We start from the raw sequence: 116802 nt of genomic DNA, 5'->3' as shown, positions 1-116802 counted from the left end.
CTGCCTTTTCAACTCCTTATAGGCCAAACATAGTAGATGCTCTATACTCCACTGTTCTTCCTTCCTCCAGCTGACAGCTCAGAGCCCCCAGGGCCCGTCCTTCCTTCTGACCATAACACTCCACCTTCCCTTCTCTGAGCATCTCCTGACACAGAAGGAGCAGTTCTGAAGGTGGCAACAGTTATCAGGTGCCTGGTCCCTGGGAGGCACTCTACATGACAGAGTTCTGCTTTCATATGGATGGGAATGTTCTGGATCCAGAACATTCCTGTGGCATCTCTTTGAGTTTGCTCTGACTGTATGAGGTCACATCCCAGTCCCAGTGTTTTCTGCCCATCTCACACCTCCACCCAGCGTGCTGTTCTGAATGGAAGAGCTAGTGGGGTGCTGTGGGAAGGGTAGGAGAGGTGAGAGCATCTGGCCTGGGTGGGGCTGGGAGGAGGGCCCACGCAGAGACTGGCTGAGACTCTGTCTCACCGGTTTGGGGAGCCAGCTGGCTGGGCAATGGGAGAGGCTCGCATTAGGGAGAAATGGGAGGTGCTGGCAGCTCCCTGAGAAAGAGGAGCTGAGTGAGGCATACTGGACTAGCTAAGCGCCTGGAAGGGATTCCCAAGGGTAGCTGGCTAATATGCACACACACACACGTACACACACACGTACACACGCACTCAAACATAGTCACACGTAAACTGAAACCCTTCAGCATTCTGGGTCCCTCTCGCCTCTGTTTTCCTAATGTATCTAGCATAACTCAATTTTTGATTTTAGACAGGTTCTTCCGAGGTAGCCCTGGCTGGTCTGGAACCTCTGCCTCCTGAGTCCTGGGATACCAACAATTTATCGAAGATCTATTGTTTACCGCCTGCCTCCAGTGGAGCAGAAGTTCCGAAAGGGTGAGGTGATTGGCCTGTTTTTCTCACGATCATGTGTCTCGTACATAAAAGGTGCTGAACGTGTAGATGAATGACATGCTGTGTGTGAAACATACTTAGCCACGCACGCATATATAGACAGAAACAAATACATTGAAAGACATCTGGGTGCCAACAGGCTCCCAGCTGCCACACATACCCTCAGACATACATGCAGGTGCGCGCGCGCGCACACACATACACACACACACACGCACACACACACCTTTGCCCTCTGGTACACAAGCACTTTCCATACCCACACCCAGCAGTCCAAATTCCAGAGCTGGTACTCACAGAAGCACACATCTGTGCAGACATGCTCAAGCACATCCTCCTCCCTGCACCATGTTGTGCCAGACCTGGAGGGCAGCCCCTCCCTGGAGCAAAGGGGTGGGTCACCAGACGCTGACAGCGCAACAGCCTGGGAGGGTGAGGGTGGACAGAGCCATCCTGGTACCTGGGAGCTGTCAGGAAATCACTCTCCTGTGACAGAGATGGAGGTTGGAGAGAGGCTACCAGTTCCCTATCCTGAAACCCAGTTCTACCTTTTAAAGGCCAACAGACTTGGATCAGAGCCTAGGGAAGAGTTAGATGGGATATCAGTCCTCTAGGTGACAGACGTGTGTGGGTCCCAGGACAAGTCATCTGGCATCTGGGAGCAGGGGTGTGGCAATGAGAAGCGCATGTCCTTCCCTGGTCAACTCCACCCTCCATCCCAGGGGCCTCTGCACCCTGGGAGTTTGTTGAGGTGCAGAGTAACCTTGACCCTCTGTTCCTCTTGAAAGTGCCCCTTTTGCCCCTAACTCCCTGCAATGGAATGGAGGTAGGAACGGTAGTTAAAGGACCATATCTTTACTCCTGCCCCTCCAGACTCCTGTCCCACAGAGCCAATACAAGGTTGGACAAGTGAACTCTGATGATCTCATTGCATTTCAAGAAGTTCAAAGTCTAAATTTAAAAAAAAAAAAAAAAAAAAAAGAAGTTCAAAGTCTTCAAACCACTTCCCAGGTGTGCCTCTGGTCACTGGGCTGGGGTTCCAGCAATGGCCCGACTGGGCACTCTGGGGAGATTCCAGGAAGGAAAAACATGTAGTAAATGTCTTCAGGTCCCCTCTTCATATCCATAAGCCCCTGAGACTAGAAAATACAGACATCCCTGGTTAGAGATATAAAACCAGTCTTCTGAGGGCTGCAGGGAATACTGCGTCTTCATGCCCCCTGGTGGCAGGTCTGAGTTGCGCACAGCTAAGAGAGTGCTCTCAGTCAGATGTAGAGGGTGCTAAGGCCACAGGGTACACCAGCTGGTATTGTACAGATAAGGGAAGATGGGCGGAGGGAAGATGAACTGTACCTACACAGCTCAGTCTTGGAGACCGGCCTCAGGTGCAGTGATTCACCCAACAATAAACATTTATTGAGCACCAGAACTCCAAGCCCGTGTTCCTCACAACCCCCTCTGCAGCTCTGACAGACTGTCACCTGGCTGGCCTCAGTCCTGTAGACTCAAGCCAGAAGCTGAAAACTTCCTCAGGAGGATGTTCACCTTGGAGGCACAGAAAGGGGAAGAGGGATCTCCAACAGCCCACGTGGCAGCCAGCAACATGGTCACCATTCTGAGGGGCACAATAGAGTCTGGGTGGGAGCTAGGTCAACAATGTTCCTTTTAAGGTTTTTCTTTTTATTTTGAGACGGGGTCTCACTGTGTAGCCTTATCTAGCCTGGAATTGACCATGTGGGCCTTGAACTCACAAAGATACACCTGCCTCTGTCTCTCAACTGCTGGGGATTAAAGGCGTGCAACACTGCACTCAGCTATTTTTGTTTTGAAACAAGATCTCATCATGTAGCCTGAGCTGGCCCGCATCTCACTATGCAGTCGAGGCTGGCCTGGGACTGAGATCTGCCTGTTTCTGCCCCTTTGGGTGCTGGTGTCAAAGGCATACACCATCACACCGGGCTACTTTATGTTTTAATAAATAGTTCTTGCTCCTGGCCCGGCATCCTGAGTTTGAGGGGAGCACCATGCCACCGCTCTTTTTTCTTTTCTTTTTGGTTTTTCGAGACAGGGTTTGTCCATGTAGGCTTGGCTGTCCTGGAACTCGCTTTGTAGACCAGCCTGGCCTCGAACCCACAGAGGTCGGCCTGCCTCTGCCTCCCGAGTGCCGGGATTAAAGCTGTGCACCACCACTCTTAAGCCAATTCAGGCTCTGGCTCTGAAAAGGAAGGAAAGAGCAAGGAGTTAGTCGTGCCCACTCCAACAGGTGTCTGAGGACTGACCTAGCAGGAGGGTGGATCACTAACAGGTGCAACACCCTAGAGCAGGGTGGCAGCACCCACCCACACTCCATTGGCACCATAGCCCAGGGAGAACCCCTGCCTCTAGCACCCATCCCAAACTGTGTCCTTCCTCCCAATCCATTACTGACCAGCCTCGGCCTCGTCGCCCTTGGCATCCGGCTCCTGCCACCAGTCTGCATAGAGGCCCTCCTCATAGTCGCCCTCCCCTTCAAACTCGGCATCGGATGGGAGTTCTTCTGTCTCTTCCAGTTTTTCCAGGGGTGACTCTGTCTCCTCCAGTTCCATCTAGAGCATCCCAGGGTGGTGGGGGAGAAACTGAGTCACAGCAGGCCCACATCCATATAGGCTCCCCTTCAGATCAGAACCCTCCCAACCCCATCTTTCAGAACCCGCGCCCCCACACTTTGGTGGGTTTCCTGGTGTCATCCTGAGAGGAGGTGAACAGACAGGCCTGAAACTTCCCCAGTGCCAGCATCTAACATGAGGGCAATGTCAGAATTTGTCCTGCTGGGTCCCATTCTGACACTGCTTCCCTGAGTGACACTTGGGGCTCCACCAGCAGAGGCGGGGTGCTAGCATCATCGTGGCTTGCACCACAGCCCCACCTTCGGGCCCACACCCAGTGAGAACACTGCTAGTCTGTGCATTTTGTCTCCTGGCTCTACGCCCCTGCCAGGAATGCCTTTGCAACCTTGATGGATGGGCCTGTGGATTCTGCCAAAGCCACATGTCCACTCCAGGCTGAGGCCTTCATGTATCACCCTGGCCGGTACCCACGCTGGCCTCTGCAGCTGCACAGTCTATGCCTCCCTCAAGAGAACCTCTGGGAAACAGGCCGCTCCTCTCAGCCACTCACTGCAACCCAAGCCTGACGTCTGGCAAACAGCAGACCAAAAACGACAGCCATCGAAACTGCTACGCGTCCTGAGCATCTGCTGAGTGCCAGGTGCATATGTGGCGCTTTAAATAATCTCATTTAATTGTTACCACAATAAAAGTCAAAGGGCATGCATGCTCCTCAGCTGATGGGTGAAGATGCAGGAGTTTGCTAAGTTACTTAAGATTGATGCTAAGGCCGGGCGGTGGTGGCGCATGCCTTTAATCCCAGCACTTGGGAAGCAGAGGCAGGTGGATCTCTGTGAGTTTGAGGCCAGCCTGGTCTACAAGAGCTAGTTCCAGGACAGGCTCCAAAACCACAGAGAAACCCTGTCTCGAAAAACCAAAAAAAAGATTGATGCTAAGGCCACCCGGCTGGTAAAGGACAGAGATGGGATGAATAGCACCTAAGCCAGGCACGTGTCACAATGCAGACCCCGTTCCTGAGTTCACTGAATGTGGGGTACAGTGGATGTACCGAGGGGATGAATAAATAAGCTGCACAGCAACTCCCCCGAGAAACCCAGGCTGCCAAACCCTCACTCTGAACTGGGGCATACTATGGCTCTTCCCAGCATCATTCACTGGCTCAGACTCGGTTCCTGAGAATGGGCATAATGCCAGGTGCTGTAGCAGAGCTGGGGATAATCCAGTCCGCTATCCTGGGATGCAGCTGTCAAGGAGGCCACATGGCCTTGGTGAGATGGATAAGCAGTATGAGTAACTCCAGGTTTCAGGCCAGGTAGCCATGTAGGTGACCGGAGGGTAGGGGGGACAGTATAAGCCCAGAAGAAAGCCAGGACATCCAGCAAGGATCCCTAGAGGAGCTACCATCTGACCTGGGCCCAGGAGGGATAGGCCTGGGACAGGCAGAGAAAGAGCCGCTGGAACACTAAGATGGTGGGAAAAGGGAGGTACAGATGGGGGACAGGAAACTCCTGCTTCACAACCGTTGGGTTTGCCACACGCAGTGACCTCAGGAGAGAGCCTAGCGTGTCCCCATCATGGTCCAGCCTCTCCTGGCGAGCCACTCACCTCATCATCCGACTGAAGGTACATGTGTGCGAAGTCCAGCAACTCCCGGAGCTCGGAGGTCTGGTTGTGGTAGAGCAAGGCCTCCTGGGAGGTGGGAAAGGAGGACAGAGTGAGGTGGACCCTGCTGCCACGGGACAGAAAGACAGGGCTCAGGGCTGGGGAAACGGATCATCTCATGGCATACTCCTAGTCCCTTGGAACACTGGATAAAGAAGGATCCTGAGGATCCCAGGAGGGAGAGCGCTTCAATCCAGCAGTAATGTCTGCCACAGGCATGGAAAGTGGGGACTGGGGACAGCACCATGGGGCTCATATCTGCCAGCCTTGCCCTAAACTCCCAAGGGCTTTTCTCATTGGTTCAGGCTAACAGGCTCCTGGGAGGAAAGGCTCAAAGGACAACACTGAGGTGCAAGCGGGCATGCGCGGACACCCATTTTTATTTCCCACATCCCAGACACTATGCTGAAGTCTAGACTACCCACAACCCACCTTCACTATTTCCCCTTCCTCTCCAGCCTTCCAAGGAAGCCAAGAGGTTTTTCTGTATTTTCGGTTTATTTTTTTCTAAACTAAACCACAAAACTGCACATCAGACCAGTTCCCCCCTAGAAGCAGTTCCCACCTCCCGGGGCTGGAAGTCCTCCTCTTCAAGGCCCCAGCGAGCCCGGTGGAAGCGGTAATACACCAGGTTCTGCTGCATGACACTGTCCTTGGGGTCAAAGAGCATGTAGCTAGCAGCACTGCGGGCGGCCTGGCGCACGTCATTCACTGCAGGCAGGAAAAAGTAAAGGGGTGACCCTGACGTTGCCCTGTAAAGGCGATCCACTCGCCCCATCTCACTCCCACCTTTCCACCTAGCCTGTTGTCTTTACCCCCAGACACCTCCCAGAATATCGGCTGGCTCCTCACCCCGCCCAATCCAACAGGCCCCGGGTGTGGCCCTCCTACCAGGCAAGGGTGAGTCACTGACACCTCAATCATTGTCACTGCGGTTTACAGACAAGGGATTGGAGGCGCAGAGAGACGAGATAAACTGCTTATACCTCCATCTTTGTCACTGCGGTTTAGAGACAAAGGCTTGGAGGCGCAGAGACGAGATAAACTTCTGGTGCTGATACTGCTGATGAGTGACAGCAGCTGGAGACTCAGAAGAGGTCCTTAGAGCTCTCTGTCACAGCCCTCAAGAGGAGCCGACTGCTCCCTGATCTCAGCCCCTCCGCTCACAGCTCTAGGCCCTGAAGCGTGCATCCCTGAGTTATAGGAACCCTGGACTGGCCCACTCCAGCCCCAGCTGATGGCACAACCTCTCTGGGACTCCCTAGTCACAGGGCTAATGGTCTCTTGCCCTTCAGAAACCTCAGTTTAACCGGAAGAATGGATCCAGGAACGCCACTGGTGTGGTGTTGCTGAGAGGAGAGAGAAAGGCTACATAAACCCTGAAGTGCCGAGCAGGGTCGCTAACCTTGTCTACCAGAGGGCCTCACCTTCCTCATATGCCCTGCCTGGGTTCTGCCCATGACTCCACCACCCCTAGCCTTTCATCCCCTCCCCAGAGTCTTCAGTCTGAGAGACACCTCCCCACATCTCTGGCAGACCCCATGTACTGCCCTTTCCCACACCCCCTTGTCCCCCTTCACCCAGCCCAGTCAGGAAGCTCACATTTGTAGTAGGCAAACTGTAGGTAGTGATACATGGTGGCCACAAACTTGTCCACAAAGTAGCCACCTACGTTGGGGATGAGGTTGGTTTCACAGTCCACTTTGCACTGTAGGGACTCTGCAAAGAGATCTGGGAAGGGATGCAGCAGTCAGGAACATGGTGTGCTAATCCTGACCCCCTGTGGAGACCAAGATCTGCCTACTGGTGCCCGCTTTCCTGTGCAAGAGGTACATCCTTGTCAAGATCTCATGGATTAACATGTATGAAATCCTTGACATACAGTACATGATGCAGGCTGAGAAGCACTTGCTATGCCCCCAGCCCTGTGACTTAACCCCTATCTGACACCAGAGGGAAGCCTGGGAGAGGAGCAGGTGAGCTTCAGATGAGACTGAGACCATATAGGATAATATATGTCTGTGTGAGGGGGTTGGATCCTAAAGTTAAGACTGTTGTGAGCTGCCATGTGGTTGTTCGGAATTGAACCCAGGTCCTCAGGAAGAGTAGCCAGTGCTCTTAATTGATGAGCCATCTCGCCAGTCCCCACCTTTACCCCCTTTGAGGGGCCTTGTAGGTTAGGGGATCCAAAGACTCATTGTGATATTGCCCACAGCTGTTTCTGCACACACCTGTCTGGTGCCAATTCTGAATCTTTATTTATTTGTTTGTTTGTTTGTTTTCAAAGTTTTTGTTCAGAAACAGGGTCTCACTATGTAGCTCTTGCTATTCTGGAAGTCACTATGTAGACCAGTGTTATAGAATATTACTTTAACTATGTAAAGATGTGTTATATTGTTTATGTCATAGAATATTACTTTATATAAAGGTTGTTACATTTCTTTGCTCCTTCCTTCCTTCCTTCCTTCCTTCCTTCCTTCCTTCCTTCCTTCCTTCCTTCCTTCCTTCCTTCTAGGTTTTTCAAGACAGGGTTTCTCTGTAACTTTGGAACCTGTCCTGGAACTAGCTCTTGTAGACCAGGGTGGCCTCAAACTCACAGAGATCCGCCTGCCTCTGCCTCCCAAGTGCTGGGATTAAAGGTGTGCGCCACCACTGCCTGGCACATTTGTTTATTTAAGATGTGTTGCTATTTTACCTTGCTTGCCTAAAGCACCTGATTGGTCTAATCAAAAGCTGAACAGCCAATAGCTAGGTAGTAAAGGTACAGGCAGGGCTATCAGGCAGAGAGAGTAAGTAGGAGGAGAAAACAAGAGAGGAGAGAATTAAGCAGAAAGTGAGGCCAACACTCAGGGCCAGACAACCAGGCAGCCCCCAGGCAGCCAGACACAGAGTAGAAACACAGAATGAAAGAAAGGTTAAAAGTCCCAAGGCAAAACGTAGATGAAAAGAGACAGGTTAATTTAAGTTATAAGAGCTAGTAGGACAAGCATAAGATAAGGCTGAGCATTCATAACTAATAAGTCTCCATGTCATGATCTGGGAGTTGGTTGGTGGTCCAAAGACCAGACTGGCCTTGAACTCATAGAGATCCACCTACCTGGTTTCTCCCAAGTGCTGGCATTAAAGTCATGGGACACCAGCCCCCCACCCCCACCCCTTTTTTTAAAGATTTATTTATTAAGCAACCAATGTACCGCTGGCAAGAAAGGCACCAGATCTCATTACAGATGGTTGTGAGCCACCATGTGGTTGCTGGGAATTGAACTCGGGACCTCTGGAAGAGCAGCCAGTGTTCTTACCCTCGGAGCCATCTCTCCAGCCCCCACCCCCACCCCTTTTGAGACAAGATTTTTCTATATAGCCCTAACTACCCCACAATCTGCTATGGATACCAGCATTTCTCTCATCAGACTGGAGACAGAAAAGACCTAACTCATATGTAACTTCCGAGCACTTTGCTATATCTGTGAATGCTGTTGCAGGTCGTAGCCCTGTGTTAGGAGGCCTTAGGAGGCCTGAGAAGCAGTCAGGGGCCCTGTCGGGGAAGACTACCCACGGTGGTGGTCTGAATGGGAGATACCTGCTATGGCTGGGTAGAAGTCCTTGAAGTCTACCTGCTCATGGGCCCCCTCACAGCCAGCTAGACACCGAGCAAAGACGGTCATGTACTCAGCCAGGGCCCGCTCCATGTCTTCTGTGCTGCTGCGGAAGTCTCCGCTGTTGTAGAGCTTCACAGCCCGGAGGAACACAGCCTGTAAGGAGGAGTCAAGGGAACCCCGACAGCTAGTAAGGTGTGTGTGTGTGTGTGTGTGTGTGTGTGTGTGTGTGTGTGTGTGTATGGGGGCGGGGGGGGGAGTAGGAAGGGGCGCCAAGGCCAGCCAACCCTCCCACTCTCTCCACACCTCGTAGGGCTGTGCCTCTAGGTCCGTAAGGGACTCATCTCCGATATCCAGCATCCCCCTGTAGTAGTTGAGATACTTGGCGGTCAGCTCGTGCTTGGGGTTCCTCTGGAGGAAGGTGTAGGCCGCAGCCACCGCCTTCTCCAGTCGGTTCGCCTGGTGGGGGGCGTGGGGAGTGGATCAGTGGGGCGTCGGACGCACCGCGGGCCTCACGTTCTAGGGAAACTCGACGGCAGTCCTGGCCGCTCCCACCTTGAAGTGCGCGTAGTGCAGGTACTGGTAGGGCAGGCGGCTCTGGAAGTCGCGCAGCAGTTGCCTCGGGGGATAGGGGACCTGGAAGGCGGGCAGCGTCCGCTTGCAGCGCCGCAGGCAGGCGGCGCGCTCCAGGACGTGACCGAAGAGCCGCAGCTCGCGCGCCCAGTCCTCGCCATCGCCATCGCCGTCACCGTCCGGGCCGGGCGCCGGCCGGGGCTGCGAGGCGGTGGGGCCGCTGCAGTTGGCGTGGCAGAAGGCCTCGCTGTCGCGCAGCAGCCGGTGCAGCCGCAGCGCCGCCTCCAGGTAGCGCGCGCTCTCGCGCCAGCTCTCACCCTCATACTGCTCCAGAGCGTGGCCGTAGGCCGTGGCCAGAGGCATCAGGTCCTCCGGAGGGAAGCCTCGGAAGCTGTACTTCTCGTACTGCGCGCCCGCGCTGCCCAGCAGCAGCCACAGCAACCCCCACGCCGGGCGAGCCATGCCCGAGCCGCGCCGCGCCGCGCCCCGAGGCTCCCGGAGCAGCCGGAGGACCGACGGGCTTCAGCACCCCCACCCCCACCCCTCGGAGTTCCTCCTGGGTCTTAGCGCCGGCCCCGGGCTAGAGCAAGGAGGTTGGGACACCGGTCTCTTTCGGATGGTCAGTTGTCGCTCTAGTCCGCCACGTGGGCTGGACTTGCAACGCTTGCCCCGCCCCGCCCTCTCCGCGGACCCGGGTGGCCCCTCCCCACCGACAGTGTCCCCCACCTTAAGTGCCACCTCTCTTTGCTTTGCCTACGCTCTGGGTAAAGCCCCAGAATCCTGTCTTTTCTCCAGAGCCCCCTTTGTACCCTCTAGGTGGCCCCACAAACACCCGCTCCGGCGTCGAGGGGCAACAACTCGTGTTAGCCCCGCACACCTGGCACTGACACTACCAGCCTCCCTACTGAGCTCGATCCCTGCGTCTTTCTAGCGGTCTGGCTTTTGCAGGACAAAGCTGCCTTTCACCTAGAAAGCACTCCCTCCCTCCACTCCCGGGAAGAGAGCTGGAGGGGGAAGGACTGAAATATCCTTCAGATTAAGGTCTCACCTGCCACCAAAAGGGGCCTAGATTTGGGGAACCGGGAAAGGCTAGAGATTCCTCCAACCAGCTTTAGGACCCAGAGGCTCAGGACAAAACTTTTTTTTTCTTTTGGAAGTCCATTCTGACTTCTCATCTTTCCCGAGCCTCCCTCTGGGCCAGGCCCGAAGTTTTTTTTTTTGGGGGGGGGGGAGGGAAACTCAGAGATCTTTGTGGCAAATTCCTGGGACTCCAGAGACTCTCAACCTGGACCCCTCCTCCTAGTCCACCACAATCATCACCCCACCCGGCCAGCTCAGTCTCCCCAGCCCCCATTCCACGTGGACCAGCCAGGGCGGGGTGGGGAGAGAGGACAGGAAGGGGGGGAGTCAGCTCTGAGGAGGGGGAAGGAGGCTGGCGGCTGGCGACTGGCGTCCGACCTCATTGCTGGCGTCCTCGATCTGGGCACCATGTTCCTTGCGGGGTCCCCCAGCCACACCCTCCGCCGGCTCCCCGTGCTGCGCTTGCTGCTGCTTCTACAGACCTTGGAGAGGGGGCTGGGCCGTGCCAGCCCCGCCGGAGCCCCCTTGGAAGATGTGGTCATCGAGAGATACCATATCCCCAGGGCCTGTCCCCGAGAGGTGCAGATGGGGGATTTCGTGCGTTACCACTACAATGGCACTTTCGAAGATGGGAAGAAGTTTGACTCTAGGTAAGATGTTGGGCACCCCCAGGCTCACCACCACTTTTCTGGGCTTCCAGGGAATGTAGCCCCTTGTCAGCTTTGCTTTCCTGTATTCCTCCCATAACCCCTAGTCTCAAACAGCAAGCACCCCGGGAAGTGCGTCCCTAAGAATGTTCACTGTCTTCGGTATCAAATCTTCAACTCCTGAAAGACACAAACACAGGCACACATTCCCAATCCACCAGAATACTTGGTGCTCCGTTTCCGCATTCATTTACCAGTACCTTATTTAAAGACATGAGCCGTACCCTGGTACTTAGTCTTGGGGAGAAAAGAGGCACTTCATACTACATGTGAAGCCTGGGATGGTGGTCAACCTGGGGCCACCTGCCTTTCCGCACACCCTGGCACCCTGTCTACCTCTACCTCCAGTTTTCTGTGCCTTTATGTTTGGAGACTACAGAAGCAGCCTTCTCTTGAGGGACCCCAGAGCAGCCAGGGAAGGCCTTAAGCACAGTGGGAGTTATAATTTGGGGACAGGCTGTAGCTGGTGCTGTGAGCAACTGTCCACGTGTTACAAGGTCTGACATGCCACCCTGAGGACCTCCTTGCCACCTTCTCCGAGTCTTGGAACTCGGAGAAGTTCCTCCATCTTAGCTTTAGCAGCCAACACTGGACTGAGTTGCCAGCCTTGGCTTGATGGACAGGCTTTTCTATTCTGACCCAGGCCCTTGGCCAGCCAGGCAGATCCCCTTTGGTTGTGGGGGACGGAGTGTGGCAGACTCTTTCTAGCTGTAGGTAGGATAAACGTCAGGCCCTCTCACATTTGAAACTCTACACCATAAAGAAGAGTCACCCTTCAGTCTCTTCTGTGAAATACACAACTCAGCCCACAAGCAATTAGCGGTCATGACCTTGTGGGGAGAGTGTATACTGGATGAGAATACTATCTTCATAGTGTAAGACCCTGGTTCACATTCAGGCTGTGACAGAGGAGGAGGAGGAATTTTGTCTTCTTCGCGTTCCTTGTCTGAAACATGGGATGGGACCAGCACCTACTTCCTAAGGGTGCAAATGAGGAAGATGAATGGCAGTGGCTTCCACGGTGCCTGCAGACCCCCAGTGGGCTCAGGACATACTGGCCTGGACTCTGGGGAGAACCATAAGCCTGATGATGTTTAACTCATAGAAATGTTGTGCACAGCATTGGCCTTTATACAGCGTTTGTAAAGGAAATAGACCAGACATTAACATTAAATCTACACTGTGAGCCAGGTGGTGGTGGCGCACGCCTTTAATCCCAGCACTCGGGAGGCAAAGGTAGGCAGATCTCTGTGAGTTCGAGACCAGCCTGGTCTACAAGAGCTAGTTCCAGGACAGGCTCCAAAGCTACAGAGAAACCCTGTCTTGAAAACAAACAAAACAAAACAAAAAAATTACACTGTGGGCAAAGTGGGGAATAGAGAGAGCTTGGGAGTATCTTCCCTGGTAGGAACTTCTTTTTGTTTTGTGTTTTGAGACAGGGTTTCTTTGGGTAGCCTTGGATGTCTAGCCACTTAGATTAGGCTGGCCTCCAAATAGAGATCCTCCTGCCTCTGCCTCCAGAATGATGGGATCAAAGGCATGTGCCCACCACAACCTGGCTTGGTGGAACTTTTTTTTAAAGATTTATTTATTATGTTCTGCCTTCGTGCCAGAAGAGGGCAGCAGATCTCCTTTTAGATGGTTGTGAGCCACCATGTGGTTGCTGAGACTTGAACTCAAGACCTCTGAAAGAGCAGTCAGTGCTCTTAACCACTGAGCCATCTCTCCAGCTCATGGTGGGGACTTGTTTTGTTTTGTTTTGTTTTGTTTTTTTCCAAGACAGGGTTTCTCTGTATAGCCCTGGCAGTCCTGGAACTCTCTGTATAGATCCAGTTGACCTACAACTCAGAGATTTGCCTGCCTCTGCCTCCCAAGTACTGGGATTAAAGGCATGCACCACCACTGCCTGGCTAGGCCCAGTTTTTAAATGTTGAAATTAGAAAACTTTTCAACTCTTGGCTACCTTAAACCAAAATAGAATCTCCTGGGGCTGGAGAGATGGCTCAGTAGCTAAGAGCACTTGTTCTTGCAGAGGACCTGGGTTTGGTTCCCTGAACTCTAAGGTGGCTCATAACCATCTGTAACTCCAGTGGGATCTCTGACCTCCATAGATACCAGACAGGACATGTACATGGTGCACAGACACACAGACAACACACTCAAATACATCAAATAAATCTAAACAAATTAATATCCCATTTTGGGGGCCGAGAGTAGTAGAGTGCTTGCCTAGCATGCGCGAAGCCCTGGGATCCCCAGAACCATGTGAACGGGGTATGGTGGCATACACCTGTAATTCCAGCCTTCAGGAGGCAAAGACAGGAAGACCAGAAGCTCAAGGTCATCCTTGACTACAGAGAGAGTTCCAGACCAGCCAGGACTACAAATGACACCTGTCTCAAAGAGCAGGGGTGGGGGTAACTGGAGAGATGGCTCAATAGTTAAGGGCACTAGCTGTACAATCATTGCAAGGATTAGCACCCATATGAGAAACTGAACGTCGTGTGCATACCTAGGGTCACGGAGAGACCCTCGAAAGAGTAGCCGTAGGGTGATAGATGAGGACACCCAGGGCCCTTTGGGGGCCTCTGCATAGGCGCACACACAGACATACATACATCATCAAATTTCTCTTTCTTTAAAGAAAAGAACTCTCTCTTTACTTCTGAAAGCAAATACAAGCCAGAGTAAGTTTAGAACGGGCTTTCTTCCAAGGAAGGCTGCTTTTTATCTCACCTCTGGCCACTTCTGCTTTTTGTTCCTTGGAGACTGGGTGCTTAGTAGCAGAAACTAGGAGCTGTGACAGAGTCAGGTCTGTTTTTCTCTTACAAAACAAAACAAAACCAAAAGCTGGGCGTGTTGGCGCAGGCCTTTAATCCAGGCACTTGGGGAGGCAGAGGCAGGCGCATCTCTGAGTTCAAGACCAGCCTGGCCAGGCGGTGGTGGCGCATGCCTTTAATCCCAGCACTCGGGAGGCAGAGGCAGGTGGATCTCTGTGAGTTCAAGACCAGCCTGGTCTACAAGAGCTAGTTCCAGGACAGGCTCTAAAACCACAGAGAAACCCTGTCTCGAAAAACCAAAAAAAAAAAAAAAAACCCAAAAAAAAACCAAAAAAAAAAAACCAAAAAAACGAAAAGACCAGCCTGATCTACAAAGGGAGTTCCAGGACAGCTAGGGCTACACAGAGAAACACTGTCTCAAAAGACAAACAAAGAATAAGAACAGTTGAGATATATCTCAGCATCCTAGATTCTGTGAGGCCCTAGATTTTGTTCCCAGTATCAGAAAAAGAAAACCTGAAAACAATAATGCCCTCATGGGGAGAAAATTCAGCAAAATAACGAAATAAAGTGTCGAGCACTTAATTTGACACATTGTAAGTGCTCAACAAATACTCCTTTGTCCTCTGAGCTGCTATCAGAAGGAGCAGTAAGTAACAGGCAGGCTTATCTGCTCCACCCCACCCTCCTTTCAGGGGAGTAAAAGCTTCTGGCCTTCTCTGGGACTTCTCTCTTGTAACAGCCTGTTCTTGGTGATGATGATGATGATGGTGATGATGGTGATGATGATGATGATGATGACGACAGTTTTGCTACGTAGCCCTGACTGTCCTGGAACTCCTTATTTGGTCCACGCTGGCCTTGAACTCACCGAGATCGTTCGCTTCTGCTTCCAAAGTGCTGGGGTTAAAAGTGCGCGCCCGCACCTATCCCACCTGTTACCCCAAGAGGGACAGAAGGGCTAGCCTAGGAGAGAGACTTGGAGAGGAGGCGAAGTGAGGCGTGTGTGTGCCTGCACCGTGTCCTGTGTATATGTGACTGTGGGCTGAGGGATCGTGTGGCTCCGTGCATGCTCATCTGTCCCTTTACTCCCCCAGCTATGACCGCAACACCCTGGTGGCCATCGTTGTGGGTGTAGGCCGCCTCATCACTGGCATGGACAGAGGTCTCATGGGCATGTGTGTCAACGAGCGCCGCCGCCTCATTGTGCCTCCCCACCTGGGCTACGGCAGCATTGGTGTGGGTAAGGAGGTCAGGAGATGGGAGATGGGGGCAGGAGGCATCTAGAATGCGAAAGCTCAGAGGGGCTGAGTGAGTTGGCCAAGGCCACACTGCAAGCAGTCTGATTGGGAGGGAATACGGCCATCGTTTCACTTTGGGATGAACGGAGCAGGATGCAGAGCCGTGAGTGGGGTCACAGCTTGCCCAGAAAGGATGGTAGCTGGTACAGCAGATGGTGTAGGTGAACTGAGGAGTGCACCTCTCACGCCTCCACCTGGGCTGGCGACTTCTGTAAACTTGGCCTTCGCTGCTTCCCCGCAGCGGGCCTCATTCCCCCTGACGCCACCCTCTATTTTGACGTGGTCCTGCTGGATGTGTGGAACAAGGCGGACACGGTGCAAGTGACCATCCTCCTGCGGCCCCCTCACTGCCCCCGAATGGTGCAGAACAGCGACTTTGTGCGCTACCACTACAACGGCACCCTGCTCGATGGCACCGCCTTTGACAACAGGTAGAACCTGGGGGGAGTCCTAAAGGCTGGGACCTGTGAGCAAGAGAAGGGAGCCCAGATCCGCTCTGCCTCCCTCGCCTCCAGCCACGGGGTCTCTGTCTATTCTCTGCAGCTACAGTCGGGGAGGCACGTACGACACCTACATCGGCTCGGGTTGGCTGATTAAAGGCATGGACCAAGGACTGCTGGGCATGTGTCCTGGAGAGAAAAGAAAGATCATTATTCCTCCCTTCCTGGCTTACGGGGAGAAAGGCTACGGTAAGGCAAGGACACGGGAGTTAAAACTAGGGCTCTATCTACATAGAGGTGTTCAGATTGTGTACTGTCCAAGGACATCCGGCCAGGGAGGCGAGTGGTGATGAGATCTCCCTCCCTAGACAGAATTGCTTTATTCTGATTCACACAAAGGCTAGTTATGGGTTGGTGGATAGCTCTGGGGACAACGGAAGGAGGAGGACATAGGAGCACTGAGTAGGTCTTTTTTGCATGAGACCCCCTACTGAGCCTGGGTTTGCTCCCTGCTTGTATGGTTCAAGCCCTGTGCCCTCCCCAGGGACTGTGATACCCCCGCAGGCCTCCCTGGTCTTCAATGTCCTGCTGATTGATGTCCACAACCCAAAGGACACAGTCCAGCTGGAGACGCTGGAGCTGCCCCAGGGCTGTGTCCGGCGAGCGGTGGCAGGGGACTTCATGCGTTACCACTACAATGGCTCTTTAATGGATGGTACCCTCTTTGATTCCAGGTCAGAAGGTGTCCTGAGGTGGGAGGGTGGGGGCTTAGGGGTACTCTGAAGGGCTGGGGCCTGGAAGGGATGGGGCCCCTTTGACTCCCTCCCCACCCCTTCCCCTCTATTGCAGCTACTCCCGCAACCACACCTACAATACCTATGTTGGGCAGGGTTACATCATCCCTGGGATGGACCAGGGGCTGCAGGGCGCATGCATAGGGGAGCGAAGGAAGATTACCGTGCCCCCTCACCTTGCCTACGGGGAGAATGGGACAGGTAGGGTTTGGTCCCCTGGCCGCCCCTCGGCTCCTCTGAAGTGTGCCCCTAGGAGTGCTGTTCCTCCCATTGCCCAAGCGTGTACAGCTTCTCCTTAGTCACCCGTCGGATCTCTACCATGCGGACTTGATCCTGCTCCTCCGAGGCAGGCCTTGTTCATCATTCTGTAGTGGAGAAAGGCAGCCAACACCTACATCTGGGGACAGAGCATGGTTAAGAATGAACAGTATCACTGAGCAAAGGGGATATTAGAGATTCTGGGAGCCTCAGGCCCCTCGCTGATGTGCTGGGCACCACTCACAGGAGGGTCACTGGGAGCTTGCTTGAAAGTTGTCAGGGGGAAAAGGGTTTCCCTGCCTCTCTGTCCCATCACTCCAACAGCAAGAAATAGGAAGCACTCATTCTGGAACATGTCATCTGACCTCCCTGAGACTGGGAAGGGGTGGCCAGCCTGGGCCCCATGCAGCCCTCGCCCAGAGCCCTGAGCTAACTGTGCCCCATCTGGCCTTAGGAGACAAGATCCCTGGCTCGGCCGTGCTCATCTTTGACGTGCATGTCATCGACTTCCACAACCCTGCGGATCCTGTGGAAATCAAGACACTCTTCCGGCCACCTGAGGGCTGCAATGAGACATCCAAGACTGGGGACTTCATTCGCTACCATTACAACTGTTCTCTTCTGGATGGCACCAGGCTCTTCTCTTCGTGGGTTCTTGGGCAGGGCCAGGGCTAGGCAGGTGGTGGTCTCAGGTAGAGGTGAACTTCTGATAGCTGGGTCTTACAGTCTCTCAGTTCCTCCCCAAGTCCCCATTTGAGTGGGCCTCAGGGAACCATGGCTATGAAATACAGGGCTAAGGGCAGGGAAGTGAAGGCTGGAGAAAGAGAATTATCACCTCAGCGGGATGGAGAAATTGAACAAGATGAGCGCTCAGACACCCCTGCTGCTAACCTGGGAATCCACTCTTCCCACAGCTACGACTATGAGGCCCCTCAAGAGGCCACCCTTGGCAATAACAAAGTGATTGAAGGTCTGGACAGGGGCCTGCAGGGCATGTGTGTGGGAGAGAGGAGGCAGCTCATTGTGCCCCCACACCTGGCCCACGGGGAGAGTGGAGGTGAGCGACAGTGGCCTGGATCCCGCGTTAGTCCCAGATTCCCTACTCATCTTAGGTCTTGGCGGCTGGAGTGGGGAGACCAGGGAAACTTTTAGGATAGTTCCTAAACATCCCACGTCCCTTCTATGAGCCTGTGTAAGGCTCAGTGCTAGGCCTCACCGGCACCTTGTTCTCTTTTTCCTCCCTCTCCCTAGCCCGGGGTGTCCCAGGCAGTGCTGTCCTTCTATTTGAGGTGGAGTTGTTATCGCGAGAGGACGGCCTGCCCACAGGTTACCTGTTTGTGTGGCACCAGGATCCTCCTGCCAGCCTGTTTGAAGACATGGATCTCAATAAAGATGGAGAGGTGCCCGCAGAAGAGGTGGGCCAGGAACTGAGTCACAGTCCTAACCTGGAAGCCAGCACGCTCACTTGCATGGCCACTGTCACTGTTCCCCTTCTGCTGAGCTTCCAGCCTCCCTTCCCCTCCTGCACACTGCGTGCGCAGCCTGTCCTCACCCTACCTGGCCCCTAACTTACACCGTCCATCTCAGGCCTGGGTTCCCTGGGTACCAGGCCTGGGGAAACACTGTTGGACTCCACCTGGGGTCCCTTCCCAAGGCCCCACCCACAACCGTTGACATTGATCCTCACTGCCCCCTCTTGTCCTCTCTCCCTCTTGTCCCCTCCCTCAGTTCTCCTCCTTCATCAACGCTCAAGTGAATGAAGGCAAAGGGCGCCTCATGCCCGGGCAAGACCCTGACAAGACCATAAGAGACATGTTTCAGAACCAGGACCGAAACCAGGACGGCAAGATCACAGCCGAGGAGCTCAAGCTGAAATCCGACGAGGACCAGGAACGGATCCATGAGGAGCTCTGAGGGCCAGAGTCTCAGTCCTGACCTCAGACGCAAAGGTCCTTCACTGGGGGACAGTGGCCATGGAACTGGCCTGCCAACAGCCCCCCTCCCTCAGTGGGGATAACTCTGTGTGAGTCACTGGATGTCACCAGAGACTGCTGTGACCTTCCCACTGGCTGCAGCTCCCAGTCCACAGCACAGACCTCTGCATTTTTCTCTTCCCACCCTACGCCTCTTCCTTAAGGTTCTTCGCGTGATAAATCCAGTTTGGGCAGGGGGCACTGGCGTGTGGTTAGGACCATTGCTGACTCCACACACCCATACCTCCCGTCCACGTCACTACACTCAGCAAGGCTGAGCTCCTCGGTCCCTCCCTTTCCAAATGTGCCCTTTATTTGTACTGCCCTGCCCCATCTCCCTGTCCATGTCTGTCCCCTCTCCCTGTGTCATGGCAGCTCCTCAGGGGCATGAGTGAGGAGACCCTCCATTCTCCTACATTAGTTCTGCCTGCTCCTCAGGAAGGGGTGGCTCCGGGCACACAGTCCTGCCACTGGGGTCAGGCCTTCTGACCTTCTCTCTTAGAGCTTTCTCTGAAGGGAAAGGTTGTGTGAGAGGAAGCCTTCTTGGGCTTCAGGGCTGTGCAGACCTGCACATGGTGCTACTTTGATGGGAGGTACGCAGAGTTCTGAACTCTCGGAGGCTAAACTGATCCGATCCCTTTGTGTCAATAAAAGGTTAGGCTGAAGGCCTTGAGAAGTGTATGTGTGCACGTTCACACGTGTGTGGAAAGCAGAGATCGACATCTGGTGTGTTTGGCAATCTCTCTTTATCTTTTATTGTTAATTGGGTTTTGTTTTTTTTTTTTGTTGTTGTTTTTTTAAAGATTTATTTGTTTATGTATATAGTACCCTGCCTGCAGGCCAGAAGGGGGCACCAGATCTCATTATAGATGGTTGTGAGCCACCATGTGGTTGCTGGGAATTGAACTCAGGACCTCTGGAAGAACAGTCAGTGCTCTTAACCGCTGAGCCATCTCTCTAACCCCTTTGTTTGTTTTTTGAGAGAGGGTTTCTCTGTAGTTTTGGAGCCTGTCCTGGAACTAGCTCTGTAGACCAGGCTGGCCTCGAACTCACGGAGATCTACTACCTGTGTCTGCCTCCCAAGTGCTGGGATTAAAGACATGCACCACCATCTCACACACATACACACACACACACACACACCTCACATGGTTATAACTTGCTCTTTTTTTTTTATTTATTTTTTCAAGACAGGGTTCTCTGTAGTTTTGGAGCCTGTCCTGGAACTTGCTCTGGAGACCAGCCTTATTATATTTTTAACTAGCATTTTTGTGTGTGTATGTGTGTGTGTGTGTAAGGATATTTTGCCTGCATGTATGTCTTTTGTACTACATATGTGCCTGGCACCCGCAGAGGCCAGAAGAGGGTGTCAGGTTGCCTGGGACCAGAGTCACAGCCAATTATTGTTTACCAGGTGTGTGCTGGGGACGGGTGTATGCTGGGAACTGGTGTGTGCTGGGAACTGGTGTGTGCCTTCTGTTCAGGAGGGTGTATGAACGACTTTCTCTAAGGGTGTGAGAGAAAAAGTCCAGGGGAGCCAGCCCTTCTGTTTGTTCTTTGACAAAAGCCACAGGGAGAACGCCCCTAGGTCTTCACTCCCCGAGTGAATAGAACAAAGAGGGAAGGAAGCTACAGACAGTTGATATTGCATGGAAGTGCATCCATGACTTCCGCTTGGCTCCACCATCTTCCTGAGGGTCTGGTCTCAAAGCCCTTTAAGGGGCCTGGAGAGGTGGATCAGTGGTTATGAACACTGGCTGTTCTTGCAGAGGATCTGGGTTCAGTTCCCAGAGTCCACATGGTGGATAACAGCCGGTTGGTAACTCCAGTTCCAGGGGATCTGGCACACTCTTCTGACCTCTGCAGTCACCAGGCACACATCCGGGGCAATACATCCATGCGGAGAAACACTCATATACATGAATTAAAACAAAAAATAAAATCCCTTTCATGTCATGTTGGTGGTACTGGAGCAAAAAGTGGAGGAAAGATCCAAGGACATATGGAAAATGGACACTCAAATGGATCCTCTGGGGGGAGGGGGGCGTCTCAGACAGGGCCACCTCAACCCAGCTGATGTCAAGGCTGTACCCACTCCAGGTCAGGATCACAGTCCCATAGCGACCCTTCCAGATCTACACACTCCTGGGCTAGTCCGGGATTCAGGCTGCAGGCAGACTCACACGGCACTGGCACGGGGTTTCTCAGCTTTCCCACTGTCCTCAGCCTCTGTTCCGTGGCACTCCAGGGGTCCCTCACCGGCCCTTGTGCCTTGAGGGTGGAGGTTTGGGTTGTACACCCAGCTCCCACACTGTGAGTTGGAGCTACTCTTTTGTTTTTTAAATAAATTCACACATCATATTTGTTTGATGTACAGCTTTACTTTTTCTTCTTTTGCAGTGCTTGGCAAGAGACCCAGGGTCTGCCACATGCTAGACAGGTGCTTAGCCACTGAGCGGTCTGTATTCCCAGCTCTGAAAACTGTCTTAGAACGAGCCCTTGGACTAGATGGTCCGTAGAAGGCTAACATGCTGTGGTCCCCAGTTCACTTGGAAGCACACTTGCTGCCCTCCCCTCCCACAGGCAGGGCCTCCCTCGAGCCTCTTGCTAGCAGGAGGAAGGCAAAGGCATAGGGAAGGAGTCAGAGTGAGGAGGGCCCAGCAGCTATCGGCTGCCCTGGACTTCTCTCGGCGCTCACACAGGAGGCTTTGTGGGCAGGCATTCCCCCTCCTCACTGCCTGCAGGACCTGGCCTGAGTCTTTGTACTTAGGAGCCCTGTAGCTCCATGCAGTCCCCCTGGCGCAGGATATGCTGCAGCAGCCCGTTGACCACGTCCAGCGTCTCGTCCTTCTCCAACACAATGTCATAGGAATCCATGTACCGCTCCCGCCGCTCCTCCACCTGCCCGGGGAAGCAGATCTGAGTCCCCCAAATGTCTTTCTTTGCATCCTTTGCTCTCAGGCCTCTGGGGCCTGGGGGAGAGGCATGCAAGCACCACTCCCCGGCTCTCCTGTGAAAGCCTGGAGAGTTCAAGGTTATAGGGACACAGGAAGGCAAATGAGGAGCACTGGGCCAGTGTCAAACAGACAGTAACAAGAACTATAGACAAATGCCCAGGCGTCACAAGTAGTCTTCATATGACTCTGGCATCCACTGGGCTCCTGCCTCTCCTGGCTGGGTCCACCCTTCTGGCCACCTTCTCTGAGCCCTTCTGGTCTGTGCCCTGTCCACCCCTGCCTGCCTCTGCTGTTTTTGTCTCCTTTTATAAAGTCATGCTTCCATCCCTGGCATTTCCCATCTCAGTCAAGCTAGAGAAACCCTGTCTCAGACGCCAGAACCAACCAAACGAACAAAAAAGCCACCTCCAAGAAACCCAAGGATGAGAGTTAAATAGGATGGCAGCATTTGCGTGACTAGACTGGGAACTGACACATGTTGATTGTATAGCCACGCATGTAAGGCTGATGTGACCTTCTTCTCTCACGTCTTGAGCCAAGTCATAGTGGAAAGAGCTGAGGCTCTGGGATGTAACTCAATGATAGAGCATTTACCTGGCTTCTCTCAGGTTCTATGCTCCTTTTCTTGCATGTGCGTGTGCGCGTGCACCCCCCCCCCCAAAAGAGAGATCATAAATCATGGTTTGATGGTAAATTCATGTAATTCCATCATTTAGGAGCCTGAGGCAAGATGGTCAGAAGTTCAAGGCTAGCCTTAGCTACAGTTTGAGACTAGTTTTGGATACATAAATTCCCATTTCACCCCGCCCCCCACCACATTCAAGGGGGGGGTGGAGAATACAACTATGGCCCTCCTCTGTAGCTCTAATCCTTTCCACAATATTCAGTACATGAAAGGCATGCAAGAGTGTAAAAAGGCCAGGCATTGGAGGCGCACACCTTTAATCCCAGCACTCCGGAGGCAGAGGCAGGCGGATCTCTGAATTCAAGGTCAGCCTGGTCTACAAGAGCTAGTTCCGGGACAGGCCCCAAAGCTACAGAGAAACCCTGTCTTGAAAAACAAAACAAAAAAGGGTGTAAAAAGGAATCGATCCAGAAGCCATAGGGGAAAGCCCAGCCAAGCCCCTGCTTACCTTGTCGTTTAGGAAGCCAATCTTGAGAATGTTCTGCACCCCAGGGACCCCATCAGCCATAGTGAGGTCCCCCATGGAGTCTCCAAGCAGGATGATGTTGGTTTTGCCCTGAAGCTGCTGGAAGTAACCGGAGTTCTCACACACGGAGCTATTCTTGTTATAGGTGTGGATGAGTTGGCCCTTGAAGCCTTGCAGGAAACCCTAAAACACAAGAGACAGAGAGCAAGACTAGGGGGACCCATGGAGCACAGGGATCTGTCATGGGAAGAACTCCAAACCCAGAATAATGGCAAAGTTTTACTTTAGCCTGAAGGAAGGGCTGGAAAACTAGGCTGGATTTGGTCTGCTTCTCTAAATGGTTGCACGGAACACAGCTGGCCTCATTTGTTTGCGTCTTGCTTTTGGGTGCATTCTGGGAGGTGATGGCAAGGTTGAGGGGAGGTGCAAGAGTGCTGCCCACAAAAGCCTTAGCCTGCAAGGTTGGCCTCTTCCCAAGTCACTGGGATTTAGCCCGGGGCCTTACACTTGCAAGCACTGCACCATTGAGCTTCACCTCCAACTCTTCCCTGCTTTTCTTTTGAGACAGGGTCTCTCTGTGTAGCTTTAGCTGGCTGTGAACCCAGAGGTCCGCCTGTCTCTGCATCCTGAATGAGAGGATTAAAGGTGCACACCACCCACTGTGCCAGTTTTCTTTCTTTCTTGTTTTTGTTTTCGAGACAGGGTCTCACTACACATCCATCACCCTGGTTATCCTAGAACTCACTATGTGGACCAGGCTGGTCTCGAACTCATAGATTCCGGGATTAAAGGAGTGCACCACCATGCCTGCCCCAGTGAGACCCATCTTTTGCCATCTAGGCTTCCCAGGCTCTCTTTGGATTTGTTCTGCAGCTCAGGCCAAGCAGGTCTTGGACTTTCAGTGTTCTAAGTCTCCTGAGCAGCTGGGACCACACGCCTGTGCCTCCAGGTCCAAACTGCTTGGCCTTTATAGGAGAACTTTATAATTTCTGTTGTAAACAATGACCATTAAGTGTTCCTGATTTCCATTCTGGTGGAAACCCTGGAATACAAAAGCTGCTCGGTCAGGCTGCAGGAACCATTCAGAGGTAAGAGCAGCTGCTGAAAGGCCAGGGTCAAGACTCTCACCTGAAAAACAACGTTCTCTGGGTCACACGCGTTGTTAGCACTTGGCTATAGGCCATTAAGAGGGACAAAATTTCATTAATGATTTGTTTGAGACAGGGTCCTGTAGCCCAGTGAATCTGAACTCATTATGCAGGCGAGGCTGGCTTTGAAATCCTAAGGATGCTTCCTTCACCTCGCAAGTACTGGGATTAAAGGCACAGGCCATCATGGCTGCCCACTCAGCAGTGAAAGCTTGGGTAAACTGGAACCCTGACCTCTGGCTTTCAATACGCAAGTCAAGGTATATGCCCTCCGGTACCCAGGGTGACACACAGGGCTATGGTGACAGAGAACTGACTGCTGATCCTTTCAAAGTAACACACAAGCTGGGTGTGGGGGTAAATGCTTCAGTCCCAGCATGTAGGAGGGAGAGCCTGGTTTATAGGAGCCTGGTCTATACAGTGAGTTCTAGGACAGCCGGGGCTATAGAGAAAGACCCTGTCTCAACAAAGAAAGCAAGTAATCCATAAAGCCAAGTGCCAGGTCTCATACCTATCGTCCCAGCCATGTGGGAGCCGAGGCCAGAGGACTGAGCTCAGGAACTCCAGGCCAGTCTAGGTAATGTAGCAAGACTCTCGTCTCAAAGAAAGGAAGGGGCAACCAGACTAAAAATGCCCACCAGAGGGCAAAGAGGCCAGATGGTAAAGCAAAAAGGCCCATAGGCTGGCAGCCCACCCCGCCTCTTTGTAGCCCGCCTGAGACGTGGCTCACATCCTCACTGAAATCCATGTAGTTAGACACAATGTGGATGTTGGGGTGGAACACTTTCATCTGCCGGATAATTTCCTCCAGGATATCCCCGATGCCCGCCGAGAAGATGAAAAGCGGGATGTTGTTATGGTAGAGTGTGTCGAAGAAAGTCTTATATCCCTCCCTGTAAAGAGACAAGGGCTGTGAATGGCATGGCCCTCCCTACTGCTATTTTATTTTCTACTCAGGTTGGTATTTTATTTGTGTGTATGTGTGTGCGCGCGCGCGCACACACACGTGCAGGTTACACACAGGTCTACCTGTGACCTGAGCGTGGAGGCCAGAGGTCAACTTCTTGAGTGTCCTTCTTCAGGAGACATTCATCTTTCCTTTTCCCTTCCCTTCCCTTCCCTTCCCTTCCCTTCCCTTCCCTTCCCTTCCCTTCCTTTCCTTCCCTTTTCCTTTCCTTTCCTTCTTTCCTTTTCTTTTTCAAGACAGGGTTTCTCTGTGTAGCCCTGTCTGTCCTGGAACTTACTCTGTAGACCAGGCTGGCCTCGAACTCACAGAGATCGACTTGCCTCTGCCTCCCGAGTGCTGGGATTAAAAGCGTGCATCACTATGCCTGTCATTTATTTTTGTTTTTGAAAATTTACTTATCATTGTATGTTTATGGGCATAGATGTGTCACAGCACACGTGTGGAGGCCAAAGAACAACACCATGGAGTCAGTCCCCCTCTCGACCTTTACATGGGGCTGGGATTACAGTAGCCAGGCTTGTATGACAAGCATCTTACCCACCCCTCACTTTGTTTCGAGGCAGGGTCTCTCACTGGGATCTGGGGCTCACTAGTTAGGCAGGCCAGTCAGTCCCAGGGATTTTCCTGTCTGCACTTCCCCAGTGCTGGGATTACAAACTCATCCTACCAGACCCAGCTTTCGGGGCAGAGTGCAGGCCTGCACGCTTCATGAAGTAAGCACTTTACCAACTGGGCCACCATCTCAGCACCTCGGGCAAGGAATTTTTAAATTATTTTGTTTGTTTATACATAGTATAACATACAGACACATAAAACATAGGAGATCTCTCTCTCTCTCATATATATATTTTTTTTTAATTTTTTTTTTTTAATTTTTTTTGAGAAAAGGTCTTCCAGTGTAATCCTGACTGGCCTGGAACTGGAACTTGCTATATAGACCACGCTGGCCTCGGACTCAAGAGAGCCACTTGCCTCCTGAGTGCTTGGATTAGAAGTATGTGCCACCCCACCAGCTTTTTCCTTTAAAAAAGAAAACCTGGGCCGGGCGATGGTGGCGCACGCCTTTAATCCCAGCACTCGGGAGGCAGAGGCAGGTGGATCTCTGGGAGTTCGAGGCCAGCCTGGTCTACAAGAGCTAGTTCCGGGACAGGCACCAAAGCTACGGAGAAACCCTGTCTCAAAAAAAAAACAAAAACAAAACAAAACAAAAAAAAGAAAACCTGGGGGACTGACTGGAGAGACGACTCAGCAATGTTAGGAGCACTTGCTGCTCTACCAGAGGACCTGGACTCAAAGCCCACATGATGGCTCACAACCATCCATGACCACAGCTCCGGGGGAGCCAATGGCCTCTTCTGGACCACTCGGGTGTCAGGCACACATGGTATACATACATAGGTGCAGGAAAACATATATACACAAAATAAAATAAACTCATGTAAAAAATTAAGGCTCTGTGCGTTTAACTCGGGTGGAGCTCTTGATAGCTTGCTCAGAACACCTATACCACAAACAAAACTCCACATATAAACCTCAGGTGACAATGTATGGTCACACAGCCCCAGCACTCAGGAGGCAGAGGCAGGTGGGTCTCTGAGTTCAAGGCCAGCCCAGTTATAGAGTGAGCTCCAGACAGCTAGGGTTACACAGAGAAACCCTGTCCTAAAAAATCAAAATGAAATAAAATTTTAAAAAAAAATTAAAAAAAGGATGCTAGTCAACCAGAGGGACCAGAGTTCTGGTTTGTGTGTGTGTGTTTTCAAACCATCATTTAAAAGGAGTTGGCCCTTAGGAGATGAAGGTCTGGCCATTTTGCACAACATCTCACTGAAGCAAATGGCTTCTGGGGCCACCTTTCCTTCTCCCAGCCCCTAACCACTCAACCCTCCCCAGCCTTCTCTGCCTGGGCCAAAGTTTTAGACTGGCTTTCATTTTTATTTTTCAATACAAGGATGAAATTTATAAGCCCCCAGCATGCCAGGCAAGTACCTAACCAGGGAGCTACACCCCAGCCCACAAAGCTGCTCAGACTAGTCTGGCAGAAACACTTAGAGCAAGGGGCTTACCTGAGCATTGCCGTGGAGTCTCTAACCACCTGCGCTATCTGGAATTTCTGTATCCTCTGCTGGCACAGGAGATTGTGGGCTTTGGACCACCTAGGAACAGACAACCCACACACCCCAAGTCCCAGTCACCCCAGGAAGTCAAACGCCTCGTCCCTTGTCCCCTCTGGTAGTACTCACTGGGGGAATGAGCACATTCTGCCACACAGAGGCGGCTCCTGAAGGACTTTAAGAGATCCTTAGAAGGAAGTTGGGAAAGGAGAGCTGCGCAGTGAATCAGGGAGAGCAAACCTCTTCTGAACCCCACCCCCGTGGGGACCTAGGACACTATCCATGGACGCCAGGTTTTGTTTAACAGGGTCTTGTATAGTGCAGGCTAGCCTATAACTTCCTGTAAAGCCAAGAACAACCCTGATCCTCCTGCCCCATCTATCTCCCCAGCGCTAGGATGATAGGCGTGTTCCACCATGGCCAAACTTAGCGGTGCTCGCTTCTATATGAATTTTGGGGTTTGATTGTGTCCCCAGGTTACCAACTGGAACTCTGTGGTGGTCTGAATGAGAATAAACCCTGTAGGCTCATAAATTTGAGTGTTCCCCAAAGTTGGTGGAACTGTTTGGGAAGGATCAGGAGGTGTGGCTTTGTTGGGGGTATAACACTGGGGGTGGGTTTGAACTTTCAAAAGCCATGCGTGCTTCCTGCTGCCATGGTCCCTGACATGATGGTCATGGCTCACCCTCTGAACTGTAAGCCCCCCAAAAAACTCCTTCTTCTACCAGTTGCCTTGGTCACGGTATCTTAGCACAGCAACAAAAAGGTAATTACGACAATCCCCGACAAGAGGAGTTGGGTCAGGGGGCTTTGCCCTTAAGAATGAATGAAATTAGGTTACTAAAGGGGAAGTTTGGCCTCTCTTATTCTCTCTCTTTTCTGTTGTTCTTACCCCCCTTTAGCCCTCCTGCTACGGAGTGACCCAGCAACAAAGCCGTTGGCAGATGCCAAACCCTTCATCTGGGACTTCCCAGGCTCCTCAACTGGGAGCCAATGAACTCTGTTCATTATGCGCTATCCAGACAGTGGCATTCTGTTACCCCAGAACAAAACAGACTGACTTAGGCCACTTGCTGCTTATCTCTCAAGCCAAGGCATTTCTAACCGACTCCAAGAAGTCCCTGAGGTTTTCCTCCCTAGCAGCAGAGTCAGGGCGTAAGGCAGTGTCATGGTCCTCAGGAAGGAGGTTCACTGAAGGACAGTTGTGCCGGCTCCCTCCACCTTCTGTCACAGGAGTGCTTTCCTGGTCAATGACGCACTTACCACTGCACCATGTGAGGCAGCTTCTCTTTGATGGTCCGGTGTGGGTCGATCTCAATGGGGTAATAGTGGTGAAAGAGCGCGCTGAGCTACAACAGCCAACGAGGAGAGAGGTCACTAGTGCCACCCCATGGGCCCCCAGGGAAGATCAAAACCACCTCAGGATGGTGCTTCCTCTAAAAGTTTTCTTCAAGTCTTCACAAGGGATACATCATGTATGAAACTCAAGTTTCTCCACATGCTTTCCGACGGCTCACGCTTCCCTATTATATACGGTATGCGGTGGGGCGGTACTCAGAGTTCATTGCTCGTTGGCACCCACCCCGAGAATGAGGCCGAGGAGTCCTTGGCATGAGCTAGACTTGGTGGCCCATGCCTATAATCCCAGCACTTGGAAGGAAGCGACAGGAGGATTACAGATGTGTAGCCTGGGCTATATAGGCAAGCCTAAGCTACATAGTAAAGTTTTGTCTCAAAACTAAAATATATACATATAGACGCTACGGGAGTGGGGGGCAGACAAGGAGTGGGAGCGGGGATGCAGCTTGTTGGCAGAGAGCTTGCCTAGAGCGCAATCCTCAGCATCACAAAATCCATGGAGGCTGAAGACTTAGCTCAGCAGTTAAGAGCACTTGCTGCCTTGGCAGAGGATCAGGGCTCAACCCCCAGCATGACATAGAGGCTCACAACTGTCTACAACTCTAGTCCTAGAGGACCTGACACCCTCTTTCCACCTCAGTGGGCACCAGGCACTCATGTGGTGTATGGATATATACGCACGCAAAACACACATAAAATAACAGTAATAAAAACTAGTCAGTGAGAGCCGGGCCTAGTGGCTCACACATTTAATCCCAGCACTTGGGAGGCAGAGGCAAGCAGATCTCTGTGAGTTCGAGGCCAGCCTGGTCTATAAAGTGAGTTTCAGGACAGTCAGAGCTGTTACACAGAGAAACCCTGTCTTGAAAAACCAAAAACAACACTAGTCAATGAGGCAGACACGTAAGTGATAACTGTCAAATAAGGGCTGGAGATGCAGCTCACCTGGGTGATTATTTGCCTAGCATCAACATGGTGGCTCACAGCCGTGGAACTCCAGTTCCAGAGGATATGGCGCCCTTTTTTGACTTTGTGGGCACCTGACAAACACACACACAGTACACATACATAAATGCAGGTAAAACACACACACACACACACACACACACACACATATAGTAAACCACCAGGCAGTGGTGGTGCACATCTTTAATACCAGCACTTGGGAGGCAGAAGCAGGCGGATCTCTGTGAGTTCGAGGCCATCCTGGTCTACAGAACGAGTTCTGGGATAGCCAAGGCTGCACAGAGAGACCCTGTCTTGGGCGGGGGGTGGGGAGAAGGAGAGAGGGGAAGGGAAAGAGAACTAAGTGACAGAGTTATCTGCAAGAATGAACTCAGCAATGTATAATAGCCTAGCCTGGCTCTGCTCCAGGAAGCGACCACTCAGGGCAAAAGCTTGGAGCCAAGCAAACCAGAGGCCAAAGCTCTAGAACTGGTTTCTCAGAATTTGTACACATCTTAAAGAAATGAATTAACATTCATTCAGAATGTTCTCCATATCTGCTCCCTTACCAGAAAGTAACACCATCAATGACATGGCACAATACAGTGGGAAGAGTTTGGGACAAAGTCTCTGCAAAACCAAGATATGTGACTCAACCAAATGACCAAGGGGCAAGTGGTTCAACCTCTTGAAACACCTGCTTTCTCACAATGGAGAGAGTAATACGATAGTTCTATCCACCTTTGGAGTAGAGGGTTGTTCAATAAGATATAGCATTCAAGTCTCGTGCAAACTCCATAGTTAGCAGTAAGCAGAGTGTTCACACACGAACCACCCATCACCGTGTCTCAGCCAACAGAGAAAAGCTGTCTCATATATGAAGACTAGACTCAGGGGTCTTGGAGAGATGGTTCAGCAGTTAAGTGCACAGACTGCTTTTCCAGAAGACAGGAGTTCAGCGCTCTCTCTCTCTCTCTCTCTCTCTCTCACACACACACACACACACACACACACACACACACACACACACTTTGCTATGACAAGCTTTAAAAAGGAATGTTTAAAAACAACAACAACAAAAACAACCAAACAACCAAAAAAAATCCAAAATATAAACAAAAAACAAACTGAGGAGCAAATCCAGCACATCAGCCATGCTTGGTGAGTTACCTCTGAGCTATATCCCAGACTCTTTTTTAGGTCTCACTATGTAGCCTTGGCCAGTTGCCCAGTTGCCTTGCAGACCAGGCTGGCACCGAACACTTAGAGATCCACCTGCCTCTTTCTCCTGAGATCTCTCTCTCTCTCTCTCTCTCTCTCTCTCTCTCTCTCTGGTGGTGGTGGTGGTGGTGGTGGTGGTGGTGGTGGTGGTGGTGGTGGTGGTGAGAGTTTCTCTGTGTAGCCCTGGCTGGCTTGGTATTTGCTCACTCTGCAGACCAGGCTGTCCCTGAACTCAAAGATCCACCTGCCTCTGCCTCCCAAGTACTGGAAATTAAAGGTGTGCACCACCACCACCTGGGTTCCTGTATGCCCTGCTTCCATTTTCAAACTTTTCGTATGGAGGTAGAGTCTCCTACATTGCCCAAGGTGACCCTGAACTCTTTCCGGAGCCCAGGCCGACCCTGAATTTGTAATACTCCCGCTTAGATCTCCGGGGTAACTGGGATTATAGGCCTCCACACTGGGTTTAAAGAATAAACTTTCTTAAGATTTCTGTCATGGAGTCTGTGGTTCAACCCCAGAAGAGGACCAGAGCTATTTTTGAGCAAAGAAGGGAGTGACCCACCTCTTTGCGGCAGTCCTCACTGATGATTTTGCTGTTATCCAGAATATCTGAAAAAAACAAAACTCCCTTTACTTGCTCCTTAGCAATTGTCCTCTTGAGACCTGCCAGGAAGGCTGCAATGTGACTTACTGTGGGAAGAGGGGCATCGCTGTCCGTTGTACGCGAATCTGCTCAAGGTCATGTCAAAATCGGAAATTACCTAAGAAACCAAAGAGAGATAATGGTGGCTGAACCTGGGGCCTGACCTCAGCCTGGGGTAACCACAAGTCTCACCAGCCACTGCCCAGTCAGCAGCAAAGCCTCTGCAAGGGTAGGAAGAGACAGAGAGGGGAAGGAAAGAAGCGATCCTGTGTCAGTACACGAGTTAACCTTGAGGAAACCAAAATCCCCTAAGTGTGTGGGACTCTCCGTGGCATCTTTCTCAAATGGACCGGTTCTTTCTCAAGGTGCCTTCCGACCTTTACGGATCTCCCCATCTTCAACTTCTTGTGGAGCCAGTTAGCCTGGGGTAGCCGGGCAGCTAGGCTTCAGAAGGCACTTCCCTTCTGAAACCAAGCCGCACGACCACATCGGACTACTTTGAAAGTTGGCTGTTGGGGCAGGTAGGCTCTCTCCCCCCCTAGGCGAGCCAATTTGTCCATGCCTACTCCGGGGTGCAGGCTCACAGCGTGCTCACCCGCTGTGGCGGGAAGACCGCAAGACAGACACCCTTCCGCCACCCGGCCCGGCTGTGCCCCGCGCCCCGGTACCTGCAGGCGGTCTCCTCCGCCCCTGCGAAGGGCACCCACGATTTCCTGCACCCGCCCGGGCTGCCGCATCAGGACCGTGGCCTTCATGAGACTCTTCACCTGTTGCGAGACCCGAGAGACCGGCTGACCCGAGCGCCGCGATAGGAGCTAAGGCAGCTGGGCCATCTCGCACCCGCGATCCCGCCACGCGGGACTCTCTCCCACCCACGGCCTCACCTCCTCCGCCATCGCGCCGACCGCCTGCTTGGTGGACGGCCCGGAAGACGGTGCCCGCCCCGCAACCTCACTGCGCAGGCGTCGTCTCGCTCAAGTAGCGCTGGACTCAGAGCAGCGGGCCGGCCGGCCGTTTGCAGCCGGCTCAGGATGCTGGCAGGAGAAACGCGTTGGGAGGTGGGCGGTTCTACTGTGTGTGGGGGTGGGGTAGGGGAGGACCAAGACTCTGGAGTCCTGTGCTGGGCTGACTGTCATGAGGCTTTGCTGTGCATGGGCTCCGGTCACTCTCTTCAGAATCCTTTGGCAAGAGCCGTCTTTCCCAGGATTTGGGTCATAGCTCAGTGGAAGAGTGCTTGCCTGCATATATATATTTATATGAGGCCCTGAGTTCCATCCCCAGTATTGCATGCAAATAACAAAGCCCACCAGGTAATCCGTATGCCTTTTGGACTAGGGATGCACCCAGGAGACACTTTCCTAACTGGGCCCCTCCTCATCACTAAGCAAATTAAGCCACCTCAGGGTCTAGAAGACCAACCTGACGTTTAATCAGCTTTGCTTCTGGCTCTGCACACGAGGAGCCCAGTGGGAGTTGGGGAAGGATGCTGCAGGGATGTGGAATCGACCTGAAAACGCAACAGGAAGGTACACTCAAGCCTCAATTGTGTTGGTGGCCACAGTTCTGCCCTAGGTCTGAGGGCAAGGAAGGAGGTGTGGGGTGGTCTGTGTGTATGTCCCTGGGGGAGGGGGAGGCAGAAGAAGGGGTAGGAGAGGTTCCAGAACCTGAGAGCACAATCCTGAGTGATCTCACTGCTCAGGATTCTGGAACTTGGGCTGCCGGATGGTACCTATATGAAAGATGTAGTAGGGAAAAAGAGCGACAGCTGGCTAAAGGGGCCCCCCAGAACCCTCCCCAACACCCCAGGAGAGCAGCCTCTCTCCTCTGGTCCATGGAGATGGAGAACACGGCTGCCTCCACCCGGTTCCACCAGCCTCACATGGAGAGGAAGATGAGTGCGATGACCTGTGAGATCTTCAACGAGCTTCGACTCGAGGGCAAGCTCTGCGATGTGGTCATCAAGGTCAATGGCTTGGAGTTCAATGCCCACAAGAACATCCTCTGTAGCTGCAGCTCCTACTTTAGGTACAACAGGGGCCCGAGCTAAGCCCAAGGGGAGTCAGGGCTCCGCTTGAGGCTTTGTCATCTGCTTGTCAGTTTCCCATTTCCCATCTTAAATGTAGGGCTACTGAAGCTCTGGGCTCCTTGGAGCCTGGCTGTGCTGCCTTCTAAGCAATCCCAGCTGGGGCCAGAGCCTCTCTCTGCTTCTTGATGTGTTTTAAACTGGGCTTCAGCCAATATCTGGCAAGTCAGGGGCTTTTCTCTTTGATCCTCACTTCAACCAACTTCGAGTTGGACGCCTGTGGATTCTGCACTTAACCTAGGTGATATGACTCCCAGCCCAGGCCCAGTAGAGATCACTGAAATCAGGAAGGTCAACAGTAAGAATACAGGGGATGGGGAGGGGATGAGGGGAGAGTAAGTACCCAGGAAATATTTTCAAAAGAAAAGGAGTTTGGGTTGAAATTCTTAACTCAGGGGGTGCATATGTTCTTTTGTTTATAAGCTAAAAAAAAAAAAAATTACTCGGTCCCAATGAAAACATGAGAAATATAGTCATTTTTTGCTAAAAGTTCTTATTCAAGCCCAGCACGGTGGTACAGGCCTATAATCACATTTACTCAGAGGCTGGGACAATAGGATCAAAAATTCAAGGCCTTGGGGTCTGGGGATTTGGTTCAATAGTAGAAGGTTTGTTGTCCAGCATGCACGGCGCCCTGGGTTCAAGCCCCAGTTCTCAAACCCACCAATAACAACAATAAAACCATTCAAAGCCTGCCTAGGATACTTAGTGAGGGTCTGTCTCAAAATCACAACGACAACAAAAGGACTGGAGGATGAGAGCTAGGCATTGTGCCTCCCATCTGGAATGTCAGCTCTCAGGAGGTCAAGGCACCAAGATGAATTCAAGTTCAACCAAGCTACATAAGTTCTAGGCCAGCCTGAGCTACAGACAAGACTCTGTCTCAGTTACAACTGTCTCAGTCACCTGGTTAACAAAACCCCAACCATTACCCTAAAAAGAATCTCTATTCAGCTGAGGGGCCACTCCAGGGCTTACAGGTCAAAAACTTAAAACTTTGAGGACTTGGAAAAAAAAAAAAGCCAGGTGGTGGTGGTGGTGCACACTTTTGATCCTAGCATTTGGGAGGCCAAGGCGGGCAGATCTCTGAGTTTGAGGCCAGCCTGATCTATAGAGCAAGCTCTAGGACTGCCAGGGCTACACAAAGAAACCCTTTCTCAAAAAACCAAACCAAACAAACAAAACAACAAACAACAAAAGACTTTATGTATAGATACATATCTTGCATGCCTGTGTGTGTTCTGGAACTGGAGTCAGGCAGGTGACACAGGTGCTGGGGAACTGAACTCAGGTCCTCTCCAAGAGCACTGTGAGGACTTAACCGAGAACCATTGCCCCAGCCCTCGGACTTTGGGTTGGTTTGTTTGAAACTGTTGTCTTCAAGTACAAGGTTTGTAGATGAGGGCTGGAGAGATGGCTCGGAGGTTAAGAGAACTGACTGCTGTTCGGAGTCCTGAGTTCAATTCCCAGCAACCATATGGTGGTTCACAACCATCTATAATGAGATCTGGTGCCCAGAACACTATATACATAGTAATTTTTAAAAAGGTTTGTAGATGACAATGTGGCATTGCAATGTTAAAAGGTTGGCCATGCCTGATTCTCTACTCTAAAACAGAAGCTACGAAAAGACCATAAATCAGGCTCATACCTGTAATCCCAGAACTGGAGAGGCTGAGGCAGGAGGATCAGTAGTTCAAGGCCAGCCTGGGCACGGAGTGAGAATCTGTCTTTAAAAACAAAACAAGCCGGGCGGTGGTGGCGCACGCCTTTAATCCCAGCACTCGGGAGGCAGAGGCAGGTAGATCTCTGTGAGTTCGAGACCAGCCTGGTCTACAAGAGCTAGTTCCAGGACAGGCTCCAAAACCACAGAGAAACCCTGTCTCGAAAAAACCAAAAAAAAAAAATAAATAAATAAAATAAAAACAAAACAAACAAAAAACAAAGCTAAAACAACAAAAAATAAGATAGTAAATGTTTTTTTAAAAATTGCATTTGTTCATTTATTTTGTTTATGGATATTTGCCTGCATGTCTGTCTGTCTGTCTGCGCCACATGCATGAAGTGCCTGAAAAGACCATAAGGGTATTGGATCCCATGGGACTGGAGTTACAGATTGTTGTCAGCTACCATGTTGATGGTTGGGCTTGAACCCTGTGTCTCTGGAAAAGAGCCACCTCTCCAGCCCCAAGACAGTAAAATATCTTAAGCTCCACAGGCCATATACTTTCTTCCAACTGCTCAACCTTGCCTTTATGTCAAGAAGGGCCAAACAGGGCACTTGGGAGGTAGAGACAGGCAGATCTCTGAGAATTCTAGGCCAGCCTGGTCTACATAGAGAGTTCCAGGTCTACATATAGGGAGTTCCAGGGCTACATAGGTAAGGCCCTGCCTTTAAAAAAAAATGAATTGCCAGGTGGTAGTGGCACACACTTTTAATCCCAGCACTCAGGAGGCAGAGACAGGTGGATCTCTGTGAGTTCGAGACTAGCCTGGTCTACAAGAACTAGTTCCAGGACAGCTAAGGTTGTTAAATTGCATTTGACAGAGGCTGTAGGCTGGCAAGCCACAGTCCTGAGGAAGAATTTGAAGCCTAAGCCCACTGTCCTTAAGCCTCTTAGGGGGAAAAATACATGTGTGTGTGTGCATGTGTGTGTATGTGTGTATCATACACATATACGTTCTGTTTGATTCAATACCCAGAAATGTACTTACTCACACAGAGAACCAAACACATGGCTCTGATCATTTGTTGCTTATTTTCTGACTGGCAGTATTCTGAGGATTGGGAAGAAAATAAAGAGATGAATGTTCCTGTCCTCACGAGGCTTACTTTCCCTCTTTTTTTCTTTCTTTCTTCTTTTTTTTTTTGTTGTTTTGTTTTGCTTTTTGTTTTTTGAGACAGCTTTTATGTAGCTCTGGCTTTTCTGGAACTTGTTACGTACTCCAGGATGGCCTTGAATTCAGAAATCTCCCTGTCTCTGCCTACAGAATTCTGGGATTAAAGGTGTGCACCACCAAGTAGGTCAATACACATATAAATTTTTTTAATATGCATATATTTTTGTAAGATTTATATGTGTGTGTATATATGTGTATGTATATGTATATGAGTGTATGTATATGTATGTGTGTGTATATGTATACATATATATGACTGTCAGGGACCAGAAGATGACACACTAGTAAAGGTACTTGCTGCTCAGCATGATGACCTAGGTTCAATCCCTGGAATCTACATGGTAGGAAGAGAGCACCAACCCTCACATGTTCCCTGACCTCCACACAAACACTCCACATACACACATACAAACATATAAATAAACTTAATTTAAAAAAAGATGGTCAGAGAAGACTTTGCTGACAAGGCGATACTTGAATTATCTAGGGGACTTCCAGGGAGAGGGAACTCAAGTAAGGAGGTGGAATTAGCTCCAGGACACAAAGAATAGGTAAGAACCCTGAGGACAGAGGACAGGGAAGATGGGAGATACCCAGAGCTCACCAGTTCTTGCAGTTCTTAGTAAAGACCTAGCATTTCCCTCTTAACAAGTCAGGAGAAGGTTTTGAATGCAAGGGCGACGCGGGCTACGTAAGCTTTGTAAGGATGGCTCCGGGGCTGAGCAGGGTTGTCCAGTCACATGGGAGATTTGGTGGGCAGCGGGTCGAGGCAGATTTAGATTTAATTTTGTGTGTATGAATGTTTTGTCTGCACATAGGCCTGTGTATCACTTGTGGGCCTGGTGCTTGTGGAAGCCAGCAGAAGGCTACAGAGTCCCTAAAAAGGAAGTTAGGATGGTTATGAGCCACCATGTAGGTGCTGGGACTCTGCAAGAGCAACAAGTACTCATATTGCTGGGTTATCTCTATCCTCTGGGACCCGGGTCTTTATTTTTTAATTATTTTTTATTTTATGCGTATAAATGTTTTGTCCAGTGTATGTATGTGCACCATGTACATGCCCGATGCCTGAAGAGATCAGAAGGCACTGAATTCCCTGGAACTGGAGCTATACATGGTTGTGAGCCACCATGTGGGTGTTGGGAATTGAACTTGGGTCCTGTGCAAGAGCAACTCCTGAGGCATTTCTCCAGACCATAACAGAGTCTCGGTCTTATTTTCACTCTAGAGCTCACTTTCTCCATCCAGAAACTGTAAACGAAACAAGGGTGGTAGGCTGGGGGAATGAGTCAGTGGGTAAGTGTTTGCTGCCCAAGCAGGGAGGCCTGAATTCAGATCCCCAGAAACCATATAAAAGCCAAGCTGAGTGGCACATACTTATAATTCTAACATTGGGAGGAAGAGATAGGGTGATCCTGGGGTTTGCTGGCTAGCTGGTCTCGTCAAAACAGTGAGCTCCAGTGTGAGTGAGACCCGTGTCTCAAAAACAAAAAATATACATATATACATACATACATACGTACATACGTAGCAAAGACAGTCAACATTGATCTATAGCATTGATATACCAGCACAGGATAGTATACCTGCATACACACACACACACACACACACACACACACACACCTGGAAAAAAGAGGGTAAAGACAGACTGCAGGAGGTTTCTGGAAAATTCTTTTCACACCCACTGTATAGAGCCATTCTTCACTGCACTCCCTCAGGCCAGTCTAGTTCCAACATACTCACCGGGCAACACTGGGAGTGTGTCCAAGCCCTCTGAAAGCAAAGGGGCCAGGGGTGGGGTAAGAGTGGCCACCAGGAGCGGACTGTTTCTGTGCTGCTAATTTCTCTCGTCTTTGGTTTTTTTTCCCTCCCAGAGCTTTGTTTACAAGTGGCTGGAACAACACGGAGAAGAAGGTTTACAACATTCCCGGTATTTCCCCCGACATGATGAAGCTAATTATTGAGTATGCGTACACTCGGACCGTGCCAATCACCCCTGACAATGTGGAGAGGCTGCTGGCTGCTGCCGACCAGTTTAACATCATGGGCATTGTTAGGGGTTGTTGCGAGTTCCTCAAGTCGGAGCTGTGTCTGGATAACTGCATCGGCATCTGCAAGTTCACGGACTACTACTACTGCCCGGAGCTGAGGCAGAAGGCCTACATGTTCATCCTGCACAACTTCGAGGAGATGGTGAAAGTCTCAGCGGAGTTTCTGGAGCTCTCGGTCACTGAACTCAAGGACATCATCGAGAAAGATGAGCTCAACGTGAAGCAGGAGGATGCTGTATTTGAGGCCATTTTAAAGTGGATTTCTCACGACCCTCAAAATAGGAAGCAACATATTTCAGTTTTGCTTCCTAAGGTCAAGTTTAGATATCCTTTGCAAAGGCTTAGTTGCTCGCGTTCGTTTATCCAGAGGGACCATCCCTAAGAGCCACAGAGCCCAGGGTTGTGCCAACGCTTCATGAGAGGCATCTCCTGCTTCTCTCTGAAGTTTGCAGTTTTCTCTTCCCTTGATGTTGCTTTCGTTAAATTCCTTCTTGATGCGGGGGGGGGGTGGGGGAGGGATTCCACAGAGTTCTAAAAGGTCTCTCACCCTCTTTCCATTTGCTACACTCCCCACACCGAACAGGAACTAAGTCACAAGAGACAGGAACTAAGTCACAAGAGTGGCATATAGTGGTAGCCACTTGATCCTATCTACTGTTTTACATACAGAGCTATATTTAATTTCTGGACAATTATACGGCTTCTTTTGGTTGGAAAGCTCTACCCAGTGGCCAAGGAATGTGTAATTGTTACCCTCGGGTGCCTTCTGACTAGCTCATGTCTCTGTATGTATACCACCTCCTCAAGACAAATACACATTATTAAAAAGCAAACAAAGGGGCCGGGCGGTGGTGGCGCACGCCTTTAATCCCAGCACTCGGGAGGCAGAGGCAGGCGGATCTCTGAGAGTTCGAGACCAGCCTGGTCTACAGAGCTAGTTCCAGGACAGGCCCCAAAGCCACAGAGAAACCCTGTCTCGAAAAACCAAAAAGAATTAAAAAAAAAAAAAAGCAAACAAAGGGACTTGGAATATGGCTCAGAGGTTAAGAGCACTTGCTGCTCTTTCAGAAAGTGGGGCTTAGAGAGATGGGAATTGCAGACAGCCTTGCCTCATGGGAATGAATTTCTGTATTTTATTTATTCTTCTTAGGTTCGCCTGGCCCTAATGCATGCCGAGTACTTCATGAATAATGTTAAGATGAACGACTATGTCAAAGACAGTGAAGAATGTAAGCCAGTCATCATAAATGCCCTAAAGGCCATGTATGACCTGAACATGAACGGACCCTCCAATTCTGACTTCACCAACCCACTCACCAGGCCCCGCCTGCCCTATGCCATTCTATTTGCTATTGGTGGCTGGAGTGGCGGGAGCCCCACCAATGCTATTGAGGCATACGATGCTCGAGCAGACAGATGGGTGAATGTCACTTGTGAGGAAGAAAGTCCTCGAGCCTACCATGGGGCAGCCTACTTGAAAGGCTACGTTTATATCATCGGGGGGTTTGATAGCGTAGACTACTTTAATAGTGTTAAGCGTTTTGACCCTGTGAAGAAAACTTGGCACCAAGTGGCCCCTATGCACTCTAGACGTTGCTACGTCAGCGTGACAGTCCTCAGCAATTTCATCTACGCCATGGGAGGGTTTGATGGCTATGTGCGTCTCAACACTGCAGAACGATACGAGCCAGAGACCAACCAGTGGACGCTCATTGCCCCCATGCACGAGCAGCGGAGCGACGCAAGCGCGACAACACTCTATGGGAAGGTAAAGAACCAGGATAGCAGGGGAGGATGGATACTCCTCTTCCTTTTGGGATGAGGCTGGAAGACACAATGGCAGCACTTACAAGGCAGTACAGCTGTCTTTCGGTATCCACTGAAGCTTGGATGACAGTCCCCCGTACACAGCCGCATCCAGACGCTTGAGTCTCATATAACATGGTATGGTGCCTGTGTATAGCCTGTGAGCAGTTGGGTGTGGGGACACACACCCATAAACCTAGCTCTTGGGAGCCTAAGACAGGAAGATTGCTATCAGTTTAAGGCTGGTCTGGGCTACACAGAGTTCAAGGCAAGTTGAGGGCTAAACAGGAAGACTCTATCTCAGAGAAAAACTGTTGTATAATTTCCTCCCATATACTTGAATCATCTCCAGATTGCTTGTAATACTTGACATTATGTAAATGCTAAGCAAATTGTTTACTGTATTTTTTTAGATATCTATGAGAAAAAAAATCTATCCATTTTCAGTACATATATTTAACTTATTTTAAATTTTCTGGGGGCATAACATGAGCATTTGTGGGGGTCAGAGAACAACTTGTAAGAGTAGATTCCTTCTACCAGGTGGGGCCCAGAGATCAAACAGGTCTTCAGGTTTGGTGACAAGTGCCATTACACATAATGCCATCTCGCTAGCCAGTTTTATTTTTACTAGATATAAAAAAATTATTATGTATATGAATGTTTTGCCTGCATGTATGTATATGCATCATATGCATGTCTGGTGCTCAGGGAGGACAGAAGAGGGAGTCCCCTGGAATTAAAGACTTATGGATAGTTAGTGAGCCACCATGTGGGTGCTGGGAATCAAACTCTGAGTCCTCTGCAAGAGTAGCAAGTGTAGCTTGGTCACGGTGGTGCATGGTGCACGCCTTTAATTCCAGCACTAAACAGAGGCAGGTGTACCTCTGAGCTTGAGGCCAGCCTCATCCACACTGTGAGTCCCAGGACAGCAATAAAAAAGCTCAAACAAAACAAGTGCAATAATCTGCTGAGCGCTCCCTCGCCTCCATTTGTTTAGAGATGGGCCTCCGTACTCCTGAGAGCCTGGCATTCCCAAAGGTCCTCCTGTCTCTGATGCCTGAGTGCTGAGATTAAACGCATACCCCACCTTGATTGACAATTTTTTATTTTTTAAGACAGGGTCTCACTCTGTAGCCAAGGCTAGCCTTGAAGCTTCAGTGACTGCCTTGCTGTAACTTCCCTCCTTAATATATATATATATATATATGTATGTTTTGTTTGATTTGAGACAGGGTTTCTCTGTGTAGCCCTGGCTGACCTGGAACTCACTTTGTAGACCAGGCTGTCCTCAAACTCAGAGATCCACCTGCCTCTGCCTCCAGAGTGCTGTGGTTAAAAGCATGCACCACCCCCTCCCCTGGCAATATTTTCTTAAGGTTTTTCTTTTCATGGGGGATTGGGCCTGAAGAGATGGCTCAGTGGTTAAGAGCACTTGTTGCTCTTGTAAAGGGTCCAAGTTCAGTTCCCAGCACCCATGTGAAACGGGTAGCCTGTAACTTTTAATTTTTTTAAATTCATTTTACGTACCAACCATAGTTCCCCCTCCCTTCTGTCCTCCCACCCTGCCCCCGCATCTTCCCCCTTACAAATTCTTTTAATTCCAGCTCCAGGGGAGCCAACATCTCCCTCTGGCTTCTGAGGGCTCACAGACACACAGATGTGTGCATGCATACAAAAATTTTTTTAAATTTATTTTTATTTCGTGTGCATTGATGTTTTGTTTGCATGTATGTCCATATGAAATCCTCTGGAACTGGAGTTAAAGACAGCTGTGAGCTGCCATGTGGGTGCTGGGAATTGAACCTGGGTCCTCTGGAAGAGCAGCCAGTGCTCTTAAACACTGAGCCATCTCCCCAGCCCCACAAACATACTTTTTAAGTTTTTTTCTTTCTTTTTAGACGCATTTCTCTGTGTAGCCCTGATTGTTCCTGGAACTCACTCTGTAGACCAGGCTGGCCTCGAACTCAAGAGATTCACCTGCCTCTGCTGGGATTAAAGGCGTGCGCCACCTACCTTCTTTTTCAACTAAATTTGTATTTAGTGTGTGTGTAAACTCCTATGGTGTACGTGTGGAGGTCAGAGGACAACTTGCAGAAGTCAGATTTTTCCTCCCACCATGCAGCGCAAGCTCCTTCGCCCACTGAACCATCTTTCCAGCCCTCCCCAACATCTCCTGTAATGATCTAATGCTTTGTGTGCATGGGCACACATGTGACACCATGCAAGTGTGGCGGTCAGAGGACACTTTCCTTTCCAGCACGCGGGACCTGGGATTGCATTTAGGGTGTCACTCAGCAACAAGCGCTATTACCCACAGCCCCTCCCCAGAATCTGCAGTCCTAGTTCTGATCATGGATGTATGGAACCTGAGGTGCACAGAGCTGACTGTGCTCTTCTTCTCAAGTTACTAAGTGGCTATTTATAAATGTATAATTTTTGCTTATTAAAGCACAATGTAGCAGGCATGGTGGCACACACCTTTACTTTTTCTTTTTTTTTTTTTTTTTTTGGTTTTTCGAGACAGGGTTTCTCTGTAGCTTTTTGGTGCCTGTCCTGGAACTAGCTCTTGTAGACCAGGCTGGCCTCGAACTCCCAGAGATCCGCCTGCCTCTGCCTCCTGAGTGCTGGGATTAAAGGCGTGCGCCACCACTGCCTGGCCAGGCACACACCTTTAATCTCAGCACTCAGGAGGCAGAGGCAGACTCCTGTCTGTGAGTTTGAGGCCAGCCTGGTCTACAGAGCTCCAGGCTGGGTTACAAAGTGAGACCCTTCTTCAAAAAACCAAACCAGCTGGCCTGGTCTAAAAAGAGAGTTCTAGACAGCCAGCTCTGTGACACAGAGAAACCCTGTCTTGAAAAACAAAATAAACAACCACAAAAACAAACAACCAAATCCCAAACAATAAAATACAATGTATGGCAGGGCATGGCAGTGCACACCTTAAACCAGCACTCTAGAGGCCAAGGCAGGCAAATTTCTGAGTTCCAGACCAGTCTGGTTTACACAGTGAGTTCCAGGCCAGTTAGGGCTACACAGTGAGGCAATGCCGTCTCAGAACAAAATAAAGCAACACATAAGAAACAATGCACGTAACTGGGGTTTAGCTCAGTTGGTAGAGATAGTTGCCTAGCAAATGGAAGCCCTGGCTTCAATTTCCAGGACCAAGTCACAGCAGGTATGGTGGTGGCACATGGGCCTGGGGTAAATGGGACCCTATGTTCAAAAACAAAACAAAAACATAAAAACCCAAAAAACAAAACAAAACAACAACAACAAAAAAAACATGTAGGTGGGAGGATGGCTTAATTGGTAAAGTGTTTGCCTTGTCAAGTTAGATCCTCAGCACACGTATCCATCTGCTTGTAATCTCAGCGCTGGGGAGGCAGAAACAAGCGGCTCTCTGTTCTATGAAAAACCAACTAGCCTAACCTACTTGGCAAGTTCCAGGGCAGTGAGTAAACCATGTCTCGGAACAACCCACCCACCAAAGAAGCTGGGGACCTGAAAAGAAGGTTCAGCAGCTCAGAGCTTTTCTTGCAGAGGACCACTGGCAACTCACAACCACCTGCATTTCCAGTTCCGGGGGATCTGATGCCCTCTTCTGACCTCTGCAAGGACCTATATACACACGGTGTAAATACAGATAAGCAGGTACGCAGGCACACACGCACACACATACAGAAATAAATAGGTTAAAACTAAGAGAAGGGCAGCGCCATGCGGAGGGCCCAGCAGGTAAAGGAGCTTGCCACCACGCCTGACTTGAGTTCAATCCAGAAGCAACAGTGGGAGAGAATCAGTCTGAGGCAGTTGTCTTCTGACCTCAAAATGTGCATCACAGCAAATGCAGAGACACTCATGCACACATGTGCACATCCATACACATACAATATCCATGCGAAAAAATGGATGGTTCCTGAGGACTTCTGGCCTTCATATGCATACATACATACTGGCATCCACGCACATAGAGAGAGAATAATGGATAGACTGGCATTAAAAATGTCCCCTGGGGGACTAGAGAGATGGCTCAGTGGTTAAGAGCAATGGCTGTTCTTCCAGAAGACTCCAATTAGATTTCAGCACCCACCTGGCAGCTTAACAGTCTGTAACTCCAGTTCCAAGGAAAGTTAACACCTTCTGGCCTCTGAGGACATGACACACATATGTTATATAGACAGGCATATGGGCAAAACATCCATAAGCAAATAAATCTTTCAAAAAGTGCCCCCTGGGCCTTTGAGATGGTCCAGTGGATAAAGGCATTTGCTATTAAATCTGATAACCCGACTTCCACCCTTGTTACCTAGGAGAGATGAGAGGAAGGAACTGACTCCAGCAAGCTGTCCTCTGACCTCCACACGTGTGACATGGCACAGGTGCATGCATGCATACAAATGTGATTGGGGGAAAAGAGGACAGGGAAAGATGGTGTGGTGGCACAGGCTTTTAAACTCAGGAGGCTGAGGCAGGGAGGCCCACCTGGTCTACATGGGGAGTTCCAGGGCAACCAGGGCTATATAGTAAGAGTGAGACTTTATCGCAAAAGAAACAAACAAAAAAGTAAAAAAAAAAAAAAAGCACATGGAGGGGCTGGAGAGTTGGCTCAGAGATTAAGAACATTGGCTGTTCTTCCAGAAGATCTGGGTTCAATTGTAAGTACCCACATGGTAACTCACAACTGTTAACTCTAATCCCAGGGGATCCCCAGCCTTCACTGACATTGCATACACGTGGTGTACAAACTTGCAGGCAAAATGCTCATACACATAAAATAATACACAAGTTGCTCCTGATCACGTCTACCAACTGGCCTGCACAGGCTAAGTTTTGGGCTGGGACAGCTGCTATGTCCTCTCCACACGCTTAGAAGACAGCTTTCCAAAAACTTGAAAGTCCTCGCCTTGTTATCTTCTGTGTACGCCTCAGTATAACTTAACGATCCTGAATTCTCTCCACACAGGTCTACATATGTGGTGGGTTTAATGGAAACGAATGCCTGTTTACAGCAGAAGTGTACAACACTGAGAGCAATCAGTGGACAGTCATTGCACCCATGAGGAGCAGGAGGAGCGGAATAGGTGTAATTGCTTACGGGGAACATGTATACGCAGTGAGTTTCCATTGTATCATCATAAAATGGCACCCTTAGACTTTCTAATAGCAAAGAGGCTCAGCCTGTCTTTAGCGAGCATTTGAAAAGAGGCGGTAGCATCACCTGTTCTCCCCACAAGGGCTTCCTTGGTAAACAGAAGCAATGGATAGCAGTCAACCTTGTCTCTTTTGCTCTTCACAGGTAGGTGGATTTGATGGAGCTAATCGACTGAGGAGTGCAGAAGCCTACAGTCCAGTGGCTAATACGTGGCGCACAATCCCCACTATGTTTAATCCTCGTAGCAATTTTGGTATCGAGGTAGTGGACGACCTCTTGTTTGTGGTGGGTGGCTTTAATGGCTTTACCACCACCTTTAATGTTGAGTGCTATGATGAAAAGACCGATGAGTGGTATGACGCTCACGACATGAGCATATACCGCAGTGCTCTGAGCTGCTGCGTGGTGCCAGGGCTAGCCAATGTTGGGGAGTATGCAGCTAGACGGGACAACTTCACAGGATTAGCACTGCGAGATGAAGTAAAGTATTCCGCTTCGACAAGTACCCTACCTGTATGAGCCTCTTCATTTAGCTAATAAAAAGTCTAAGCAATAAGAATTAATTCTTTTTTTAAATAAATGCAGTGTTTAAACTTGTAAGAGTACTGGAAAATGTTCAACTTAAGGGAAGCAAGGGTTGGATAAATGAGAGAGTTAAGAAAGAAGGTGATTATTTTCAACAGTGCATAATTAAGAAAAGAACCACACAGTATAAAACCAGCTCTACAGAAATATGTTTATTGAAAACTTACATTTAGACAATTAGTAACTTGAACACGAGCAAGATAGCTTCAGGAACATAAACATAATATCTCAGAGTGTTCTAAATACTACATCTCCTCTAATCTGAAGGGAGATAACCAAGATTCTATCTTGCATAGGGGCTTGGGTGCCACTAAGCCAAGAAAACTGTTTTTAAACTAAATACTTATTTTACAAATAACACAACTAGCCCCAGCCCATGGATGGTAAAATCTTCAAACACCTAGCAAGTACTGTGTTTCACAGGTGCAGGAAGCAGGAGGGGTAACTGATTAACAAGTGCTTCAAGGTACCACACTCCTAGCAAGGGTCACAGAGTAAGCCAAAAGCTCTGTAAGGGTTACAGTGAGCAGTGATTTGGCTAAGTAAAGTCCTCGCAGCAAATGACTACTTTGTAAAGTTACTGTCATTGTATTACAACTCTCAACAACTGTTTGGTTTTATGACCAGAACATGTGCTGTAAGTATAACAACAAAATGGACTTTCCTCAAGAAAATAACAAACGGAGTGACGAGTCGTGCCAAAATGTTTAATGGCTGAGAACAGACTGAATTGTTGCTCAAATATTCTAGGGTCGAAGCACCGCATTTCTCTAGTGTAGACGAATGCTTCACAACACCATATATGTTCAAAGACACGAAATGTGACTAACATGCCCTTTGCACGTAAGCTTAGTTCAGAAGGTACCAGAAAGAGGTCCTGTATACTTTATTAGACCAAGTAGCTAAAATATGTAACACAGCTCCAGTCTACTTAGTGTTGACACTTGAATCAGGAAGCAGAAAAGGAAGTATTTCAAACACACCACATGCTACAGTCAGAGAGGAAAGTGTGCACAAGAACCTGCCTACCAGCTATGACAGGGCTGAACACAAAGGCGCTCTCTGGCTTCAGACCGAGCATCTGTATTTTAATAGCTCAGTAGTTTAAAAGAATTTTTGGTCCCAGAAATACTACACACAACCAGGTAACCAAAACAAAACTGATGTCAGTTAATTTTAAGTGTTCTTAACAAAAATGTTACTTTGAACTGGCACAGAAAAGCAAAGCTATCAGGATACACAAGACTAATCATGCAAGTGATGATCGCTTAAACCCTAAGCTCACGACTGACATTCTCAACCTAAAAGGTAGACAGGAAGGGCCCATTATGATGTGGAAGTAGCCTTACTCCAAGTAATGGACAGTCGTACCTTTTTTGGTATAATCGAGTTCTTTTCAACATAGAAAAATAAAAACAAAACAAAGGTTCACTTGAATACATTTAAGTTTTTTAAAAAAGCTATGTTTATAACTTTTCACAAAGAGCTATATTAGACCTGCACGATTATTATTATAAATACTGTTATGTCCAGTTTAAAATTTCAGAATGTCAGCCTTGAACAGATTTAAGCAAATCTGGTTTCTTCCCTTCCTAACAAGTTAGTTAGAGTATTTAGGAGACACAAGTTATGGTGGTGAAGCCACACACGTGAATTCACATATGAACATTAGAAACTTGGTAGTCAGGAAAACCTGCACACCATCATGCAAGGAAGGACTTACCCCTTCATTCAGCCAGGGTCTAGGCTGCCTGCTGAGTCAAAAAAACAGTGGTTTCAATCAAGTTTTTAAAACCAGATTATACCTAAACCTTAGGAGTTATATTGTCTGCCAAAAAATAAAGGGGAGAAAAAAAAGACAAAAAGATGGCCCTATTAACAACTTGGTTATGACAGCCCCAAAATACAATTCTGGGACCAAAAAGTCAAAAATCAAAATATATGACATTCTTCTGGAGAAAGCTGGCATCCTGATGAAATATTAAATGATTTGCTTGTAAAATTAGAGATAAAGGCAAGCTTCCTTCAGTGCACAGACCTCTTATAACTAAGGAATGCTTCTCAGAATCCAAAGGCTTATTTATGTTATGAAGGTAACCACAAAGAGGGCTGGGAAGCAACCCAGTTGGCAGAGTATTTCCCTAGCGTGTGCAAGGCCCTGCGTTCAGTTCCCAGCACTGTAAAACACACCAACCTAAAGAAACCCAAAGGATGGAAACTGAGAAAAAGTTAAGGGAAAGGGGGAGGATAATAGATCCTTTATGCAGAAAGGACTTGTGGTTTCCCAGACTCACTTCAGTTTAAGTTAAATGGCTTTAAAGCACATTTCCAACATAGCTATTAACCCTTGTCCTGGGCAAGAACACTAATTTAGACACTTCAAGAAAACTATCAGTACAGAATCCAAGAACATTAAGCCAATGGCTTAAATTTCTGGTTGTGCTTCTGTTATTTTATCACATAATAAAGTTAACTCTAGTACAATCGGGGAAGTCTAGATCACTCTTCTTGGACTTTTCCAGAATGAGAGAAGGAGGTGAAGACATTCTTAAATTTAAAATCGGATTTACAATACAAACCATCAAGAGTCTATCTTATTTATGTACTCTATTATTAGTTACCCTTTTGTTGTTGGTTAGTTTGAGGCAGGGTCTCACATGTATACTAACTAGACTGGCTCAGAACTCCTGATCTTCTTGCCTTTGCTTCCCAAATGCTCCGATCACAGGTGAGCACTTCCATACCCAATTTTTAATTAGTTAGATGTTTGTGTCTGCTTGTGGATATGTCCATGTGAATGAATGCGGGTGCCCACGGGGGCCACGGGTATTAGATCCCCTGAAGGTGGAGTTATAGAGGCTGTGAGCTGCCTGAAGTGGATGTGGGAACCAAACTCAGTGGAAAAAAGGCAAATGTGCTTACCTGATGATCCACCTCTCCAGCCCACTGAACAGGAATCTATGCTAAGTGAGTGTTGAGAGATTTAGCCTGAATACTAACTTGCATAAAGCCCAGGAGTGGATAGAAACTCAAAAAATGGGTATTCCTTGATGTAACTTCCTTGAGGTCAAAGCCCATTAGAGGATGGGACCTATTAGTGATGCCACCTTGAGAATTATCCGCACTCCTAACTGCTTTATATATTGCTTGTGGGTATGACTATTCAGAAGTGGTGACTGCACAGGTCTGATGAAGGCCCTACAATGTCAAGAGAACAACATTCCTCTATTCTGCTGGAGAACAGTGTTGCTCTAAATATGCATGCTTAATGTAACTGTGTTCTCTAAGCTTGTTAAAACAAACAAAAAACAAAACAAAACAAAAAAACCCTTGAACATGAAGTGAATACTGATGCAAGAAAAAGAAGTGGCTTTACCCTGGCTGTCAGTGAGGATCACAGCTGAATCTTTACTAAAGAATGCTTATATACCAGTTATGAATCAACAGATCAATCAAGATGTCTTTGGACTGACTACAATTGACTTGTCAACGTTAAATCAATAGGGAAATTCTTCCTGAATATGAAAACCATTCATATATTCTCAAAGCCAACCCAGCACAACAGTGTTTAGAAAGAAGCGATGGGAGTGACAGGAATTAGGCTGGAAGGAATGACAAACACAATCACAAGTGCCAGAGGCGCTGAGGCTGCTGACCATGCTTAAGACAGCAAATCTACAAGGATGGGGAACCCATATCCAGCAGCGTATAGACAAAACAGCTCTTTCAGAGAATCTCTGAGTACAGAGTACAGAGGTCTGGGAAGTCCAGATCCATCACTGGTGCTGTGCTGCAAGTCAAGGGGGCTCGCAGTTTAGATGAAACAGACCAGGTGAAAGAAGGCTTCAAAGGAAAACAAAATGTACAGACATTAGGACAGAAAAGAAGGAAATGCCATGAAAGACCCTAATGACTTAACACCATGAACTTACAAAAGAAACTGAAGAAGTGGAAAATAAAATTAATGTGCTACAGAGCCCTCAAGCCCAGCATAGTGGGTGGGACATGACCTTTAACCCCAGGCAGAGGAAGGTAGATCTCCATGAATTCAGGCCAGCCTGGTCTACATAGAGACTTCCAGGTCAGCCAACACTACATAGAAGACTATCAAGAAAACAAAAAACAAACAAAAAAATAAAACAACAACAAAAAAATCAAAGGTAAAATAAAATCAGCAAGATCTGGGGAAATCTCTGCAATTTGAGATTTGCATTAAAACAAAAATCCAAAAGAGAAATAATGTTTCTTTGATGGTAGGATTCACCAAGAGAAGTTGTACAATGTTCCACCAAGAACAGGATTACTCACAAAAGCCTAAGGCTGAGCACTCCAAGACTAAAGTCCTGCACAAGGGAGTTCAGAAATTGAGAATGGGACTCAAGGATATACCTAAAGCAACTGAGAATTATAGATCTTGAATACGAGAACTCTAAAATAACAGCTCAAGAAAATGTTAATAAATGCGAACAGAGGAATGTGAATGTACAGTATCATTGTAGCTTATCATTGGAAGCTTTCCCCTCAGGATCTATGTACGGTCAAAGCCTAGTCTACCCTAGTGAGCTCCAGGCCAGCCACGGCTAAATAGAGAGACCCTGTCTCAAAAAACTAAGACTACTTTAGGGAGAGTAATAAAAATATGTATAGATTAAAAACCTTTTCTGAAAGATAACAGTCATTGAACTGATTATTTAACCTTTTGACATTTTTCTATTAAATGTGTTATATGAAAACCTTAAATTTTTAAAAGCCAAAACTATGTACTCAGGTTTGGTATTCTAGGCTCTAAATTCCAATAAAAGTCTAGGGTAATCCAGTACAATATTATGGCAATTAAGGGCCAGAAATAACATGGCTTCTCTAAGAGGAGTATTTTCTAAACTCTAACTTTCCTTGCCATTTTGAAAGTTTTTCTTGTGGAAAGAACTGATGAAGAGCCTATATAATATTCAATGGAGCAAAAAATGAACTGAAGGCATCACGTGTGATTGTCACGGGCATGCTGCAAACTCCTCAGCTCAGTCACAACCCTTTAAAGTGTTTCAAAATGTTGTTCACTTGCTTTCTCAGCAACACTGAACACTTTTCTTAGAGAAACAAACTTCACCTATGTAACTTCCTCTCTAGTCAAATCAGCTAAATACTAATACCTCCCCAATTCTCATCTCAGAATGATGGCTTCCAGTCTATAAATAGCTGCGGCAGAAACAAAAGCCAGATGATGTGCCAATCACAAACTTCTCATTGGTCACTCTTTCCAAGGAACAAAAACAGCATTTATAAACACATAAAACAAACGTGAGCGCCAACATTCTGAGATCAATCTTGCTGAAACATTGTGCTTTTACCTTCAGATCCAGTCTCACTATTGCACATGCCTCCTGCAGATGAGAACTTAATGCATAAATTTATATCACTGAAAACAAACAATCTACACAAAATGTAAAGGAATATCAAAGTAAATGTGCAAATAATGCTGGTGCTTAAAGCCCCAAATATAGGTCCCTAAAACAAAGGAGTTACAGTTGTTGGCAGAAAAAAGGCCAAATACCTAGACTCGCTTTCCCCCATTCTCTTTAATAAGATCTTATTTGCCAGCATACAAACTAAAGACAGGACTGTAAGTTAACAAAATTACCACACTAAACTGAGTTTCCTGTTTGTTTTTTTAACTATCTTCCGTTATAGGGTAGTAAGTCCAAGTAGAAAATAAGTTATTGACATACTTTTCCAAGTAACAGTCCAGGCATCTCCAGCCCCATGGGATGGGGAGAACAGTTTCCAGCTGCGCACGTCGTCGGCATGTTTAGCATTCAATTTGGGAACTTGGCACTCTCCGCATGTTCAGGGCGTGCCGGTGTATCTCTTGCATCTGTCTGATACGGTCCTTCTGCCACATTAAATTTTGAGGCATAGGGTATCTTTGTGTGCCATGCAGATACCGGTAGGGGATCCTAACGTGACAAGCGGTGGCTCTACAACGGGGCTGAGGCATGGGAGGAAGGAGCATCCACCTCTTTCTCTCAGCACAGTATCGGTAGGCCTCTTTCCGATACTGTTTGTCAATATCATCGCTGTTTTTCCAGCCTCCAATAATGAAGACATCATCTTTATAATAGCAAATGGCTGCTCCTTCAATGCTCAGGACTTCTGGAGGCAAGCTTTCAAGGATTTCATCAGACACCTGACCGGCAATTTTTCTTACTGCCTCTTCGTTTTCTAAAGAATAACTCTTGGGACAGCAAGATGCTGTCTGATAAAAGTTTGAATTGACCACAGACATCTGGAAAAAACAGTAATTGTCAATAAGTGGTAAAGATTCTACATCTTTCCACTGTCGAGTCTCTGTATCATAACAAGTAATTACAGCCTTCAATCCATCCTCGGTGTCCCGGTCCACAGGAGTGCGGGCAGCAATGTACACATACCGGTCTTCAATAGCTAGTGCTTTGACATCGCGAAGAATCTTTGGTGCCGATTCTAAGTTGTGCCATTTATCAAGCTCGGGATTGTAAACAGTCACATCTTTAAAGCCAGGGCTAAAATTGCCATGTCCTCCAATGCTATACAGCTTCCCCTTGACTTCTGTTAGCCCAAAAGAATGCTTTCTCGTCATCAGACTACAAACGTGTTCCCATGTATTCAAGTTTGGGTTGTACCTTTCCACAGTCTTAGCAAAGCCTGGTTCCATCGAGCCAGCAACATACACATAAGATTCTGTTACTGCAACAGCATGTCCATCAAGGTGATTATGAATGTGGGGCAGATTGACCCATCTGTCCTCGTCAACAAAATATCCCACACACTCACTTAAATAGTCTCCTCCTTCTGACACACCTCCAATAACCATGATTACGTCCATGTTTTGTCCGTAGCGAGGTAAGAGTGAGACATGGGATGCGGGATGCTGGAGTGTGCCAGACTGTATGTTCTCTGCTCTGAGTGCATGCCTCTCCACTGCATCAGCCACCAGCTTGACACAAACTTCATTATTGGCCACCAGACGCTCTGGTTTGACATGCCGTGTAAGGTAGGTGGGTTTCATCTGGGACAACCTGAGCAATTTAAAAAGTTCTTCAAAGTATCTCTCTCTGTCTTCAGCATTTCTCTGAACCCACTTCAAAACCGTTTCAAAAAGAACTTCTTCAGAATCCACGGTAATTTCCAAATCCGAAAGCCAGTCTCGAATGAGATGGAAAGGTAAAGTATAAAATTCTTCATCCTGAATGACTTTATAGAAATTTCTCCGGATCATTTCTGCAGCTTTCATAGCAAGCTGACTCAGGGTGTACATGTGGGCTAAACTATGAATGGCCACACAATTTGAGAGATGAAGTTTTTTCTTGAGAAATTCTCCACAAAATTCTTTTAAACGAATCAGTAAGAATCTAGAATCAAGAAAAAGAGAAAAGATTAATGTTGGAATGTAATTATTTCATTTGGTTGCAATGTAGGTGCACTTGGATCATACATATTGAAATGGTAGGATTAATCTCATAAGCACAGTATCTGGAAAGAAAAAAAAAACAAGCAAGTTTTTCAGGAGGAAGGGGTTGAGATAGGTCTTATTATTGCAGATGGCTCAGAGGGTAAAAGCACTTGCCAGAGCAAGCCTAGAGATTCAAGTTCAATCCCTAGAGCCCACATAAAGTCAAAGTTGTCCTCTTCCAGGTGTGTACTCTGGCACCCACACATCATAGACACACAATAATACATTTGTAAAAAGTGAGATTACATGCTCATGCCTGTATTCATGAATCATAAACTCAGGAGACCGAGATAGGAGAATCGCAAGGTCAAGGCCTACCTGGAAAACTTTTTTTAAAATTAATTAATTCATTTATTTATTGTTTCTTTGTTTGCTTTGTTTTGTTTTTTTGAAATTAGGTTTCTATGTGTTGAGCTCTGGCTGTTCTAGAACTCACCTGTAGACCAGGCTGGCCTCAGACTTACAGAGATCCACCTGGCTGACTCCTGAGTGCTGGGATTAAAAGTGTGTGCCACCACTGCCTGGTCTTTATTTATTTATTTATTTTTTAAGACGGTCTCATCGTTTAACTATGTCTGTCTGAAACATGGGGATCTTCCTTCTGCCTCCCGAGTGCTGGGATTAAAAATATGTGCCACTATGCCTGGATTCTATTTTCTATGTATGGGTATTTTGTCTGCATGTATGTCTATGTGTGACATTCATAACTGGTACCCTTGGAAGCCAAAGGATGGCATCTGAAGACTTGAGTTTGGTTCCCAGTACCCATACTAACTAGCTCACAACTGCCTAACCCCAGTTACAAGGGGTCCAATGTCCTTTTCTGGCCTTCTTGGGCACTGCACCCATATGCACATATTGTCACACAGATACACACATACAACAAGGGACAAATGCCAATCCAAATGCATTTTTGACATTTTTAAAAATTTATTTATTTACTTATTATGTATACAATATTCTGTCTGCATGTATGCCTGCAGGACAGAAGAGGGCACCAGACCTCATTACAGGTGGTTGTGAGCCACCATGTGGTTGCTGGGAATTGAACTCAGGACCTTTAGAAGAGGAGGCAATGCTCTTAACCACTGAACCATCTCTCCAGCCCTTGACATCTTTTCTAATCCTTTTACTGTACCTCTGATTTATTTATTTTGGCTCTGCTTTGTTTTTTTGGGACAGCAGCTCAAGTAGCCCAGGCTGGTCTCCAACACACCATATAGCGAAGGACGACCCTTCTGCTTCTACCAACTATGTGCCAGGATCACAGACATGCACTATCACTCCCAGCCTTCGGTTCTTTTTTTATTGAGAAACAATTTTGGTGAAAGGCAGTATGATCATCTAGTCTAAACTAGAGGCAGGCAGGAACTCTAACTTTCTGAAGGCTCAGCTTGGTCAGGTATCTCAAAGAACTCAGCCTTGGCTAAGTTAGGTTTTCATCTCTTTGGGCAATCACAGAAAGTAGACTAAGGGGCTTTCTTTACCCAAGGCTGAAGCCTGGAAATAAAACAAAATCGCAACAAAAAAATCATGTGTAGCTTAAAAAAGAAAAATGATTTATAGCACAGTGCCCACCCACCTAAATTAATATGAGTTAAAACAAAACACAACAGTGTTCGCTCAAATCATAAATCTAATAGCACTTCGCCCAAGAGAGGTGAATCTGAGACCAAGGTTATAGAAGAAAAAGACCCTTTAACTGAAAAGAATCTTAAACAATCTAAGAATGATGTCATCATGACAGGCCCATTTCTATTCAATAATGGTTTATTATGGTTACTGTGCTTAGTAACTACTTAATTACAAAATACAGACGAATTAAGACAAGCTCTCTTAACCTTCTTGAAGAAACATTCCCACCTTAGAGATGAAACAAAGACCAGGTAGAGTGGCGAGTAAAGGCTCTAGACTCTAGAGAGCCCCAGACAATCTGGGTGCCAGAACCACCTGAGTCCCAGGCTGCCTCAAGCTCCTATGTCTAGCAGGTAATTCTGAAGTATACCACCTTAGACAGGTTTTGGGAAGCATTACTCTATTAAACAATAGCACACTTGGCATTGTTATGTAAGGAACACTGTGCTGCACATGTCTGTTTATATTTATTTATTACAGGACTGGGGATTCAACTCAGGGTCTAAAACATACTAGACAGGTGCTCTACTATTAATCCCTCCCTCCAACCTTCATTTTAGAGACAGGATCTATCTAATCAGTGATTCTTCTGCCTCAGCCTCCTGAGGAGCTGGGATTAAAGCGCTGAGCCTAGAGACTCTGCTTATTCTATTATTTCTAATCACAGACAGTCTATGTGGGCACAGAGAAGACGATCCTACCTCAGAGCTCTTTAGGCTCGATCATTACAGGCACGTGTGAAAGATGGAGAACAGTTAGATTTTTTTTTCTTTTTTTGTATTTTTGAGACAAGGTCTCTCTATGCAGCCCTGGCTGGCCTTGAACACAGAGGCAGCTTGTCTCTGCTTCCCTAGTGAAAAGAATGAAGGCATGCACCACCATGTCGGCAAGTTTTAAGTCATAGACAGACCAAGCAAACTTGATAATGGCTCTTCTTCTGGGTTTCATTTAACAACCCTTCTCAGACTGTAAACACCCTACCCCATCCTGACGATCCAGCCTTGTGCTCTGAGACAAGCAATCAGGTAGGCAGGGACTTTATCTTCCCAATCTATCTGCAGTTATAGCTTGTATTTTCTTTCCCACTTTGGCCTATGGTTTCATTTTGAGATAGGGTCTCTCTATGTAGCCCTTGGTGGCCTTGACCACCTGCTGCTGCCTCTTGAGTGCTGGGAATTAAAGACATGAGCCACCACAGCCAGCATCCAATCCTTACTATTTTCTGGAAAGGGTCTCACTAAATAGTCCAGACTGGCCTAAATCTCCTGCCTCAGGCTCCCAAGTGCTGGAATTACAGGAGTGCAACACTCAATCTCTAACTTTAGTATGGAGGATTATGGCCTTCCTTGATTATCAGTTTCTCTTCTTCCACAGAATCATTTTCTTCAGCACAAACATATTCCACCATTTCCTATTTTACAGTCAACTAAGTAGGCACTCTACCTTAAACCCAATCCTTTTTATTTTGTTTTTGGTAATAAACCCAATCCTTTTTAATACTTTCGTTTTTTGAGACAGGGTTTCTCTGTGTAACAGTCCTGGCTGTACAGAAATTGCCTGCCTCTGCTTTCCAAGTGCCTGAATGTACGTATAAGCCTACTGCCAATATCAGAAAAGGGAGTTGGACCCTCAAACTGGAATTACAGACGGCTGTGAACCACCATATGGGTTCTGGGAATTGAACACAGGTCCTCTGGAAAAGCAGTCATAGCTCTTAATGGCTGAGCAATCTCTCCAATCCCTGGAAATATCCCTATCTGTGACATTGTTTCTACTTGTGATTTCCTTCTTAACTTAACTGGAGATCCAATGTTCCTCAATCTAACAGCTTATCCAGACATTGTGAGCAAGTCCACACTGACCTTCTCATATCTGTTCAATTTTCAATATCTTTTGTGTGTTTGAGTATGAATGTAGAGAGAGGCACAAGGCTTTGATATCTTTCCTTGATTGATCTCCATCTTATTCTAGACTTTTTAAAAAAGATTTATGTGCACAAGTGTTTTGCCTACATGTTTATCTGTGCACCATGTGTGCCTGATGTCCTTGATGGCCAGAAGATATCAGATCCACTGAAACAGGAGTTACAGATGGTTATGAGCCAACATGTGGGTATTGGGAACTTATCCAACCTAGGTCTTCTGCAACAGTAACAAGTGCTCTTAGCCACTGGGCTATCTCTCCAGCCCCTTGACCTTTATTCTTTTCAGACAAGGTCTCTCACTGAGCCCCATCCACTGGGCCAGTCTGGCTGGCCAATGAGCCTCAGAAATCAGCCCGTCTCTGCCCTATCCCTCAAGGCTGGGGTTACCATGCCCAACTTTTAAAGAACTGGTCAAGTCCTTATGCTGCAGTACAGGCATTTTATCTATGGCTGGGCCATCCCCACAACCCCTATTCTCCCACATCTTTTTTGAGGAGTGAAGAGGTGGGGTAGATCTCATTATGAAACCCTGGCTGGCTTAAATATACAGACCAAACTAAAACTGGCCTAAAACTCAGAGATCTGCTTGTCTCTGCTTTCCAAGAGTGCTGGGATGAAATTCCCAGCATTTCCTCAGACTGTAATAATAATCAGATCTTTCCAAGTGCTAGGGTCAAAAAAATTTTTTTTTCCTTACTCCCATATCAAGTAAACTGGCAGTTCATCTCTACTTCAAAACACAGATGTCCTGCAGAGATGGCTCAGTAGTTAAAAGCACTGGCTGCTCTTCAGGTTCAATTGCCAGCATGACATGCTTTCTGGTCTCCTTAGGCACCAAGCACTAACACTGTGCACATATAAATGCAGGCAAAACACTCATATACATAAAATAAACCTCAAAGCATACACACACAGGTGTCACCTCTTCTCAATCAAAGCCTCTACCACTATGGTGGTGACTTAAACTATCTGCATCCTCCCACCATTGCATCCTTTTTCCCCAATACAGAATTTATCATTCTCATCAACTTCTAATTTTAAAAAGTTCAGCTCTAGCCAGGCAGTGGTGGGCACACCTTTAATCCCAGCACTTGGGTGGCAGAGGCAGGCAGAGTGCTATGACTTTGAGGCCAGCCTGATCTACAGAGCTAGTTCTAGGACAGCTAAGGCTACACAATGAAACCCTGTGTAGCTGGGCAATGGTGGTGCACGCCTTTAATCCTAGCACTTGGGAGGCAGAGACAGGCGGATCTCTGAATTCAAGGCCAGCCTGGTTTACAGAGTTAGTGCCAGGACAGACTCCAAAGCTACAGAGAAACCCGGTCTCGAAAAACAAAAGTTCAGCTCCTTTCACAGGCGGCCCATAAGGCTGTGGTTCTCTATCTGTGGGTTGAGACTCCCTGGGGTCAAATGACCCTTTTCACAGAGGTCGCCTATCAGAGAATCTGCATATTAGATATTTATGTTACGTTTCATAACACTAGCAAAATGATAATTGTGAAATAGCAACAAAAATAACTTTATGCTCAGCGGGTCACCACAACATGAGAAACTGTATTAAAGGGTCACAGCTAGGAAGGTCGAGAACCACTATCTTAAGGGCTCTGTCCTCACTATGATGCTTTTGTTCCTTTTAACTGCCTCCCTCCCTCCCGTCCAGCTACATGACCCTGCTGTTCTCTATCTCTCTACGTGGGGGTTTTAGACTGGCAATCTCTAGCTGAAGCACACTACCTTGCCACCGACATCCCTTTATTACGTCTTTTGAACTTCTTCTATCCACCCAATTTAAAAATAGCTCCTCTCAGCTGGTCATAGCAGGGCACTCCTTTAATCCCAGCGCGCAGAGGCAGAGGCAGGTGGATTTCTGAGTTCAAAGCCATCCTGGTCTATATAGTGAGTTCCAGGACAGCCAGAGATACATAGTTAGACCCTGTTTCTAAAACAAAAACAAACAAACAAACCGAAGACCGTCCCCTCCATCACCCTCCACATCACATTCCGCTGTCTCACAGCTGTGACAGCCATTCAACAGGCTAGGCATTCACTGTTAAACGACAGGAGTTCCGTAAGGAAAGGGATCTATTTTCATGTGTTTTGTTCACATAAAAACCAGTGTCTGATGCACACCTCGGCTCAAGAGGTGCGTGTTAAAGAGTTTGTAACAAACAATACTACCATCCCTAAAAACGGCGTCCACCTGCCTCCAAACCGACCCTGGGCCATCTTTTTCTGGCTCCCTACCATCCATTTTCCACAATAGCTAAGAAAACCTTTGTAAATATTTCAGTCGGATCATCTCTCTACCCACTTTCTCATCCATCACACCCAGTAAAATGCTCAACTTTCCCCAACGCATTTCATACACCACCCTCCCCGTCGCCCGGCAGGTCCAGACTCACAAGCTGGATCCCGACCGAGGGCCTTTGGGAGCCTGTAAGGAGCATCCATCCGCCTTTGCACTGCTAATTTCTCTTGCCATTCCGAGGTCGGCTTAAATGTCAGCTCCTCCATCCCGCAGCTAGCCTTCCACTGTTTTTTTTATGTCGTCATCACACAGCTTTTTTTTTTTTTTTTACCGTCTTTGTCCCTACACCTGGAGCCTGCGCTCTAAGATGCAAGGCGCACAAGCTAGACTCTCAAAGGCCTCCTCCGTGCCAGGCGCGGTGGCTGTCCCGCCCGTCCCCGCAGACACGACCCCTCCCCAACCCCCGCTCGCCCCCACCCCCATCGTCTACCTGTCGGCCAGCTCCAGCACCTCGTGCACGCTGCCGGTGCTCACTCGGATGCGCCCGGTGTACATGTACTCGATAACGGCTTCCACCGTGTCAGGTTCGGGTCCCGGCTCCGAGCTCCACTTGCGCATCTCCACCCGGCCGGAGCGCGACTCGGAAAACTGGCCGGAGAGCAAGGGCGTGAAGTACTCGGTGGCGGCGGCCAGCACCGAGCGGTGGGCACGGAACTCGCGACCTCCGGCCCCCCCGAAGCACAGGGTGATGTCGCAGAACAGGCCCTGCCGCCGCTGCTCGTTCTGCCGCCAGGACAGCTCGGAGCAGTGAGTGCTGCACTCGAAGTCCTCGGCCTCTGGGCCTGGATCGCCCCCGCTCGCCTCCATGGCAGAGATCCCGGGCCCGAAGTCCAACGTGCTACCTCCTCGGATATCGGCAGCCAGGCTCGCCGAACCGATGGCGGCAGTCTCCATGCTCTCCATCTCCAGTACCTGGAGAGACGCAGCCGCGGCCGCCGCAGCCGCCGCAGCCGCCACCGCCGCCGCCATCTTGAAGCCGCCGCACCGGCCCCCAGAGCTTCCGAACGGTGCGGCAACACTGGTGCGACACAGAGGAATTCTGGGATTAAATAAAGCGCGCGGGGCGGAGCTGCGCCTGCGCACTTCCGCCAAGCTTGCGCCTTCTAGTGAGGCAAACTGGGGGCGGGGGGGGGGGGGGACGTTAGGGTTGCTGTCTGTGCGTGTTTTGTTGAATTTTCTACTTTAAATTGCTTTAGAGGCTATCCTCACCACCACACGCACACACAGAAACTTAGTTTGTTTGATTTTGAACTCGCTCTGTAGATCAGGATGGCCTGGAGCTCACAGAGATCCACCTACCCCTGCTGGGATTAAAGGCATGTAACCACCACGCCCAATTTATATTTTAAAACGTGGTTTAGGCTGGGCAGTGGTGGCGCACGCCTTTAATCCTAGTACTGAGGAGGCCGAAGCTGGCGAATCTCTGAGCTCAAGGCCAGTCTGGTCTACAGAGCGAGTTCCAGGACAGCTAGAGCTTTCACACAGTGAAACCCTGCCTTGAAAAACAAAACAAAAAACTTAAAATATTTTATTTTCTTCGAAAAAGGGTTTCCTCTGTAGTTTTGGAACCTGTCCTGGAATAAGCTCTCTATAACAGGTTGGCCTCGAACTCAGAGAGATCCACCTATCTCTGTCTTCTGAGTGCTGGGATTAAAGGCATGCGCTATCACCGCCTAGCTTTTTTTTTTTAATTTATTATGTATACAGTATTCTGTTTGTATGCCAGAAGAGGGAACCTGATCAAATTACAGATGGTTGTGAGCCACCATACGGTTGCTGGGAATTGAACTCAGGACCTCTGGAAGAGCAGCCAGTGCTCTTAACCTCTGAGCCATCTCTCCAGCCCCTTAATTTTATTCTTATCTAAGTGTCTGTGTATATGCACATGTGTGCCCTGGAGCCTACAGAGAACAGTGGAGCTCGAGTTACAGGGGTGAAGGACACACCTAATGTGCTGGAAGTCAACTTGGTCCTCTGAGGGCCCCCCTTTTTTTGTGGTTTTCTTGAGACAGGGTTTCTCTGTGTAGCCTTGGCTATCTTTGAACCCACTCTGTAGACCAGGCTGGCCTCGAACTCAGAGATCCACCTGCCTCTGCCCCCGAGTGCTGGAATTAAAGGTATGAGCTACTATTTCTCTTTGAGACTGGATCAATCTAGTATAGCCAAGGGTGGCCTTGAACTCACAGAAATCCCTCTACCTCTCCTCCTCCCAGTGCTGGGATTAAATGTGTGTGCCACTGGCCTCTATGGCTAACTGGTGATTTAGCTCTGCATTCTGATCTTCAGGCAAGCTTTATTTGTTAGATCACAAAATGTCTTAGAGGGGTATGGTGGCTCACACCTGTAATCCTAGCACTTGGGACCCTAAAGACGGACCATTTCCAGTAGGTCAGCCTGGGCTAGATTGTCTCAAAAACCAACCAACCAACCAACAACAAAAAAAAAAAAAACCCTGAATTTCAGCTAAATACATGAAGGTGAGGAGTTATGGGCATTGCCTCCTTTAGAACACAGGGTTTTAAACAAGGTAGTGCTGAATCAAATGTTTGCCGCATAGTCACCATTTCATATATAGTAAAATGAGGAACGGGCCAGCCTGGTCTACAGTAGAGTGAGTTCCTGGACAGCCAGGGTGCCATAGAAAAATAAATAAAAGCCACTTTGGGACTTCAAGCAAGGAAGTGAAATATCCTAATTAGATTTTCTTTTTACATTTATTTAGTCTAGGGAGGTAGTGTAGTCGTGCACAGGCCCCAGCACACCTGTGGTTGGAGAACGTTCAGGAGTCAATCCTTTCCTTCCACGTGGTTCCTGACATATTTCACACGGGCAGGCTCTGCAGCTGATGTCTTCACCTGCTGAGCCATCTCACCAGCCCTCAATTTGATTTTTAAATGTCACTGGTGTCTGTAAGGAAGATGGCTTGTACCAGGACTAAAGAGGAAATAAGGGCACCAGTTAGCAGACACAGGTAGCTCAGAGGAGAGTTGAAGGGTAAATCAACAGAACTTGGAGCCCAGGAGAGCAGCAGGACGACTCCAGCTTTTGGCTTAAGTCATTAAGCCTAGAGTTACCACTAATTGAGAAGGGAAAGCGCAGGTTAAAAGTGGATTTTTCAAAAGCTCCTGTTTTAAAAGCTTTTTCTTTCATTCTTGAAGATTTTTCAAAAATTACTTTTAATTAAGTATAGATGTCTCTACAAATGGGTATATGCAAACGAGTGAAGGTGCCCTCAGAGGCTAGAGGTGTAGGATTCCCTGGAGCTGGAGGGTTACAGATGTTTGTGAGCAATCTAATGGTTCTGGGAACTGAACTCGGGATGAGCAGCAAGTGCTCTTAACCACCAAGTCATCTCTCCAGATCAGCTCTTTTTCTTTTTCATTTTTCATTTTTTTTTTTTGAGGCAAGGTTTCTCTGTAGCTTTGGAGCCTGTCCTGGAACTCGCTCTGTATAGACCAGGCTGGCCTCAAAGACACAGAGATCCGCCTGCCTCTGCCTTCCAAGTACTAGGATTAAAGGCACGGGCCACCACCACTGCCTGGCTGCTTTTTCTTTAAGTATTTATTTTTATTTTATGTACACTGGTGTTTTTCCTGAAAGCATGCCTGTATGAGGGCATCAGATCTCCTGGAACAGGAGTTACAGACAGCTGTGAGCTGCCATGTGGGTGCTGGGAATTGAACCTGGGTCCTCTGGAAGAGCAGCCTGCGCTCTTAACTCCTAGGCCATCTCTCTACCTTCAGTTTTTTCTTTTTTTTTTTTAAAGACAGGTTTCACAGCCAGGTAGTGGTGGCACATGCCTTTAATCCCAGCATTTGGGAGGAAAGCCGGGGGGAATCTCTGTGAGATCAGGGCCAGTCTGGTCTACAGAGCGAATATCAGGATAGCCAGGGCTACACAGAGAAACCCCGTTTTGAAGAAAACAAAACAAAAAACAAACAAACACCACCAACAAATCAGGTTTTGCAGCCCTGGCTGTCTGAAAACCTAGTAGGTGCCAAAGAGATCAGGCTGGCCTTGAACTCTGATCCCAAGTGGTGGAATTAAAGGTGTCAGCAAGCCTAAACTTTAAGGTTTTCATAGCCTTTGGGGGTGGGGTCATGACTGGATATATATTGGTATTTTCATTATCTTTTTCTTTTCGAGAGATGGAAGTGGATTTTAAAATGGTAAAACTAAGAGCCGGGGTAGTGGTGCACACCTTTAATCCCAGCTGGGGCCAACCTGGACTACATTCCAGAGCAGGGGTAGTGGTGTATGTCTTTAATCCCAGCTGGGGCCAGCCTGGACTACAGTTCCAGAGCAGGGATAGTGGTATATGTCTTTAATCCCAGCTGGGGCCAGCATGGACTACAGTTCCAGAGCTGGGGTAGTGGTGTATGCCTTTAATCCCAGCTGGGGCCAGCCTGGACTATAGTTCCAGGACAGCTCGGTCTCTAAAGCAGATGACACAGAACAGTACCACGCCACTGTTACTGTATAGTTTATTTAAACCAAACATGATAATACAGAGAGGAGACTGAGGTGGCAGCTGCCCGAATTTTTGTGGGTTACAGGTGTAAAACAGCTGTATGAGGCTTTGGACCCACACTTCAGTAACAGACAAATCAGCTGCATAAACACAGAACAAGAGACATGAGACATTTCACAGCTTTTTGCTTGTGTTTACATTTTAAACACTAGTATGTTACAACTTTACATTTAAGTTACTACGCCACATATGTGTGACAATGGCTAAGGATGCAATGGTCCTACCCCTCCCCGACATAAGAAGACACTGATCCGTAACACAGAACATATCAGTGGGATACTAAATGAACACTTAACACATAACAGAAAAAAAGATCCTTAAAAATCAGATTAATACAGTGTTCTTCATGTTGTGTGAAGATGAACGAGAAGTGGGACACCAGATGTCAGTGGGTCCTACAGACAGACAGTATCTTGAAGTCTTAAAAGTTGCATTCCCTTCCTCCAAAGGAAAAATAAATTTTTAACTAATTAAAAAAAGAAAGCAACATCATAAGGCCCTAGAAGAACACTATTCTAAGAGTACTTAGAGTCTTCCATACAATAGATACAGCAGGTAGCAGAGCAAATGTCACAAGCATTGGCTTGGTTTTCAATTTCTATGCTTATATATATATATATAAAAAATACTAAGCTTTGTGTGGACTACGTGGATACTAGCCTGCAGGTGTTGGTCTTCCATGCCTGTACATCAATGGCTATTTCTGATCCAGGCCCAGCCTATAATGGACTCTGCTTCCAGCTGTCTGTCCGTTCTTACTCAGGAGGGAGCTCTTGTTTTCCTTTTATTACAGCAGGGTTCCTGACGCAGTTACATGCTCATGTGCTCCGGAAGAACATAGGAAATATCATCCCACGGGTGACGATACAGGCCCTGCTTCAGCCTCTTCTGATCAAGATAGTGCCCTAAAATGGAGCCAACGCATCTTTCGTTAGTTTCATAAGCGTGGTGGCGGGTAGACGATGGGGAGGGAAATCTTTCTGACACACAAATGGGGACACTGGGCTGGTGATGTAGCTCTGTGGTAAGGTCCTTGCATAGCAGGTATGAAGCCCTTCCAGGGTTTAACCCTCAGCACAGGGCACAGAAGGCTACAGTGAGGTAGAAAACAAAACCATAAAACAACACACACACTCATACATGCGCACTCACACCCACACCAAAACAGGGCAGGAATTCCAGATTCACTTCATCGGTAGAACAGCTAGACTTGGCAAAAAGGGAACTGCTAGACTGAATTTTACTTTTCTTAACTAGTAAGGGAAACTATTCTCTGTAATAAAAAGAACACAGATAAAGAAGAAAAGTTAGCTAGGCAGTGCTGGCACATGCTTTTAATCCCAGCACTCAGGAAGCAGAGGCAGAAAAACCTCAGAGTTCAAGGCCAGCCTGGTACAGAGTGCATTCCAGGACAGCCAGGGCTACACAATGAAACTCTTGTCTCAAAAACCCAAAAGAGAGAAAAAAAACCAAAAAGCGTGCTTGGTGATGATGTGACAGGTAAGACGTTTGCACACAGGAAGTAGTGTAGCTGACACAAAACCCTCAGGCCAGCAGCCAACTCACCAATGAAGCCCATGCTCCTTCCTAGCACAAAGATGCCGTTGAGGGCGCCAATGTCAACGTACTCATCAGCTTCCTCCCTGAAAGACACAAACAACTTGTACTCACATGACCCCCTTCAGAGACAGCACTCCTGCCCAGAGAGCAATCCTGTAGTTCCAAAGTGGAAAAGTGGGTGCTGTAGGTGGCAGGGCCAGAGGCGACTTTTAATCTCCTGATGCCTCGCCATCCTTTCTAAGTCCCCTCACAGTTGGGAGGATCCAGCAACAAGACTCAGCCAGAGCTGGAGCAGAGACTATGATGCTCACCGGGTGAAGGAGCCACAGTTCCTAAGCATGTCCACAAATGCAACGCCAATGAAACCGTCCACATTCAGGATAAGATTTGGCTTCTGGGAAAGCAAAACATCCAAAGTTTTATCATTTCTCGTTTTCTCTGTTAGTTACGACCACTGTTATTACTACTGTTACTACAACAGTTAATTTTGATAAATAACTTGACTGGACAAAGAACCTCCTAAAAGATCACTAAAGCTCACGCCCTATCTCTAAGAAGTTTCCAGAGAGGATTTGATATGGAGAGACCTGCTGTGACTGTGGGAAGCTCCACCCACAAGCGAGGAGCCCAAGGGAGGGGACCGAGAGAACTAGCTGTGAAGGCACGAGCCACTCTCTCCTGCCAGGCCCCCCCTGACACCCCAGCCTGGACCCATTAGAAGTCACCGCGTCAATCCTCCCTGTAATGTGCTTCTGCCCGGTGCTGGCGCAGCAATGGGAAGTGGCTAACATGATGACTAGGAATTGTAAAGCCACTTTCTCCCTCCCCACCCCGAGATAGGGTCTTTTGCTGTAGCTTTTGGAGCCTGTCCTGGAACTAGCTCTTGTAGACCAGGCTGGCCTTGAACTCACATTGAAGTCATTGTAAAATTACCTATTTGAGCAGTGTGTGGAAAATGGATGGCACCCTCTACTAACAGTGACTTCAAATCCAGCCTGTGCTACAGGAGTCCTTGTCTCGACAGCAAAACAAACAAAACTCCCTGAAAATCAGAAATCCAACCCTTCGTTACCTTTGAGGTGGTGATCTTCTCCACTTCCAGGGCGTAATCGAGCAGTGGGGTGGCGGGGAAGTGCTGCTTGACAAAGTCTTTGAGGATCTGCACACGCATGTCTGGGTTGTTTATCTAAGAAGACCGGTTACAGAAACACCCACTCAGACACTGCCGGCAAGTGGACAGAGCTGTGCCTGTCTGATCCTGGAGCCAGCGTGCAGGATAACCGCTGTGCACAATTCTGTGTAGCATACCCACAATGACAATGCTGGGCAGCAGAGAGGTTTACAAGTCTCCTTATGTCTCATTTGAGTCTCAAAACAACCTCTGTAGTGATCTCTTCATTACAAGAAGGGAACCACCCCCCCTGAAATGTTCGAGAAGAGAGGGGGCTAAACTCAGCCATTCTTACTCTGTTGCAGGCCTGGCCATAAGCCAGGCTGCCCACCAGCTCTGTCATCTGGTCAAGCTATGAAAAAGTTCTGCACATGCTGAAAACGGGGCAACAATGTACCCCAAAATCTTAGAAAAAGATCCAGAACTGTGCACTGACAAACAGCCATCTTTTATAGAGACTGTCTCATCCTGGGTGGGTGGGTGGCTGGTTTGTTTGTCAATAAGTTAGAGTTATCTGTGAAGAGAAACCTCAAGTGAGAAAATGTCTCTATCAGAATGGCCTATAGGTGACTCTGTGGGACTATTTTCTTGACTGATGATTGACGTGGAAGGTTCAGCCACTGTGAGTGGTGCCACCTTGTGGTCCCAGGTTGTATAAGAAAGCCAGCTGATCAAGTCAATAAACAGTGCCCTTCAGTAGCCTCTGCTTCAGTCCCTGCCCCGACTTCCCTCAGCGAAGGACTGTGACCTAAGAGTTGTAAGAAGACATAAACCCTTTCCCTCCCACGGTTGCTTTAGACTGGGGCATTTTCATCACAGCAACTGAAACCCTAACTGGATGTAGTGGGGCATGCTTTTAATTCCAGGACTTGGGAGGCAGAGACAGGAGGATCTCCATGAGCTCAAGGCCAGCCTGAACTACAGAAGGAGTTCCAGGATAGCCAAGGTGTGGAAGAGAGACCCTGCCTCAATAAACAAACAGAAGAGAAGAGGAGGAGGAAGATGAAAAGGAGGAGGAACCCTAAGACAGAGACCCCGCAGCTAACAGAAGGTGAGATGATTCAGACACACCTTAAATACGAACACTAGTGACCTGAAAGGACACGCTATCAGGACATTCAGATGCCTGTCGGTCCTGCGCAGGACCACACTAACTGTTTAAAATACTCTGTCTTTCCCCATAGGTCTATTCCAATTGAACTTGCCTAATATTATTACTTTTCTTTTTTTTTTAAAAAAAATTATTTATTTATTTATTATGTAAACAACATTCTGTCTGTGTGTATGCCTGCAGGCCAGAAGAGGGCACCAGACCTCATTACAGATGGTTGTGAGCCACCATGTGGTAGCAGGGAATTGAACGCAGGGACCTTTGGAAGAGCAGGCAATGTTTTTAACCACTGAGCCATCTCCTCAGTCCATATTATTACTTTTCTGAACCAAGAATGTCAAGTGTATCTGTCTGGCTTGCTTTAGTCAATGAAATGTGGGTAAAAGGCCAGAAATGGATTGTGGGTTAAGGCACCTGCCACCAAGCCTGACAACCTGAGTTCTAGCCACATTGTGGAAGGAAAGACCTGACTGCAATAGGTTGTCCTCCGACTGTCACAACCAAAGTCACATATAGACCCCAGTGAGGATAAGCACAAATGACAGAACAGCCACAGCCAACCCACGGCAGGTACAGTATGTTTGCTATAGGTCACTGAGATTTGTGTAACATGAAGTACTACCTGGTAGAAGGCAATGAACAGTTCTCCTTCTTGATCTTGGCTCCTTCTCCTACAAGTTCATTTGGAAAACTGAATGAACTGAGAACCCTTAGGGCCATCAACCTGTATTATGATCGGGAAAGAGTCACCTTGCTTTTGGTATCTGTCTATATATCCCAAGAAATGCACTGGGGGATCAAGAGCTTGAGTGTTTCTTTCTTTCTTGGTTTTATTTTCATTTTAGGTGCATAAAGTGTTCTGCCTGCACGTATGTGTGTGCACCACCTGCGCGCTGGCATCCAGAATCCAGAAGAGGGTACTGGGAACTGAACCCAGGTCCTCTTTAAGAGAAGCAAGCACTCTTAACTGTGAAGCCATCTCTCCAGGCCCAAGTGTTTCTACTCAACTGACAGTCTCTTGTTACTACCCATTCCAAGACCTTAGCGGGAACAACTCACCGATTTTACTCGGTGGCCAATGCCCATGATCAGTTTTCCTTCCTTCTTCATCTTGTTCACAAATTCCATGGGAATAATGCCGCTGTCAAACGCTTTACTGAACATTTTTGCTGCTGCATCCAAGGCACCCCCAAATCGATCTCCCTGCAGGGGAAACAAACCCACACTGCCCTAAGTGTGATGGTTTTCCTAGCCTTGCAAACCAACCCAGGACACCCGGAACAGCATCTGGTCTGGGGACTTATACTCAGGGGCTCCTAGAAGGAGCCTGCTGTACTGAGGCAGCATGACACCAGAGTTGTTACCTTGCGGGAAGAGCAGACTTACAATGGTGAGCAGCCCTGATGTGAGGCTGGAGACCAGGTCCTTTCCAGCCCGAGCACAGATGATGGTGTTGTGGGCCCCAGAGACAGCTGGCCCGTGATCAGCCGTCACCATCAGACACATCTCAATGAACTGGCAGGAATACTTGGGCAACCTAGAGGAGGGCGCACAGAGGGGCAGGAAGAAGAGTTTGAACAAAGTCCAGGAGCTATGATGACAAGGGCACACTTGTTCCCACAGCCTGATTCTACTGCCAATTCCAAGTAAAACCACTCCTGATTCCCACAGTAATCAAACACTGCAGAACACGACGTTCATCACCGAACTATCTTTCTGTCCATAAAAGGTTTCTGAACGTTCAGCGACCAAAATTCCAATCAAATTGCAATGAATTGGCAGCGCTTGCCCATGTTGCTCCTCGTGAGGTCATTGCAGCCTTAGTTCTGAATCCACACACTGTGCTGTGCAACGCCAACAAATGCTGCCTGAAACCCTTGGCTCTGACGAGGCTGGGGAACATCATCAACTGCTGTTTTCACTGTATAGATAAGAACTTTCTCCCCTTAAGAGGCATATATGCCAGGCGGTGTTGGTTCATGCCTCTAATAACAACACTTGGGAGGCAGAGGCAGAGGCAGGCAGATCTTTCTGAGTTTGACGTCGGGCTGGTCTACAGAGCTAGTTTTAGGACAGACAGGGCTACAGAGAAACACTGTCTCAAAAAAAAAAGAAAATATACTTTTAAATATAGAAAAGAGAGACATTTAATATTATTCTCCCATCATCCCTAGTATATAAATACCAACGAGCATATCTTTGCATTGTGTTATGTCAAAATGTTTGACTTTAAAAATTGTTGCTTGAGTTTCATAAAAAGTTGTTAAATCAATTTTAGTTTGGGATTAAGATGGAATTTCCAACAATTTCTGAGTGTCATTTCATTCATATTTTAATAAATAAAGCTTGCCTGAGAATCAGTAAAGTAAAACAGCCACACTGGCCAGCCTTACAGACCAGGCAGCAATGACACACCCCTATAATCCCAGTAGCCACACTAGCTTGCCATAGAAACCAAGCGGTAGTGGTGTATGCACTTAATCCCAGAACTAGAGAGGAATATAAGACGGGAGGAGAAAGCTCTCAGTCTGTCTCATCTGGAGGTTTCCTGGAGGCAGGATCATCATTTGTGGACTGAGGTAGAGGTAAGAGCCAGTGGCTGGCTGCTTTGCTTTTTTGGTCTTCAGGTTGAACCCCAATATCTGTCTCTGAGTTTGTTTTTTTTTTTTTTTTTTGGTTTTTCGCGACAGGGTTTCTCTGTAGCTTTGGAGCCTGTCCTGGAACTCGCTCTGTAGACCAGGCTGGTCTCGAATGTCTCTGAGTTTTTATTAATAGTGCCACATTTGGCCATCAAACCCATGACCCTGAGATTAAGAGTCTCATGCTCTACCGACTAAGCTAATAGTCCTGAACATACTTTTGCCATTTGGTAGTAAACAGTCATCCAAAGTGGTGTTGTCAACATTGACAAACATAAAATCAAAACTGAAAACATTAAAGATGTCCCATATCCTGTACCATTAGACACGCAGCCAAGATTTAGTTTGTGTGTGCACGTGGGGCATGCACATGCACGAAGATGCCAGAGGTATATGTTGGTTGGGTGATTTTCTTAACGGCTCTGTACCTTATTTGATTGTTTGCCTAGTGAGATTGTCTCACTATGTAGCCTTGGCCATCCTTGCCTCTGCTGGGATTAAAGTGTGTGTGTGTACCACCACACCCTGCCACCACCTTGTTTTTCGAGGCAGGATCTCTCATTGAAGCAGAAGCTCACCATTTCAGTTAAGACTGGCTAGCCAATCTGGGTGGTGGTGGCGCACGCTTTTAATCCCAGCACTCGGGAGGCAGAGGCAGGCGGATCTCTGTGAGTTCGAGACCAGCCTGGTCTACAAGAGCTCGTTCCAGGACAGGCTCCAAAACCACAGAGAAACCCTGTCTCAAGAAAAAAAAAAAAAAAAAAGACTGGCTAGCCAGTGAGCTCCTGGGGTCCCCCACATATCCCCTTCTCCCCCAGCACTGGGGCTACAGGATACTGCGACTACGCCCAGCTAGGGATTCGAATTCAGGTCCTCTGGCTTTCACAGTTCAATTCCCAGCAACCACATGGTGGCTCACAACCATCTGTAATAAGGTTTGGTGCCCTCTTCTGGCCTGTAGGCATACATGTACACAGAATATTGTATATATAATAAATAAATATTAAAAAATAAAAAATAAACAAGCAAATTATCTCATGAGTATATAAACTTGTTCTTGTCTTTAACGAGTGGTCAAACTATACGTATAGCAGAAAATTGGGTTTTTTTAAGGTTACTGTTTTGCTTATAAATTCGCAACAATCATATTTAAAAACACAAATAGAAGAAACTCATGTTAAGAATTATAAAAGATTTATGCTGAACTAGTCTAAATACCAAAGAAGTAGAGGCAGCTGCACGCTCATTTTTAGACCCAATTAATATCACCTGACAAAGACAATTTTGTTTAACATACCTCATTAAAGGCTAAGAACGCTTTTGGAGTTTCGCTAGAGCACTATTTACGAACACTTAGCACATTGTTACTTAACCCTCATGCTGATAAGTTATAAATGGACTTTTCTTTTTTTTGAGACTACAAGCTTGCAAATAGCGACGTGAAGACTTATAATTACTGGCCTTAGTTTAGGGTTTCCCACAACTAGCTCTTATAACTTAACCAGGTTTTTTTTTTTCAATCTACATTCTGCCATGTGGTTACCTCTCCTCTGTACCATATGACCGACAAGAACTGTTTTACAATAAATTCATTATCAGTAAATATTTGATTTGTGTACCTATTTTATAAATCTATACACCTGGAATTACAGAAAAACTTTATGGGCGAGGCTGGGTATAGTGGTGCACTCCTTTAATCCCAGCATATGGGAGGCAGAGATAATGGATCTCTTGAGTTTGAGGCCAGCCTGTTGCACACAGTGAAACCCTATTTCAAAAAGATGAAAAAAAGGTCAAAAAAAAAAAAAAGTGGGCGAAGGGGGAAAGTTTAAGATGCCTTGGTGTTCAGCATGAGCGTCTGTTAACAGGATTTGGTCTGTACCTGCGGCTATGTCTCTCAACACGCCTGCTACCAGAAGGGAGATGCACCCCGCCCCACACATCCTGTAGTATCAATCTACCCACTAATGATCAAGGGCCAAGTCTGAAACTGGGGATGCAAAAGTCCACTGAGAATCCTGCTCAGGCGCTACACCCTGAGTTTGTCCAGAAAAGGCCTAGACCATGACTGCAGCACTTCTGCAGGCAAAGACAGAACAGAACCAAAGGCTTCCACATGAAGATCCAGTGCTGTGCCGTCACGTCTGCTGCCTTGTCAGCCTCAAGGGAAGACTAACCTTAGGAGTCACGGGAAACACATACATCTACAATTCAGGCTGATGAGAGACAAAGAATTTGCCAAGAGGAAGTAAGCAGGTCTGGGGCTGCTCTGCAGCTTCACAAGGTGCACTGGGGAAGCTCACGTCTGTCCAGATTCCTGCTGACCTTGAGCTCACTCTAACTGTCCCATTTCTTTAAAGGGTCTCAAGGCCTCTCCTGAGGCCACTCGCTTTCCCTTTCCTGATTTACAGTGACCTTCCGATCCTTTCAGTTAGTCTGTGGCCACATTATTGGTGACACTCCTCAGTCTGCCCACCCCTACTCCTGCATCCGTCCGAGGAGGACACGGACTCTGAACCCAGTGCCCACCACCCCTGCCCATCATGCCTCACCTTCTCTGGAACCAGAGGAGACCAAGGACACCACCAATGCCCATCTCTTCCTTGAAGACCTCAGTGATGGGCATGCCTGCATAAATGAGCTCCTGTCCTCGCTCATCACAGATGCTGGTCATGAATGAGGCAGGTTTGCGGATCAAACCCAGCTCCTACGTAGACACAGGGACAAAGAGACATAGGATTATAGTGACCATCAGATACTTTTTTTCCAAGATAGCTATCTATGCCCTAAGAAAAAAAAATGTCCAAGGAAAGTATTGGCCACTCTGAAAGTTAAGCAGCAATAAATACCCAGAGAAACTCTTTTCAACAAGCAGTGGCCAGCAAGGTGTAATGGTGCACACCTTTAATCCCAGCACCCAGGAGGCAGAGGCAGGTGATCTCTGAGTTCAAGGCTAACCTGGTCTACAGAGCAAGTTTCAGGATAGCCAGAATACACAGAGAAACCCTATCTTGAAAAGCCAAACCAAACAAACAAACAAAAAAAACTAGAGGCTGGGCATAGTGGTGCACATCTTTAATCCCAACACTGGAGGCAGAGGCTGGCAGATCACTAATCTCAAATCCAGCAGGTCTACACAACTAGTTTCAGTACTGCCAAGACTACTTAGCAAGCTTGTCCATAATGTGCCTTTTACTTAATGGATCTGAGATCTATTAATGTCTGCACATGGACAATCTAGTTAACTCCTTCTAAGTGCTATGGGGCACCTCGTCAAAATACATCACCATCTCCCGCGATCAACAACTAAGTAAAATCCTTAGCTATATTCCTTTGTACTGTCCAAGGAAAGCATTTCTTAGAAGTAGCTGTCCAGACACAAAATTGCTGGGTCACGAGGCACCAACACTTTCCCTTTTTTTGAGACAGGATATTATGTACCCCAGGCTGGCCTCAAAACTCTCTATGTAGCTAGAGAATGACCATGAACTTTGACCCTCCTGCCACCTAGAAGCTGACTCCTTCTGACATCAGGTAAAACACACGTGGGGCCACGCTGCCCATTCTGTCACCTGACCTGGAAATAAAAGTGGGGACAGCTCTAGCATCCAGTGCGTGGGATCCAAGAGATAACCAGAGAGTTTTCTGCTATTTCTCTGATGGAGAAGCTGGGCATGGCCGCTCTATAAATAGTTGGGAAGAGGTCTGGATTTCAGGAGCTCAAACCAAATCACCTTAAAATTCAACAACTTAGAGTTGGGCATGGTGGCACAAGCCTCTAATCCCAGCACCCAGAAGGCAAAGGCAGGCAATATCTGAGTTTTGAGGCTAACCTGATCTACGCAACAAGTTTTAGGACTGTGGAGATCATGTCTTAAAAACAAAAACAAGACAAAATTAAAACAACCACCACCAAACAAACAAACAAAACCCACAAAAACAAAAATTTACCTTAGCCCTCCAAGGGGCACCCATGACACTTACCCTGGCCCAAGAGTAGTCCATGGGCACTGTTGGAGGTGGCACTTCCTGAGCAGGTACAATGGCTCCTTTGGCCACAAGATCTTCATACACGGACCTGAGGGTGGAGGTGCGGGGAGAGGCAGGAGATGTCATTGTTCAGGTAGATATTGTTATTCCAGGCTCTATCCCAGACACTGCAGGCTTCTTCAGTTGTCAGGACCCTATTCTTACCAGCTGGATCCCAAGAACTAAATGAAAACACTTATAGCCCAGTCTGTTCTCGCTCCCACCCGTTAATGCTCCTTTACGGATGAGGTTTCATAGGAAGCTGAATCTGGGGGCAACAGGAAGAGAGACAAGAACAGCCAAGGCAGGTTCAGGAGGTAGAAATAGAATGTGAACGTTCAGTAACTCTCCCAATCCAAAGTGACACTCAGGATGACACCTTTAAAAGGTGCCCAAGTGCCATGTCTCTCATTTACAACCGCCAGCAACAAGCCAAGCAGATGGCCTCAGAAACCAAATGACTGCCCTGATTGGCCTGGACCTGAAGCTTTTATTTTTTTTTTTTTTGTTTTTTTTTTTTTTGTTTTTCGAGACAGGGTTTCTCTGTGGTTTTGGAGCCTGTCCTGGAACTAGCTCTGTAGACCAGGCTGGTCTCGAACTCACAGAGATCCACCTGCCTCTGCCTCCCGAGTGCTGGGATTAAAGGCGTGCGCCACCACCGCCCGGCGACCTGAAGCTTTTAAACTAAAACAGAACAAAGGCCAAGAAAAGGATGGCTTTCTCGACGGTGTATTAGTACCCAAGCGGAACCAAGAGTATCTGGATGCTCCTGTGCCAGGAGGCTGCTGTCCTTAGGAAGGACCACGAGAGGTGGGGAGACCACATCCTGCCCACTACTTACTGAATGATTTCTCCAAGTTCATCGAAGCTTCGGGGCACAAACACTCCTGCCTCCTTCAAGGCCTGGTTCTTGGCCACTGCGGTTTCAGAAGCCTGGTTGGCACAAGCTCCAGCATGGCCAAACTGGACCTGGGAAGCAGAGAACAGCAGCGTTACTGGGCTTGTTACTCCTCTGGGAAAGGACAAAGGCTCCTGGGAAACATTAGCACTGATGTCAGGGTGGCCTGCGCCAAATGCTTCACACACGCTCCTTCATACATGCACAGTGTGTCCTGGGGCCAGGATACAAGAGTGTTAGTCCAACTCCAATATCATCCTCTTCATATGAGCCACGTCTGGTATTCCCGGGGCAGCGGCCGGAGGAATGGGAAGGAGGCTTAGTGCTCAGCAACAAGTGAAGTTACAGCCGTGAGCCAGGAGAGCTCACGTGGAAGCAGAGACGTCAAGCTGTTTAAGAAGTCGGTTTCACATCCCTGTAGAACAGTTAGCAACTGCTGCTTCTGTCTGGCCATGGCTCAGAGGAAGGTGTGTATCCAGTGAAAGAGGAAAGCGAGGGGAGACAAAACCATCAAACAGCTCTCGGGGGGACAGCAAGACGGCTCAGGGGGTACAAGTGCCTGCCACCAAGCCCGGCAACAGAGGAAAGAGCTGACTCCTACAAGTTGTCCTTTTACCCTCATACATAGGTCATCTCTCTCTCTCTCTCTCTTTCTCTCTCTCTCTCTCTCTCTCTCTCTCTCTCTCTCTCTCTCTCTCACACACACACACACACACACACTAAGTGGAATAATTTTTTTTAAAAAGAGCTAGATGGGAATCAAGTAACTGGGGAAATAAATTAATCTACTGAAACAGCTGATGTAAAACTCCGACTTAGGATGGAACACAGTGAGCAACTTACTAGCATACAGTCTGTACGACCAAAGCTCTCCCTGCACCAAGCACTTTCTAAGAGCCCCCTCATTTGATGATCTTTCTGGAGCCTACTAGTGCTTCCTCGAGGACTAAGTAACTGGCCAGTCACACAGGCAATGCGTGGTAGCACTGGAATCCAGGCAGTTTTGGTCCCAGTCTGTGTTCTTACAGATTTAAATGATCAAAAGAGGCTTTAGGGCTGAGGTTTGTTAAAAAGGCTAACAATGCCTTCTCTGTAGGACTTCCTCTGCCTGCCTGGGTGGATGGCTGGGAGGGGCAGATTCTGTACTCAGAAACTCTGGGGCTGGAAACGTAAACAGAATTTTTTTACAGGAGACCCCCATCAGAGCTGCTGGGTGTGGGTTGACCTTGAATTCCAAGGCTCAAGCAATTCTGCCTCAGCACCCTGTGCATACCTTCAGGTCTGACTGCACACATCTTTAAATTACGCATTTCTAAAAAAACTAAAACCCAAGATTCTAAAGGGGAAAAAGAATACACGACAGCATTTCCCTGATTTAAAGCAGTCCTCTCTCCAATGGGCTGGGTGTTGGCTTTGAAAACTGTGTTTTGAGAACCACACTTGTAAAAGTGCCTCTTTAACAAGGCCCCATTTCTAGTTTGTGTTTTTTTAAAAAGATTCTTTGTTTTTTAAGTATACGTATTTTTTAAAAGAGTCTTTATTTTTTATGTATATGAGTATTTATTTAACCCGCATGTACATATGTGTGCCACGTGTATGCCGTGACCAGAAGAGGGCAGCATGACCCCATAACTAGAGTTAGAGAGGGCTATCAGAGGTCATGTAATTGTTGGAAACTGAACCTGGGCAGAATAGTCAGGGTCAGCTCTCCAGACACAGCTCTTCACTATTTCGTCCAGCAGCTGCCTCCAGTGTGCCAATTAGTGGGCATTCCCTTCTCTCAAATTAAGAGACTGACCTGCTCAAGAGTTCAAGATCAACCAACAGCCACTATATGAGTCAGTATTTGTATAACCTTGTAGTGTCATACAGGAATTTAAAAAATTACTTCTAAAACTTAAAGCACTTTGAGGTCGTGCACTCCCCACGAACAATGGGCAGTGCCAGCAAGATCCAAAGAATGAGGCGCTGACCCCTTGGACGCATCCTTGGCATGGTCAGGACAGGGAGAAGCAGGCAGAGAGAAACAAAGAGAAGTGGAATTACTTCGTGAGGGAAGGTCGAGGAGGCAGGAGAATGAGAGGCAGCTTCACAAGCAAGTGGTTGGAGCTCGGCGGTGGTGGTGCAAACCTTTAATGCCAACACTCAGGAGGCAGAGGCAGGCAGATCTGCCTGAGTTCGAGGCTAGCCTGGCATACAGAGTGAATTCCAGGACAGGCTCCAAAGCTACACAAAAAAACCCTGTCTTGAAAAACAAAAACTAAAGCCAAAAAAGGAAGTGGTTGGAAGGAAGAGTCACTATGGTCCTAAGCATGCCAGACCTGTAAATCACTTCTGTTCTGGCTTTGTGGTGCTAATGTGTTTGTTAGTGTATGGACGCATGTGTGCACACATGCATGTCCATGTGGATGTCAGAGACTGGTAATGGATATCTCCCTCAAACACTCTCTGCCTTATTCTTTTGAGACAACAGCTCTCACTGAACCTGGAGAGGACCGATTAACCCAGACTAGCAGGCCAGTGAACCCAAGGATCTGCCTGCCTCCACCTCACCTCCTCTGGGATTACAGGCATGCACTGTTATCTAAGCTTTTATGTGGGTGCTGAGGACCGGAGGGCCCAGACTCACTCACTCATCCTTGCATATCAACTGAGCCATCGCCCCAGCCTTTGTTTTGCTTTTTCACCCTGTGACCCCTATTAGCCTTCACTTGTGGTCCTCTGAAACACTGATGTGCCCGGTGCTCACTGCAATCACTTTCATTTAAATCCTTCCCAACCCAATTCTGCAGCTCTGCAAATGGAGAAACAGATGCACTAACTGCTGTGCCAGGTTATAATGCATGAAGAGCTGATCTTAGAACCTGCGCCAGCTACCTCTGAAGGGTGGGCAGGATTCTGGGCCACCGAATTCCACTTAGTTCAGATTCACAAAATATGATATGTGACATTTAAAGTTTTCATAATATCCTGTCCTAAGACTGACTGCACCTTCTATAGTGGAGATCTACATGACTCTCTCAGGCCTGCCGTTTCCCAGTACACAGATGTGGCATGATGACTCTCCTCCCGATGTGAGCACCAGGCTGTGTCCGTCTATCACCATACAATGTTGCAGGGACCATCGTAGTGCTTCCTTTAAAGCATCTTTGCGTTCAGGTCCCCAGGATATGCAGCAGTGGGGTTCAGAGATGTGCAACTCCAAACAGCCACTTGGAGGTGGGCAGGAGAACCAGAGCTTAGAGGTAAAGAGCTTCGCTGCTGGGCTAGGGAAGTGAGGAGTAAGGCATTTGCCAGCATGTAAGGCCCTGGGTTCGATTACCCCTCCTCCACTGCAAAAGCAGCATTGCTGCAGGAAGCCTGGAAGCCAAGCCTTCTATATGTACACCATTGAGGACCCCATAGGCTGCTCCACAATGCTGATAAATTAGTTGAGAAATTGTTTTGTTTCCTTGAGACAGGATCTCACTATGTAGTTCTGATATTCACTATATAGAACAGGCTGGCAAACCTGTCTGTCTCCGTTTCTCAAGTGCTGGAGGTAAAGGCATACACCACCACACCCAGACTGACAAATAGTTTTATCTTGCATTTTATTTTATTTTTTACTTAATGTATACAAGTGCTCTATCTACAAGTATAAACTATAAACTGAAGAGAGCATCAGATTCCACTACAGATGGTTGTGAGCCACCATGTGGTGCTGGGAACTCAACTGAATTAACTCAAGACCCCTGGATCTTAACCAGTGCCCTTAACCAGCGAGTCCTCTTTCCAGCTTCTCTGTGTAGCCCTGGCTGTTCTGGAACTCACTTTGTAGACCAGGCTGGCCTTGAACTCACAGAGATCTGCCTCCCGAGTGTTGGGATTAAAGGTGTGTGACATCATACCTCACTTTATAAACAGTTTTTATCATGCTTTTTATTTTTATCATCATGATTGACTATCATCACAACAGAGGATCATCTTAAACTGGAGCCCAGGACTCCTCTAACAGGCTCATCATCCCCCGTCTCAGCTCTAACAGGCTCATCATCCCCCGTCTCAGCTCTAACAGGCTCATCATCCCCCGTCTCAGCTCTAACAGGCTCATCATCCCCCTGTCTCAGCTCTCTAACAGGCTCATCATCCCCCATCTCAGCTCTAACAGGCTCATCATCCCCCGTCTCAGCTCTCTAACAGGCTCGTCATCCCCGTCGCAGCTCTCTAGGAGCTGGACTCACAGGCACACCACTACTCAATTGCACAGCATGCCATCTTTACTTCTGGGGTGGGCAGACAAGTGCTGCAGTGTGGATGTGGAGGGCAGCAGGCTGGTTCTCTCCTCCACCACAGCATTCTGGGTGTTAGTATTCAGGCACCTGCTCTGGCTGCCCTTGGGGTTCTGACAGGATGCATCATCAGCTGTGGCCACTGAGAGCGTCTCCTGTGCACATCCATTACGTTCCCTTTTAAAAGGGGCCTGCCCACCACTCACCTCTCTTTCTCTCTGCTTCTCTGTCTCTCCCCTTTTCCTCTCTTCCCCTCCCCTCCCCTCATCTTCTCTTCTGCTGCTCCTGTCCCCAGAGGCTGGTCTCCCGCCCCATTCCCTCTATGTGAACTCTGCTGCATGACATCTTTCTCTCTTGTGTTGCCTTTTTTTTTTTTTTAAATCACAACACTGAGGATTACACTCAGGTGGTCAGGGTTGATGACCAAGTCATATCACAAGCCCAGTACGTCACCTTAACACATCAAGAACAATTCCCTCTCTACCATCTCTCACCGGGTGTCCCTATCGTGGCCTTCCAGTCTAAGACCAGGCTATATCCTCCCTCGTGTCAGAACTCAGTGCGCCTCGTCTAGGCCTGAACCTGCTGATGGACGTGCAGAGCAGGAGTCCAGAGGAGGTGATCTCCTGGAGAGCAGAACTCGGGCTCAGCTCTGTAGTCACACAGCACAGGCTTATTGAAGGAATTATCAGCTTAATGTGATGACGGATGGTTCACCTCAGATAGCCTCTTCTGCAACCCCATTTTCTACTCAATAATGGCCTGTCCCTCTCATACCTCAGAGGAGAACATGGTGGCACAGGTCCCGATGCACCAGCAGACCACTGGCTTGGTGAGGCGGCCCTCCTTGATGCCCCGGCAGATCTTATACTCCTCTGTGCCCCCTATCTGCAAAGGAATGGGGGATGGGAAAAGACCCACAAGTTAGTGCAATCTGCTCCAAGTCTTCCTAGGACCAGCCCAGCCCTACAGCAGGAAGGACTGCTTACATAACACAGAGGGAAAAAATTTAAACAAACAATAATAAAAAGTTAAAAAGCCCACCAAATAACATGAAGCAAAACAATATATACTATGCACAATCCCAAAGAACATAGACGACTAAGAGGATCCTAAGAGAGATACACATGAATCTAATCTACACAGGAAGTAAAAAAGACAAGATCTCCTGAGTAAACTGGGAGCATGGGGAACATGGGAGAGGGTAGAAGAGGACGAGAGAGGAAGGGAAGGGAGCAGAGAAAAATATATAGTTAATAAAAACAATTTAAAAAAGAAAAGAAAAAGAGATGTAGCCAGAAATAAAGTCTGTTTGGTAGTTTCTCTATTTCATTACATAAAAATGGTATCTATCTATCTATCTATCTATCTATCTATCTATCTATCTATCTATCTATCTATCTATCTAAAGCAGGCTATAAAATCAGGGGAACCAAACTTGGGCTACGTTACAGATATTAAGTTTAGTTTCCACCTGAAAAATTCATCCTAGGAGCATAAAGGAATTACAGAAAGATCATACTTGTCTTAAAAGTTCTTGGATGTCCGGGTATGTGATGACACAGGATTAGACCCTTTCAGAAGAACAGTAAGAAATAGACTCACACAACTCTCCTTGAGTTTAAAAAATGCCCTCGCAGAGGCTGGAGAGATGGCTCAGTAGTTAAGAGCACTTACTGACTTGGAAGACTTGGGTTTAGTTCTCAGCACCCAAATGGTGGTTGATAATCACCTGTAATTCCATTTCCAGAGGATCTAGCATCCTCCCTGATCACTGAAGGCACGAGGCACACACATGGTGTACAGACACATGAAGGAAAAACGCTCATGTACATAGCATTAAAAAAAAAATTCAAGCTCGTAGTGGTGGCACACACCTTTAGTCCCAGCATACGGGAGGCAAAAGCAGGCAGATCTCTGAGTTTGAAGTCAGCCTGGTCTACAGAGTAAGTTCTAGGACAGCCAGGGCACTACACAGAGAAACTCTGTCTTTAAAAAAACAAATAAAACAAAGAAAGAAAGAAAGAAAGAAAGAAAGAAAGAAAGAAAGAAAGAAGGAAGGAAGGAAGGAAGGAAGGAAGGAAGGAAGGAAGGAAGGAAGGAAGGAAGGGCCCTCACTCTCCAGTTATCCCCTCCACCAGGTGGAGACCATGGCAGAGGGAACAGAGTACCTCCTTCACGGGTGTTTAGTGACACCGGTGCCAACTCTAAGCCCCAGAGCCTCGAGGGATGAATCGGGTCTATCACTTTAAGATATGTAGTGTCAAAGTGCTTGGATTTTTAAAAGCACACACAACTCACTTCCCCAAGAACTACAATCATCTTGACTCCTGGAGTGTCCTGGTAACGGAGCACATGATCCATGAATGTGGAGCCGGGGTACCTGTAGAGTCGGGAGAACGGAGGATCAGGAGGCAGCCTCAGGAGGGGTGGGCACATGTGGGAACCCTACTACATACAAGGAACGCTGATCTGCATGCCTAGATCAGATACAGAAGCTGCAGGCTAGTGAACGCAGATAGGAGGGGCCAGGAACCAGTGGAGCAGACTAGGGGAGTGGAGGAGACAGCACCAGGGAAGTTCAGAGTAGTTAGTTCATTTGGGAGTAGATGTCCCAGAGAACACCTGTGTGGCAATTTTTTTGGGGGAGTGGGGGTTTCTGCATAGCCCTGGCTGTCCTGGAACTTGCTCTGTAGACCAGGTTAGCCTTGAACTCACAGTGGTCTATTTGAGTGGTTGGAGGGGACCCAGTCCCTGGTGCTATCTGACTCAGAACTTCAGCAAGGCTTTCCTCACCCAGACAGCCAGTTTGACAGGGTCTGGTAGTCTCAGAGACAGGCAAGGGAATCCATCTCCCAGAAGTTTTTGAGCCCCCAGCTAGCCAGCAGCAGTAGTTCCAGTGATAACAAGGAGCAATGGCCAATGTTTATTATGGACTTTCTGTGCCAGTCACTGCTGTGTTCTCTAGTGCAGTGATCCAGTCACTGCTGTGTTCTCTAGTGCAGTGACCCAGTCACTGCTGTGTTCTCTAGTGCAGTGATCCAGTCACTGCTGTGTTACTCTAGTGCAGTGATCCAGTCACTGCTGTGTTCTCTAGCGCAGTGATCCAGTCACTGCTGTGTTCTCTAGTGCAGTGATCCAGTCACTGCTGTGTTCTCTAGTGCAGTGACCCAGTCACTGCTGTGTTCTCTAGTGCAGTGATCCAGTCACTGCTGTGTTCTCTAGCACAGTGATCCAGTCACTGCTGTGTTCTCTAGTGCAGTGATCCAGTCACTGCTGTGTTAACTCTAGTGCAGTGATCCAGTCACTGCTGTGTTACTCTAGTGCAGTGATCCAGTCACTGCTGTGTTCTCTAGTGCAGTGATCCAGTCACTGCTGTGTTACTCTAGTGCAGTGATCCAGTCACTGCTGTGTTACTCTAGCACAGTGATCCAGTCACTGCTGTGTTCTCTAGTGCAGTGATCCAGTCACTGCTGTGTTACTCTAGCACAGTGATCCAGTCACTACTGTGTTACTCTAGTGCAGTGATCCAGTCACTGCTGTGTTCTCTAGTGCAGTGATCCAGTCACTGCTGTGTTACTCTAGTGCAGTGATCCAGTCACTGCTGTGTTCTCTAGTGCAGTGATCCAGTCACTGCTGTGTTCTCTAGTGCAGTGATCCAGTCACTGCTGTGTTCTCTAGTGCAGTGATCCAGTCACTGCTGTGTTCTCTAGTGCAGTGATCCAGTCACTGCTGTGTTCTCTAGTGCAGTGATCCAGTCACTGCTGTGTTCTCTAGTGCAGTGATCCAGTCACTGCTGTGTTCTCTAATGCAGTGATCCAGTCACTGCTGTGTTCTCTAATGCAGTGATCCAGTCACTGCTGTGTTACTCCAGTGCAGTGATCCAGTCACTGCTGTGTTCTCTAGTGCAGTGATCCAGTCACTGCTGTGTTCTCTAGTGCAGTGATCCAGTCACTGCTGTGTTACTCTAGCACAGTGATCCAGTCACTGCTGTGTTCTCTAGTGCAGTGATCCAGTCACTGCTGTGTTACTCTAGCACAGTGATCCAGTCACTACTGTGTTACTCTAGTGCAGTGATCCAGTCACTGCTGTGTTCTCTAGTGCAGTGATCCAGTCACTGCTGTGTTCTCTAGTGCAGTGATCCAGTCACTGCTGTGTTACTCCAGTGCAGTGATCCAGTCACTGCTGTGATCTCTAGTGCAGTGATCCAGTCACTGCTGTGTTCTCTAGTGCAGTGATCCAGTCACTGCTGTGTTCTCTAGTGCAGTGGTCCAGTCACTGCTGTGTTCTCTAGTGCAGTGGTCCAGTCACTGCTGTGTTCTCTAGCGCAGTGATCCAGTCACTGTTGTGTTACTCTAGTGCAGTGATCCAGTCACTGCTGTGTTACTCTAGTGCAGTGATCCAGTCACTGCTGTGTTCTCTAGCACAGTGATCCAGTCACTGCTGTGTTACTCTAGTGCAGTGATCCAGTCACTGCTGTGTTACTCCAGTGCAGTGATCCAGTCACTGCTGTGTTCTCTAGTGCAGTGGTCCAGTCACTGCTGTGTTCTCTAGCACAGTGATCCAGTCACTGTTGTGTTACTCTAGTGCAGTGATCCAGTCACTGCTGTGTTACTCTAGTGCAGTGATCCAGTCACTGCTGTGTTCTCTAGCACAGTGATCCAGTCACTGCTGTGTTACTCTAGTGCAGTGATCCAGTCACTGCTGTGTTACTCCAGTGCAGTGATCAAGTCACTGCTGTGTTCTCTAGTGCAGTGATCCAGTCACTGCTGTGTTCTCTAGTGCAGTGATCCAGTCACTGCTGTGTTCTCTAGTGCAGTGATCCAGTCACTGCTGTGTTACTCTAGTACAGTGATCCAGTCACTGCTGTGTTCTCTAGCACAGTGATCCAGTCACTGCTGTGTTCTCCAGTGCAGTGATCCAGTCACTGCTGTGTTACTCCAGTGCAGTGATCCAGTCACTGCTGTGTTCTCTAGTGCAGTGGTCCAGTCACTGCTGTGTTCTCTAGTGCAGTGATCCAGTCACTGCTGTGTTACCTCTAATGCAGTGATCCAGTCACTGCTGTGTTACTCCAGTGTAGTGATCCAGTCACTGCTGTGTTACTCCAGTGTAGTGATCCAGTCACTGCTGTGTTACTCCAGTGCAGTGATCCAGTCACTGCTGTGTTCTCCAGTGCAGTGATCCAGTCACTGCTGTGTTACTCTAGTGCAGTGATCCAGTCACTGCTGTGTTACTCTAGTGCAGTGATCCAGTCACTGCTGTGTTACTCTAGTGCAGTGATCCAGTCACTGCTGTATTCTCTAGTGCAGTGATCCAGTCACTGCTGTGTTACTCTAGTGCAGTGATCCAGTCACTGCTGTGTTACTCTAGTACAGTGATCCAGTCACTGCTGTGTTCTCTAGTGCAGTGATCCAGTCACTGCTGTGTTCTCTAGTGCAGTGATCCAGTCACTGCTGTGTTCTCTAGTGCAGTGATCCAGTCACTGCTGTGTTCTCTAGTGCAGTGGTCCAGTCACTGCTGTGTTCTCTAGTGCAGTGATCCAGTCACTGCTGTGTTACCTCTAATGCAGTGATCCAGTCACTGCTGTGTTACTCCAGTGTAGTGATCCAGTCACTGCTGTGTTACTCCAGTGTAGTGATCCAGTCACTGCTGTGTTACTCCAGTGCAGTGATCCAGTCACTGCTGTGTTCTCCAGTGCAGTGATCCAGTCACTGCTGTGTTACTCTAGTGCAGTGATCCAGTCACTGCTGTGTTACTCTAGTGCAGTGATCCAGTCACTGCTGTATTCTCTAGTGCAGTGATCCAGTCACTGCTGTGTTACTCTAGTGCAGTGATCCAGTCACTGCTGTGTTACTCTAGTGCAGTGATCCAGTCACTGCTGTGTTCTCTAGTGCAGTGATCCAGTCACTGCTGTGTTCTCTAGTGCAGTGATCCAGTCACTGCTGTGTTCTCTAGTGCAGTGATCCAGTCACTGCTGTGTTCTCTAGTGCAGTGATCCAGTCACTGCTGTGTTACTCTAGTGCAGTGATCCAGTCACTGCTGTGTTACTCCAGTGCAGTGATCCAGTCACTGCTGTGTTAACTCTAGTGCAGTGATCCAGTCACTGCTGTGTTCTCTAGTGCAGTGATCCAGTCACTGCTGTGTTCTCTAGTGCAGTGATCCAGTCACTGCTGTGTTACTCCAGTGCAGTGATCCAGTCACTGCTGTGTTACTCCAGTGCAGTGATCCAGTCACTGCTGTGTTCTCTAGTGCAGTGATCCAGTCACTGCTGTGTTAACTCTAGTGCAGTGATCCAGTCACTGCTGTGTTCTCTAGTGCAGTGATCCAGTCACTGCTGTGTTCTCTAGTGCAGTGATCCAGTCACTGCTGTGTTACTCCAGTGCAGTGATCCAGTCACTGCTGTGTTAACTCTAGTGCAGTGTTCCAGTCACTGCTGTGTTACTCCAGTGCAGTGATCCAGTCACTGCTGTGTTACTCCAGTGCAGTGATCCAGTCACTGCTGTGTTACTCTAGTGCAGTGATCCAGTCACTGCTGTGTTACTCCAGTGCAGTGATCCAGTCACTGCTGTGTTAACTCTAGTGCAGTGATCCAGTCACTGCTGTGTTACTCTAGTGCAGTGATCCAGTCACTGCTGTGTTACTCTAGTGCAGTGATCCAGTCACTGCTGTGTTACTCTAGTGCAGTGATCCAGTCACTGCTGTGTTAACTCTAGTGCAGTGATCCAGTCACTGCTGTGTTACTCCAGTGCAGTGATCCAGTCACTGCTGTGTTACTCTAGTGCAGTGATCCAGTCACTGCTATGTTCTCTAGTGCAGTGATCCAGTCACTGCTGTGTTACTCTAGTGCAGTGATCCAGTCACTGCTGTGTTACTCTAGCACAGTGATCCAGTCACTGCTGTGTTCTCTAGTGCAGTGATCCAGTCACTGCTGTGTTACTCTAGCACAGTGATCCAGTCACTACTGTGTTACTCTAGTGCAGTGATCCAGTCACTGCTGTGTTCTCTAGTGCAGTGATCCAGTCACTGCTGTGTTCTCTAGTGCAGTGATCCAGTCACTGCTGTGTTCTCTAGTGCAGTGATCCAGTCACTGCTGTGTTCTCTAGTGCAGTGATCTAGTCACTGCTGTGTTACTCTAGTGCAGTGATCCAGTCACTGCTGTGTTACTCTAGCACAGTAGTCCCATTAACAAAGTTAAGGATAACTATTATTAACTAAAAGTAACACCTACTGAGCACCTTCTAAGTACTAGGTCCTGTGTTAGCCACTTTACTAGATCTTGCTTGGTCCTCCCAATGACGTCATGAGGCATGACATTTACTTTATGCATTTAATATGAACGAGCTGGAGGGATGTCCATACAGCCCCCACTGGGAAACTGAGATTGAACCTATTTGCTATGGCTTCAGAACTGGGCCTCTTAACCCAGTGCTCTGCTGCTCCCTTCCTCCCTTCCCGCTCGCACACAGCATCCAAACCCTGAAACAGCTTTAAAACACAATTACAGCTTCTATTTTCTGGTCCTGAGATAAAAGGAGTTCCCATTTAATGGCCTTGTATAGCTTTCCTAGGGGCCCAGTGCTCAGGCATGTTGCTCAGCTAGCCACCTTCACTGTTGGAGATTCTCAGCTCTTACCTGTCCCCACCGATGGCCACACCCTCATAGACACCATCTGTGGTCCGCGAGATGATATTGTTGAGTTCGTTAGACATGCCTCCAGAACGTGAGACGTAGGCCACACTGCCTGGGCGGTAGAGTTTGGAGGCCAGGATGTTGTCCAGCATCCCACCAGTATTCCCAATCTTAAAGCATCCAGGCTTGATGCCCCCAACCTGCAGAGGCAGAAGCAGCAGTTAAGAACACAGGGTGCAGGAGGAACCACAAAGCCCCACTCTACCTGGCCTTTGCCTCTGGCCTAGGTGCAAAGTGGCTGAAAGAGTCACACCCATAAAACCTCTCCTCTCTCTTAGAAGATATTGCAAGATTTGTGTGTGAAATGTGGCTCAGAGTTTTAGATCCGTGTACTTAACATTAAGTTGTCTCCCCTACTTCATGGTCACAGCACCAGCAAAGATGTCCCACACAGCTGGGTTTCTCAGTGCACAGTGACATCTTTCTTATAACACAAGCACTCCTTTCTCATCACAAAAGTGCTAGTTTTAGGGATGGTGACACAGCATCCTCTTACCCAGCATGTATGAGGCCTTCAGGGAATCACTAGCACTAGGGGGAAAATTCTAGCTCATATTTTCTTTCTTTTTTGAGACAGGATCACACAATGCAGCCCTGGTTAGCCTCAAACTCATTATGTAGACAGGCTAGCCTTGAACTATCAAAGATCTGCCTGCTTCTGACTCCCAAGTATGAGATTAAAGGTGTCACCACCACCACGCTCAGCCTTAGCTTCAAACTTTTATTTAAATGTATTTATTTTCATTTTATGTCTATGGGTATTTTTATCTGCTCCGTATGCACACACTGCCTGCAGAGTCGAGAAGACAGTGGCAGATTCTTTTGAACTGGGGCTACAGAGATTGTGAGCTGCCACCTGGGTGATGGAAACAGAGTCTGTGTCCTCTGCAACAGCAACAAGTGCTCTAACTACCTAGCCGTCTCTCCAGCCCCAGTTTCAATGTTTTATACAACAATTAAGTTAAAACAATGACAGCAATTTGACTGTGAAGCTGTAAGTCAAAAAGAAGCCCCAGGATAGTCTCCCCGCCCCCTTGGCTTATATTAAAGGAATAATTAGACACTGTATTATGGCTACATATAAGGACAAAAACATTAAAAACAAGTATCTTCCCATTAACCACTTATATATTTTGTTTTGTTTTTGTTTTCTTGGTTTGTTTTCAAGACCAGGTTTCTCTGTGGAGCTTTGGAGCCTGTCCTGGAACTCGCTCCATAGACCAGGCTGCCTTTGAACTCACAGAGATCTGCCTGCCTCTGCCTCCAGAGTGCTGGGATTAAAGATGTGTGCCGCCACCACCTGGCTCCATTAACCCCTCGTAACTATGAAGTTGTAAGACTGTGAAGAAGCCCTTTAAAAACTGGGGGCCAGGAGGCTAGAGACTTGGTGGTTAAGAGCACTCCCGAAAGCATAGAGTGCGGTTTAGTCAGTGTTGTAACAGTTAGGCATTATCAGCTGATTCCTGTAACCCCAACACTGAAGGATACTGAGGCAGCAAGATCACTGAGGCCAATAAAACTTAAAAGCTCCAGGTTCAGGGGGAGACCTGAATAGGGTGGAGAGTGACAGAATCCTTGACACTCACTCTGGTTTCACATACACATATCATAAATCACCCCTACCATATACACAAACACACACACACAAAACAAATAAGTAAATATAACTTAAAACTAACTGGGGTTTGGCAGTGTGACTCAGCAAGTACCCTTGCTTGGTGTCAGTGGTCCTGGGTTCCATCCCTAGCGTTTCAAGTAAAATAAAATAAAATAAATAAATAAATAAGTGAAAAATCTACCTGGGAATTGTTACCACAGGTATTTCTAACAACTCAAACCCAGGATAGTCAATACACAAGTCTGGGCTAATGAGATGGCTATGCAGAGAAAACTGTTTGCCTCGAGTTTGACAATCTCAGTTCAATACCTAGAAGCCACGGTGAAAGGACTGAACCAGAGCCATCCTCTGATCAACAAACGCACACCACGGCACATGTGTCCCCTGCGCGCCCTCTGTCCAATAATCATAAAATAAATGACTTAAGAAATAAAAAGGGAGGGTTACTGACATGATCAGTGTGTAATCAGGCCTGACCACCTACCAAATGGTAGGCAGACAGAGCCAATGCCACAAAGTTGCCCTCTGACCCCTGCATGTGCACTTTGACATGTGTGCGTGCAGTTGTGCACATACATACACACATAATAAACAAGTGTAATAGAAAAATCAGGGGAGCTTCTAGGATGAAGGCAAGATGAACTGCTGTATGCTGCCACCATTCACAACGTACACCAGTCTAGCCACTCCACTCTGTATGGCGTTTCCTCAAAATATAAAAAACATTACTCTAAGTCAGCATACCACAGAGGTACTTACTTGTGCATCAGTGGCTACTGCTGCACTGTTCACAATAACGGAGTTACGAAAACAACCTAGGTGTTCATCAAGAAGAATGACCAAGGAAAATGTGGTACATGCACACAATAGAATCTTTTTCAGCCATAAAGAACAGAATTATGTCATCTATAGTGAAATGAACACAACTGGAGATAATCGTACTAAGTGAATTAAGTCAGCTGCAGAAAAACAAGTATCGCATGCTTTCTTTCATTTGTGGATTCTGAATTTTATATGAGTACTCAAATGCATACACATACAGATGACAAGGTAAATAAACACTAAACTGTGGAGGGTAAGGAGGGGCCTAATGAGGGCCGGGGAGGGAGGACATGGCCAGGATTTTGCTCAAAGTACATTATATACTTAAATGAAAATGGATTGAAGTAATCTAGTATAATCAAATAAAAAAGTTATTAATAACAACAGAAGCGAGCTTCCTATTGGCATGGTAGATTATGCCTCTAATCCCAAGGCTCAGGAGGAAGATTATCGTAAATTCCAGGCCAGTTTGGACCAGAGTCATAACCCTGCCTCAAAACAACAACAACAAAAACCCAAAACAAAAAAACAAAACAAAAAACCACCACCACCAAACAACAAAACAGTATGCTTCCTGCAGCCTAAGGAAGACTTCTGGAGTAGTGGACACTCACCGTGGCTGGCCCAATGATGGTCACTCCCTTCTGATCAGCCTTCTTGATGAGCTTCCGTGTAAGAGCCTCAGGGATGCCTTCTGCTATGATGGCTATGGTCCGGATCTAGAAGAATAACAAAGCCAGGGGCCCCATTCAGGTTTCAAGAACAAAGTCAGGTGAAGGCAATGCATCTTCTCCCTCCCACGGGCCTCAGGACCTACTCTAGTCACTTCAGACTCCTCTCAAAAGGAGACGACGCATCGGGTCAGCCAGATAGCTCAGCAGGGAAATGCACCTACTACCAAGTCTAATGACCTGAGTTTGATGCCAAGGACAGATAGAAAAGAATGAGAGAACTGACACCTGAAGGTTGTCCACATGCACACCACACAGACAGAGAGTGTTAACAAAAGGCACGGCACTGGATACCTAAACGAACCTCCATGGACCAATGCCACAACGACTCTGTGCGTGAGCAGATACAAATGCTTCCAAATCTCTGCTAGTCTGCAGCTCCATTCTCTCACCTAGACCCTCAGACCCAACTGATCCCTACACCTGCCTTTCCTCCTAAGTACCCAATGAGTCCTCTCTGTCCTTACAGGAAGTGGCCAGCGCACAACAGAAATAAGCTGATCCCATAGTTACCCAGATGGGGCTAAGGGAATGGGAAGATCTAAGAACCATCTCTTTGGAACTGGACCAGTCTAAAAAGGGTCAAGATCATATTTTAGGCTTCCTGGGTCTTGTGGTCTGTTTGGCATGCACAATACATAAATGAAAGCAGTGGGTGCATTTTAATCAAACTTTATTTGTGAAAATGGATGGAGTTACATTTTGCCCTGTGTTGTTTTTGCTCCACTCATAAACTAAAATAACTGTGATCAGACAATTAAAAAACAACAAAAAATATTGGCATATAGGGGCTTCACAGATCACAGAAGGCAAATTCTACAACAGAAAAAAAGGGAGGAAAGATAGGCCACTTTGGCCACTAACAGGACACAAATGGCCAGCCAATATTTCTAAAAGTTTGTTTTAGTCAGTAACCAAAGACACATAGATTAAACAGAACACCAATTCACTACACAACCGGTGTTGGCAAGAAGAACCTGGAGCGGTGATATGATATGCCTTTAATCCAAGTACTTGGAAAACAGAGGCAGGAGGATCTCTGTGAGTTCCAGGCCAGCGAGGGCTAGTTAATAAGAACCTGTCTCAAAACAAAACAAAACTGGAACTCTTACTGATGGGGGTTTAGACCATGAAAGTTCTGGAAGCCAGTGTGTTAAAAGTTTCCAACTGGCCATTCTGATGTGGCAGGTCAACTTCCTCTTTTTCTTTTAATTTTTTTTTTTTAAAGATTTATTATGTATACAGTGTTCTGTCTGCATGTATGCCTGCAGGCCAGAAGAGGGCACCAGATCTCATTACTGGATCTGGACCAGTCTATAAAGGTTGTGAGCCACCGTGTGTTTGCTGGGAATTGAACTCAGGACCTCTGGAAGGGCAGGAGCTCTTGAAGTTACTGTCTGTAACACCAGTTCCAGAGAATCTAGCCCCTTCACACAGACACACATTCAGACAAAACATCAATAAACATAAAAATAAAAATAAATAAATAAGGGGAAAAAAGGAATACATGCACATGTTAACCCAAAATGCTTGTGAGAAAACTGGAAGGAACAAAAATGATTTTGCCAACCTATCCACTGGTACAGAAAGAAGTGTGGAGAGGGGATACTGAAACCTGGTGACCATGCTTCTGAGAAAAGGGATGTGAAGTATCCACTTGCTTTTTACTCCCTAACATCGGTTCTGAAATAACATATAATACCCTACAAGAAAGCTCTTCTGGGGGATGGTGCTGGGGATCGAACCCAGGGTCTTACATTTGCTAGGCAGGTGCTCTGCCTCTGAACTACACTCAGCCCAAGAAAGTGCTTTTGATCCTGTTGTTCAAGTCAGTCTGGGAGGCAAAGAGCTGGAATGGCTCACTGGTGACCCAGTAAAGCAGCCACTACTCACGCTAAACTCTTAGGTCACTGCTGAGAAGTACAAGTCTCCAAGCACCTTCATGCAAACTCTCGCCTCTCCCAATTCCCAAGTCCTCTGTCCCAAGTGACCATGACTGTGAATTCCATTCAGAAGTTCCTTCTGACTCCCCACCCAGATCTCCCAGCGCCCAGATCTACCTGCGCATAGCTCATGGTCTCCATGGTGCTGTCATAAGCGGACCGCAGAGAGGCGAAGTTAATCAGCACATCAACCTCCGGGTGCTTTTTCATGGCATCAGCCATGTTCTTGAAGACAGGGATCAGGATTTCCTTGTGTCCCCAGTAAAACTTCTGCTTGTGATCCCCACTGAAGAAAAGAGGAAGAGTAAGGACACCCCAATTCACCAGGTCTGGGGAGGGGGAGACTGAGTGAAGGAACCTCCCTAAGAGAGGCAAGGTCTGTGTTCTCAAAAAGGGCCCCCAGGAACATGGACCGTCCCAGTCTCTGAGATGGGCAGATCCCTCCACTGCAAACACTGGAGGGAGGTATGGGGTTAACTAACTTCCGAGCTTCATCTAAAGATGAGCATCCCACTGAGCCACTTCTGGGCACCTTGCCTTGGCATGACTCACGTGAAGGGGTAGACCATGGCAGCCACTGAGGGCTCATCTCGAGAGCACACGTAGTCGAAGTCCAGCATGCCTTGCACTGCCCGGGTCTGCATGCCCCACACGATAGCCTTGGTATGGCGGCTGAAGAGGGTGGCACTCTTCCCTAAGTGGGCAAAGACACAGCGAGTGCACCCAGAACACACACCTTAGGAGACCCACGGGGGCTGCCTGCCCGAATCCCCATGCTGCGTGTCCAGTTTGGGAGCTCTTCAAAACAGCAAACGAATGTTAAAGTAACAAACTCAGAAATTTGCCTTGAATTTTTCTAGGTGGAGGCAGCAGAGAGAGCAAAAATATCTAGAGAGATCTGCCTGGCTAGAGAACAGACCCATGGTGAACAGGAAAGGACTCGCACACAGAACAAGAGTTCCACGGCTGCAGATGCCTGAGAGTTGTTACAGGGCACACTAATGTCCCAGGTGAGCTAGAGGTGCAACTATATACACATGTGGTCTGCGTACTTAATAAAATTTAGTTTCATTATTTTGTGCTTTTTAAGCATTTATTTTATATCTTATGTGTTTTGTCTCTACATATGTCTGCACAACACATGTGTTTCTGGTGCCCACTGAGGCCAGAAGAGGGTGTTGAGTCCCCTGAAACTGGAGTTACAGGCAGCTGAGCTGCCATGTGGGTGCTGGGAATTGGACCAGGTCGTCTGGAAAAGCAGTCAGTGCTCTTATAAAGAGCCATCTCTCAGGTTCCCTGTTTGTTTTTTGAAACACTATGTTGCTATGGCTGACATGTACCATGCTATGTAGACCAGACTGGCCTCAAAGTCACAGACAGCCGCCTGCCTCTGCCTCCCAAGTGCTGGTATATGTCACCACGCTCAGCTGTTTTTTAGTTTAAGCTACTTTTGATGTGCATAGGTGTTTGTTTGCCAGCATCTAAGTGCAGTGCCGTGCCTGCGCAGTGCCTGTAGAGACCAGACAAGGAATCGGATCCTCTCTAACTGCAATTATAAGCAGTTGTAAATCTACTGCGTCGGTGCTGGGAACCAACCCAGGTCTTCCACAACCAGGTTCCAGAGCACTGCAACCTCTGAGCCATGTCTCCAGCCCCAGCTGCTGTTTCTAAAGCAGGATCTCAGGTAACCTGGATTGGCTTTGAACTCACTATGTGGCTGAGGATGACCTTAAACTCCGAATCTTGCCTCTGGCTCCCAAGTGTTGGTATCACAGGTATATACCACACCACCAGCCCTTCTTTACTTTCAGTTGTTACGGAGACAGGGTCTCCCACTATAGCCCAGGTGGCCTGGAACTCACTATATGGCTCAGGGACACCTCAATCTGGTGACAATGCTTCTGCCTCAGCCTTTTGACTGCTGGAACTGCAGGTAAGCTCTACCATGTGTGGCTTAATAAAGTTTTTTAAAGGCACTAGAAAAAAGTTCGGCTTTCCCCATTTTAACACCTGAGGACTTCACCCTCACGGCAGTGCTAATCAGCCTGTAAATCTAGACACAAACCCAGCCACGGTCAGGATTTGAATGCTCACAAATTCTAGGTCAGTGGGTCGGGGGTTCAGTGGAGAGACATGGGGCAGCTGGGGCTGAGGCCAGGACAGATTTATCTCTGACAAAGGTTACAGACTGGACTTGGACACAGGCAGGGCAACGGCCAGCCAGCACGGGGCCATAACCTTCTCTCTGCCCCCGTCTTCCCATTCTCCTCATCTCCTAGGTGGCTCTGTGCTGCTCAGAACAATACTCTTGAGCAGGCTTTCTAATGGCAGGGAAGACTTTAAAGAAGAGGGCAGCTGCACATAGAGGCTCACACTTTTAACCTCAGCACTTGGGAGACAGTGGCAGGTAGTGGTCTGGAGAGATAAACCTTGTCAAAATAGGGGGAAGGGTTGACGACACAAAGGGGCTACAGAAATCCAGTCATTAGCCAGAAGGGAAAGGGCCCGTGCCTACCTTCGTCTTTGACGCCCTGAACGTCCCAGTAGAGGTAGCCGCCCTTGAGGGACATTCTGTGCTACCCTGGGGAGAGCAATGTACCTCATCCAGAGGCTTCTGGTATTAACCGACTGTGCTACTGCAAGCTTGGCTAACCAAGATCAAGGGCTGATTAAATCACTGAGCAGGCCAGCAGTAAGCCTCTTAGGTCAGAAGGATCTTGATTTGTGAATACCTGGGATTTACTGTCAACCTGAACCCAGGGTCCCTTATAAGACACGGAACCTTAGAGTGAGGGCAGCCACATAATCCAGTCTCATCCTTTTAGCCCCAGGAAATTGAAGCAGATATCCACAATGATAGTGGTCCTTGGTAATCTAGGAGAGGCAGGATTACATGATTTGAGAAAAACTCAATTGTGTGATAAAGAAAGCCATAAAGCGGCGAGGCTCTGCCACTCCCAGGAGAGTGTACACTGAGCCCAAGTGCCGTGCCACACAGAAATCTGTCTTCAGAGATAAGAACAAAGTGCTCAAATCCCTACAAACCCACCCGTACCTCCTGCTTTAAAGCGCAGAGCTCAAGTGCTTACCTCCTTAAGCACAGAAAAACAAAAGCCAAAGGGGCCACTGGTATCAGTAGCAGGAGGCCCCAAAGAACTTTAATGGCTAAGTAGGCATGGGAGCACTCTTTAGGACCTGGTCTCCTCCTGACCCACTCCTCTCCTGTCCTCCCACTTCTCCAGCTAAGTGACCAGAAAAATACACCTCCCCACAGCCCACTTTCCCTAGGGGAGAAGAGCTCCCTGAGACTGAGTCTGTCCCTGTTTTATTGGCACACTCTGGATCTCACCGGAGGGAGATATGAAAGGATTGTGGGCTAGTAGAGGGGCTGGGAAGATGGCACAATAGTTAAGAGCTGGTACTGCTCTCGCAGAGGACCTGACCTCGGTTCCCAGCACCCATGTCAGATGGCTTACAACAGTTACAACTGCCTGAAACTCCAGTCCCAAGGGACCCAACACCCTCTTTGGTCTCTGAGGGCACTTGCACTCAGATGAACAACTCCACACCTCAACACACACAAGCTAAAATTAAAAATAAATCTTTAAAAAAAAAAAGCTGCACCCATTGTCATTGTTTAGATATTCCTACCTACCCTAGGGACCAAAGTCATCAATGAAGACTCTCTTGCACTTACAGCCGTGAATGTCAGTTACATGGAGGGGCTTGGTAGAGTTCAGCATGCAAGGAGGCTCTGAGTCTGATTTAAATATTTAAAGAAGGTCACAAGGCAGTCCTGATGCTGGTAACTGAGTAATCTACTTGCTTGTCAATGGGCAGAGGTGTGTGCATGCCTAAATGTATGCACTAAAAGTGTCCACTGCAAACTGTGACCTCAGACACCAAAGCCCAGACCCCTTCAAGTCCTTAAAATGACCTGTTTCAGAGACAGATACCACCTGACCTTCCTGGTTTGTCTCTTTACATCTACGGGGGTCTGGAATCAGGAGCTGTGGGATGCAGTTGTCAAAGCACGGCAAAGATGAGATGCAGGTGAGAATCAGGGTTGAGCTGCAGCTCCTAGGGCAGCCAGCAGTCAGAGGCATCAGTGCTCTCTGCCACTCCCCCTTCAGCTGGATGTTACCCTTTCCCAGGAGCCTCCCTCCTGGCACCCCACAGTCTCCTAGGCTGGCTCTTGCTCCTTCTATGTCTCCACCTTGAGGCTTCCTCCAAGAGAAGGAGCCAGAGAGTGCTGTGCTGGGGCAAGGAAGTACTGAGTAGGACAGGGAAGGGACACAGAGCAAAGACTAGACTTAGGGGGCAGGCCACACCAAGGTGGGCACAGAAAATATACTCCACAACACTGCAACCCACTAGGGAAGGAAGAAACAAAGCACAGAGAGAAACTGGCACCCACTAACAAAGCCACACGCAGAGTTGGGGCAGGGTGGGGGCATCCTACCTTGCAGGGGTCTTGGACTTGGGACTGAATCTGTTAAAGAAAATGACCAAGGATACTGAGTGAACTGCTGCTGGGAGGCTGTGGTGGGAGAGCGTAGAACGGGACGGATCCACAGACAAGCCTTCTGGTGCTGCCACTGTCTAATTCACAGTGAACAGCAGGAATGAAGTCAACGAAAGAGGCCAAAGCACCAGTGGGCAGAACAGAAGCAAGCAAGACAAAGAACTGGGGTGCAAAGAGAGGGCAAAAGGAGGAAGGCTAGGCAGGTGCACTGAACACTGAAGCCTCCTCCAGGCCCTCTAAGTGACATACTTCTATCTGGCCTGGGTCACACCCTCTGACTGCCAATCTCCCTTTCCCCACGCAGCACAGTACAGCGATTAAACCAGCATGGAGCTGGACCCACCACTCTCCACTGCGGACAAGGCTGATGCCTTGGAAACTGCGAGGCACTGACTTCTGATCTTGAGCCTCAGAGCTACGGTCATTGTTTCTAAGATCTCTTAGATCAGCTATAGCACAGAGAGGCTGCAAGGCTCCATCAGGCAGGGGACGCCAGTGCCACTCATCTACTGCCAGAGTGAGTGCTGGTAGGTCACTCGTCACTGGGAGGGAGATGAACTAGGTGACGTGTGCAAGGGCGCATAGAGAGATGTGTATGAAGAGCCCCTAGCTGGTGGGGGGAAGACACATGACTGTTGAGGAGCTAGCTTTGCTGTCTCCATTTAGGAGTCCTGATTCTGCTGAAATCCTCCTGTCTCCTCCACAGTTCAGTTCACAGACCCAGGAAGAAGGGTAGAAGATGGCAGAGAGGGAGATGATTGGGCAGTGTGGATCCTCAGCTCCAGAAGACACAGGGAAGATCAGGTCACTCCATTCTCATGAGATACACTCCCATCTCATGCTGAGGCCCACTCCCACAGCCAAGCTCAAACTGCTTCCCTGCCACCTCTTCCAGGCAGGCCCCAAACAGAGAGACACGGAGGACACTACAGTCCTTTTCGTGCACTGTGCTGAACATCTGGGAGTTACCTTGGGGCATAGCTGGTTTGGCTTTCTTGGCAGGTGCCACTTCATCAGCTCTGGACTCAGAAAAAGACGCCGTCCGGCTGGGTGCTGGAGTCTGGAATAATTAATGGAAGGAGAGAACAGAGTCAAGCATCATAGGCAGTAGCTGAGGACAAAAGCCACTGATCCTGAATGTCCCAAAGAAGTGAAGTAACAAGAATTACGCTCAGCACTGTTTTAAGACAGTCTCACTATATGTATAGCCCAGGCTAGCATGGAACCCACAGCAATCCTCCTGCCCCAGTACAGTTGTGCACTGAACCTAGCTCGACTGTGTTCTTCATACACTGCTCTCAGAAAGTACTATTCTAGGGGCTGAAGAGATGGCTCAGTGGTTAAGAGCTTTGCCTGCTCTTCCAAAGGTCCTGAGTTCAATTCCCAGCAACCACATGGTGGCTCATAACCATCTGTAATGGCCTGCAGGCATACATGCAGGCAGAACACTGAATACATAACAAATAAATAAATAAATAAATAAATAAATTAAATAAATAAATAACCTTAAGAAATAATAAAATTAAATTAAAAAAAAAAAAAAGAAAGCACTATTCTAGCAATGCCAAAATGGGGAAGGACTTTGTTCCATGGTACAAATGACCCAAGAGGATCCAAGAGGCACCTGTTAAAGTCCCCCCTCTCTTCAAGACCAGTCAAGATTTGAACTCGGGTTTGATTTAAAAACCTTTAGTCTCTCCATTACTTTACCTTGATTTGACCATAATCTTGTACCAACATCCCAGTATCCTCCTATTCCCCTAAATGCCAGAAGAGGGACAGCGTGCCGGGCAGTGGTGGCGCACGCCTTTAATCCCAGCACTCGGGAGGCAGAGGCAGGAGGATCTCTGTGAGTTCGAGACCAGCCTGGTCTACAAGAGCTAGTTCCAGGACAGGCTCCAAAACCACAGAGAAACCCTGTCTTGAAAAACCAAAAAAAAAAAGAGGGACAGCGTGTCCTTTGTAGGACAGTGGGGGATGGAGGCAAGCTTCACCTACCGATGTGCTCCCGCTGGCATTAAGGAGGAAGTTGGCAGTGTGAGCTGCTGTGGGTGGCTGGTTGGGGATGGGTCTGTGGCCCAGGGCCATGCCCACAATAGCCGTCATGTGAGTTTCTGTGCCAAAGACATGGATGGGGATTCCAGTGGTCTTCCCTGTGGAAGAAGGAAAAAGCCCATGATTCAAGATCTAGAGTAAGTGCCTAGTCCACGGACTCTGCAGAGGCCCCTTGACAGTCTTGCTCAATGCCTGGCACTGTGAGGATAAGACTGATTATTCAGACAAATCAGCTGTTCAGAATTTCACCACTAAACCAGTCTTTCGAAAGATCACCTATTGACAAGGAGAGGAAGCAGCAGCGTCACTGGCAGGCAGGTGCCAGAAGCGGATCAGCATACACCTCTGCGCACCTGGATCCCGGCTTCCCACACTCCTCCATTCTTCACCTGGGCCTGCCTCGCTGGCCTGGTCTGTTTCTAAATGCCCTTAGCTTGCTCCCCTGGGGCACTGGCCTTGCTTCTCCTACACAGAGCTGGCACCTTCACCTGCTGCTCCCCCATCACTGAGCTCAACACAAATGCCAGCTGTTAGCCTCCCTAGCCTTAGTGGCACACCCTCCACATGACCCTGTCTCCTGCATCTCCTTCACTGTTTTGTTCTTTGAGATAAAGTCTTACTATGTGGCTCTGCTGGCCTGGAACTTTCTCTATAGACCAGGCTGGTCTCAAGTCAGAGATCCACCTGCCTCTGCTGCCTGAAAGCTGGGATTACAGGTGTGTGCCACCGTACCTGGCATCACTTCAGATGAACACCAGCACTGGGTACCACTTTAGGTGACTGGTGGGGTGGGGAGTTTGCCACTGATACTGAATTTTAGAAAATGGGAAGGTGGAAAGGTCTTGCCTTTTCCAATCAGACATCAAGATCACTGACAAGAATGTCTTCTATTTGTCACTTTCTGGAACACCACATCAAGAGAACTGCTTTTCTAAAATGCTTCCACAATCTTCTAGGTGGCCTGTTTCTACGTTAGCCACCCTTCCACCTTCTCTTCACACAGGAGCCAAGTCAAAGCATGCTGTTCCTCTGCTCAAATGCAGAATAGACTCCCAACTCAGGTTACTGCCATGGCTGTATGGGACCTGTACAGCCCCACCTCCTCCCTCTTGATCTAGTCTACCCAGTCTATGGGTCCCACCACACACACACAAACACACACACACACACGCATGCACGCACGCACACTCTCACATACACATACACACTCTCCACTGTAGAGCCTTGGAGAGTGTCCTCTCCTCTGCAGAGATCATCCCTAAGCTACATTCCCCTGCTCCAGGTCTCTACTAAAATGTTACCCCTTGTCTAGTCACTTGTCCCCTTTAATTACTCCCTGGCATTCAGCATGACATGACATTACAGTCACGCTTAAAGCTCTAGGACTCGGCATACTACTCGACACAGAGCAGGCATCCTGTATTTGTTAAATGCAGAGCCTAGTCATTCTCAATTTGCAGACCTTCACCAGGGTGTGGCAGAGCACAGAAGAATCCAAGGAGCCTTTTCTAGGACAGTCAAGGAGACATGCCACAGACCTTGCAGACAGAGGGGAGAGGATGCTAGAGCTGGAGGGATGACTCAGCAGTATGAGCACCTGTGGCTCTGGCAGGGGACCCAGGTTCAATTCCTAGCACCCACATAGTGGCTCACAACCATCTTTAACAGCAGTTGTAGAAACTCCTAAGCCCTCTTTTGTTATCTGTGGCTCCAGGCACTGCAACCAGTATACATATATACATGCTGGCAAAACACTCATACACCTAAAATAATCTTAAAAAAAAATGGCTGAGCAGTTTTAAATGGTGCTGCACGCCTTTAATCCCAGCACTTGGGAGGCAGCAGCAGGTGGATCTCTGTGAGTTAGAGGCCAGCCTGGTCTACAGAGTGAGTTCCAGGATAGGCTCCAAAGCTGTTACAGAAAAACCGTCTCAAAAAACTAAAAACCAAAAACCAAAACTAGAGGGTAGTGGTTGCACACACCTTTAATTCAAGTACTCAGGAGACAGAAGCAGGCAGATCTCTGTGAGTTTGATGTCAGCCTGGTCTCAAACTACAGAGCATGCTCCAGGACAGCCTGGACTACACAGGAAAACCCTGTCTTGAAAAAGGTAAGAAAAAGTCCCCATCTTACCAACTTCCCCCATCACTCTCAATCCCTCTTGATAGTTGGGGCCACCTCTTCGGACGAAGATTGTGACCTCATGCTCCTTCAGGGGACCCTGGTAATCGCGGATTGCTCTCACAATGCCCTAAAGAAAGTCAAAGGACCACAGAACATACAGTTAAAACAAAGCAGCCACAATCAATTTATAACCACGATAAACAAATGCACAGGTGTACAGAAAAGGCCCACTCTCACATGGCACAGCAGGCCCTAGTGGTCAAGACTCCAGAGGATCACAGAAATAAGCTGTGTGAACTGCAAAACTACAGGCCCAACATGCAGCCCCTTATGCTGAGGAATGACCACAGAGCAGCCAAGAACCATATCCCTCAAAACTCTGGCACACTCAACCGCTACAACGGTGCTTCCGGGTCTCTGGTTCTGGCTGCAATCATCCTTATTTCTTACCGCGATTGGGGAGGGGGGCTATGCTATGTCAAGGTCCTATGCAAGGCTTCTCAGTTATGTCAAAAGCTGCCTCAGTAATTTAGGGAGCAGTCTGGAAAATCAGAGGCCACACTTCTTCAAACAGAATGCTGACTTGAAATCTAGCTTCTATCACCAAAAGCATGTCACAAGACATTACACAATTCCTGCTTGATGCCCAACCATCCCCTCCACAAGGATGCTATCTGCACTGCACGACATGCCCAAGTTAAAACTGTGGATGCAAACCCACTTCAACAAATCAGGCCCAATCTGGGAGACCCTGCTGTAGGATGAGCTGTGGTACTTCACTTACTGAGCACTCAGACTTTCAATGTGGAAAACTATTATTCTCAAGACATGGATGGGATGACCACATGTGGCATGTTTCTGAAAAGCTGCAGTGAGCACCATATGAAATAATGAAGTCTTCTGAGAGGCTAGCCTGAAGGGGTGACATCTGAGAAATGGTAGCTCTGTGGTCTTTGTAGACTGGAGTCATGTTTTTTTAAAAGCATGTTCCTAAGGTCCGGACTCATGGCCATGCACAGGGACACAGACTCAGAGGACTCTGGCCGGATGAGGTCATCTCTTCCCAACGTTCTGGAGCAAGGACTGGTGACTGAGACCCACAATTGCAGAGAACCCAGCGAATCAGTGCTGAGAATGAGGACAGTCCTGTCCAGTCTCTGAGAACTGGTTCTGAGATGAGAAAGCAAGCCTTCAACTCCCCCCACCCCACTGCAGATGGGAGAGCTATTTTCTAGCAAGTGCTAACTGCAGAGACACACAGCTTCAGAGCCACATCTCCAGTCTTCTGCTTCCTCCACAAGGACCCTAGGAGAGGGTTCAATCTCCAACACCAAATAAGACAGACAGACAGACCCTACGTCACAAGCCCTTATTCAGACAAAGGCAATGCACAGGAACTTGCCTCAGGCTCAAACTTTGCTATCCCCAAGCCCTTTCCCCCAGAAACCACAGCTACCACTGCTCACACCTAGTTACCTTGAAGGTGGCAGCCACATTGGTGAAGTTTGCAATGCTGCCTCCGATGATGAGGATCTTGCCTGGATTGGGAGTAAAAATGAAGTCAAAGTTAGGGGGATAAAAACACTTGAGCTCAGCCCAGGAATTAATTGAACTGAGGATGTTCTGGCTCCTGTGAGCAAAGATGCTGTAAATGGAAGAGGTACAGGGAGCAAGTAGGATGCTCTCTCAAAACAGCCACTCAGCTGTATCAGCTCAGCTCTCCACTACCCGCATTACCCACAGGTGATGGCTCAAACCTACAGTCTCTATCTTACTTCCAGCTGCTACCCACAAGTCCACCTTGGTGTCCTGATACCTCTGCTGGCAATCTAACTTTTTCTTCTCTCTCCCTTAAAGGGGAACTGGCAATATATAGCCCTAAAACTGGGAAGGTGGGATAGGGACACTGGGAGTCACAAAGCCTGGTAGGCTGGAAGACATCGCTAAGCTACAAGTCTATATTCATTACAGCAACAGCATGGCACAGTCTTTCCTCCTCCAGCTTGTTATTGATACATAAGGTGAGTTTCACAAGCTCTCCTTGCCCAACAGGAGCACCTCTGACTGATGTTGCCAGTGTCCACCAGTACTGCAAAAAACAGAGACCCTGAAATTAAATGCCTAGTCTCAAATTGCAAAGGACAGGGCCGTGGCTTCAGTGATTTCTAACACAAGTCTGTTCCACACACCATGACACCCCAGAAAGTGTGTGTACACCCCCAAGCACTTATGCTGGGGTCTTACCATCTGGGTGCTTCTCCCGAGTCATAAGTGAGAGGATGGTCTTGGCATAGTCATAGGTCTGTTGTTCGCTGGGAGCACCTGAATACTCTCCGTAATTCGCTAGTTCATTGACACCTCCAAGATCACAGATGGTATCACTGCCAGAGAGACACAGAACTCAGCGCTTGCTCCGGGCAGAGGGGTCACACCTGTACACAGCTGTCCATCATTGCCGAGTCAGCTTACAGAACTGGCCTCGCAGACCTATAGCCTTCAACCCCCACGCAAGCCGCACTTGAAGGCCGGTGTGCCATGAGACTCCCCCGGGCAGAGCACTTTGCCAGCCTCAGGGCACCAAGGTTCTGGGCACACAGCGTGGGTAAAATGAACAGTGAGCAGCTGCCCGACATGGCCCAAAGATACAAGAACTAGCATTTGCAAGAGTCCTCAGGGAGCAAACGGCAGTAGCCAGGGCAGCCGGAGAGCTGTGGCAAACCGTACATCTCCTGGAATTTCCGAGAAAAACAACTGCCAGTTGTTGAGAAGGGACTAAAACGAGGTCCCGATATTTCCGCAACGTGAAAAAGTGCAAATGTTTATCTAGGCATTAAAATGCCGCAGGAGAGCAGAGCGAGGTGTTGGGGGGGGGGGGGGCGTGCGGAATGGGTGAGCGGCTTTTACTTTCTCATGTACTTTTGGTTTTGTTGTACTTTTATATTTTTGCTACCTTTCTATGAGGCACACATCACCAACTATAAAAACTTCAACCATGAAACCATTTTGAACTAAATAAGGTTGCAGAAGACACTATGCACAGGGCAGGTGGCCCCAGAGCCACTTGAAATCCTCAAGGATGCCATAGCTTTCATCTGTTCAGTAAGTTCATGGACCACAGATAGGTGAGAAACTAGAGACTCCAGGCAATCCACGTATAGGCACTAGGCGAATGGACTGGCTGGAGGCATCTGCACCCCTCCTTCCTGTCACCTGTATACGACGGAGGCGCCACCCCCAGCAACCATGGTCCAGATCCTCCCCTTGGGGTTCAGCAAGGTCAGTTTCAAGCTTGCCCCACTTTTGGCATCCAGGTCTGCAATGTAGGCTTCCTGGGGAACAAACAAGCACAGGCGGCCTTTTGAGCACCCCCTTCACAAGGTCCAAAACCCCAATACCACAGCTCTCTATCTGAAGGCACAATAAGGAGTTATTCAATCACTATAGTGGGATGGGGAACAGGGAACTGTAAGGCCCCAGGCCTGGGACAGAATACGATAATATCTTTAAAGTACAAAGTCGCCTACATCTGGCAAACAAGTTTCTCAGCTCCATCCCCTGACTCCAAGTCCTTGGTCCTCTGCCCAAGTCCAGGCCCTACTAGGTCTTGCTGCTTCCACCACTCTCCCCACAGCAGCTCCTACCTTAGCTCCTCCCACATCCTTGTCCACCCCCCAGCCCTTTTCCTTCCTCCAGTCCAGCTAGATGACTTCACACAAGGCCTGATCCTGCTGCGAGGACATCTCGAAGGATGCAGTGGGGAGCAGCAATTAAAATTCTCAGCCAGTGGCCAGAAGAAGAACCTTCCCATCAGGGTCGGGGAGAGCCACTTGGAATTATCAAGAAGCAACAAATCAAGTGAAGAGCACAGAGAGGCTGATTGAGAGTGATGCCTAAAAGGATTTCTGGCCAGGAGTCAGAGGCTTGGCTGATTCCCATTCCGAACCCCCGACCTCACTGGGATTTTAAGAAAATTAAATGGTTCTCCATTTTTCTCTTCCTGCCAAATACAGAGCCAAGATGGGGACCAAATGATTGTCTAGGATTAGTCACGCTGTCTCCTGGGCCCTGTCACGCTCCATCTCCTCCCCAAACCCGCCTCACCTCTGGATATGCCTCACGCCCAAATGGGGGAGGAAACTCTATATCACCCCACTTCACTTTGCAGATGTAGTCAGCTGTGGCATCCACCTTAGCTGCCAAGTCCAGGATGTAGACACCATCTTTGGTCACCACTAGGAGAAAAGTCAAAGCAGTCAGACACCAGCTTTACGGTGAGGCCACCATCAGCTTCTGAACCATCCCTCAAGACTCCTCCAGGTGCAGCCCACGCACTCTACACACGCCTAATAACCATAAATCAGTCAACGGTCCTCCTCGCAGAGACTCTCAGAACACTTCCCACTCGTTGACCTTCAGGTAAAAGGTCAAAGGAGACTGGTTAGCTGCCATGGCAAGTTTGGACACCTTCATAAAATGCCATACTCCTTGTTTTGAATATTCAAGCATTGGCCTACCCATAAACTTCCCATAAAACAAAACAAAATCTGTTTTCTAGAGTTGGTAGTAGATGGGAGAGGCCCTAGGTTCAATCCCTTACACTTATATTAAAACATGAAGAAAGGGCTGGTGAGAAGGATCAGCGGCTTGGTGATTAAGAGAGCTTGTTGTTCTTCTAGAGCCAGACCCAGAGCCCACGCATGTGGGGCAGCTCACAACTGCTTATAACTCCAGCCATCAGACAGTCATTCTGGTCACCACAGCCACACACGGCATGCATGTCACACACACACACACAAATATAGGTTATTAAATCTTTAAAATTAATTTAAATAAATAATAAAAACTGTTGAAGAAGGTATGGGAGCAGAGGACAAACGAGAGGACCAGAAGTTCAATGTCATCCTCAGCTATATAGTGAGCTTGAGGCTAGTGTGGACTAGACTAGACCCTACTTCAAAATAACAAAAAACAAAACAAAAACAAAAAAACTGGGGCTGGAGAGATGGCTCAGAGGTTAAGAGCACCGACCGGCTGCTCTTCCAGGGTCCTGAGTTCAACTCCTGACAACCACATGGCAGCTCACAACCATCTATAATAAGATCTAGTGCCCTCTTCTGATGTGCAAACATACATGCAGGCAAAACATTGTATACATAATAAATATATCTTAAAACACACACACACACCCAAAACAACAACAAAAACTTTGTTGGTCTAGGTCTTAGGTTCAAATCCCAGTACCACCACTGCTACCGCACACCCACCCATGCACGCATGCATCACTGCTACCGCACACCCACCCATGCATGCACCACTGCTACCGCACATCCACACATACATACATGCACCACTGCTACCGCACACCCACACATACACACATGCACCACTGCTACCGCACACCCACCCATGCATGCACCACTGCTACCGCACACCCACGCATGTGAACCACTGCTACCGCACACCCACACATACATGCACCACTGCTACCGCACACCCACACATGCACGCACTGCTACCACACACCCACGCATACACGCATGCACCACTACTACCGCACACCCACCCATGCATGCACCACTGCTACCGCACATCCACAATGCACCACTGCTACAACATATCCACACGTGCACGCATGCACCACTGCTACCGCACACCCACACATACACGCATGCACCACTGCTACTGCACACCCACACATACACGCAGGCACCACTGCAGTTAGAAGCCCTAGGTGTGTATATCTGGGTCTTCTGTGGTCTAGCTAGGGAAGTCTCAGTGTTTGGTGCAAAGTACCCCAGAGTGCTCTGGGCCCCAGGCCAGCGTATTCATCTGCAACGCCTCACTAAGCATCCATATTTCTTCTCAGGCCATTTAGCTAATTAAGTTAGCACACAGCCATCTGGCCCACTAGAGGGGCTGCATCCTCAGCTGGAATTCAGTAATTCCCCTCTTCTTGGACTCTGCCCCGAGAGGCCTAGCCAGAATCTGCCAGGCCATCTGTTTCCTTCACAGCTTGAGAGCCTGTGGCCACTCTTCTTGGTGTTAGGGGTAGTAAATGATTGACCAACCGAGGGAGAGCTAGTGAGGCCTCCAAGGGTACAGGAAGGATCAGATCAGAGCCTGGGAAGCCTAACCTGCAGACAGGAACAACCCAACAGACAGACCAAAGCCAGGACTTCCCCAGAGTGGGACAAATTAAGGCCAAAGAAAGAAGTTGGAGTTGGCTAAAGTTACAGTCTAGGTGCTCAGAAACAGGAGCTGGCACTGGAGACCACTCCTTATGGTGATGCCCTAGGTACCCAGAGAAGTTCTATATTGCCTTCTGGCAGGAGGGCCCGGGCTCTCTGAGCACCAAAGCCAGGGTTACTGTAGGCATGGGGGCCCCTCCCCATTCTGCCCCAGCAAACAAAGCTCGTTACCAAGGGGGTTGATCTCAAGGTAGGTAAAGTACAGATCCTCGTAGAAATTGAACAGGCCAGAGATGAAGCTGGCCAGGACTCTAGAAGGGAAAGGGAAAGAGGACCAGTTAACCAATCAGTCAGGACTCCATTCCCTCCCCTTCCCTGTAGCAATCTCACTGTCTCTGACAGCCCAGCTCACTTCACTCCTGACCCTTCAACCTCCATTGTTCTCTGCCAACCCTGATCCCTTGGATGTCACTCTTCAAACACTGAGGCGGAAAGAACCTGTCAAGCTCAGAGCTGGAGGAGTGCCAGACAGACAGGGGCCAGGAGGTGAGGGATGAGGCTGGCATACTGCAGACTGATTCCAAGCCAACACCCTCCTGAAAACGTGGCTCCCTTCCTCAGGACAAAGCTGTACCCACCGCTTATTCCCAAGCAGGGAGGCCCACTCTACTTTCTCTCTCCTGTCCCCAGAGCCAGTGCATTGGTCTTCTCGTCCCTAGTCGTGCCCACATCACCCCTCTCAGAACTCAACTCTTTCTTGTCTTCAGGGGCATGGACCAACAGGTGTCTCTTAATGTCGTCGGTGTTCAGCTTCTCATCCACACCTACGAGCAGCTTCTGGGCTTTGGCATCCACATCGCCCACATCCACACCCCCTTCGTGGTGGAACAGGACGTAGTCTCCTTCCCGAGTAGCATAGATGCACACATAGAACTCCTCCGCCTTGCAAGTAAAGACAGCATGAAGGTGGGGAAGGGGCCCAACTGGCAGGGGACCGGGGAGGGGGGGAGGGCGGAAGGTCTTAGCCCAGGAGCGGAACCCGACCCCCGTGGTCTCATTTCTAAACCCTGACAAGGGGACTGCTAATGAACAAGGAAAGACAAGAACCCAACCTCCCCAGTTGAGTCAGAAGCTGAGTCAGAGTGTCCCATTTTGAAGGGGTCCTGCCCTCAAGTCCGTCTCATCCCAACATTACGAAGTCCCCTATGTTATCTGCTCTTACTCTGTTTTGCTGCAGACTAAGCCATTCTTTCACCACAGATAGTTTATTCATAATTTCTTCCAGGCCTGGTCCCCTTGGCTATTCCCTGAGGCACCCCAATCTCTCATCATTTTAGGGGGACAACCACAAAGTTGCAGAAGAAAGACGATCCAGCTTGGCACTGCCTCACATACCTGACTGTGGGGCACAAAAGGTTCAATCAGAAAGTTCTTGAGGAAGCCTTTGGCTTTGCCGACCTATGGAGAAATTGAGGGAGACAGCTGAGACGCATGGCGTATTCTTCACAAAGTATTACCATCTCAGGCGGCAAACAGATTTCTCCAGAAGTCAGGACGATGGGGTCACAGATAAACATGAGAAATTCTCAGGAGAGTCCCTCTTCACACTTCTGCTTTTACTTACACTTGGGGAGGGGGCAGGAGTATGTGCATGTCATGTCAAGCATGTGGAGATGGACGATAGTTCAGAGCTCCCTCCACCATGTGGATCCCAAGAATCAAACAGAGGTCGTCAGGCCTGATGGCAAGCGCCTTACCCACTGATCAATCTCGCTAGCCCGGGCAGTCAAAGAGGGAGATGGAAACTTGGGTACCTTGGTAAGGGCACACTACTTTGCCCTGAGGTAGACACTGTGACCTAGCCCGAGGACATGAGTTCAGGCCTGACGGGCAAGAGAGGGGAGAGCCAGAGGCTGATTAGGGCAAACTCTCCCTCCTGTGTTTCCTGGCTGAAGACAACAGGCCTGCAGAGCTAATCAGCTTGAGTGGGTCCCTGGCGGCAGCAGAGGCGAGACAGCCCTCATCCCCTGAACCCCCCGCCTGCCCGCCTGCCCGCTTGTGCGTCATTGCTGAGTCAGGGACCAGACAGTGATCCATCAGAGGTAATGAGCTGCTCCAGCCAGGTCCGGCGCTGCTGCCAGCTCAGATGTCTGTGACATCTCCCTCCTGTCAGCCTGCTAGGAAGGGAGCGTGATGTGCTCCCTGGGGACACTGTTCAGTACCCAGCCCAACCACACTCTCCACAGGGGCCTGGGAACTCAAAGGTCAGATCCCTCCACCCCTGGACCCATGAGTAGCTTCAAAGATCCATCTTTACCTACAAGGACCAGAGCCTAGGAAACAGAGTTGATTGGAGGAAGCCAGCATAGAGGAAGGTGTCTCCGATGCCACCTCCCCAGGGTAGTCAACACCTCATCCCTGTGCCTGTCCCTGAGGGGCACCAGTCTCTGCAGAACTCTGTGCCAAGCAGACACAGACACACATCCTCCCTGGGCTAAGCCAAACTTCAGACTCCATCCACCCCCACCTCTTTTCCACCTCCCTTGGAGAGCAAAGAGGAGAAAAAACACAGTTTTATCACCAAGCATTGCTTAGCTTCCTCGCTCTCATCCTCAGAGCTGATAGTAATCACTGAGCTGGGAGAGCTAAACTTCCTCCTCAGCGTTAGTAACTGTCTTCGTCCATGGCTCTCCACCCAACATCTCTCTCTTGCCCGACAATTCTGCAGCTCCCCTTTCATCTTGTTTTAATTCACCTTCTTTGTAAGCATGTCATCCTCGACACCCACAACTTTAATTTGGAAACCAGAGAGCAAGCAGTTCCCAGAACGAGCCTTTGTCCTAGCTCCTCACTGGTGGTCACGGTTTCTGGCTCTCTAGTTGTTCTGGGGTCACAAATGTGGCACATCTTATCTGAAGCACTGTCACTAGGTTGGGTTCCTGATGAGGGAGCTGGGAACGACCGCCAAGACGGGGCTGCAGCCAGGCCAGTCCCACACTCCATCCCTCTCCATCGCTATGGGGCAGGCTGGGCTGGGAGTCATAGGTTGGTTGAGCTGCAGGTTACCATGTTGTTTCCACCCTGACTCCCTACATCAAGACTCACGGTGGCCTCGTGTCCCAGTCGAGGTTTTAGCCAGGATTTGACTCCATCCAGAGTGAGGTTGACCCCAACTAGGCCAAGCTTTCCTCGACGTTTGATCAGTTGGTCTGGCTTGACCACCAAGCTCTGAAATAAAAAGGGTTGGAACTTAGAGTAAAGAAGGAAGAAGACATATAGAAAGTAAAGTTGTATGGCTTTTCATCACCTGCTCTCACGTTTATCCATCAGGACCACTTTCCTGTGCTGGAGCCTTTCCTTACCTACCACAGTCAAATCTTCTGGCCACCAGAAGACAGCCAGGATGAACCCGGCACAGAGCAGATGCTCAGAGAACGCCTATGAATGAGTGGGCTCTGACTTTCTCCATGGGAGGTATTAGCTGCTTCGTTAATCACATTTAGAACATGGACCAGTCCTCTCTTGCTCGAAAAGACTTAGGACAGATCCTTAGGATTACAAAGGACCTTTGGAGATAATTTGACCAGTCCCATCCCTATGTCTAAACATAACCACAACAGGCCAGGCAATCAGTCCTTCGTTCCAGGACCAAGAAATCCACTACCTTCCCAACTGTCTCAGCAAGGGAAAAACAAAACAACAGCATAAGGCCTTGTCTGGGTCTGCCAGAAGTCTAAGTGCTCCCCGAAGCCAGCCAAATATGCTACGGAAGGATCTTCAGAGCTTCTAGTCCAGGCTGACCCCCTTCATGGTCAGTCATCAGCTACTTTCACAAAGTATGAGGTCCCACTTCTTTATTTATTTTTATGTGGATGAGTGCTTTGCCTGCATGTATATAAGAGAGGATATCACCTGGAACTGGGGTTACAGAGAGTGTGAGCTGCTATGTGGATGCTGGGAACCAAAGCCAAGTCCTCTACTTGGAACTGGAGTTCTCCTTGATCCTAACCGCTGAGCTATCTCTCTAGACTCAAGGCCCCACATTTTGTTTCTTTGTTTTTGTTTTTCAAGACAGGGTTCTGGCTGTCCCAGACTCGCTCTGTAGACCAGGCTGGCCTCGAACTCACAGAGATCTGCCTGCCTCTGTCTCCTGAGTGCTAAGATTAAAGGCCTGTGCCACCACTGCCTGGCTAAGATCCCACTTAATTGTCCTGAGATGCTCCACTTTGAGGAAGGAAGGAAGGTATGCATCTTTTTTTTTTTTTAAGCTAAGCATCTAACAACTGCTAGATAGCACATGAAATGCTTCTTGCTAATCCTTATAGCTCATAGTATTAATCCTTTTTGACATTAGAGAATCTAACTCTAGAGAAATAAAATGGTTTGCCCAAGGCCATATGGTTCATAAATAGAGAAGCATGATTTTTTTTTTTTTTTTGGATTTTTCAAGACAGGGTTTCTCCGTGGCTTTTGGTTCCTGTCCTGGCACTAGCTCTTGTAGACCAGGCTGGCCTCGAACTCACAGAGATCCGCCTGCCTCTGCCTCCCGAGTGCTGGAATTAAAGGCATGCAACACCACGGCTCGGCTGAGAAGCATGATTTTGATACCATTTGTCTGGTTCCAAGTCCACATGAAGGGCTCAGAGCAAACTCAAGACCCTGCTCAGCCAGCTGCAGACACACAGGCCAATCTGCAATCACGTAACTCCTTGGGACACCTCCAAGAAATCAAAAGCTTTCTCCTCCTAGAGCTTGGAAAGAAGGGCCTGGGCTGCAGGCAAAGCTCACCTGACTGAGCAGCCAGGGGTGGTCCTGCAGCAGACGCGCCCAGTCGGTGTCAGGAGTAACCCGGGCATACTTGAACCGGTTCTGGATGGCTGAGGTGGTACAGATGTACTTGTAGAGGAGTTCCTTGCCGGTCTGCTCTGAGATTGCCTTGGCCGACATGGTTTACCTGGGAGGGTGAGCGGAACTGGTTAGTTGGGGCAGGAAGATCGATGCACTGTCTTCCCCAGCAGGTTGGATCTACTCCTAGCTGCCCACAAACAATGAAACTAGACCTTGGCTCTTCTCAGAAGAACGAAAAAAGAGCTGTCTTAGGAGGGGATGGGAGATGTCGTCAAAGCAGCTTCATCAGCAGAGACACAGAGCAGAAAAGAAGGTGGCACCAGACATGGTAGTGTATTCCCATAACCCCATCACCCGGGAGGTAGTGGGAGAAGAGCCAGAAGTTCAAGGCCAGCCTCGGACATATGAAATCTTGTCTCAAAAAGAGAAAGGGAGAGAGAAGGGAGGGAGGAAGGGAAAGAGGCAGGGAGGGAGGGAGAGGAACAGAAAAAAATGTGCAATGTGTAATTCCTCTGAAACTCTTAGCTTGACCTTAACCTTGTCTCTACTCCCTCTGGGCAAACTAGCTGGCCTGAGCAAAAGGCAGACCAAAGGGGAAGCCAGGAACACCAAGAGTTTGATCCAAACATGAAGGCTGTTCTCTGAAGTGGACACACAGACACACAGAGAAGAGAAGAGAAGAGAAGAGAAGAGAAGAGAAGAGAAGAGAAGAGAAGAAAAGAGAATTCTTTATGTCATCTGACCTGTGAGTAGCATTGCGGGAACTGCACAGGCTGGCCTCATTTTCTCCCCAGGTTTCATTCCCCTCCCAGCCTGACTCACTCACATACGTTCCCCCCCAAAGACTACAGGCCCTGGTAGGGTGGGAGGAAGGAGAACATCACCTCAAAGCTCGTTTATCCTAGGACACTAGATTCCCACCTCAAAGGACATACAAACCAGTCACAGGGCAGGGAACTTTGACCTAGAGATCATCCTACCCACCCCACTGAATCATCTTAGCAGTTAACTTTGAGCAAAACAGAGGCTCCTCCAGGGACCACCCTGTACTAGTCATTCCTTAACCGAGCCAGAACTTGGGAGAAGGCAGACGCTATCCTTGGTGACATGTGTGGAGAAACTCGTCTTAGGGGCTGGGAGTGTGGCTCCGTGGCAGAGCCCTTGCCTCACATGCGTAAGAGCCTGGGTTTGGTCCCCAGGACTGGGAGAAATAACTCATCTCATGTGAGCACATACATCACATCCACTCAGACTCCGAATTCCATTTCTCAGATGAAGAATCAAAGTTCAGAGGGAGGGGGTGAACTTGCCCAAGAAGCCCGACTCACTAGCAGGACTGGAGCCCTAACAGTAACTGCGGGCCTAACGGAAAGGCATTTCTCCCAAGACTGGCCCCCCCAACGATGCGAGAGGGTCTATGATGAAAATTCGCTCATCCTTCCTGTCTACTACCTTCCCGGACACACCCACTCTCCCCCAGAGCAACTGCGGAATAGTGAGACAAAACAGAGAAAGGAAACTCAGTCATGCATGCCCAGTACCTGACTAGATGAAGACAGGCTGCCTGTCTCTCCCAAAGGGCTAGAATAGAAGCTGCTGGATTTGCTGGGGAGAGGAAGTCAGATATACACAAGGAGGGTGAGTTAAGGCTAGCTGACACATCGGGGAAGGTTAGTCTCCTTTCCCAGCCCAGGGAAGGTGTCATAGGACCACACTGAACTTCCCTGCCAATAGGCCATGCAGGAGAGGCTCCGGGTGCTAATCATGGCCAGGCTGCCTCCCTCTGTCTCTAATTCACCACAATGGGCATATTCAGCTTGGGACCTGGCCCAAAGTAGGTAGCCGGAAAGGGGCTCAGAGACCTTCCCAGTGTGGTACTTTTCCTGGGGTGACTTGTAACTCCTTCTCAGTTTGTTTCTGAAGGAGACACCCCAACTAGCCCCAGTGCCCCCAGAGTCCTCCACCCCCACCCACTCCGGTACCATTTCCCAACCTTCTTGACTCAGACCAGAAAAACTGGTCCTGGAATCGAATGGGCACACCCCTACCCCCTCCCAAACAGAGTGCAGCCCAGGGCACGTTAAGCAGAAAGAGAAGGGGGTGGCACTGACCACTTTCAGCTATCAGTATACCTTCAGCAAACAGGACCACACAGCCCAAGAGGAAGGGCGCCCCTTCGCCAAGCCTACCCAGAATTCTGACACTGACTTTTAACAATCCCCAGAATTTAGGGCCCTCCCAAAAGAAGCCCAAGACCCAACCAAGGCAAAGAAGAGGGAGAAAAAGAGCAACCTTAGACAACTGAAGGAAATCATAATTTCCTGGAGTCTCAGATCTGAGAGTCCATCTCCATGAGGCCAGGGGTGGGTGGGGTCAGAAGACAAAATAACAGGGAGATGAAAAAGGAAAGAGTGGCCAGTTAACCAAAATAAGATATGCCACTAAAGCACTGCGCCTTTCGGGGAGCCTGAGACAAAGGGCTCATAGAAGAACTGGAGGAAGGGCCTGGCTTCTCACCAGTGCAGCTCGCACATCCAGGGAGGCCTCAGACAAAATCGATCGCGATTTCAATTGTTGATTTCCTGCCCTTTGGAGCAATGGATCTTTGAGGTTTCCTATGTTTTTCAGAATCTGAAAACCCTTTGGGCAGTATGCACGTACTCAAACGTGCGACAAGTATATTCCTATCTCTGATTGGAAATCCCCCTCCCCCTCAACACACGCACCCCAAAGTCTTAAACTGCCTGTTCCAGCAGCTGATGACGTCAAATTTGTGATAGATGGTTTCACAGCAGAGCCGAGCCCCCAGAAACTGTTACCTGGTAACAATAATCCCCAAACTCTTCAGTAGAAACCACATCATGAACATGGACATACATAAACACACACACACAAACACACATTCTCTTTCATCCCACCCCCATTTCCCCGACCCACCACCTGACTCCCTGTCTCTGTCTCCCCAAGGAAGGGACCTTTTGAGTTTAATGGGGTATTTTCTGCAGAGAGTGGCCCAAGATTGAATACACTCACAGAGGCGCCAGGAGCAGAAGCAACCCGCAGGGAAGGATGAATGAATGAAGCCTGTTCTCCAAGAAGGCTCCTCTGGGACACCGTGGTAGACAGGAACTACTGAGGATATTTCTTAGGGTCGACAAAACACTGTCCCTTTAAGGGCTAGGGGAAGTGGGGGTGGGACGACAACAAGCAATCCCTGTAGCAGAGGATGGGGCAGAGTTCTCTGGAGTATTCCCGCTGCACCAGGCACCGTGTCTGAATGGGGATTAAAAACAGCAGCTATTCTGTGTTCACGGCCTCCCTTTACCGGCCTCCCTTTACCGCTCCCTCGGAGTGTTTCAGAAGCTTTCTAAGAGGTGGATCCTTCTGGGGCAGTTATCTCTCAACATTAAAGAAACCAGAGACCCTGAACAGTGAGATACGAAGCCCAGTTAAAGGGAGAAGACAGACAGGGTGGGCTGGCAAACTAAAAGTGCCCTAATGTTCTTTTCAAAACCTTGCCAGGAGGCCCCCGACATGGCAAAACTTCAAGGCTGGAGAAAGCAGCAGGCTCTGGGCACCGGACCTCTGCCAGGCCTGACAGGAGGAAAGGTAGCATCTTCTGCACACACGCGCGGGCGCACGCACACATACACACACCTCAGGAGCTTGCCTCGCTTAGACTCCTGGGCACTCCGACCATCTGTTGTTTGGGGGTTGAACCCGTGGACAGTTCCTTAGCAGGCAGAGCCCTTTAGGGGCCGTCGCTGCGGAGGCAAGGCCTCAGGCATCCTGGGGTGGCACAGCCCGCGTGGCCGGGGCCCGCTCCCTCCACACAGAGCTTTATGGATTCACCACAGAACTAATAGGACGGGCCTGCTTGAGCCCGGCGGCGTGCGGCGAGCAGTCACCGCCTTCTCTATTTCCCGCCCCGGTATCCGGTGCGGAACACGAATGGAGCTCAAAAAAAGTGTCCCCCAAAAGACCGGGGAGACTCGAGAGATGGCCCTGGGTGGAGCTGAAGAGAGGCAGGACGTGCAAAAGAATCCGGAGGAGGGAAGAGAGGCAAGGTCGGCCGCAAGCAACGTGCAAACTCCCAGGAACTAGAAAAGGGTGGGGAGGATATAGACACGCAGCTCGAGGCCGGGGCGAAGACTACCAAAAAGCTGAGACCTGCACGAAAGTTCTAAGCAGGTGCAGGGAACGCGCGGGAGAGCCCGGCCAGGGAGCCGGGAGGTGGTTCCGGGTTGGGGGAGGGAAGCAGGAAGCTTCGCGGGGACTGGGGGTCGCGCCCGCACCCACGGCTGCCGCACTCACCTTTTCGAGAAAGCCCGAGTGCGGCTCTGTCCGCAAGCCCCAGGTTACCCCAACTCCCTGGATCGCTCCAGCCGCCCGCAGCTGCCCGCGATCCGGCTTTTGTCCCGGCCCAAGCGGGCTCCTCCCCACCCCCCCCATCAGCTCACAGGCCGAGCGGCCCGGCGATTGGGCACACGCGTTCCCTAGCCTGAGCTCTAAGCTCCTCCCCATTCGCTGCTGCGGTGGCCCCGCCCTTAGGCCTGGCCTGGGGCTGATGGGACTTGTAGTCCGGGAAGACAGCGGGGCAGAGGCGGGGCCGTGGGCGGGGCCTTGGATGGGGAGATGGGCCGGGCGGCCCAGGGAGGAGAAACTACGAGGCTGGGGGCTGTGGCCTGATCGCTTCAGGGGCTGGGCCGGCCAGCCGCCGGGTGAAGTAGCTGAAGGAGGGGGTTGTTGGCTCAAATGGCTGTAGCACTTCTTGCAGGACCTGGCATCCTCTTCCTCCCTCCCATGGGAGAGACTGAAGTTCTTACCCTAGGCACTAGTAAGCCTCCACACTAACCCTGCTTTTGAAATCGATGCCTGCTTTCCTTTCACACGTGGCACCTCTCCGCTCCTGGACCCC

The 116802-nt window shown here is 48.6% G+C and overlaps 6 protein-coding genes across 7 annotated transcripts; 2 read left to right on the top strand and 4 right to left on the bottom strand.

Moving 5' to 3' along the window:
* Window positions 1–1746: 1746 nt before the first annotated feature.
* On the bottom strand, window positions 1747–10017 carry P3h4 (prolyl 3-hydroxylase family member 4 (inactive)). The gene is made up of 8 exons (XM_075990753.1): window positions 9331–10017; window positions 9082–9234; window positions 8760–8931; window positions 6782–6910; window positions 5745–5890; window positions 5123–5206; window positions 3340–3496; window positions 1747–3126 (listed from the first exon to the last, which is right to left on the bottom strand). The coding sequence occupies exons 1-8, from the start codon at window positions 9808–9810 to the stop codon at window positions 3104–3106; spliced, it is 1344 nt and encodes a 447-aa protein (XP_075846868.1). The 5' UTR covers window positions 9811–10017; the 3' UTR covers window positions 1747–3103.
* A 746-nt stretch (window positions 10018–10763) lies between these two features.
* Fkbp10 (FKBP prolyl isomerase 10) lies at window positions 10764–19362 on the top strand. The gene is made up of 10 exons (XM_075990752.1): window positions 10764–11078; window positions 15013–15158; window positions 15458–15647; window positions 15760–15905; window positions 16201–16390; window positions 16506–16651; window positions 17163–17355; window positions 17623–17765; window positions 17960–18123; window positions 18437–19362. Exons 1-10 carry the CDS (start codon window positions 10837–10839, stop codon window positions 18620–18622), a joined length of 1746 nt encoding a protein of 581 aa, XP_075846867.1. The 5' UTR covers window positions 10764–10836; the 3' UTR covers window positions 18623–19362.
* Window positions 19363–21042: 1680 nt separating this feature from the next.
* On the bottom strand, window positions 21043–32259 carry Nt5c3b (5'-nucleotidase, cytosolic IIIB). The gene is made up of 9 exons (XM_075990764.1): window positions 32074–32259; window positions 31858–31956; window positions 31238–31307; window positions 31109–31155; window positions 28282–28367; window positions 26971–27060; window positions 24668–24830; window positions 22772–22972; window positions 21043–21582 (listed from the first exon to the last, which is right to left on the bottom strand). The coding sequence occupies exons 1-9, from the start codon at window positions 32083–32085 to the stop codon at window positions 21448–21450; spliced, it is 903 nt and encodes a 300-aa protein (XP_075846879.1). The 5' UTR covers window positions 32086–32259; the 3' UTR covers window positions 21043–21447.
* A 595-nt stretch (window positions 32260–32854) lies between these two features.
* On the top strand, window positions 32855–45707 carry Klhl10 (kelch like family member 10). Its single transcript, XM_075990762.1, has 5 exons — window positions 32855–33214; window positions 38051–38540; window positions 39378–39995; window positions 45000–45149; window positions 45333–45707. Exons 1-5 carry the CDS (start codon window positions 33021–33023, stop codon window positions 45705–45707), a joined length of 1827 nt encoding a protein of 608 aa, XP_075846877.1. The 5' UTR covers window positions 32855–33020.
* A 203-nt stretch (window positions 45708–45910) lies between these two features.
* Klhl11 (kelch like family member 11) lies at window positions 45911–60146 on the bottom strand. Its single transcript, XM_075990761.1, has 2 exons — window positions 59560–60146; window positions 45911–53161 (listed from the first exon to the last, which is right to left on the bottom strand). Exons 1-2 carry the CDS (start codon window positions 60096–60098, stop codon window positions 51580–51582), a joined length of 2121 nt encoding a protein of 706 aa, XP_075846876.1. The 5' UTR covers window positions 60099–60146; the 3' UTR covers window positions 45911–51579.
* A 3453-nt stretch (window positions 60147–63599) lies between these two features.
* Acly (ATP citrate lyase) lies at window positions 63600–116408 on the bottom strand. 2 transcript variants are annotated; one of them, XM_075990749.1, is made up of 29 exons: window positions 116199–116394; window positions 111825–111990; window positions 110142–110264; window positions 108432–108494; window positions 107788–107978; window positions 107268–107347; window positions 104950–105080; window positions 104059–104177; window positions 103093–103229; window positions 102325–102386; window positions 100858–100975; window positions 98667–98821; window positions 97638–97728; window positions 96606–96635; window positions 92696–92837; window positions 92261–92429; window positions 90084–90188; window positions 86973–87169; window positions 81641–81722; window positions 80117–80227; window positions 75012–75139; window positions 74126–74219; window positions 72694–72848; window positions 68889–69039; window positions 68562–68705; window positions 66293–66406; window positions 65532–65614; window positions 65227–65303; window positions 63600–64565 (listed from the first exon to the last, which is right to left on the bottom strand). In XM_075990749.1, the coding sequence occupies exons 2-29, from the start codon at window positions 111981–111983 to the stop codon at window positions 64471–64473; spliced, it is 3306 nt and encodes a 1101-aa protein (XP_075846864.1). In that variant the 5' UTR covers window positions 111984–111990; window positions 116199–116394; the 3' UTR covers window positions 63600–64470. The 2 variants fall into 2 exon arrangements, with proteins under 2 accessions (XP_075846864.1, XP_075846865.1); XM_075990750.1 differs by lacking the exon at window positions 96606–96635 and having other exon boundaries at window positions 116199–116408.
* Between the last annotated feature and the right edge of the window lie 394 nt (window positions 116409–116802).

The sequence above is a fragment of the Microtus pennsylvanicus genome, chromosome 11, assembly GCF_037038515.1.
Source record: "Microtus pennsylvanicus isolate mMicPen1 chromosome 11, mMicPen1.hap1, whole genome shotgun sequence".
In the NCBI taxonomy this organism is placed as follows: domain Eukaryota; kingdom Metazoa; phylum Chordata; class Mammalia; order Rodentia; family Cricetidae; genus Microtus; species Microtus pennsylvanicus.
The sequence above is the reverse complement of the archived record's forward strand: the minus strand, read 5'-3'. Positions and strand labels throughout refer to the sequence as shown.

What these genes read in the sequence shown, in the direction of transcription:
- P3h4 (XM_075990753.1), bottom strand. Translation starts at nt 9,810, where the DNA reads ATGGCTCGCCCGGCGTGGGGGTTGCTGTGGCTGCTGCTGGGCAGCGCG. An exon ending in TGCACTACGCGCACTTCAAG is followed by an intron (nt 9,235 to 9,330) that starts GTGGGAGCGGCC and finishes GCCCCCCACCAG; the next exon opens with GCGAACCGACTGGAGAAGGC. An exon ending in GGGCGACGAGGCCGAGGCTG is followed by an intron (nt 3,127 to 3,339) that starts GTCAGTAATGGA and finishes CTTCCTTTTCAG; the next exon opens with AGCCAGAGCCTGAATTGGCT.
- Fkbp10 (XM_075990752.1), top strand. Translation starts at nt 10,837, where the DNA reads ATGTTCCTTGCGGGGTCCCCCAGCCACACCCTCCGCCGGCTCCCCGTG. An exon ending in GGGAAGAAGTTTGACTCTAG is followed by an intron (nt 11,079 to 15,012) that starts GTAAGATGTTGG and finishes TTACTCCCCCAG; the next exon opens with CTATGACCGCAACACCCTGG. An exon ending in GAGAGGTGCCCGCAGAAGAG is followed by an intron (nt 18,124 to 18,436) that starts GTGGGCCAGGAA and finishes CCCCTCCCTCAG; the next exon opens with TTCTCCTCCTTCATCAACGC.
- Nt5c3b (XM_075990764.1), bottom strand. An exon ending in GACTCCACGGCAATGCTCAG is followed by an intron (nt 24,831 to 26,970) that starts GTAAGCCCCTTG and finishes GTCTCTTTACAG; the next exon opens with GGAGGGATATAAGACTTTCT. An exon ending in TTGGCTTCCTAAACGACAAG is followed by an intron (nt 21,583 to 22,771) that starts GTAAGCAGGGGC and finishes TTCCCCGGGCAG; the next exon opens with GTGGAGGAGCGGCGGGAGCG.
- Klhl10 (XM_075990762.1), top strand. Translation starts at nt 33,021, where the DNA reads ATGGAGATGGAGAACACGGCTGCCTCCACCCGGTTCCACCAGCCTCAC. An exon ending in TTTCAGTTTTGCTTCCTAAG is followed by an intron (nt 38,541 to 39,377) that starts GTCAAGTTTAGA and finishes TATTCTTCTTAG; the next exon opens with GTTCGCCTGGCCCTAATGCA. An exon ending in ACGGGGAACATGTATACGCA is followed by an intron (nt 45,150 to 45,332) that starts GTGAGTTTCCAT and finishes TGCTCTTCACAG; the next exon opens with GTAGGTGGATTTGATGGAGC.
- Klhl11 (XM_075990761.1), bottom strand. Translation starts at nt 60,098, where the DNA reads ATGGCGGCGGCGGTGGCGGCTGCGGCGGCTGCGGCGGCCGCGGCTGCG. An exon ending in GTGCTGGAGCTGGCCGACAG is followed by an intron (nt 53,162 to 59,559) that starts GTAGACGATGGG and finishes TCTTGATTCTAG; the next exon opens with ATTCTTACTGATTCGTTTAA.
- Acly (XM_075990749.1), bottom strand. Translation starts at nt 111,983, where the DNA reads ATGTCGGCCAAGGCAATCTCAGAGCAGACCGGCAAGGAACTCCTCTAC. An exon ending in TCGGGAGAAGCACCCAGATG is followed by an intron (nt 102,387 to 103,092) that starts GTAAGACCCCAG and finishes CTCCCAATCCAG; the next exon opens with GCAAGATCCTCATCATCGGA. An exon ending in GAACTTGGAGAAATCATTCA is followed by an intron (nt 74,220 to 75,011) that starts GTAAGTAGTGGG and finishes CTCCACCCTCAG; the next exon opens with GTCCGTGTATGAAGATCTTG.